The sequence below is a fragment of the Zea mays genome, chromosome 5, assembly GCF_902167145.1.
Source record: "Zea mays cultivar B73 chromosome 5, Zm-B73-REFERENCE-NAM-5.0, whole genome shotgun sequence".
Lineage (NCBI taxonomy): Eukaryota > Viridiplantae > Streptophyta > Magnoliopsida > Poales > Poaceae > Zea > Zea mays.
In genome coordinates this window covers 28,259,759-28,403,937 of record NC_050100.1, presented here as the reverse complement: position 1 = coordinate 28,403,937, position 144,179 = coordinate 28,259,759, and the positions used below count along the sequence as shown (strand labels likewise).

Below are 144,179 nucleotides of genomic sequence, written 5' to 3'. Positions count from 1 at the left end.
CTTTTGAAGCAATTCTTCATCCAGCATATCTTTGCATGAAGATACCTTCGGATCAAGGGCCTATTGCTATTCATGGAAGTCAGGAAGCTGCCAGAAAGGCCGAAGGAAACTGGACAGATTCAAAAGCAATCCATAACATAGATGGAGCCGAAGCTTGTGAGCAATACAAGTACAGAAGGGAGAAAGCTGCCTCGGCTGATCAGCCGAAGCCCATGCTCTTATGTGACGATATAGCAGAGCAGAAGGTGCTATTGGGATCTCAATTGTCTGAGGAGCAGGAGAAAACCCTGATAAGGTTTTTGTTTAACAACAAATATGTCTTCGCATGGTCAGCTAATGATCTCTGTGGTGTCAATAGGGATGTTATTGAACACTCGCTCAATGTTGATCCATCCTTCAGACCCAGAAAGCAGAGGCTTTGGAAGATGTCTGATGACAAGGCCGAAGGTGCTTGTAATGAAGTGAAAAGACTCCTCAGCGCTGGAGTCATTAGAGAAGTAAAATACCCAGAATGGCTAGCTAACACTGTTATGGTGAAGAAAGCCAATGGTAAATGGAGAATGTGCATTGATTTTACTGATCTCAACAAGGCTTGTCCGAAGGATGAATTTCCATTACCAAGGATAGATTCTCTGGTAGACGCAGCAGCTTCGTCAGAGCTCATGAGTTTACTAGATTGTTATTCAGGCTACCATCAAATCTAGATGAAGAAAGAAGACGAGCCAAAAACCAGTTTCATCACCCCTAGTGGTACATATTGTTACCTTCGGATGCCTGAGGGGCTCAAGAATGCTGGAGGAAGCTTCAGCAGAATGACAGCAAAGGTCCTTCATTCTCAGATAGGCAGGAATGTGCTAACATATGTTGATGATATCATAGTAAAAAGCACAAAGCAAGAAAATCACATTGCTGATCTGCGGGAGACATTCGCTAATTTTAGGCAAGCTGGTCTGAAGCTGAATCCAGAATAATGTGTCTTCGGGGTAAAGAAGGGGAAATTCCTTGGTTGTTTGGTTTCAACAAAAGAGATCGAAGCTAATCCAAATAAAATCGAAGCTATCCTTCGGATGGAGCCGCCAAGCACAAAGAAAGGGGCTCAACGGCTGACAGGAAGACTGGCATCTTTGAATCGATTTATATCCAGATCGGCAGAGAGAAATTTACCATTCTTTGAAGTGCTGAAGTCAGCCAAAGTTTTTCAATGGGGATCAGCTCAGCAAAAAGCCTTCGAAGAACTAAAACAGTATTTGATAGATTTAACAACTCTAACTCCACTAGCGCCAGGGGCTCCTCTGCTGCTGTATGTGGCAGCTTCGCACTCTACAGTAAGTGTGGCGCTTGTTCAGGAGAAGATGGAAGGGCAATTAAAAAAGCAGGCTCCAGTATACTTTGTTTCCGAAGTTCTCAGTTTATCAAAGAAAAACTATACAGAATTGGAGAAGGTGCTGTATGCTGTTTTAATGGCCTCCAGGAAGCTTCGACATTATTTTCAAGCATACCATATAATTGTTCCTTCATCACAGCCTTTGAAGGATATTATGAGAAACAGTGAAGCTACTGGAAGGATTGGAAAGTGGGCTGCGGAACTCAATGAGTTCTGCATTGATTATGTGCATAGATCTTCGATTCAGTCCCAGGCGCTAGCAGATTTCATCGCTGACTGGACGCCAGGGGCTCAGGAGGAAGAAGTAAGTAAAGATGCCAAAGCTTGGACAGTATTCTGCGATGGTTCCTGGGGAACCTTCGAGGCAGGTGCAGCTGCCGTTTTAATTGCACCTTCCAAAGTCAGAACATGCTACGTAGTGAAACTTGATTTTAGTTGTACAAATAATATTGCTGAATACGAAGCTTTGCTTTTGGGTCTTCGAAAGTTGAAGGCAATGGGGATAAGAAGGGCGGTTCTCAAAACTGATTCCCAAGTTATTTCTGGCCATGTTGACAAAAGTTGCAAAGCAAGAGATCCAAAGCTTGAGAAATATTTGGATACAGTTCGAAGACTTAAAGCTTCCTTCGAAGGGTTTTCTGTCAAGAATATTCCACGAGGAGAAAATGAACACGCTGATCTACTAGCCAAGTCAGCGACACAGGGGCTGCCATTACCTTCGGAAGTATTCTTTGAAACAATAAAAGCACCTTCAGTTGACCTTCTTGAAAGAGCAGTGCTCAATATATCTCCTGTTTATAGCGAAGATTGGAGAACTGAGATCATGTCTTTTCTTCAGGGCAATTTCCTTTTAGATGACGAAGCTTATCATAAGAGAATAGCGGCAAGAGCCCGTCCATATGTAATAATAGAAGGGGAGTTATACAAGCATGGAGTCTGTTCTCCATTACTCAAATGTTTATCCAGAGCTGAAGGTATAAAGGTGATAAAAGAAATACATGCAGGCCTGTGTGGATCTCACATCGGATCTAGGCCTTTATTGGTAAAGTTTTTCGTCAAGGATTCTATTGGCCGAAGGCAGCTTCGGATGCAGCAGAATTAGTACAAAAATGCGAAGGTTGTCAAAAATGTGCAAGAGATAAAAAACAACCTTCGTCTCTAACTCAATTAATACAACCCACTTGGCCATTGCAAAGATGGGGCCTTGATTTGCTAGGCCCACTTCCACCAGCACAAGGGAATTTAAGATATGTTGTAGTGGCAGTGGAATATTTTTCTAAATGGATTGAGGCGAAGCCTTTAGCCACAATAACTTCGGTCACTGTTCAAAAGTTTTTCTGGCAAAATATTGTGTGTCGCTTCGGAGTGCTGAAGGCCATTACCGTATACAATGGAACTCAGTTTGATGCCGAAGCTTTCAGAGAGTTTTGTGAACAAATTGGCACGAAGATCCATTTTGCATCAGTTCGGCATCCGGAGTCAAATGGACTTGTCGAAAGAGCTAATGACATTATAATGACAGGAATAATGAAGTTAATCTTCAACCAGCCCAGGGGGAAGTGGCCGGACAAATTAATCAAAGTGGTATGGAGCCACAACACAACAATATCAAGGTCAACAGGTTTTTCACCATTCAAATTGCTGTTTGGTGACGAAGCAATAGCCCCAGAAGAAGCTAAAGCGGGATCAATAAGAACAGTGGCTTCGGCAGAGGACGAAGCTGATTATTCTATGGCAAAAGATGCTATAGAAGGGATCAGGCTTCAGGCTGTGGAGAATATCAATAAATATCAAGCCGAAACAATAAAATGGCGTGACAGAAAGGTTCGGTTAAAAATAATAAGCCAGGACACTTGGTACTTCGGAGAGTTGCCAACCCAGACACAGTAGGCAAGCTACAGTTGAAGTGGGAAGGGCCTTTCCTGGTAGTATCTTCGTCAAGACCTGGTTCCTACAGGTTGAAGGATATGGACGGCAGCGATATTCCTAGATCTTGGAATGCGGATGAGCTTCGGCGGTATTATGTGTAACCTGATGTGATCTTTTTTATTCTTTCCTTTGGCACCATTTTCCTTTCCAAAGGGGGAGAAAGGTTTTTAATGGGGCCATAGCATGTAATTTCTCTTTTTTTATATCAGCTCTACAAGAGCAGTATCCCCCCGAAGATGTAAATGTAAAAACTGGGCATGCACCATCGAGTGTAACGAGAAAAAGGAAAAACATGGAGAAGCTCGAAAGACGTCCCTAAGGGGATGCAGAGTACGACGAAGCTACAAAAAGCCGTTCCTAAGGGAACGCAGCGTAAGTCTTCTGCTCAAAAGTCGTTCCTAAGGGAATGCAGAGCTTACAGCGAAAAGTCAACGCTGATTCCGCCGAAATAAAAGGCGAAGCGCGAAAAGTCAACGCGAATACCACCGAAATAAAAGGCGAAGAAGCTCCTAAGGGAGGCTTACAGCGAAAAGTCAGCGCTGATACACTGAAAAATAAGCGGTGAAGCCGAAAAATAAACGGCAAAGATTTGTTATTCCTAAGGGAATAAGAGTTATGATTATGGTTTCATGTGTCTTTGAACATTCATTTGCACGATACATCACATCATACATTTGCATTCATAAACATTCACTTAGACATACATAGGATCATCATCATCATAACATACAAACTTGCTTCGGCTTTGAAAGAGAAGGCTTCGGAAAAAAGGAAAAAGAGGCAATTTTATGCTTCGCTGTGTACGCAAAGAAGGGAATGTGTTTTTCGCCTTCGGCTCAAAAGTATTAATTTCGTCCACACCAAAGCATTTCATACATTGACGGAAAAGTAAGATTATATTACAAAGTGAAATTTAATTACATCATACTTTATACAAGTTATCACAGGAGTTTTTTGAGCTATTTTTACAGACTATTCGAGCTTCGACAGCATCCATGGAGCTTCGTCTTTTTACTCTGCAGCTTCAGCTTCGGCTTGGTAAACCTGTATGTAAGTATTATAAGCTAAATTCAAAATTCAAAGGAAAAGGTAAGCATAAGGTATGATTTTGTTACCAGCTTAAGGTGGCTTCGAGCTTCGTCACCAGCTTTGCTCCGTCCACCCTTTGTCCATACTAATTTTATAAATCTATTCGCAATACTTCGGGCCAGGCTGGGAATGTTATCTAGGTCTGCTGGTGACAGGCTGAAGTTGGGTCTATTAACAATCTTTCCGTGTTCACAGCCAGACTTCAAAAAGGCAACAGCTGTGCCCCGAGAAGCTGCCAGGGCACAGAAGTCGCCATGCCCAGCTATAACTTCGTCAAGATCATTAATTTCACCTTCAATATGCTCGAAGGCACCAGGCAGGTCTTCAGCCGAAGGAGTGAACTTTTCGCTAATGGCTCCAACAAAATGGAACACCTGCTTCAGCTATTGAATGCATCGATTGCTGAACTCAAGCACTTATTCTGAAGATTTGTCAAGGATTCTTTCAGCTCCGAACTTTTTTGAACTTCAGCTTCAAGCTTTGCATCAAGTATCAGCTTTTCTTGTTCGAAATTTTCTGATTGGGAAAGAAGCTTCGAATTTAATTCTGTTATTTTGGCTTCAGCATCCGCTAATAAGCCTTCGGCTGTTTGAAGCTCGAAGTCTTTCTTTTCGATGGCAGCTGATTGCTCTTTTATCTTGTTTTCTAAGTTCTCAATTATAACTTCGTGCCTTTTATCCTCTAAGTCCTGCTGCATTTTTAAGGCCTTGCTCAAAAGCATACTCTGTGGACAAATAACCTTCGTTAGAAAATATTTGTGTTATTACAAATAGTAAGGGTTAGACACAAGATGTTTACCTTAAAATTGGAATAGAACAAACTGCCGACAATGTGTTGTCGTCGGTAGCGGCTGATATCCGCTTCGAGCTTCGGGAAACCGATACTCTTTGATAGAGTACCGATAACCTTCGCGCCAGTCTGATCTCGTATGCAGCCTAACCCTTCGTCATCAATGCCACCGAAGAGAAGCGCTCCCGGCCGATACCCGCATGATATAGCATATTCTTTTAATTCCTCTTTCTCAGCTTTTGTCAGCTCTTGGCCAACTAAGTTTTGAAAGTCAAAAGTTTCATCCTCTGAAGTATCTTCGGTCATCTCTTCCTTCTCGGGTTTTGCGGCCGTAGTCTCTTCGGTGGCTGTGGCAGCTTCTTCCGCGGCCATGTTTGTAGCATTTTGTCTATATCAGCAGCTATGCTCTCTAAATTAATATCTTCGGATTTGGCATCTTCGGCTCTGGCCTCTTCTGTGGCGGCCTCCGAAGGTACAGCTTTAGTAGCTGTCGTGCTTTCAATAGCCGGCACCTTCGGAGCTGAAACCCTTGGTGGTGTTGCTTCAATGACTTCTGTTACAGTAACAGTTCTTTGTCTCTTTGGCCTAGGTGCTTTCGTTTTTATGGGCTCCTTTTCCTTCTGAAAAAGCTTCGTCAGATGTAGCCCCAGTGGACTTAGTTTGACAGGCAAAGTTTCAGTCATTACCTTTAGGATTTCCTCTATTTCAGTAGCAGAGGATGTCGCAGAAGTCTTTTCTTTTTCATCAATTGATTTTTTGCTTTGGAGTCAAGGCCTTTCTTTTCTTCGAAGCAACTGTCTTCGCCTCAGATTCTTGTTTTTTCTTCTTTGATTGATCTTCATCGTCCTTATTCAGAGCACTAGCCACTCTTTTTCTTTTTTGTCCTTCGGCACCCTTGTCCAGTCGCTTGTAGTCAGAATATTCAAAGCCTATAGCATCCATCACTCGGTTTAGCCTTCATTTCGGACGGGTGCCGAAGGCCGCTGTCATCAATTGATCTTCTTTTTTAGAATAATTTCCAAGAATTTCGTTGCACATTACTTCGATTGTATCCAGCCATTCTTGGCAGGGTACTTTGAAATGTCTCTTGAATTTGTAGTGGTAGGTGAAAGGGAATTAGGCTTACACCTAGTCCCTAAATGATTTTGGTGGTTGAATTGCCCAACACAGATAATTGGACTAACTAGTTTGCTCTAGATTATATGTTCTATAGGTGCCAAAGGTTCATCTATAACTATACAAAATCAACTGTCCGGAATACCGTAGATTATTCCGGACAGGAGAAGCTTTTTGGGAAAACAGGCCAAGCGCGGACCGTCCGGGCCCCTGCGGCGGACCGTCCGTGACAGAAGAATGACCCTCGGACAGAACCAATGCAAAAACACAAGTTTCCACTACAGACTGTCTGGAGGAAAAGCGAAGACCGTCCGAGCCCTCGCGCGGACCGTCCGGCCTCAGGCACGGACCGTCCGGTCGGTAAGAAACCGAAAAACCCGAAGGTGACGGGTTCGGAGAAATGAATTATAGAGGGCCTCGCGGACCGTCCGGGGTGCTCGACCGGACCGTCCGCGACTGGCTCTGTCTGACATCTGATGACGCATTAAATGCAATATAGCCGTTGATATAGCCGTTACTGCTGACCGTTGCATTTTCAGCCGTTGATCTACAGGGGCGGACCGTCCGCACCAGGAGGGCGGACCGTCCGCGCTCAGCAGAATGGCCCAACGGCTAGGAAGTGGTTGCTGGCTATAAATACAACCCCAACCACCTCCATTCACTTCATCCAAGCATTCCAACCTTCAACATTCAATACAAGAGCTAGCAATCTATTCCAAGACACATTCAAAGCCTCCATCTCTCCAAGTTTCACAATTGAGAAAAGAAATCATTAGTGATTAGTGACTTGAGAGAGAAAGTGATCCGTGTGTTATTTGTCGCTCTTGTTGCTTGGCTTTTTAATCGTGCTTTCTTGATTCCTTCATTGCGATCAAACTCACTTGTAATTGAGGCAAGAGACACCAATCTTGTGGTGATCCTTGTAGGAACTTTGTGTTCCAAGTGATTAAGAAGAGAAAGCTCACTCGGTCCGAGAGACCGTTTGAGAGAGGGAAGGGTTGAAAGAGACCCGGCCTTTGTGGCCTCCTCAACGGGGAGTAGGTTTGAAAGAACCGAACCTCGGTAAAACAAATCTCCGTGTCTCACTTGCTTATTCGCTTGGGATTTGTTTTGTGCCCTCTCGCGCGGACTCGTGTCTTTATTACTAACGCTAACCCGGCTTGTAGTTGTGTTTATATTTGTAAATTTCAGTTTCGCCCTATTCACCCCCCCTCTAGGCGACTTTCAATTGGTATCAGAGCCAGGTTCTTCATTAGAGCCTAACCGCTCGAAGTGATGTCGGGAGATCACGCCAAGAAGGAGATGGAGACCGGCGAAAAGCCCACTACAAGCCACGGGAGCACTTCATCGGAAGAGTCCCGCACCAAGAGGAAGGAGAAGAAGAAGGACTCCTCCAAACGGAAGGAGAAAAAGTCTTCCTCTTCTCACCACAAAGAGAAGAAGGAAAAGTCTTCTTCCCACAAGCCGCATCGGAAAGGCGACAAGCACAAAAGGATGAGGAAGGTGGTCTACTACGAGACCGACACTTCATCATCATCGACCTCCGACTCCGATGCGCCCTCCGTCACTTCTAAGCGCCAAGAGCGCAAGAAGTATAGTAAGATCCCCCTACACTACCCTCGCATTTCCAAACATACACCTTTACTTTCCGTCCCATTAGGCAAACCACCAACTTTTGATGGTGAAGATTACGCTAGGTGGAGCGATTTAATGCGATTTCATCTAACCTCGCTCCACAAAGGTATATGGGATATTGTTGAGTTTGGTGCACAGGTACCGTCGGTAGGGGATGAGAACTATGATGAGGATGAGGTGGCCCAAATCGAGCACTTCAACTCTCAAGCAACAACAATACTCCTCGCCTCTCTAAGTAGAGAGGAGTATAACAAAGTACAAGGGTTGAAGAGCGCCAAGGAGATTTGGGATGTGCTCAAAACCGCGCACGAAGGAGACGAGCTCACCAAGATCACCAAGCGGGAAACGATCGAGGGGGAGCTCGGTCGATTCCGGCTTCGCAAAGGGGAGGAGCCACAACACATGTACAACCGGCTCAAGACCTTGGTGAATCAAGTGCGCAACCTCGGGAGCGTAAAATGGGATGACCACGAGATGGTTAAGGTTATTCTAAGATCTCTTATTTTCCTTAACCCTACTCAAGTTCAATTAATCCGTGGTAATCCTAGATATACCAAAATGACCCCCGAGGAAGTTATCGGGAATTTTGTGAGTTTTGAGTGCATGATCGAAGGCTCAAGGAAGATGAACGAGCTTGATGATGCCACCACATCCGAAGCTCAACCCGTTGCATTCAAGGCAACGGAGGAGAAGAAGGAGGAGGCTACACCAAGTCGACAACCAATAGACGCCTCCAAGCTCGACAATGAGGAAATGGCGCTCGTCATCAAGAGCTTCCGCCAAATCCTCAAGCAAAGGAGGGGGAAAGATTACAAGTCCCGCTCCAAGAAGGTTTGCTACAAATGTGGTAAGCCCGGTCATTTTATTGCTAAATGTCCTATATCAAGTGACAGTGACCGAGGCGACGACAAGAAGGGGAGAAGAAAGGAGAAGAAGAGATACTACAAGAAGAAGGGCGGCGATGCCCATGTTTGTCGGGAGTGGGATTCCGACGAAAGCTCAAGCGACTCCTCCGACGACGAGGACGCCGCCAACATCGCCGTCACCAAAGGGCTTCTCTTCCCCAACGTCGGCCACAAATGCCTCATGGCAAAGGACGGCAAAAGGAAGAAGGTAAAATCAAGATCCTCCACTAAATATGAAACCTCTAGTGATGAAAATGCTAGTGATGAGGAGGATAACTTGCGTACCCTTTTTGCCAATCTTAACATGGAACAAAAGGAAAAATTAAATGAATTACTTAGTGCTATTCATGAAAAGGATGACCTTTTGGATTCCCAAGAGGATTGTCTTATTAAGGAAAACAAGAAACATGTTAAGGTTAAAAATGCTTATGCTCTAGAAGTAGAAAAATGTCAAAAACTATCTAGTGAGCTAAGCACTTGCCATGAGATGATTGACAACCTCAGACATGAAAATGCTAGTTTAAATGCTAAGGTTGATTCACATGTTTGTAATGTTTCAATTCCCAATCCTAGAGACAATAATGATGATTTGCTTGCTAGGATTGAAGAATTAAACATTTCTCTTGCTAGCCTTAGAGTAGAAAATGAAAATTTAATTGCTAAGGCTAAAGAACTAGATGTTTGCAATGCTACCATTTCCAATCTTAGAGATAAAAATGATATTCTTCATGCTAAGATTGTTGAACTTAATTCTTGCAAACCCTCTACATCTATTGTTGAGCATGTATCTATCTGTACTAGATGTAGAGATGTTGATGTTAATGCTATTCATGATCATATGGCTTTAATTAAACAACAAAATGATCATATAGCAAAACTAGATGCTAAAATTGCCGAGCACAACTTAGAAAATGAGAAATTTAAATTTGCTCGTAGCATGCTTTATAATGGGAGACGCCCGGGCATCAAGGATGGCATTGGCTTCCAAAGGGGAGACAATGTCAAACTTAGTGCCCCTCCGAAAACATTGTCTAACTTTGTTAAGGGCAAGGCTCCCATGCCTCAGGATAACGAGGGTTACATTTTATACCCTGCCGGTTATCCTGAGAGCAAAATTAGGAGAATTCATTCTAGGAAGTCTCACTCGGGCCCTAATCATGCATTTATGTATAAGGGTGAGACATCTAGCTCTAGGCAACCAACCCATGCTAAGTTGCCTAGAAAGAAAACTCCTAGTGCATCAAATGATCATAATATTTCATTTAAAACTTTTGATGCATCTTATGTTTTGACTAACAAATCCGGTAAGGTAGTTGCCAAATATGTTGGGGGCAAACACAAGGGGTCAAAGACTTGTGTTTGGGTACCCAAAGTTCTTGTGTCTAATGCCAAAGGACCCAAAACCATTTGGGTACCTAAAGTCAAGAACTAAACTTGTTTTGTAGGTTTATGCATCCGGGGGCTCAAGTTGGATACTCGACAGCGGGTGCACAAACCATATGACAGGGGAGAAAAGGATGTTCTCCTCCTATGAGAAAAACCAAGATCCCCAAAGAGCGATCACATTCGGGGATGGAAATCAAGGTTTGGTCAAAGGTTTGGGTAAAATTGCTATATCTCCTGACCATTCCATTTCCAATGTTTTTCTTGTTGATTCTTTGGATTACAACTTGCTTTCTGTATCTCAATTATGTCAAATGGGCTACAACTGTCTTTTTACTGATATTGGTGTCACTGTCTTTAGAAGAAGTGATGATTCAATAGCTTTTAAGGGAGTGTTAGAGGGTCAGCTATACTTGGTAGATTTTGATAGAGCTGAACTCGACACTTGCCTAATGGCTAAGACTAACATGGGTTGGCTCTGGCATCGCCGACTAGCTCATGTTGGGATGAAGAATCTTCATAAGCTTCTAAAGGGAGAACACATTTTAGGACTAACAAATGTTCATTTTGAGAAAGACAGGATTTGTAGCGCATGCCAAGCAGGAAAGCAAGTTGGCACTCATCATCCGCATAAGAACATAATGACGACCGACAGGCCACTGGAGCTCCTGCACATGGATCTATTCGGCCCGATCGCTTACATAAGCATCGGCGGGAGTAAGTACTGTCTAGTTATTGTGGATGATTATTCTCGCTTCACTTGGGTATTCTTTTTACAGGAAAAATCTCAAACCCAAGAGACCTTAAAGGGATTCTTGAGACGGGCTCAAAATGAGTTTGGCTTAAGGATCAAGAAAATAAGAAGCGACAACGGAACGGAGTTCAAGAACTCTCAAATTGAAGGCTTTCTTGAGGAGGAGGGCATCAAGCATGAGTTCTCTTCTCCCTACACGCCACAACAAAATGGTGTAGTGGAGAGGAAGAATCGAACTCTATTGGACATGGCAAGAACCATGCTTGATGAGTACAAGACTTCGGATCGGTTTTGGGCCGAGGCGGTCAACACCGCCTGCTACGCCATCAACCGGTTATATCTACACCGAATCCTCAAGAGGACATCATATGAACTCCTAATCGGTAAAAAGCCCAATATTTCATATTTTAGAGTTTTTGGTAGCAAATGCTTTATACTTGTTAAAAGAGGTAGAAAATCTAAATTTGCTCCTAAGACTGTAGAAGGCTTTTTACTTGGTTATGACTCAAACACAAGGGCATATAGGGTCTTTAACAAGTCCACTGGACTAGTTGAAGTCTCATGTGACGTTGTGTTTGATGAGACTAACGGCTCTCAAGTAGAGCAAGTTGATCTTGATGAGATAGGTGAAGAAGAGGCTCCATGCATCGCGCTAAGGAACATGTCTATTGGGGATGTGTGTCCTAAGGAATCCGAAGAGCCTCCAAATGCACAAGATCAACCATCCTCCTCCACGCAAGCATCTCCACCAACACAAAATGAGGACGAAGCTCAAGTTGATGAAGAAGAAGATCAATCAAATGAGCCACCTCAAGATGACGGCATAGGTCAAGGGGGAGATGCAAATGATCAAGACAAGGAGGATGAAGAACCAAGGCCGCCACACCCAAGAGTCCACCAAGCAATTCAACGAGATCACCCCGTCGACACCATCCTCGGCGACATTCATAAGGGGGTAACTACTCGATCTCGTGTTGCACATTTTTGTGAACATTACTCGTTTGTTTCCTCTATTGAGCCACACAGGGTAGAGGAAGCACTCCAAGATTCGGATTGGGTGGTGGCGATGCAAGAGGAGCTCAACAATTTCACTAGGAATGAGGTATGGCATTTAGTTCCACGTCCTAACCAAAATGTTGTAGGAACCAAATGGGTCTTCCGCAACAAGCAAGACGAGCATGGTGTGGTGACAAGGAACAAAGCTCGACTTGTGGCCAAAGGATACTCCCAAGTCGAAGGTTTGGATTTCGGTGAAACCTATGCACCCGTAGCTAGGCTTGAGTCAATTCGCATATTATTAGCCTATGCTACTTACCATGGCTTTAAGCTTTATCAAATGGACGTGAAAAGTGCCTTCCTCAATGGACCAATCAAGGAAGAGGTCTATGTTGAGCAACCTCCCGGCTTTGAAGACAGTGAGTACCCTAACCATGTCTATAAACTCTCTAAAGCGCTTTATGGGCTCAAGCAAGCCCCAAGAGCATGGTATGAATGCCTTAGAGATTTTCTTATTGCAAATGGATTCAAAGTCGGAAAAGCCGATCCTACTCTATTCACTAAAACTCTTGAAAATGATTTGTTTGTATGCCAAATTTATGTTGATGATATCATATTTGGGTCTACTAACGAATCTACTTGTGAGGAATTTAGTAGGATCATGACACAGAAATTCGAGATGTCAATGATGGGGGAGTTGAAGTATTTTCTAGGATTCCAAGTCAAACAACTCCAAGAGGGCACCTTCATTAGCCAAACAAAGTACACTCAAGACATTCTAAACAAGTTTGGGATGAAGGATGCCAAGCCCATCAAGACACCCATGGGAACTAATGGGCATCTCGACCTCGACACGGGAGGTAAGTCTGTGGATCAAAAGGTATACCGGTCGATGATAGGTTCCTTACTCTATTTATGTGCATCTCGACCGGATATTATGCTTTCCGTATGCATGTGTGCAAGATTCCAAGCCGACCCTAAGGAAGCTCACCTTACGGCCGTGAAACGAATCTTGAGATATTTGGCTTACACTCCTAAGTTTGGGCTTTGGTATCCTAGCGGATCCACATTTGATTTAATTGGTTATTCGGATGCCGATTGGGCGGGGTGTAAGATTAATAGAAAGAGCACATCGGGGACTTGCCAGTTCTTGGGAAGATCCTTGGTGTCTTGGGCTTCGAAGAAGCAAAATTCGGTCGCTCTTTCCACCGCCGAAGCCGAGTACATTGCCGCAGGCCATTGTTGCGCGCAATTGCTTTAGATGAGGCAAACCCTGCGGGACTACGGTTACAAATTAACCAAAGTCCCTTTGCTATGTGATAGTGAGAGTGCAATCAAAATGGCCGACAATCCCGTCGAGCATAGCCGCACTAAGCACATAGCCATTCGGTATCACTTTTTGAGGGATCACCAACAAAAGGGAGATATCGAGATTTCTTACATTAATACTAAAGATCAATTAGCCGATATCTTTACCAAGCCTCTTGATGAACAAACTTTTAACAAACTTAGGCATGAGCTAAATATCCTTGATTCTAGGAATTTCTTTTGTTAACTTGCACTCATAGCTCATTTGTATACCTTTGATCATATCTCTTTCATATGCTATGACTAAGATGTTTTCAAGTCTATTTCAAACCAAGTCATAGGTGTATTGAAAGGGAATTGGAGTCTTCGGCGAAGACAAAGGCTTCCACTCCGTAACTCATCCTTCGCCGTCACTCCAAGCAACTCTCCATTTCTTGGGGGAGAAAAAGCATGAGCATCAAAGAAAAAGACTTCGACTTTGGGGGAGAGAGTAAGCGCCCAAAGCAAAAGAACCGGACTTCGTCTTTGGTATAATCTTAACTCATTTATTTATGACCAAAGGGGAAGAAAGCACTTCAAGGGCTCTAATGGTTCCGTTTTTGGCGATTCATGCCAAAGGGGGAGAAAATAAGAGCCCAAAGCAAAAGGACCGCACCACCACCAATTTCAAAAACTTTGTGTTTCCAAGAATATTATCAATTGGTTTTCCTATTGTGTTCAAAAGGGGGAGAAAGTAGTATTTCTAAAATGATATATCAAAACCCTCTTGAACACTAAGAGGAGGATCTCATTTAGGGGGAGTTTTGTTTAGTCAAAGGAGAAGCATTTGAAACAAGGGGAGAAAATTTCAAATCTTGAAAATGCTTCTCAAAATCTTATTCATTTACCTTTGACTATTTGCAAAAGAACTTTGAAAAGGATTTACAAAAGAATTTGCAAAAACAAAACATGCGGTGCAAGCGTGGTCCAAAATGTTAAAAATGAAGAAACAATCCATGCATATCTTGTAAGTATTTATATTGGCTCAACTCCAAGCAACCTTTGCACTTACAATTATGCAAACTAGTTCAATTATGCACCTCTATATTTGCTTTGGTTTGTGTTGGCATCAATCACCAAAAAGGGGGAGATTGAAAGGGAATTAGGCTTACACCTAGTCCCTAAATGATTTTGGTGGTTGAATTGCCCAACACAGATAATTGGACTAACTAGTTTGCTCTAGATTATATGTTCTACAGGTGCCAAAGGTTCATCTATAACTATACAAAATCAACTGTCCGGAATACCGTAGATTATTCCGGACAGGAGAAGCTTTTTGGGAAAACAGGCCAAGCGCGGACCGTCCGGGCCCCTGCGGCGGACCGTCCGTGACAGAAGAATGACCCTCGGACAGAACCAATGCAAAAACACAAGTTTCCACTACAGACTGTCCGGAGGAAAAGCGAAGACCGTCCGAGCCCTCGCGTGGACCGTCCGGCCTCAGGCACGGACCGTCCGGTCGGTAAGAAACCGAAAAACCCGAAGGTGACGGGTTCGGAGAAATGAATTATAGAGGGCCTCGCGGACCGTCCGGGGTGCTCGACCGGACTGTCCGCGACTGGCTCTGTCTGACATCTGACGACGCATTAAATGCAATATAGCCGTTGATATAGCCGTTACTGCTGATCGTTGCATTTTCAGCCGTTGATCTACAGGGGCGGACCGTCCGCACCAGGAGGGCGGACCGTCCGCGCTCAGCAGAATGGCCCAACGGCTAGGAAGTGGTTGGTGGCTATAAATACAACCCCAACCACCTCCATTCACTTCATCCAAGCATTCCAACCTTCAACATTCAATACAAGAGCTAGCAATCTATTCCAAGACACATTCAAAGCCTCCATCTCTCCAAGTTTCACAATTGAGAAAAGAAATCATTAGTGATTAGTGACTTGAGAGAGAAAGTGATCCGTGTGTTATTTGTCGCTCTTGTTGCTTGGCTTTTTAATCGTGCTTTCTTGATTCCTTCATTGCGATCAAACTCACTTGTAATTGAGGCAAGAGACACCAATCTTGTGGTGATCCTTGTAGGAACTTTGTGTTCCAAGTGATTAAGAAGAGAAAGCTCACTCGGTCCGAGAGACCGTTTGAGAGAGGGAAGGGTTGAAAGAGACCCGGCCTTTGTGGCCTCCTCAACGGGGAGTAGGTTTGAAAGAACCGAACCTCGGTAAAACAAATCTCCGTGTCTCACTTGCTTATTCGCTTGGGATTTGTTTTGTGCCCTCTCTCGCGGACTCGTGTCTTTATTACTAACGCTAACCCAGCTTGTAGTTGTGTTTATATTTGTAAATTTCAGTTTCGCCCTATTCACCCCCCCTCTAGGCGACTTTCAGTAGGGCAGCCGGATAAGTTCTCCCTCCTTTTTTCCTTCAAGCTTCGGCATGGCCCACTCTCTCATAGTTGGAAATACTTTGAAAGCCAAAAATTCCTGCACTAAGTCCCTAGTGCCAATGTGCTCTGCGATAATCCTAAATTCAGCCAGTGCAGTTTGGGTTGGACCCTCTGGTGTCATATTACATTGGGGTCTGGTCTCTCCAAAAATCAGCTCTAGCGGGTTCTGGACCAACTTCTCCTTATCATCGTCAACTTTGACGTAGAACCTTTCCGATTTCCAGCCTGCCGACCACTTGCTTCGGTAGCTGATCACAGGAAATTTTTTAGTCTTCCGGTAGGCAAAATTGTAGCAGCCAAAGTTTTCATGTAACCCATCTTTTCGGGCCTTGGTTTGGTAATGCAGCTCATGTACTCGGCAGAAACCTTCGGCAAACGGTTCCACCCCTTGGCTTCGGAGAGCCCAAATGTAAACGCTAAGCCTAACGATAGCGTTAGGAGTTAGCTGATGAAAGTAGATCCCAAACTTCTTCAACACATCAGCAATCATCTTATTCAAGGGGAATCTCAAATCAGCTTTGAAGAAACTCTTAAAAACTACTATTTCATCTTTTCCTGGCTTCGAAGTAGTTTCCTCTCCACCAAAGCGAATCACCTCTTTCTTTTCTTCATTGAAATAGCCCAATTTCAACATCTTAGGAAGGTCACCTTCGGAGACTGTGGATTTTCCAAAATCCATATGGCTGGTTTTGCTCGGCACCGCGCTACTATAATCATCCTCAGAATCGGTCTCCTCAACATCAACTTGCTCTGCTCCAGTGGCAGGGACGTCCTCCGATGTTACCAGCCCGGATCGCTTCATGGCTTCGGAAATCGGAACAGTCTCAGCAGCTTCGGTCTCATCTCCCTCGCGATCAACCCTAGCAGAGAGCGAACTCTGGCCATTTGATTATAACTTTCTTGAAATTTTTCGTTGTTGACTTTTCTGATTTTCCCGAAGCTCTTCCTTTTGTGACGAAGCAGATTCAAAAGCGGAGTTTCGTCTGAGCACGATGATTAAGCTTCGGCTATGACTAAAATTTTGGCAGCAAAACAGTGCAATAGTAATGAATGTCATGGTAACTTCACACCTACCCGTCTGTTTATATAGTGCCGCAGGTGAGAAGGTGAATCGTCAAAGTCTCCCGCACCGAACAAACAGTCACCCGCACTCGCTGAACGGTGGGCCACAGGGTTCGAGAGGGTGAATCGCCAGGGCACGCGTAACTGCTACAAGATGAAGCCACCTCGAGCGCGGATTATTTTAATCTTTTCTCGCCAACGAGCTCAGGGAAGATGTTTTTCGGATCTTCGGCATCCCGAAGCCTAGAAGACTTTTTCACGGATCACGCTCGTTACGAAAAACGATCTAGCACCACGAAGGGGCTACTGTTGGGGGTATGCTTTGTAGCCGAAGATCCTAAAGAAAGAAAACACCTTTGGCAGACCCTCTTAGGAGCAAGCGCCGAAGCTATTATTTAGAGAGCTTCGGCACAATGATAGATCTTAAGACGAAGGGCCGAACCGACTTAAAGATGGATTGACTTAAAGACCCATGATGTTTGTGTCATTATTGTAGTCAATTGTAAAGGACTTAAATGTAATTTTACGCAGGTTGCACCCTGTGCCTATAAATAGGTGTACAGTACCCCCGGCACTGTTCACGCGATCCTGTAACCACTGGCACATTACGCTTGAATTATTGCTTTCCGCCAAGGTGAAGGTATAAATGTGCCTAAATATTATGTTTTAAAACTTATATACTTATATAATAAAATATGTGAATATATTTTATACTTTATATTTTATTTCTCATTGTTTGTTGTTTTACAAGTATGATCACGAAGGTGAAATCTTCGTGATATTTTACTCATGACCTTCGTCCGAAGCTCATTAAATCCTTGGGGAGATAATGCTTCAGCGGACGAAGGGCATTTATACTTAACATCTTTGTGTTGCCTTGTTCTTAATTCATAGTATTTGAGAACAAGTCTCCAACATGGGCAAAAAATAAGGCGCGCTTCACACATGTCGCATGAAACTGTTGCTTTAAAGGAGTATATAGATGTGTCGATGTCTTAGCCACACGTGACAAAATACACGCGCGCATAGGTCGTATTCATATGTTTCTATCATCAAGATGGGCATAAAGTATTTCTAGACCATATTATTTAAAGATCATACGGAGAAAATAACTTTTTAAAATTGATTTAGAAAAACCAGCTAGGAATATATCTCTACTCTTTTAAAATAGATTGCAAGCGTCTCTGTACAGCCCGTCCAAGTTATCGCGAGAAAAGGTCAACGTCTGATTCTCATCCTCCAGCCTCTGGATTTCCTCATGTGGATGAGAGGACACAACATGGAATAATCTATCTGGAGCTCTTGACGAGTTACCTCATCAGTTTTTTTTTCATGTCCATTTTTTACTGCAAGGAGGAGTTCATTGCGCGTGCTCTATCAAGGAATCTAGTGACCTAGTCGAGTTCTGCTCGGCTTCAAGGAAGCCTCTCTTCGGTGTCAGAGCATCGTTGAGCCGCAACTGAGGAAGCAACACATGTGTAACACTCCAAAATCCTACGGTGGATAAATTAGGGAAACTCATTTCATGATGTAAATAAATGTGTTTTTAAATAATAGATTACCTAAAAGATTCTTATGTAAACTATCCTTTGTGTTAAAAAATTATTTAAAAAAAGAATTAAGTTAAACTATATTTTAATATAGATTTTACATAAAAAATTATATACTTTTAAATAAATATGTGAAGATTATAAATTTATTTTATTGTACTTCTAAAATGTGGCTATGTGTTTGAATTATTTCCTTTAATAATTATTATTGTAAAACATCTTACATGATTATTCCTACTAATTTTCATTTGTTTAAATGGATAAATTAACTAATAAAAATGCTTTGCATTCATGTTGAGTTTTTGTTTGTTACAATTTATGCTTGAAATAGGAAATTTAACTCATCTCTAAATTAAATTTAAATTTTAAATTTAAAATAGAAAGCAAAAATTAGAAATATAAGCTAATATAATGGATTGATATATGTTTAGTTGGTTTGTTTGTATACGACGTCCTTTAGGTAAAGTTGATACAAATTAGGATATCACAATAAGATATTTAAGAAAATACTGCTTTCATCTCGCGTATAACAACCAAAAAATTAATTTAAAAAATTAAATAAAATATATTCTAAGATTTATTTAAATTGAAGGTCTAATATGATTAGTACAAATTAACAACAATATTATTAGAATAAAATAGATAAGTTAGAGTTCCTAACATATAGGATATGATTGTAATAGATAAGTACCAGATTAGATCTGTCATGTAACCACCCACCTAAGATAGGATTGTAATAGATAAGTACCAAATTAGATCTATCATGTAACAAATTTGGTTTAGAGATTGTTAGAGTTTCTAATAGATATGATATGATTGTAACAAATAAGTACTAGATTAGATCTATCATGTAACAGATTTAATTTTGAGTTTGGTAGAGTTCCTAATATATAGGATATGGTTGTAAAAGATAAGTACTAGATTAGATCTATCATGTAACCACCCACTCCCAGCCTATATAAATACATGGCACCATAACACCTTAAGCCATCAATCAAAGACTCATCTCATCCATCGCCTCGCAGCAGCCACCGCTCGCCGGTGGGTCTGCCACCGCGGGTAGGATGCCGCAGCCCCGTTCCGACGTGAACAGGATCGTGCAGGGGAGATCCGACGATGAGCGCTCACGATTGAATCTCAAATACCCCATCGCGACCCAAAATCGTAGCCGTTGATATCGGATCTGTTGACCGAGATCAGATCGCGGGATCCTTAAATCTCAAGCGTTGATTTTAGATTTGACGGTTGTGGTGGGATTGGTCGCGTATCGATTCAGCCGAGGCCGTGGGCCGTCCGATTCAATCTGGCGGGGGGAATTCGATCTGCTATCATAAAATCTCTATCATTGATCTCCAATCCAACGACCGAGACTTCGATCTAATCTGCACCGTAGACTATCGATCCAACGGTCTACAAAGGCCCATACCGCTTCGATCGTCTACCTTTGCAAAAGAGACCCTGTGCTCTATATTAATCAACCCGTTGTCCACCTGTGTGGTAAGATGATTACCTAGCAGTCTCTGAGAATTGCAAATAAGTCCCTAGAGCTCGATTTAATTACAAAAATGACCGAAAACTAAATTAATCCCTATATTGCTCGTTTTAACTCTGATTTAGTCTGTTTAAGTTGTATTTGTCTCGTATTGAATTTGTCTATGCAATAACAATATTATTTACGACATATTACTTACTTTTATATTGTTTATCCTATGATTATTGATTTATCTTGCTAATCAAAGTTAATTGTCCATGATTATAACCTAACTAAAAATACAACCTATAATCAAGTTATATCTCGGATTAAAGTTTAATTAATTATCGCATAATTTATATTAATTAACATATAATTTATCTTTTATTGTTTAATCACCTAAATCTTTGGAAAATCATATCCTCTTAATCGTAACTCTGAATTTAGTGGTTCTCTAACCTACGACCTTGTAGCAACACGTAGAACATCATTATGCAGCTGTTCTTATGTTTGGTGTGATGTTAATTTTGTATATACCATGTTTGTTTGTATTGCTACGAATAGCAACGAGGTTACGAGTCACTTGAAGACCAACTTGATACTTGGGAACCTCGAGTCTAAGGCAAATTGTGCCCTTGATCACTTTTCTTTACCTAATAATGTTCATGTTAATCAATGTGACATGCTTAGGTTAATTTGATGGGACCTAATAAGTTTTCCTAGTCTTGTTTACCTCACCCCTTGCACACAAATGAACTATTGGGTAGTTTTGCTATTGCTGTACCTGGTTTTAGGAAAGTAATGTTATATTATGTTCATGTTCCAATTCTGTTGTTGTTGATTATTGTTCATGATAAGATTATTATGTTAATTGGAACATGGAGAACCACCCGGGAAAATTGTGCTACCACAAGGGTGGTATGGGACGCCCTTAGCTGACTAATTATGAAAGCTAGTGGAGGACTACCTTACCCGAAAGGGGCAAGGGCGGTAGAGGAGCTGCGTATAGGGAGGTTCTCGGGTCGATCATGCTGCGATGGCTTTTCGGACAAGGGATTCATGTATTGCCCTTCTCAGAAACCGTAGCGGGTTTTCTGAAGCTAGTGGAACTTTGTAAAGGCCTCGTAGTGGATCCATATCCATTCACCTCGGAAGTGTCTAAGGGCCTTGCAAACCCTAGCTAGATGGGATAACCAAATGGTGCAAAGGCTAAGGCGATGGTTGTAGGTCAAGATTTTAATGATTCTTAAGGTTATGACGAAGTTTGTAGGCCAACAATGATGGCTTTTTGGCTTTTTGTGAGTTATGGGATGAACAAAATGAATCGAAAGGTAGGATTATACCACACGGGCAACCTGAATCTTGATACCACTTGATAGAAGGCGAGGCCCAATCTTCCGTGAGGTACGATAACTTGATTGGGTGGAGATCTCGACTTTGATGATCCAAAGCTCCGAGCGAATGAATCCTCGCAATCACTACACTACTGCTCCATTGGTTATCACCCGTGACACACGAGTGACCTTGCCACGAAGGCTTATCCCTACAAGCGTAATCAAGAACACAAGCAAGAACAGGAAGAACGCAATCAAAACTGCATTGATCACGAGGTGGGTCTCACAAACTGATGAACGGTGACACTTTTCGATGACAGATATAATCTAAGCAAAACAAAAACCCTAATGTGCAGGGGATGCTGATAAAATAGAGGTTAGGGGCGGGCACAACCCCTAGAGGTACGCCTAATGGGCTCCAGCACGATACACGGCCCAACAGCCCAAAAGACGGTGTCACAACACAAAAATAAAATCTAAATGCTGGCTTGTTTTGACGATTCCCGTTGACTCCAGATGAATTTCAAGGTGGCTCATGTTGGGTTGGAAAGCTTATCTCCTTATCTTTCCATCCATATAATTCCCAACCTAATCGGAGTTTGGATGCGTCCTGGGCATCCATTTTAGTGTAGACTGGTCCTAGACTCCGAGGTGGAGACAAAGTTGAGTCAGACTTGGCTTTCTCTTGTTGTGAATGTCCTAGCTTCTCGTACTTGACATCTTGGCATTTTCCAAGTCCTTAATGGTCCTCTCCAAGGTTCCTAATAATCAATACATCCATGGCACAAAGTGTAAGCTCTAAAATACAATTGACCATGTAAGGGCGAACCTGAAGATTTAGCTGTCGTGCACGTACTCGTGTTGTCGTCCCATGCATTATTTGTATGATAGTAATGTACTCATCATTCCCTATCGACTAATTCCCCTTGTTGTGCTAGGAACTGGCCTATGTGCTCATGTGTGCTTTTCTCACACTCACTGGAAAACTTGGAGAAATCTGGTATCATAGTTCCCTATGGATATGGCAGGATGTGCAATTGGTAGTCATATGACTTCTGATATGGCTATCCCATGCTTGACACTCTAACACCGAGTTTGTCCCTGAATAAACCGACTACCTCCTCCCTGAATGTTTCTACAACATCCGGTGACCATCCACTAAGCTTGGGAGTGAAGACTTCAGGTGGCGGGACATTGTTATGTTAGCCTTCTTCCCAATGATGCTCCAAGTGTGTCCTTGGTGTATGACAAGTGCCACCTCCCATTGTCTTATATCTCTCTGGTTCCCTAGAAGCCAAAGAGTATTTGTCCCATGGGTAGGAAGTGGTGTTGCATGGCTATAAAGTGCGACAGGTGGGATGATATAATGTTGCTACAATGGATGTGGAAATTGTGCATATGGTGCATCTCCCTATTCTGTTTACACATAGTCAGACTATCCATGATAGGGCACTGGACGATCTGACCGGACTTTGGATAGTCTGGCATGCGTTGTCGGACGGTCCGCTATTGGGTCATTGAGTCCAGTGCTATACCCAGACTGTTTGACCATATATGGCGCTACGTAGGTGGTGTGTGTGTAGCTTGGTGTAGAGTCGGATGGTCCGACAAAGGATTTCGGATGGAGCATGAGGTGGTTGGATTGTCTGAGATTAGGCTCGAACGATCTGGTCGTGTCTAGAGCCGACCGTGTGCTAAATCCTGGCGACGAAGGTTGTGGTTGTGTTGTGAACATGTTCATCGGCATACTATATGATGGTTGGGCTAGTGATGACCCATTTATAGTTGATGCAGTCAGTAAAGGTGGTTATCTATTAGGGTCATGTGAGGTGAAACTTAGGACAATAGATTTTTCATATGAATGTGCTAGCGCTTTAATATATTCATCTTGTCGGGGACCATAATTAGGGGTACCCCCAAGACTCCTAATCTCAGCTGGTAACCCCCATCAGCACAAAGTTGCAAAGGCCTGATGGGTGCGATTAAGTCAAGGCTCGGTCCATTCAAGGGACACGATCTCGCCTCGCCCGAGCCCAGCCTCGGGCAAGGGCAGCCGACCCCGGAGGATTTACATCTCGCCCGAGGACCCCCTCCAGCAACGGACACACCTTCGGCTCGCCCGAGACCCAGTCTTCGCCAAGAAGCAACCTTGGCCAAGTCGCCACGCCGACCGACCGAATCGCAGGAGCATTTAATGCAAAGGTGGCCTGACACCTTATCCTAACGCGCGCCCTTCAGTCGATAGAGCCGAAGTGACCGCAGTCACTTCGCCGCTCCACTGACCGGCCTGACAAGAGGACAGCGCCGCCTGCGCCGCTCCGACTGCTGTGCCACTCGACAGAGTGAGGCTGACAGCAGCCAAGTCCGGCCTCAGGCGCCATAGGAAACTCCGCATCGCCCGACCCCAGGGCTCGGACTCGGGCTCAGCCCCGGAAGACGACGAACTCCGCCTCGCCCGACCCCAGGGCTCGGACTCGGGCTCGGCCCCGGAAGACGACGAACTCCACCTCGCCCGACCCCAGGGCTCGGACTCGGGCTCGGCCCCGGAAGACGACGAACTCCGCCTCGCCCGACCCCAGGGCTCGGACTCGGGCTCAGCCCCGGAAGACGACGAACTCCGCCTCGCCCGACCCCAGGGCTTGGACTCAGCCCTGGCCTCAGCCGACAGTCTCCGCCTCGCCCGACCCAGGGGCTCGGACTCGACCTCGGCCTCGGAAGACAGACTCGACCTCGACCTCGGAGGAGCCTCCACCTCGCCCAACCTCGGGCTCGGACCGACCACGTCACAGGAGGCGCCATCATTACCCTACCCCAAGCTAACTCATGCTATGGGGAACAAGACCAGCGTCCCATCTGGCTCACCCCGATAAACAAGTAATGATGGCGCCCCGCATGCTCCATGATGATGGCGGCCCTCAGCCCCCTTACGGAAGCAAGGAGACGTCAGCAAGGACTCGACAGCCCCGACAGCTGTCCTTCCGCCAGGCTCCAGCGCTCCTCCGACGGCCACGACACCACACGAATCGGGTGCCAAAACCTCTCCGGTTGCCACGACGGCATGTACTTAGGGCACTAGCTCTTCTCTGCTAGACACGTTAGCACACTGCTACACCTCCCATTGTACACCTGGATCCTCTCCTTATGCCTATAAAAGGAAGGTCTAGGGCCCTCTTACAGAGGGTTGGCCGCGCGGGGAAGGACGGGATGGCACGCGCTTAGGCCTCTCGCTCCCTCCCTCGCGGACGCTTGTAACTCCCTACTGCAAGCGCACCCGACCTGGGCGCGGGACAAACACGAAGGCCGTGGGTTTCCCCTTTTACGCCTGTCTCCCTCCGGCTTCTTCCCCCCTTCGTGCTCCGTCTCGCGCCGACCCATCTGGGCTGGGGCACGCGGCGACAATTTACTCGTCGGTCCAGGGACCCCCCCGGGGTCGAAACGCCGACAGTTAGCGCGCCAGGTAGGGGCCTGCTGCGTGTTGACGAACAGCTTCCCGTCAAGCTCCAGATGGGTAGTCTCCAGCAACCTTTCCAGCCCGGGACGGTGCTCCATTTCGGGAGTCTCGAGTTCATGTCCCTCGACGGCAGCTACGACATGATACTCCTTCCTCCGCCTCGCGACAGCGACAATGGCGGTCGACAACCCGCCTGCCGGCGGCGGAATCGACAACGTCTTCCCCACGTGGCGGAAGAACGACATTCGGGCTTGTCCCGTCCCCTCCCCCGCCGACGGAGGAGGAGGCGGGGCAACCAAGGCCAAGCAGGAGGCGGTATCTCGTCGGCTGTTGAGCGAGTCGACAGCGCCGGTGCCCCAACGGGGGGCGCGCCGGGCATCGACTTCGCGTCTGAGACGAAGACGAGCACCGTCTCCCCGCAACACGCCAACTCCAAGCAAACGGACGACGCCAGCACGCTCGCAAAAGACTTGCTGGGCATCACCCTCGTACCTGAGACGACGGTGCAGTCTACCCCTGACGTGACTTCGTCACTGCCCGTCGACCAAGAGGTACCGACCGATTCCCGTCTCGTGCCTTTTGGATTCAGCCTCGACCCACCAAGCGACTTCGCTTCGGTGGACGCTTTCATAGAGGCGAGTCCAAATCCTCCGGGGTATCGTATGCGGTCACCCTGGGACCGGCTGACAGCCGTCTCGACCTACGGGCCCTCGGGTTCCAAGGAAGATGACGAGCCCGACTTCTGTTGGGATTTCTCCGGACTTGGTAACCCTAGTGCCATGCAGGACTTCATGACCGCATGGGACTACTGCCTTTCCGACTGTTCCGACGGTAGCCGCAGCCTCGGTGACGAGGACTGCGGCCCAAGTCGTGAATGTTTCCACGTCGATCTAGGGGGTCCCGGCGAAGGCAACCATCTTGGTATACCGGAAAACAGTGATCCCCCTAGGCCTGCGCCTCGCGTTGACATCCTTCGGGAGCTAGCTGTAGTCCCCGTCCCAACGGGGGTCATGACCCACAGCTCGAGCAAATCCGCGAGATGCAGGCCAGGCTCGACGAGGGAGCAGGAACGCTTGAGCCGTTCCACCGGGACATCGGGCAGGAATGGGCAGGCCAACTTCCAGCCGGAGATGCGCGTCATCTACCCCAGGGCATCCAGCACCGCATCGCCGATGACGTTAGGGCAAGGCCGCCACCGGCCTCCAGTGGGGTCGGCCAGAACCTGGCTGCAGCGGCAATACTTCTCCGCGCGATGCCGGAGCCATCTACCATCGAGGGGCGGTGTATCCAGGGAGAGCTCAAGAATCTCCTGGAGGATGCCGCGGTCCGATGGGCCGAAAGCTCTGCCTCCCGAAGGCAGGGGTACCCCTCGGAACATCGCGCCGCGACTTCTCGATTCATGCGGGAAGCCTCGGTCCACACCGGACGCACGCGCAACACAGCGCCTGCGGCCCCGGGTCGCCTCGGCAACGAACACCCTCACTGCAACCGTCGAACCCACCTCGACGAGAGGGTGCGCCGAGGCTACCACCCCAGGCATGGGGGACGCTACGACATCGGGGAGGATCGGAGTCCCTCGCCCGAACCACCCGGTCCGCAGGCTTTCAGCCGGGCCATACGACGGGCGCCGTTCCCGACCCGGTTCCGAACCCCGACTACTATCACAAAGTACTCGGGGGAGACGAGACCGGAACTGTGGCTCGCGGACTACCGGCTGGCCTGCCACCTGGGTGGAATAGACGATGACAACCTCATCATCCGCAACCTCCCCCTGTTCCTCTCCGACACCGCTCGAGCCTGGCTGGAGCACCTGCCTCCGGGGCAGATCTCCAACTGGGACGACCTGGTCCAGGCCTTCGCCGGCAACTTCCAGGGCACGTACGTGCGCCCTGGAAACTCCTGGGATCTCCGAAGCTGCCGCCAGCAGCCGGGAGAGTCTCTCCGGGACTACATCCAGCGATTCTCGAAGCAGCGCACCAAGCTGCCCAACGTCACCGACTCGGATGTCATCGGCGCGTTCCTCGAGGGCACCACCTGCCGCGACCTGGTGAGCAAGCTAGACCGCAAGACCCCCACCAGGGCGAGCGAGCTGATGGACATCGCCACCAAGTTCGCCTCTGGCCAGGAGGCGGTTGAGGCCATCTTTCGGAAGGACAAGCAGCCCCAGGGCCGCCCACCGGAAGATGTCCCTAAGGCGTCGACTCAGCGCGGCACCAAGAAGAAGGGCAAGAAGAAGTCGCAAGCGAAACGCGACGCCGCCGATGCAGACCTTGTCGCCGCTGCTGAGTACAAGAACCCTCGGAAACCTCCCGGAGGTGCCAATCTCTTCGACAAGATGCTCAAGGAGCCGTGCCCCTATCATCAGGGGCCCGTCAAGCACACCCTTGAGGAGTGCTCCATGCTTCGGTGCCACTTTCACAAGGCTGGGCCACCTGCGGAAGGTGGCATGGCCCACAACGACGATAAGAAGGAGGATCACAAGGCAGGAGAGTTCCCCGAGGTCCACGACTGCTTCATGATCTACGGTGGGCAAGTGGCGAACGCCTCGGCTCAGCACCGCAAGCAAGAGCGTCGGGAGGTCTGCTCGGTAAAGGTGGCGGCGCCAGTCTACCTAGACTGGTCCGACAAGCCCATCACCTTCGACCAGGGCGACCATCCCGACCGCGTGCCGAGCCCGGGGAAATACCCGCTCGTTGTCGACCCCGTCATCGGCAACGTCAGGCTCACCAAGGTCCTCATGGACGGAGGCAGCAGCCTCAACATCATCTACGCCAAGACCCTCGGGCTCCTGCGGATCGATCTGTCCTCGGTCCGAGCAGGCGCTGCGCCTTTTCATGGGATCATCCCCGGGAAGCGCGTCCAGCCCCTCGGACAACTTGATCTACCCGTCTGCTTTGGGACGCCCTCCAACTTCCGAAGGGAAACCCTCACGTTTGAGGTGGTCGGATTCCGAGGAACCTACCACGCGGTGTTGGGGAGGCCATGCTACGCCAAGTTCATGGCCGTCCCCAACTACACCTACCTCAAGCTCAAGATGTCGGGCCCCAACGGGGTCATCACCGTCGGCCCCATGTACCGACACGCGTACGAATGCGACGTGGAGTGCGTGGAGTACGCCGAGGCCCTCGCCGAATCCAAGGCCCTCATCGCCGACCTAGAGAGCCTCTCCAAGGAGGCGCCAGACGTGAAGCGCCATGCCGGCAACTTCGAGCCAGCAGAGACGGTTAAGTCTGTCCCTCTCGACCCCAGCAACGACGCCTCCAAGCAGATACAGATCGGCTCCGAGCTTGATCCCAAATAGGAAGCAAAGCTCGTCGACTTTCTCCGCGCAAACGCCGACGTTTTCGCGTGGAGTCCCTCGGACATGCCCGACATACCGAGGGATGTCGCCGAGCACTCACTGGATATCCGAGCTGGAGCCTGACCCATGAAGCAGCCTCTGTGCCGATTCGACGAAGAAAAGCGCAGAGCCATAGGCGAGAAGGTCCACAAGCTAATGGCGGCGGGGTTCATCAAAAAGGTATTCCATCCCGAATGGCTTGCCAACCCTGTGCTTGTGAGAAAGAAAGGAGGGAAATGGCGGATGTGTGTAGACTACACTGGTCTAAACAAAGCATGTCCGAAAGTTCCCTACCCTCTGCCTCGCATCGATCAAATCGTGGATTCCACTGCTGGGTGCGAAACCCTGTCTTTCCTCGATGCCTACTCAGGGTATCACCAAATCAGGATGAAAGAGTCCGACCAGCTCGCGACTTCTTTCATCACACCTTTCGGCATGTACTGCTATGTTACCATGTCGTTTGGTTTGAGGAATGCGGGCGCGACATACCAAAGGTGCATGAACCACGTGTTCGACGAACACATTGGTCGAACGGTCGAGGCTTACGTTGATGACATCGTAGTCAAGACGAGGAAAGCCTCTGACCTTCTTTCCGACCTTGAAGTGACATTCCGGTGTCTCAAGGCGAAAGGCGTAAAGCTCAATCCCGAGAAGTGTGTCTTCGGGGTCCCCCGAGGCATGCTCTTGGGGTTCATTGTCTCCAAGCGGGGCATCGAGGCCAACCTGGAAAAAATCGCGGCCATCACCAACATGGGGCCCATCAAGGACTTGAAAGGCGTACAGAGGGTCACGGGATGCCTGGCGGCTCTGAGCCGCTTCATCTCGCGCCTCGGCGAAAGAGGCCTACCTCTGTACCGCCTCTTAAGAAAGGCCGAGTGCTTCACTTGGACCCTGGAGGCCGAGGAAGCCCTCGGGAACCTAAAGGCGCTCCTCACGAACGCGCCCATCTTGGTGCCCCCCGCTGCCGGAGAAGCCCTCTTGATCTACGTCGCTGCTACCACTCAGGTGGTCAGCGCCGCGATCGTGGTTGAGAGACGAGAAGAGGGGCATGCATTGCCCGTCCAGAGGCCAGTCTACTTCATCAGTGAAGTACTGTCCGAGACCAAGATCCGCTACCCACAAATTCAGAAGCTGCTGTACGCGGTGATCCTGACGCGGCGGAAGTTGCGACACTACTTCGAGTCTCATCCGGTGACTGTGGTGTCATCCTTCCCCCTGGGGGAGATCATCCAGTGCCGAGAGGCCTCGGGTAGGATTGCAAAGTGGGCGGTGGAAATCATGGGCGAGACAATCTCGTTCGCCCCTCGTAAGGCCATCAATTCCCAAGTCTTGGCGGACTTTGTGGCTGAATGGGTCGATACCTAGCTCCCGACAGCTCCGATCCAACCGGAACTCTGGACCATGTTTTTCGACGGGTCGCTGATGAAGACAGGGGCAGGCGCAGACCTGCTCTTCATCTCGCCCCTCGGGAAGCACCTACGCTACGTGCTACGCCTCCACTTCCCGGCGTCCAACAATGTGGCCGAGTACGAGGCTCTGGTCAACGGGTTGCGCATCGCCATCGAGCTAGGGGTCCGACGCCTCGACGCTCGCGGTGACTCGCAGCTCGTCATCGACCAAGTCATGAAAAACTCCCACTACCGCGACCTGAAGATGGAAGCCTACTGCGATGAGGTTCGGCGCCTGGAGGACAAGTTCTACGGGCTCGAGCTCAACCACATCGCCCGACGCTACAACGAGACTGCGAACGAGCTGGCTAAGATAGCCTCGGGGCGAACAACGGTTCCCCCGGACGTCTTCTCCCGAGACCTGCATCAACCCTCCATCAAGACCGACGACACGCCCGAGCCCGAGAAGGCCTCGACCCAGCCCGAGGCACCCTCGGCCCCCGCGGGTGAGGCACTGCGCGTCGAGGAGGAGCGGAGCGGGGTCACGCCTAATCGAAACTGGCAGACCTCGTACCTACAATATCTCCACCGAGGAGAGCTACCCCTCGATCGAGCCGAAGCTCGACGGTTGGCGCGGCGCGCCAAGTCGTTCGTCTTGCTGGGGAACGGGAAGGAGCTCTACCACCGCAGCCCCTCAGGCATCCTCCAGCGATGCATATCCATCGCCGAAGGCCAGGAGCTCTTACAAGAAATACACTCGAGGGCTTGTGGTCATCACGCAGCACCTCGAGCCCTTGTTGGAAACGCCTTCCGACAAGGCTTCTTTTGGCCGACCGTGGTGGCCGACGCCACTAGAATTGTCCGCACCTGCCAGGGGTGTCAATTCTACGCAAGGCAGACCCACCTGCCCGCTCAGGCTCTGCAGACCATACCCATCACCTGGCCGTTTGCTGTGTGGGGTCTGGACCTCGTCGGCCCCTTGCAGAAGGCACCCGGGGGCTACACGCACCTGCTGGTCGCCATCGACAAATTCTCCAAGTGGATCGAGGTCCGACCCCTAAACAGCATCAGGTCTGAACAGGCGGTGACGTTCTTCACCAACATCATCCATCGCTTTGGGGTCCCGAACTCCATCATCACCGACAACGGCACCCAGTTCACCGGCAGAAAGTTCCTGGACTTCTGCGAGGATCACCACATCCGGGTGGACTGGGCCGCCGTGGCTCACCCCATGACGAATGGGCAAGTAGAGCGTGCCAACGGCATGATCCTGCAAGGACTCAAGCCGCGGATCTACAACGACCTCAACAAGTTCGGCAAGCGATGGATGAAGGAGCTCCCCTCGGTGGTCTGGAGTCTGAGGACAACGCCGAGCCAAGCCACGGGCTTCACACCATTCTTTCTAGTCTATGGGGCCGAGGCCATCTTGCCCATAGACTTAGAATACGGTTCCCCGAGGACGAGGGCCTTGTTGGGGCGAAGGCGAAGACGCCACCCTTCGCTCGAGGCCTTCGCCGTGGTCGCCGGTCCAACGGAGACAAGACAACGGGCGAGGACACCCTTCGCTCCATTCGACATCGGGCGAAGACCTACAACAAGGTCATCCCACCGTGCGGCTTCGTCCAGCATAGAGGCCCACTTGTGATCCGGCCCATTGTAACAGGCCCTGCGTGGCCACTGCGTGTTACGGGCCTAACTTATAAAGGCGCCTCTGTAATTACAGTCTGTAACCCCGCTTTATGGGAATATTCTGGGGATAACCTAGGTGTCTGAGGGCACATGCGTCCTTAACACAAGACGCTGGGCACTCGGATACCTATAAATACCCCCGCACAGTGCCCTTGAGGGGATAGATTAACAGAGCTATTGCCATCTTGCGCGAGAACCCTGTTAACGTCACTGTTCACCCCCGTTGGATCCCCTTGCAACTGAGAGCAAGTCCCAACATTTGGCGCCCACCATTCGTGCTACGAAAAAACCACCCACGATGGCACCCAAGAAAGCTAACTCGAAGGCTAACGAGGCTGCGAAGGCAGCACTACTTGCCGCAAGAAAGGGCAAGGCCCTCGCCCTCACCCAATCCACCCACCAAGAGGCCACTGAAGACAACGTTCTCCGCACCTGCGAAGACGACACTCTCCGCACATACGGCCCTGAAGGACAATCGCAACCACTCCCAGGCTTCGCCCCACTGGAGGGCGCGAACCTCACCGAGGACGGTGAAGTCCTCGGCGTCTCAGCGGAAGAACAACTACAGCTGCGCGCCCTGCGCCTCAAGAACTGCAATCTCCAAAGGCAAAAAGAGATACTGGAGGCCAAGCGCCAACGCGTGTCCGCACTAGCCAAAGTGCGGCAAATGATACGCGACGAAGAGCAGAAGGCCCAGGACCTCGAGCGGGAGATCGCGCTGATGCAGCGCGAGGGACACCTTGGCCTGCAGAATGGGCCACCCCTGCAGCAGCGCGCACAACTGGAAGATACGCGCGAGGGACACCTCGGCCTGCAGCATGGGCCACCCCTGCAACAGCGCGCACAACCGGAAGACCCGCGTTTCCCCCAGCGCGACCACACCTTCCCGCACGTCGCACCATTCCAAGGGGTCAACTACCTCGACGAGCGAAGTCCCCTGGCGCCACACCTGCAAGTGATGCCTTGGCCCGCTAACTTCCGGGCAGGGACATATCCCAAGTACAACGGCAGCACCGACCCAGCACAATACATAATGAGTTATCAGGTCGCCGTTGCATCTTCCGGAGGGGACGACGCCACAATGGCCAAGTCTTTCATCATCGCCCTCGAAGGCCCAGCTCTCACCTGGTTCACCAGGTTGCCTCCGCTGTCCATTGATTCCTGGAGAAGCCTCCGGGACAAGTTCCTGCTCAACTTCCAAGGGTACCGCTCGGACACCGACGCCTTGGCCGAACTCTCGCTCTGCAAGCAGCTGGAAAAGGAAACTCTGCGGGAGTATTACCGCAAATTTTTAACACTCAAGTCGCAGCTGCCCTCAGTCGATGACCAGATCGCTATACACTACGCTATCAGTGGCCTTCGCGCCGGTGACCTCTATAGTCACTGCATCAGAGATCCGCCCAAGAACCTCCAGGAATTATATCAGCTGTTTGAAAAATACGCCAAATCCGAAGAGCTCCACCAACGCAAGGTTGAGTCCCAAAGGAAGCCCAAAGATGCTCCGCAGTCCAGCCGCACGTGGACGAGGACTCCGCAGCAAGACTCCGGTCGAGACGGCCGCAATCAACAGCAAGTGGACAACATCGCCAACCAGCACCCCGCTGCTGACGCCCCTCGTCGCCAGAAATACCCCCCAGGGCCGCGGAAATGGAACTCGCGGCAGGGGTCGGGGGCGTGCGCAGCCGCCGCGCCGATTCTACTGCCTCTTCCATGGCGAAGACTGCGCCCACCAAACCAAAGACTGCCCAGAAACGAAGGCCACCAAAGACAGGATGGCACGGGCGCAGCCAGCCGACAACCCCAGGGTTGTCGCGCACACTTACCAGCAACCCCCTCCACCATATATCCACGCTCCCGCCCCGCATCCACCGCACCACACTTACCAACACCATCAGGAAGTACAAATCGTACCTCCCCCACCCCCACCACCACACCAGCAACATCAAAACATCCCCCACGCCCCAAAGCAGGAAGACTTCGCCGATCAGCCGTATCGCGGAGTCATTCACATGATAACTAGGGGGTCCAGCACTGACTTTGACACAAAGCGGCAGAAGCGGGACCACTACCGCAGCATCAACCACATCGCCATCACTAGCCCAGTCGTGCAAACAAAGTGGTCCCACATACCGCTAACCTTCGACGCACGAGACGTCGACCTGCGCAGCGCCCCCCACAGCGACGCCATGGTTATCAATTGCAGCGTGGCAGGCTGGGACCTGCACAAAGTCCTAGTCGACAATGGCAATCAGGCGGACATCATCTTCCTCCACGCCTTCGATCGCATGGGCATAAGCCACAGCCTGCTCAAGCCTTCGGACAACCCGTTGTATGGCTTCGGCGGCAAGGGCACCTTTCCTGTCGGCAAAATAGAGCTGCCTCTCTCCTTCGGTGTAGCACCCAATGCCCGAAGTGAGCAAGTAACCATTGATATTGTGGATATGGTATATCCGTACAATGCCATCATGGGCCGGGGCTCCATCAATAAGTTCGAAGCAGCCATTCACGGACTGTACCTATGTATAAAGATACCAGGTCCGTTAGGCGTTATTACGGTCTACGGCAACCAACAGACTGCGCGCAACATAGAGCGGGACTTCGTGCCCGGTCAGAGAAACGTGCACTGCCTCACGGACCAGCGCGAGGTCCCCGCGCCTGCCAGCCCAACCGATAAACAGCACGACAAGGCACAACTGCAGAGCAACGACGGGACCAAAACTGTCCCCCTCGACCAGGCCACGCCCAAGCAGACAGTCACTATCAGCGAAGACCTCACTTCGCATGAAGAGGAGAAGCTCCTCTGCTGCCTGTCCAAGAACAAAGACGTCTTCGCCTGGTCAGCCCTCGACCAGGTCGGGGTCAGCCGATCCATAATTGAGCACAGCTTGGGAATCGACCCTTCGGTGAGGCCGAAAAAACAGCGGCTTCGTAAGATGTCCGACGAGAAGACAGAGGCCGCCAAGGCAGAAGTGCACCGCCTCCTGGAAGCCAAATTCATCGAGCCGGTGGCTTACCCCACGTGGCTCTCCAACGTTGTGATGGAGCAGAAAAAGAGCGGGAAGTGGCGAATGTGCATCGACTTCACCAGTCTCAATAAGGCCTGCCCAAAGGACAACTTCCCGTTGCCACGGATCGACAAAATAGTCGATAGCGCGGCCGGATGCGAAGTCATGTCACTCCTCGACTGCTTCTCCGGTTACCACCAGATATACATGAAGGAGGAAGACAAGGCTAGCACCAGCTTTATAACACCCTTCGGCACATATTGCTTTATCAGAATGCCGGAGGGACTCAAGAATGCCGGGTCCACTTTCTCCAGGCTTACCAAGACAGTGCTCGACGGGCAAGTTGGCAGAAATATATTCACATATGTGGATGACATCGTCGTCGCCAGCAAGAGCAAGGCGGACCATCTCACTGACCTCGCCGAGACATTCGCAAACATGCGAGACGCACGACTCCGCCTAAACCCGGAAAAGTGCGTCTTCGGCGTTCGCCAAGGCAAAATATTGGGCTATATGGTATCACACCGCGGCATCGAGGCCAACCCAACCAAAATTCAAGCCATCATAAACATGACGCCGCCGCAGTCCGCCAGAGACGTCCAGCGCTTGACGGGGAGATTGGCTGCCCTCAACAGATTCATCTCCAGATCCGCTGAGCGAAGTCTCCCTTTCCTCAAAACTCTCCGTGGCGCAAAAGACTTCGCTTGGGGACCAGAGCAGGCAGCGGCCTTCGCCTCATTAAAACAGTACCTGTCAGAGTTGGCAGTCCTTACAAGCCCCGACCCTTCACTACCTCTGTTGCTCTATGTTGCGGCTTCGCCGCAGGCGGTCAGCGCGGCACTGGTGCAGGAGCAGACAGTTGAGGGCGTGAGCAGGCAGTGCCCAATTTATTACGTCTCCGAAGTGCCGACGCCGTCCAAATGTAACATGACAGAGCTGGAGAAGATTGCCTACGCAGTCGTTATGTCTTCGCGCAAATTGCACCATTATTTTGAAGCATTCAAGGTCCGGGTCACCTCAGACAGGGGACTCGGCGAATTATTCAGAAACCCGGAAGCATCGGTGAGGATTGCCAAGTGGGCGACCGAACTCTCCGGCTACCACATCAATTTCGAGCCCAGGACAGCCATCAAGTCACAAGTCCTGGCAGACTTCGTCGTCGACTGGACTGGGCCAATAACACAGCCGGACCCGTCCACAGAGAAGGTTTGGACGATCCATTGCGACGGCGCATGGTGCCACGCGGGGGCAGGCGCTGCGGCGGTCATCACCTCACCAACCGGAGTCAAGCACAGTTATGCGGCTCGCCTCAGCTTCGCCCTGGAATCCGACAGATGCACAAATAACATAGCAGAATATGAAGCAGTCATCCTTGGTCTCCGCAAACTGAGGGCCCTTGGGGTCACCACCTGCATCATCAGAACAGACTCCAAGGTAGTTGCCGGCCAGGTCGAGAAAGACTATGCAGCAAAGGACCCCGCACTCATGCAATACCTCGCGGCCATCCGAATTCTCAAGAGACAATTCAAGGGATTCACTTTACAGCATGTGGACCGGGCCAAGAATGAAGAGGCCGACGCATTGGCCAAGGCTGCCGCCAGAGGCGAGTCCCTGCCCTCCGACGTGTTCTACCATGTCATCGGCACACCAGCCGTCTGGAGCCCCGAAGGGCTCCAAATAACCAGTGACAGCGAGGGCCATCGCATAGTCAACCTTATCATGACCGAAGACTGGCGGGCTCCAATAACTCTGTTCCTACAGGGGTATTATCACCCAACCGACATCAACGAGGCCAAGCGCCTCAAGCATCGAAGCCGAGACTTCGCACTGATTGAGGGCCAACTCTACAAGAAGGGGGTCAGTCAGCCAATGCTCAAATGCGTCACCGAAACCGAAGGTGTCCAGATCCTACGCGAAGTCCACAGTGGTACCTGCGGCTCTCACGCAGGGCCAAGGGCCCTAGCTGCTAAGGTGATCCGCCAAGGTTTCTACTGGCCCGCAATGATCTGTGCCGCAAATCGGGTCACAAGGTCCTGCGAAGCCTGCCAGAAGTTTTCCCCTCGATCAGGCAACCCTTCGCAATTTACAAAGCAGATCGCCCACACATGGCCTCTCTAGCGCTGGGGCCTAGACATCGTCGGGCCCCTACCCACGGCTCAGGGGAACCTCAAGTTCGCCTTCGTCGCTGTCGAATACTTCACCAAATGGATCGAGGCAAGGGCTGTCTCCACAATAACATCAAAGACTGCCCAAAAATTCTTTTGGCAAAACATTGTTTGCCGCTTCGGAGTACCGTCCGAACTAACAGTCGACAACGGCAAGCAGTTTGACAGCCAAGACTTCAAGGATTTTTGCTTCTCCATCGGCACCAAGCTTGCCTTCGCTTCAGTCTATCACCCGCAGTCCAACGGAGTTGTGGAACGCGCCAATGGAAAAATCTTCACAGCTGTGAAAAAGATGCTCCTCGACGAAAAAAGGGCAAGTGGGCCGATTTGTTACCCGAGGCGGTCTGAGCACTGAACACGACTGAGTGCAGGGCAATCGGGTTCACTCCTTTCCGCCTTCTATACGGATCGGAGGCCATAACCCCACAAGAAATAAAACATGGGTCCCCACGAACAGTTCCTTCAGCCGTCCCCGACGTGGACGAGCCCACTTCAAAGGATCTCATCGATGGAGACCGAGTCTTCGCCCTACAGGCTCTAAACAAATACCAAGCCCAGACAAAAGCATGGCGCGACCACGCAGTCATCCCAAGGGAATTCAGCGAAGGGGACCTCGTACTCATCCGAACAGCTCGGACAGAGTCCAGGGGCAAGCTGGAGCCCAGGTGGGAGGGCCCCTTCATAGTCAAGACGAAAGCTTCCCCCAGCGCTTACAGGCTCACAACGCCAAACGGCGAAGACCTGGAGCACTCCTGGAACATCGACAACCTCCGCAAATTTTTTGTTTGACTCATCAGGGCTGACTCGCCCTTGTAATTTGCAAAAACAATTTTATTCTGGCCCACACTCTTTTCCTCCCGGGGGGTGAGGTTTTTAACGAGGCGGAGCCATGTAATATAAAATTGAAAAATCCCCCGCAAAAACATGCGTCGAAAAAAGACCGCGACGACGGTCTTCAACATTCGACCAATACGCAGTCACCGCGAGGCTCAGCGCTAGCCACCCTCGCGTGCGACAATACCGCGCAGAAGTCGCCTAAGGGTGCAGCCGGATTAGCACAATAAGTGCGAAAAACCGAAGTCTACCGCAAAGACTTACCGCGCAGAAGTCGCCTAAGGGTGCAGCCGGATTAGCACAATAAGTGCGAAAAACCGAAGTCTACCGCAAAGACTTACCGTGCAGAAGTCGCCTAAGGGTGCAGCCGGATTAGCACAATAAGTGCGAAAAATCGAAGTCTACCGCGAAGACTTACCGTGCAGAAGTCGCCTAAGGGTGCAGCCGGATTAGCACAACAAGTGCGAAAAATCGAAGTCTACATCAAAGACTTACCGTGCAGAAGTCGCCTAAGGGTGCAGCCGGATTAGCACAACAAGTGCGAAAAACCGAAGTCTACCGCGGAGACTATCTGCGCAGAAGTCGCCTACGGGCGCAGCCGGGCTAGCACAATAACAATTACACCCGACCAAGTACGTAATGCCTTCGCTAGCATAGCCAAATGTGCGAGGGTACACAACTTCATCATACAAGCCACTGCACATATACAAGCGAGGGCATCACACTCTACATCGGCTCAACCTTCAGAATAATCCCCATCTCCCTATAGTTGAATAACATTATCCTAAGCTCCTCACCCGCAAAAAGACTCCGCAATTCCCCCTCACCTGTACTCACGGTGGCCGGCAAGGACAACAGTTCCTGCCGGCCGGCCCTACTCACACGAAGCCGACCGCCGTTCGCCCCACTCACTCTACGCTTCGCAACCGCCCTTCGTCGCCTACACCCAGTACTCGGACCAGGCACATCTTCTGCACCCGCAGCGCGTGGTGAAGCCTCCGCCGCTGCCACATCCAAGGCCGCAAAGTAGTCCAAGTCCTCATCCGATGACTCCTCAGTCCACTCAACCAAGCTCCCAGAGTCGCCAAAATCAGAAAACTTAGATGTAGACCCATCCAATTTATTACCATCATCCACGGTCGAAGCCGCCAAAAAATTAGTAGTGGCGGTTGCGTGCGCAGGCCCAAAATCTTGAACCTGCGCAGCAACCAAGATTCAGCAACATATCCAAAATTCCCTAACTACCCACACCCACTACGCCACCTGCGAGGACCCAGCTGTCGCGGGAGCCTCCGCCGTCGCCTCCGCCTCCACCATCGCAGGATCTTCAACCATCGGCGCAGCAGTTGGCGGCGGGCCTTCGCCGGCTGCAGCGGCTGCGGGGGCATCAGGAACGCCTTCGGCGGTCTCCGGGGGTGGGCCGTCGCCGGCCGCAGCGGCTGCGGGGGCATCAGGGGCGCCTTCGGCGGTCTTCGGGAGCGGCTGCAGGGCGGCCTCCGCCGGGTTCAACTCCGGGTCAGGCAGCATGCTGTTCAAAGCCCCAAAGTCATCCACCCTCTCACCACGCGCCGCCTGAGACACATCACACAAAATCAGCAAACCCATACATAGCCCACATCCAACAAACACCAAACAAAAGCCAGACATTACCTGACCCCTTGCCGTCTTGGCCCGTTCCCTGACCACCTCTCGACCGTAGGGGCCCCACACCCGGTCGTAGAGGGCTCCGGCGGATTTCTTCAATATAGAGTCCTCGACCTTATAGATATCCCGCTCGAAATCTTCATCAGCTTGGTCGAAGACTTCATAGTGCCGGCACCCTTCGCGAGAGAGCGCGTTCATCGCCCCCTCGCAGGTGACCAGGGAAGCATAAGACATAAACCCCTCCACGAGGGTGGGGAGCGCCTGTAACTCCTCCTGCACCCACTCCAGGCAGCAAAGTCCGGGCTCTCGGTCCGGCACTTCGAACTCAGCGATCCGCGTGCCCAGCTCATGTTATGAATCCATAAGCTGTTTGCGAGTCCGCTCAGCCTCCATGCGCGTCGCGGCTTCGGCCCTCTCCACACGGCTCTGCAGGGCGCGGAGTCGCTCCTCCAACTGCTCGGTGCGCTCCCTAGCAAGACCGCCCTCCACCCGTGCGAAATTGGCCTCCGCCTGCGCAGCCTGCGCCTTGGCGAGGGCCTGATTGGCCTCCCTCCTCTCCTCCGCCAGTTGGCGCCGGAGGTCAGTCTTCTCCCCCTCCAGCGCGGCCATCTTGTCCGCCAGCTTGCGGCACTTACTGTCGGAGGCCGATTTTTCCCGGACGGCGTCGGCATGTTGCATCCGAAGTCTCTCGACTTCGGCAGACACAACCGCCGTGAAGGCCCCGGACGCCGCGCGGTCTGCGAAGTCAGCCACCTGCAAAACACACGTAAGACCACAGCCCCAACGAAGCCAGAAAAAAGGAAAAAAAAACAAAACGAACCGAAGTCTAGCTCAATGTACCTGACTTAGTGCCTCCTTCACCTCCTTCAGCCGGCGGGACACAGCGCCCGCCTCGTCCCTGACAGCAGCAAGTGCCGGCATCTCGCCGCCAGCACTAAGAGCACCACCCTTCGCCTTTGGCACTACGGCAACTGCCGTGGTCGCCGCAGCAGGCGGAGCAACGTCAAGTTGGCCTTCGTCCGACCCTGCGACGTATCAACAAATTAAAAAAAAACCGAGCCAACGACTTACCAACAAGATAGTCGTCCACGCTAATGTCGGTGGCGAAGTCGACGACACGCTTGCCCGGAGGCGGCAACCCTCGGGCCGCCTTCACGGCCTCCGGCACCCTGCCGGACGCCGGTGCAGCCTTCGCAGTCTTGGAACCACCGGCGGCAGTCGCAGCCTCCGGCGCCCCGCTGGATGCAGGGACGGCCAACTTCGCCGCCAGCGGCGGCAGGCCTCCGCCGGGGGCAGTAGCCTTTGCAGCCCCCCGCTGCCTCTTCGGCCTGGCTTCATGAAGCCTGACGACCGCCTGACGCTTCTGTGCAGCTCCTTGGCGATCCTTGTCCATCACTGCCGACACAACAACAACAATATTCCGCCCGTAAGGAAACACTTTCCACTCACGAACCATGCGAGATGTAAAAAAGTCTTCGCCGGCCGCGCGGGGATAGGAACATTCCTAGGCCACCAACCCCCGGTAACCCTCAGCATCCGCGCCGAAGACTCCCGGAGCTCGGGCGAAGACATCCTTCCACCCGGGGCCGCGCATGTTCTCATCAATTCTCTAGCAAAACCATCGGAAATCCCAAGTCCTCCCACAGCAGTACCTAGTTTCCTCTTCTTCGAGGACGGGGCGGCCGCCGGCGCGGGGTCGTCTCCAGACTCTACCGCCGGTTTCTTCCCGCGACGATCCATATCGTCCTGGCCAAGATAACCACCATACGGCAGTCGATTCATTTCAAAAACCCTGTTCAAACGGTCATTCGACCCACGGATATCCCAGCTACGCTGGCCCTCTATCCTCGGCACGTACCGACCAACGATCCGCACCGCCCCATCCTCCGCCTCACGCACAAAGGCGGCCGGATCGCGGCTATGCAAATCCAGCGCGAAGACAGGACTTCGCACCAGCTTCCCACCATGGGAAGGCATCCGGCGAGGGCACACTTCGCCCAACGCCCAGCCATGCGCCAAAGGCCATACCCCGTACGCAATAAATTCCTCAACCAAATCGTGCCCGCTGCTCAGGCCGGCGGCGCACCGAAGGGCCCCTTCGTCCGTATCCTCCTCCGCCACTTCAAAAGGCGGGTATGCTGAGTAGAAATGCGAGCACATCTCGGACACGGGGAGCCCCGGATGGTCTTCGACGGTACCCTCCGTGACGTAGAACCAAAAGTCTTGCCAATTGCCCCACTTGTTACGGGCGCAGGGAACCAACTCCACTACCTCCATCGTGGTCTTGCCGGTCTTCGGCGTAAATGTACAGGACCCAAACTGGGCAACTTCATCCCCAATCATCCTCTTCTGCTAGTGCAGGCAATAGTACTTCGCGAAGACTTCGACTGATGGCTGTCTGCCGTACGAAGTCGTCGCCCAGACATACTTCGACAGTGCCACCACGGCATTCGGAGTCAGCTGATGGATCTGAACGTTGAATCTGCGCAGAACCTCCCCAACAAATCGGTGCGCAGGCAGGCGGAGACCGGTGGCGAAGAACGCCTCGAACACAACCAACTCACCTTCCAGCGCGGGGACTTCCTCTGTCCCCGTGACACGAGCGACTCCGCCGCCAAAGTAACCCAGCCGCTGCATATCTTGCACGCGGACCGACAACATCCGTGACACACCAAAATCCACTGTATCGCCGACGCGCAACTCCTCCGCCGCCAAAGTACTCAGCGTTTCCTCAGACGACGCGTCGGCCGGCGGTGTAGCGGCAGCGGAAGAAGAAGAGGTCGGCATCGCTACGTACCGTCGGCGACGGCGGGCGGTATGCTTCACTCGAGCCAGATCTCCGGCGAACAGGAGCAAGCAGGGCAGACGAGCAGCAAGACGGTGGAAAAGGCGGCTAGGGTTTTCACGGAGCGCGGAAGGATCAACTTCAAAACGCGCTGCCCCCCGCCCCCTTTTATACACAGGGCGTGGCGCTTCGGGAAGCCCGCAGTCCAACAGTACAGTGTCAATCAACGGTCATGTCAAAAACCCCCGCGGAACCACTTCGAGCGAGGGCAGCGTCTCCACCATCTAGCGACGTCTTCGGCACCAGATGACTTAGTCGAACTGGTCCCTCGGAGGGCAAATGTTGGGGCGAAGGCGAAGACGCCACCCTTCGCTCGAGGCCTACGCCGTGGTCGCCGGTCCAACGGAGACAAGACAACGGGCGAGGACACCCTTCGCTCCATTCGACATCGGGCGAAGACCTACAACAAGGTCATCCCACCGTGCGGCTTCGTCCAGCATAGAGGCCCACTTGTGATCTGGCCCATTGTAACAGGCCCTGCGTGGCCACTGCGTGTTACGGGCCTAACTTATAAAGGTGCCTCTGTAATTACAGTCTGTAACCCCGCTTTATGGGAATATTCTGGGGATAACCTAGGTGTCTGAGGGCACATGCGTCCTTAACACAAGACGCTGGGCACTCGGATACCTATAAATACCCCCACACAGTGCCCTTGAGGGGCTAGATTAACAGAGCTATTGCCATCTTGCGCGAGAACCCTGTTAACGTCACTGTTCACCCCCGTTGGATCCCCTTGCAACTGAGAGCAAGTCCCAACAGGCCTACAATGACCAAAGCAATCGAGCTAACCGAGAAGACTCACTAGACCAGCTGAAAGAGGCTCGGGACATGGCCTTACTACACTCGGCGCGGTACCAGCAGTCCCTGCGACGCTACCACGCCCGAGGGGTTCGGTCCCGAGACCTCTAGGTGGGCAACCTGGTGCTTCGGCTGTGACAAGACGCCCGAGGGCGGCACAAGCTCACGCCTCCCTGGGAAGGGCCGTTCGTCATCGCCAAAGTTCTGAAGCCCGGGACGTACAAGCTGGCCAACAGTCAAGGCGAGGTCTACAACAACGCTTGGAACATCCGACAGCTATGTCGCTTCTACCCTTAAGATGCTTTCAAGTTGTTCATACACCTCGTTCACTTACAAAGTCTAGTCATCAAGGAAGGGTCAGCCTTGCCTCGGCAAAGCCCGACCCTCCCTCGAGGGCTAGAAGGGGGGAACCCTGCGTCAAAATTTTCCTCGAAAAAAGATCTTTTCTGCCAGAATGTCTTTCGTGCTTTTCGACTACTTCGAAAGTGGGATCCTGAAAACGACGGAGTACACGTAAGCAGCCAAGGATGACCGAGCCGAGGGACTCCTACACCTCCGGGATACAGATACCTCACTCATCACCTTCTGCGATAAGTAACTCACGCTCGGATAGGCGATTCCGCGGACCGAACAAGTCTTCACGCTCGAAAACTCTTCTGCCGAAACGATTTTTCGGGCCTTCTCGACTATATCGATGGCAGAACCCTACGGACGAGTAAGAGTACATGTAAGCGGCAAGGCCGATCGAGCTGAGGGACTCCTACGCCTCCGGGATACGGATACCTCACTCATCACCTTCCGTGAAAAGTAACTCTCGCTCGGACAAACAATTCTGTTACCGACAAATAAGTCCAGATACTCGAAACAAGAGGAAAAGAAACATAGCTTTACAACACGACGACAGTGTGTTTGGGCCTCGGCGGCCGTAGAAAACATACGCACACTACAAAATAAACCGATCCTACAAGCTCGGACCTTGACAGTCGAAGGGAGCAGCAGCACCCTCGGCGTCAACTACACCTTCGGCGAAGTCCGACCTAGCCTCGGACGGCGACGCGGTCGGAGGATCTCCACTCCGAAGGACGACATCAGCACCGCGCCTGGACCATCGCCGGCGAGGTCTTCTCCAGGAATCCGACCCGAGCAGACAGCTCGGCCGGCCGCCCCGAAGCCTCAGCCAGCTATCCCCCAAGGACATCAGCCCGGCTCGTGGCCTCGGCAACTCGACTCCGGCGTCGGTCCCGCCAGTGGACAGCCCAACCAGGCTCCGGCCGGCGAAGTCTTCTTTTTGAGCCAACTCCGCCTCTGTCCACACTGACACCGCTACCTCCGGCTTTGGCTCATCGAAGAGCGGCCGAGGGTTCCTTTAACTAAGCAAGAGAAGCCTCGAACAACAAGGACTCCTACGCCTCCGGGATACGGATACCTCACTCGTCACCTTCGCACGAGGCAACTCACGCTTGGTGAAGCGGTTCAGATAGCTGACAGACGAGTCTTAGTGCTCGAAATGAGGAAAAAACACGGCTCCGTGCCGAAGATACATACATGTTCAGGCCCCGATAGCCACAATGAACAAAACACCGGCACTCAAGGTGCCATTACAAATGGAACTCCGGTTCCGCCTCCGCGGGTACGAACAACCCCCCACATCGGAGGGCCCGCGGGGCGACAAGCTCCGGGCGACTCGCCAGCGACCTCTGTGGCAGCAGCCATGGTCCCAGGACGGACGCGGCCACCGGGAGGCTCTCGTTCGTGTCCCCACTCAAGGGACGCGAACCAGATATTAAAGCCAAAGAGCCAGGGGTCGGTCCGTAGGCAGCGCTGACGACCTCGATGGTGGGGAAGCTTTCTCCAGCTGCCACCACGTCAGCACCGACGGCGGCGTCCGCCTCTCCACCAACGCCGCACCGGCGAGCGCGGGCCGCTCCAAAGCGCACTGGCAGGTCCTCGCTCCCGTCCTCGCCACGAAAGCAAGGAGGAGGACGGAATGTTGCATCCTAGCTGGGCAGCAACAGTTCGCCTTCCCCGGCATGGCTGGAGGACGCCTCCTCCGCAGAGCTGGAGGATGGTCTCCACCACCAGAAGCTGGAAGAGGAGGTGGCCAGCCGACCCGTGCAGGAGGTAGAGCCCCGGCTCACCTTGCTCTCCGCCCCAGCAAGGATGATGAAGATCCTTGAAGCTAAGGGCGGGACCAAGATCGCAGCCCGGCTCGCTTCTCCCCACCATCGAACTGGAGGTCACCGTCGTGGGTGACCATCGGCAATGGGATGCGGCTGGGCTGCCTGATGAAAATCCTTGAAGCCGAACGACAGCTGAAAGGTACCGACTTCCGCAAAGTTGCGTTCCTCCGACGATAAGGCGGAAAGACTGTGAGTGTCCCCCATCCGGGGGCTCGGAAGGTGGAAAGACGCGATGCATAAGGGGAGCGCGAAGACATGGTTGCCTTTCAAGGGGGTCACTCTCCTTTTAAAGGCAACTCTCCCCACTTGCGTCCTCAGCCATCGCGAGCTAAGTCTTCTCCAACACGCTCCAAGGTCCTCCCCCTACGACACGGGGGCTGGGTCCCACGCGTCATGCAAGCTGGCCAGGGGCAGAAGAAGCCAAACCGCCGCGCGCGCGGTACGCGCAACTGCCCAGCGGTTACGAGCAATCCTCCACTTTCGCCCAGACCAGCGGGTGAAAAGGGCGGACCGCCATGCAGGCGGCATGCAACCGCACCGAAGGGGCGCACCCTTTCGACTTCGACGCGTCCAGCATGGAGGCCCAGGCCCACACGTCATGTAACCGGCGCGCCGGTTGCTACGTGCAAGAAACTACACCGCCACTCGCGCCACTACCGCGCCTCCTCGACTATGGAACCAGTACCGCGACTTGAGGCAACCCTGCGCATGACCCAATAGTGCCAACCAGGCACATCGGTCATGGGCCGTCGGCCACGGGAGAAGGCACGATGGTCGATGCGGCCAGAAATGGGCCGGCAGTAATGGCGGTGGCAGGCGAGCGAAAGCAGCGGTCAAGCGTCAGCCAAGCTCACGTCCCCTCCTGGGACAGCGGGAGAGCCCTCTCCCACGGCGTGAAGACGGCGCACCCTTGTCCCGTTCCTCGAACGGCTCGCGCACACGCAACGGCCGCCCCACGAACCACTCGTCCCGTCGCATTAACTCTGCGGCGGGACAGGCGGCACCTTTGGCGGGAGAAGTGGGCGACGCTTCGCCTTCGCCATAATGACCGCGTCAAAAAAGGTGCGCCACGTCATTCGATTTTGTATCCTTTTCCTTTTCCTCTTTCTCTCTCTTAAAACAGGGACCGGGAAAGGGGATACCCCGAAAGGGATCCTTCTCCGCGAAGGAAACGGGCCCCGAGCCCCCCTACTGATCAGAGGTTCGAAGGCTAGCCCCTCGGAGGAGTTCAACAGCCGCCTCAGAGCGCTTGGGCTCCGCGCCCACTACTGGTTAGAGGATCGAAGGCCGGCCCCTCGGAAGGGTTCAACGGCCGCCTCAGGCCGCTCGGGCTCAGCGCCCACTACTGATCAGGGGTTCGTAGGCTAGCCCTCGAAGGGTTCACGGCCGCCTCAGACGCAGAGTGAGGGATGACCCAGGGTACGTTCGATACATAACCAAGGCTCGGGCTACGCTCCTGAGGTACCCTAGGACATTTCCGAGGCCAGCGGCAACGATCTTGTAACGAAATCCCATCAGAGGGAGGCATCGAGCCCTCGAACACCGTCAAAAGGGGACCGAGTCCGGCAAATCACCCGCAGGTACTTTTGGAGCGCGCCTCCGGGCCTCTAGCCGACCCCTAACAAATGGGGCACGGGCGTCCACTCGGATTACCCGTTAGCAGCTCACTGGAGACACCATGTTCGGCGCCCTCCAAGGGAAACATGGCGCTTTTCCCCCTCCTCCTTGCGGAAAGGCGACGCAGGGGCGTATGTAAAAAAGTCGAGTCTGTCCTTGACCGTCCTCTCGCCCTGTGCGGAGGCTCGGGGGCTGCTCTCGCAAACCCGGCTCCGGCCAAACCGTTGACAGCGTCAACATACCAGCCCGAGAACTTGGGACCCGACAGTGCACCCGGGCTACGACCAGCTCGCATGAGGGAACAACCAGACCGACCGAAGCATTGCGAAACGCATTAAGACCTCGAAGGAGTCAAACCACTCCTCTGAGGCCTCGAGGGCTACACCCGGCGGGTGCGCTCGCGCGCACCCACCGGAACAAAATGCAACCGAGAAAGGCCGGTCCCCTTGCAAAAAAGTGCGACAAAAGCCTCCAAGCGAGTATTAACACTCCCTTCGAGGCTCGGGGGCTACTGTCGGGGACCATAATTAGGGGTACCCCCAAGACTCCTAATCTCAGCTGGTAACCCCCATCAGCACAAAGCTGCAAAGGCCTGATGGGTGCGATTAAGTCAAGGCTCGGTCCTCTCAAGGGACACGATCTCGCCTCGCCCGAGCCCAGCCTCGGGCAACGGCAGCCGACCCCGGAGGATTTACGTCTCACCCGAGGACCCCCTCCAGCAGCGGACACACCTTCGGCTCACCCGAGACCCAGTCTTCGCCAAGAAGCAACCTTGGCCAAGTCGCCACGCCGACCGACCGAATCGCAGGAGCATTTAATGCAAAGGTGGCCTGACACCTTATCCTGACGCGCGCCCTTCAGTCGATAGAGCCGAAGTGACCGCAGTCACTTCGCCGCTCCACTGACCGGCCTGACAAGAGGACAGCGCCGCCTGCGCCGCTCCGACTGCTGTGCCACTCGACAGAGTGAGGCTGACAGCAGCCAAGTCCGGCCTCAGGCGCCATAGGAAACTCCGCATCGCCCGACCCCAGGGCTCGGACTCGGGCTTAGCCCCGGAAGACGACGAACTCCGCCTCGCCCGACCCCAGGGCTCGGACTCGGGCTCGGCCCCGGAAGACGATGAACTCCACCTCGCCCGACCCCAGGGCTCGGACTCGTGCTCAGCCCCGGAAGACGACGAACTCTGCCTCGCCCGACCCCAGGGCTCGGACTCGGGCTCGGCCCCGGAAGACGACGAACTCCGCCTCGCCCGACCCTAGGGCTCGGACTCAGCCCTGGCCTTAGCCGACGGTCTCTGCCTCGCCCGACCCAGGGGCTCGGACTTGTCCTCGGCCTCGGAAGACAGACTCGGCCTCGACCTCGGAGGAGCCTCGACCTCGCCCAACCCCGGGCTCGGACCGACCACGTCACAGGAGGCGCCATCATTACCCTACCCCAAGCTAACTCAGGCTATGGGGAACAAGACCGGCGTCCCATCTGGCTCGCCCCGATAAACAAGTAATGATGGCGCCCCGCATGCTCCATGACGACGGCGGCCCTCAGCCCCCTTACGGAAGCAAGGAGACGTCAGCAAGGACTCGACAGCCCCGATAGCTGTCCTTCCGCCAGGCTCCAGCGCTCTTCCGACGGCCATGACACCACACGAACCGGGTGCCAAAACCTCTCCGGCTACCACGACGGCATGTACTTAGGGCACTAGCTCTTCTCTGCTAGACACATTAGCACACTGCTACACCTCCTATTATACACCTGGATCCTCTCCTTATGCCTATAAAAGGAAGGTCCAGGGCCCTCTTACAGAGGGTTGGCCGCGCGAGGAAGGACGGGATGGCACGCGCTTAGGCCTCTCGCTCCCTCCCTCGCGGACGCTTGTAACCCCCTACTACAAGCGCACCCGACCTGGGCGCAGGACAAACACGAAGGCCGTGGGTTTCCCCTTTTACGTCTGTCTCCCTCCGGCTTCTTCCCCCCTTCGCGCTCCGTCTCGCGCCGACCCATCTGGGCTGGGGCACGCGGCGACAATTTACTCGTCGGTCCAGGGACCCCCCGGGGTCGAAACGCCAACACATCTATATATTGTTTTAACTGATCTCCCACTATTCTATAAAAGATTTATAAGATAGATCTACAATACTTACAGCGGGTCTGATGCAAAGGCAGGAGAAATGCGACCTCGATCTCCCATTGAAGTATGATATTCTAGTGGCGATCCACCATGATGTGTGATAGGTACTTCTTCTTCACCTTCTTCATCGTTCAACAGGTTGTTGCAGCGCTTGCTCCTCATCTTGCTTCATGATGTGCTCAAAGCGTTACTGATCATCATCTAATAGTGCCTATAGGGTTAGCTTGATGATGTTGTTGGTGGAGACTTCGATATCATCATTAGAATTGTTCATTGGAAGCCGATTTTAGTAGATCAAACACCCTTGTCCCTAGTGGAGTCACCAAAAAGTGTGTTGGTTATCATCAAACGAACCCTAAAGTCAACACATGACATGTGGGTCCTTTGGGTCATCTATGTGTGAGCATGGACCGTCCATGATGTGTGGCTGAATCATCCACAACTACGTAGAGGGGCTCCAGTCATCTCTGTAGGCATGTAGACCATCCATGTATGAGCAGCAAACCGTCCGTGAGGCGCATAGAGGGCTTCATGGATCTCCTGCAGAACCTAGATCTCGCCCCCGGGAAGGACACTATCAGGGAGGAAATATCCTAGGGTTGTATTGGGGTTGGTAGGCCAGCTGTCTGTGTTTATGTCCTGACTGCGCACTACGGGATAACCCACGCAGTGCTTTTTGGAAGGACAGTGTCATTGATCGTGACTCGATGGTACGTGCAGGAGCACGTCAGAATACAAGGAAATTATATAGGTTCGGGCTGCCTGAATGCGTAATATCCTATGTCTTGTTTGATGCTGAGTATTGAGTTTACCGGTAGTGCACAGAATACAGGTGAGTTGCGGGTGATGATGGAGGAGATCTCCTATCAATCTAATGGTGGCATGGTTGCGATGAGAAGAATGTCAAGAGAGTTTTGAAGGGGTACCCCCTCAGCCTTATATAACTGGCTGGGGAGATATCCTTTTACAGATCATGTGAGCTTATCTAGATCTATTTACTTTCGCTACTATTGTGGCATCAAGTGATCTACTATCCGGTTGCATGTTGGACGTGTTACTCAGAATCTTGTTGGCTTCTTTGCAATACAAGCACATAGATAATACCTTGATGTCGTGCTCTTAGGAATCCTCCTAGCTGAGTCATGTTTATCCTCCCGGTAGCACTTGCTTCCCTTGAGGCTCGACCCAATAGCACATCTTCGCGGACGACTTTTCGGGGGTCAGTTCAAGTGGCCCATGGGGCGTATCCATGGGACAATGACCCATGGTATATCTATCTCCCACAAGTCCCCGAGGCTCGAGCCAATTTCTGAGGATAATTGGTTCGAGACTCCAAGAATGGTTGGGTTACTTTTCTTTGAGGGCATATTTCTTCTTTCTCTCTCTTTTCGACATTCTGTAGGTGCACCCAATGGATGTAGCCCCCGAGCTTTGAGCTGATTTATATATTTAATCAACTCAAAGGTCCCAAGATCCTGTCATTGTGGTATTCATTCTATTTCTCTGTTTTGTAGGTGGATCGTGCTTCAGGCCCGATGGCAATTTGGCAACTGACTTTGGCTTGAGTGCGACTTGGCCGACTAAATGTTAACAGACTGAAGCCATACCAACTAAACCCTAGTCCGAGTGCATCTGACCGAGAGCTTGCTAAGGCCACCGACTGAACTCAGTCGATGGAGGTCTAGTTGACTCAGGGTTGACCAGTAAGCTTATGCCAATCTTGAGTTTGTCATTTTGTAGGACTGCCATTTGATATTTCGCTGATTGCGTTTTCCAGAAAATCCAATATTTGCACCCAATGGGTGGATGTGTACGCCGTCTTGTCCAAAAAATAGTTGCTTGAGGTGACAGGGCGTAATGATGCGTATGAGTGGTTGATTTACTGAATCCTCGTGTCGTGTTATGCCAAAGGGTGGCAGAATTGTGCAGCTCTCGGAAATTTAAGCATCTCTTGAAGGCTAGCGACTGTTCATTGTATGGCCATAATACCAAGGGGTGCCCCTTTGCTTCCTTAAATAGGCCATCGAGTGCTGCTGGCTCCTCTACTCGCCTTTGCCTCTCCTTTCTAATTTCTTCTTCCCTTCCTCGAAAAGCCTGGATGGTAGGAAAAAAGATGATAAGGGCAGCAAGAAGGCCAAGGGCGAGAAGAGGAAGCGTCTCCGACTCCCTCGTCGGAGGACTTCAGTGACTCAGAGTTCTCCAGTGAGGGGACTCCTCCGCTTTCCTCTAGGTCCCCATCATTTGTCTGCACGGATGACTCGATGGGGTTGTCCCTGTGGGAGAGGGCGTACCTCCATGGTCTCAAGCACGCCGGTCTCGATGACTTGGAGGAGGATGGGGACGACGACAGGTACGAAGGCGGTGATGAAGGCGGCGTGACCGACAAGGATGGCGGTGACGGCGACAGCGGCGACGTCAACAGCAGCAGGGGCAGCAACAGGGGAGATGGGGACGACAGGAATGGCGGTGGCAAAGGCGCTAGGAGTTGCGGTGGCGGTGGGGTGAAAGGCGGCGATGGCGACAGTGATGCCGGTGGCGAGGCACCACTGACTTAAGAAGTAGTAGATGTAGTGTAGGGGTAGCAGTAGGGGTGGGGATATTTTGCAAGAATCAGTTCATAATGATCTGATTCTGTCCATGTAATGACACCCCTATATATAATAAAGTTGCCACCTTCCACCTTTGCGTACTGAGTTCTTTCCTTTTCCCTGTATCCCACTTTGTGTTTGACGTCTGATGGCTAGTATCAAGCTCTTTATTTTGCTTAATTTTCTGTATCATTCATCTTAGTTTTGATGAGTGACTTATGTCGTCCGACTTATACACCAAGATGAGTTCTCTATCTGACTCAACCTGTCCGACTTAACTTGTCTGACTTATCACCTTTATTTTTGATTCTGAGGGATCATTTCCCTTTGCACCGAGGCAGTGATAGGTCGGCGTTACTCGTATATATGTGCTTACTGTCTGACGATTCTTGGCAGAAAACCCTAGTGTTGTTTCCATCATAACAACCTTCTTGAAAATTCTCCTGCTCTGACGACTCCGCGCTTGATTCCTCGCTCACGAGAAGTCTCATGGCACCTAAGAAGAAGAAGCAGGGGGCGCAACGGCTATCACCCCCCCTATTGAATCCCAATAACCAACTCCCTGTTTGCGGTAGTTATGCCTCCCTTGTCTGAGTCCAATTTGTTGTGCCTTGTGAGGATGGGTGTTCTCCCTCCCCAAGAGCTGAGTTTGTGGCGGGTCTGGAAGGGGATTACCATCCCCACAGAGAACACTTACGAGTTTGTTGTCTTCAATCTGTTCCTGATTCGTGCTTGGTTCTACCTATTTCCCCATTCTTCTCAGGCCTTCTTGATTATTATTCTCTTAATTTGACCCATCTAAATCCCAACTCTGCCCTTCAAATTGCTATTTTCGTCCATCTTTGTGAAGCCTTTCTTGGAATCAATCCACATTTTGGATTACATAAATACCTATATCATGCAAATCGGGTATGGTGGGCGACTAGCATCAGGTAGTCGAGGGGGGCTAGTCTGGCACTCCGTCGAGATCGAAAAGCTGAGTACCTAGATATTCCTCTAAAAGAACACATAAAAGGGTGGCACTATGTGTGGTTTACACTTGAGAATCACAATAACTCCCTTCCCCCCTGTTCTAGAAGGCAGCCAGAAGTTAGGGTGCCCAGCTGGATAGAGGGCCCAAACGATGCTCAGGATAGTGAAGCAAGGATTCTACTAACTAGGATCGCTGGGTTGAAGGACAGAGGCCTGATCGTCGAGGCAGTTGTGATTTATTTTGTATTTAACAATATCTAGCCTCTAAAAGATAGAGTGCATCCTGCATATCTATATATCGGGGTTAGAGATCCTGCCCGAGTAACTGACAGACGTATCTTGGAGGAAGATATATTGGGCCGAGTTGAGATGATGCTAAGAGGTGTTATTGTTAACCATAGTGCCCCTCAGTCTTACTCTGTGTGGAATCTGGTTCCTGCTATGAGTTCTGACCGCTTTGCCCTTCTATTGTTATTCGCCGAGTTATTCTATGGGTTTTTGTGTTAGCATTAGCGTTTTCTCGTTACGAAGTTCTTTCTCTGAGTTTGTGTCCAACCCTCCTATCACTGATGATTACGGTGGCTCTGTTTATAAGGCACGGCCGTCTGCTGCTGAAATTGAGGCCATAGTTGCTGCTCACTAGGGTCTGCCTGAGGAAGACTAACAGACCCACATTTTCATACAATGCCCGGATGATGATTATGAAATTGAAGATGTCTTTGGCATGCTAGCTGGGGAGTCTTTTGAGTCGGTGGAGCTCGTGTTAGGGAGTGCAGCCCCCGAGCAATCAGGCATTGCTACAACGAAAGTGTATGTACTTGTAAGTCCTCGGCGCAAGCGGCATAGTTGACTAGATGCCCAGGTCGTTGTTTCGAAGGCTAAGCAAAAGAAGAGGATTCTTCGGCATACATTAGATATCCAACAAGTGTCTGCTCAAACCGAGTCAGTCACTACTGATGAAATTATGGATGATTATCTGGTTGATCAGGTGGGGGTGGTGGTGCGTTTAGGTCGGCTTGGTATGTTGTGGAGGAGGTGGAGGAGGAAGAAGAGGAGGAGGAAGAAGAACTCCCACTGGTTCGTCGTGAGTGGCAATCCAAAGCTTGAAGTGATACTTCCAGTCTTGCTGCCCTAACGAGGATGGTGAGAGTTTAGGCTCTAGCAATATCCGTTGTGGAGTGCCACCTTGAAGAAGCCGTTCTAGCTAGAGGCGTTGCTGTGCGAACTACCTGAGATCAATGTTGTCAATGTTGATGTTGTTCGTTCAAATGAAGCACCTTCTATTGGTTTGTTGGCTGGGCCAGAGGTAAGCCTACCAATACCTCAAGAAGTTGATGCATTAGTCGACCGCCCTATTGATCCAGCTCCAGCCCTAGAGGGCGCTCTAGCCCCTAAGGGTGCTATAGCTCCTGAGGGTGTAGCGGTTGGCTCCTCTCCTACTATTTTGGTGGAAGTCCAGGTTGGGTCGCCATTACCTCGGGTTGATGATGTTAGGGCAACAAGCATCATCCTACCTATCGAATCATAACAAGGCGGTCTGGTCACCTTGGAGGTTAGTGATGCAGACGTGGGTAAAGTCTTACTGACCAAAATGGTTGTGGTTGAGGATGCTATGCCAGAATAGGGTCCTGAAGGTGATGTGGTAACTTCAACCGATGTCGGGATTCCAATGGGTGTCACGCTTCATCTGGGAGATTTAGAGTCTTCCGCTCTTATCCCTGCTTCCCTTGTGTCTCCTACAAACGCTATTGCTTCTGGGAGGGTCTTGCCTGTGCCAGCTTTGCCTCTTCCTACATTCCTAGCTAACTTATAGGTAGTTGTTGTGCAGTTGCATTTATTTATATCTTTTCTGATGGTTATTTCATTGGCTATTTTTTGCTCCGCAGGGTGTTTTAGACCATGTAGCCATTCAGCTAAAGGCATAAACGACTCAAGTTCCTGAGCAGATATCTTCTTTATCGCGGTGGTATTCTGCTACTCTTTAGAAATAGATAGATAATCTGAATGCAGCGAATGATGATAGGTCATTTTATTTTTATCTGCTTAGTCTTCTCTCGTTTACCCCTCTACTTGACTCTCATGTTTTCACACCCAGGTTTTAGGGGCACCAAACTCGGACGCGAACTTATCACCAAGTGTGCTGGATCAAATCTCACACATATGATGACTCATAATACATAAACGAATGCCACACCTTTATTATATAATAGGAGTTCTATACAAAATAAATAAATAAATAATTACATCATACGAAGACATCGATCCAGCAATCATAGTTGACTGGGAGACGATGGCCTAGACCACTCATGAACTCAACACAACATCCTTCATGCGCCTCATCTAGTGGTTCTTGTTCTTGACCTGGGGGGATATGAGTACAACAAGGGTGAGCTCACATACATTCATCGCTCAACAAGTTGTGAGGAATAATGTGCATGAACTCACCAAAGGTGGGAGCTCTCGTGAAGTGTAAGGCTTACCAAATGAGATGGTTAAAGCCGAGCGTTGCTTTTAAAGTTGGTCAAAATTTTATTAGCAGTTACTAAGTGTAAGCAGATACCGACCCAAATAAATAAGAGATCAAGATTAATAATAACACCCACAATGCAATGCAAATGATAAATTAAGTTTAATTCCATAAGTTAAGCATGTGAGTGTCCAAGCTGCTCATGACCGTGAGCATGACTGATATACCTGTTTTACACTCTGCAGAGGCTGCGCATCTTTACCCACAAGTCATGCACATTCCACCGTATTGAGTTTGTGTCCTAGGTCAAGATCTTGTTGTTGGTTTAGATTTGTTTTGGTTCAGTTTAATCCTTTCTATCAGCTGCCATCCCACAAACTCAACCTCGATAAATCGATCCCATCCATAAAGCTGACCCTATCCATAAACCCAACCCATTCATCATTCATTTACCTCACCAAAAACCCTAATTAGGTTGCTGGTTTAGATTTGTTTTGGGTCAGTTTAGTCATTACCATCCAATGTCATCCCACAAACTCAATCTCGATAAACCGATCCCATCAACAATACCGACCCTATCCATAAACCAAACCCATTCACCCATCATTTTTCATCTCATCATCTCGTGCTTATCAGATTAGTTTATGTCCAGTTTCATATTTTGAGCATAAATCTTGCATATGAAGCCAAAATTTAGTGTTCTTGTACTTTCTGGAAAGCTTAGAAAATTAACTAAAACTTTTTTATTTACGAGATTTCTAGAAACTGTCAGTATCAAGGAGTTATTGGTATTGGAAGTAAATCTGTTTGTGATTCTAAAATTTTGGACTAGTCTGTACTTCGGGGTCAATACCTCACATTTCCTTTATCCAAAATAATAAATCCATATATTTAAAAGAAAGAGAAAAAATGAGACCTACAACTTTCTTGTTGTGAGGTTTTGTGTTTGAAGTATCTAAATTTAATAAACAGTCTGTTGAAGTTAGAACAGAAAATCTATGACAGATAGACAAGATTTTTTTTGCTACTCTTATGTTATATCTTGTTTTTGCGGCACACTTGTGAAAAAAAGAAGAAAATATAAAAATACAAGTGCAAAAAAGCTGCACAAAACAAAGAAAAAAATAAGAGTGTGCATAAGCAGGAACACCATTGATCTGTGCACCTCTGTGATTGCTTTTCATTCTAACTTGTTCCCTTGTTGTTTCTAGATCCTTGTCACCTCCTTTGTGTCTTCCTCCAACTGTGCTAACCCATTCTCTAGCCTAGCAACTAGGACGAGTACTTGGAACACTTATTCAGCATTACTATCTGTTATTGGCTTATATAGCGTAGATATATATATTTAGTGAGCCTTCCCAAAGCTCAACCTTTCTCTCGAGTAGAACAAGTACTATTTTGCAATCACACTCACGATCTAAGTGTTGTCGCATCGGCCAATGTTTGCCACCTGTAGTGCTGGTAAGAAATTTGTAAGGGCGGGGTAAGATGCTTCATAACTTTGTGTTCCACCACCACCCCTGAGAGTAGTTGTAGGGTTTATACAGTTTATTTGTTGCCTCTGTTTCTATTGTATACTAACAATGACAGGACCAAAGACCCAAACGGACAAGTATAAGGGCTCTAAGCCTACTAATGGTGAGTGTGTCTCCCATCTGGATTTGAAGGAGATGATGCGTGCATTGATTAAAGCTTTTGAGAGCCACACCATTGATGTTGATTCATCTCCCTCAGGTTCTATAAATCCATCTTTCTATTCTTTTGATGAAAATATTGCAAATGAATATACTGAATGGGAAGTATCAATGTATAAGATTTTTGCAAGACATCGTATATGTGATAGGAAAAAATTAAAATTGTGACTAGTATTTTAACGAATGATGCGTTAGTTTGGTGGAATCATTTGCACGACTATGAGAGACCACAAACTTGGAATGATGTGAAAGCACTAATGAGACAACAATTTATTTCTATGGATGATACTAATAATAATTTGAGTAATTCTACTGATATCATGTCTTCATATAAATCTGAGTTGCCTTTGTTACAAGAGGATTGTCTTGTTGTTCCTTATGATAAAGAAGAGTAGTGTGATGACAATACTATTATTTTTATGCCATAACTAGAGAACAAACTTGATGTTGTTTCTTCCGATCCTATTAATTGTGCCAGAATTAGAACATTCAATCCTATAACTAGTGTGCATGATAAGCTAAAACTGTTATCTTCTCTAAATACTTTGGGCTATATTAAATTTGATGTTCTATGTAATCTAGATGATTTAGAGGAGAAACTTTCTTTTAGTGTTGATTTGCCATGGTTATTTAAACATACATATCATGTTATTTGAAATAAAATTGGAAAGGAGAATATATGGTACATCGAGTATATATTTGTTCAAATCTGAAATCTCCTTTTGTCATAAAACATTATGATCAACTAGAGGACTATGTTAAAGCTAACCATATCATGTCTAGTTCCACTTGTCCTTCTTTGTATGTTTTACAACAATAGGGTCAACTTCAAGAAGGGGAGCAAGGCTGGACGACATCAAGCACTACATCAATACCTTTTGCAGGCACCAACGACTTTGAGTCGAGGATGACTCAAAACCAAGAAGGGGAGAATGATGATTACATGGATGTCAACTATATGGCGAAGGCTCAATCAATCATAGAGTCCCAAGCTCAAGGGGAGTTAAAGTCTAGTTTATTCGCAAATCCTGTTCGGACAGTAGGAGTGGGTCTCACAAAAATGGACGTCCAAGCAACATGCAGACTCCATTTTTGACGTTCTAGATACCGTTGGAAAGCTAAAGAGAACAGCTTTCTAACCCAACTGGACCCACGTCAAAATATACTCGGAGTTGATTGGAATAAGCATAACAAATTAGCGTCTAGAATCTGCTAGAAATCAGCGACGCTTGTTTTTGGGCCTAAAGGCCTTGTACATATTAGGGTTGCTTGGCCACCCCTTTGGGCACCGCATGAGTCAAGGACAACTTCAATTCAAGTGGGGGAGGATGATGAGGACATCACTCCCAAACAAGTAATACATAGGCCAACAACACGAGCACGTGCATGACAACTAAATCCCCAGGTTCGTTCTTACCTAGTCAATTATATTTTAGAGTTTACACTTTGTGCCATGGATGTTTTGATGATTAGAAACCTCAGAGAGGACCATCAAGGACTTGGGAAATGTCAAGATGTCAAGGAGGATAAGCTAGAACGTTCACAACAAGAGAAAGCCATGTCTGACTCAACTTCATCTCCACCTTAGAGTTTAGGACCTATCTGCCCTAAAATGCATGCCCGGGATGCATCCGAACTCCAATTAGGTTGGGCTTTATATGGATAGAAAGATAAGGATATAACATTTCCATCCCAACTGAAACCACCTTAAAATTCATTCGAAGTCAATGGGAATTGTCAAAACAAGTCAACGTTTAGATTCTGTTTTGTTGATGTGACACCGTCAGTTGGGCTATTGGACCGTGTATCGTGTTGGAGCCCATTAGGGGTACTTCTAGGGGTTGTGCAGCCCTAACCTCTATTTAATTAGCAGCTACCGCCACATTAGGGTCTACATTTTACTTAGATCATATCTATCATCGAACAGTGTCGTCGTTCATCGGTTTGTGAGACCACACCTTAGGATCAATGCAGTTTTGATTGTGTTCTTCCTGTTCTTGCTTGTGTTCTTGATTGCGCTTGCAGGGATAAGCCTTTGTGGCAAGGTCACTCATGTGTCAAGGGTTATAACCAATGGAGCAGTGGTGTAGTGATTACGAGCATCCGTTCGCTCAGAGCATTAGATCATCAACGTCGAGGTCTCCACACAATCAAGTTATCGTACCTCACGAAAGATTGAGCCTTGCCCCTTATCAGGAAAGATTTCCACGTCCACCTATTCTCATTATCCCTAATTGGTACTGCATTCACATGATATGCTGCCCTTCCACCTAACTCTAGTAGCTCTTGGGAGGAATTAGAACAAAAATTTCATGAACATTTGTTCTCAGGAGAATATGAGTTAGAGCTAGTTGACTTTGACTCATGATGATAGGGGCATGAGGAATCAGTTAATGATTATATCTGGAGGTTCCGGGATACTAGAAACCGATGTTTCCAAATCCAGGTCGCTAACAGGTAGCTAGCATGGTTAGCTTTTAATGGGTTACATTCATATTTAAAGGAAAATTTAGATGGTACCAATTTTTTACATGAACTCAATTGTATCAGTGAGCCTTGGCTTGCGAAAGCCGAAGCAAAGATACACCTAAAATGACTCGTCATAATGTCCACATAGTTGATTATGACCAAAGTAGCTCTGATGACGAGCCACAGAAAGTATATGCTGCCGAGCTAGTTTGGCCCACCAAAGCCAAACCTCCACCTTGCTCCTCTTTACAGCTAGTTCAAAAGAATCAACAAGAAGAGGTCAAATTTACTTTTAATGTTGCTAAATGCGATAAGATATTTGATGAATTACTTAAAAGCAGTAACATTAAGAAAACTCATATTATTCCACCTGTCGATGAATTAAAAAGGCGAGCCTGTTGTAAGTGGCATAATTCTTTTTCTCATGCCACTAATAATGATTGTAATGTATTTCATCGATAGGTACAACCAGCCATAAATGAGGACCGATTGAGCTTCCAGGAAATGCAGATTGACAAATAGTCCTTCCCTATCAATATGATAGATCTGGATGACAATAAAGTCTTGATTCAGTCGTACATGGCCGATAAAGACAACGAGAAGTGCTTTGTCGTCGGTAAACCTCGGGTCCTCAATGACGGCATGAGAGTCCTCTCTAGAAAGGTGGTGACTGAGAAGACCCCTGATGGAGGGGAGACGCTAAAATTCATAATCAGAAGTGAAGGCGCTGGGGGCAAGCCAAATCAGACCACCTATTAAGGCTTCCTATCTAACACTGCACGGTTGGTCCGATCACCACTTCCGTATGGTCCAGGCAATGAGCGAACAGTTCAGGATCCTCATCCAAACGATCCCGGGGCAATCAGAGATGTCTGTAGCCATGACCACACACCTTCAAGCCACGATGACCCGAAGATAGGTACATGGAAACAAAACGTAGCTAAAGCACATAGTCGTCTGATTAAATGTGACCCTATTTTGATCAACTTCTTTCTAAATATGTCAACAAAAGGTCATTCCTCGCGACCGGCTAGCAAAGCTACCTCATTTGCCTACCCGACAGAGGCAGGTGAAGGGAAACTGCTCACCTCAGGAGGTAAGACCGAATAAATCAGTCAGCGATGTTATCCAGCTGGTCCCAAATCCACAATCAAGGCCACCCGCATCATGGACACCTCCACCTAGTTATGCACTCATGTATCCACCAATCTACCCACCTCCTTATGCATTTACCTTTCCACATCCACCATATATGTCAAATCAAATGTAGGGAGCACCTAAAGCCAAGGCACAAGCGGCCATAATTGACAAGACACTTGCAACACAGGCTCCTGCACAGCTTGTGGACCGTACGACTCCTATGTCCGGTCGTCCAGACCTGACTAGGGAGCACACGATAGAGACTCTACCATAGGCATACATGAGGGTTCTACTATAGGTCCATCAAGCCCATTTGATGATCTTGAAGACATAAATTATGGGGACATGGTGGACTAGGAGGCATCCCCTGAATGCCCAAGTATGGAAATTAATGTTGTTACTTTTTCTATCGATTATGATATTACCGGTGATGATGGATCTGTGATGGATTGGTTTGATTTTGGTCCTTAGGATGCAGTCTTCAATAAACCCAAGGAATCAGTCAATCATTTAAAATCACTCTTCGTGCGTGGCCATATTGATGGGACACCAATTTCGCGCATGATGATTGATGGTGGTGCGACTATCAACATGATGCCTTACTCTCTATACCAAAAGATAAACAAACAAGACAATGAACTGATCAGGATGAACATGACTCTTTGCAGAGTTAGTACCAATAGTCTGATCGAGGCCAAGGGTGTCACATCCGTTGAGCTGACCATCGTGACTAAGACCCTAGTCTTTGCATTCCTCATCACCAAACTAGAAGGAAATACAATGTTATATTAGAGGGAGATTGGATACATGACAATCAGTGTCTGACTTGTACTTTACACCAAATGTTGATACAATGGATAGATGACGAAGTTGAAACTGTACATAGAGACACATCGACCTATATTGATATGGTCGATGCTCCCGTACTTTGGACCTATAAGTCTGCTAAGTGTCTAATTAAGTGGAGTTGACTTTTCTAATTATCAATTCATTAGTACTAGAGCTGATGGAAAATAGGCTAAACCACAAATGAAATACAAAACAAAAGAAGAAAAACAGATCAGTCCTGGTAGCAAAGACGGTCTGGCTCCTAAGACTAGATGGTTTGAAGTCCCGCACAGAGTTTTGCAAGTTGCGAGTGCCCTTCCGAACAGTCCAGGCTCTATGGGGACTAAAGACTAGCAGAGAGCTTTACAAGTTGAAGTCACCCTTCTGGACTATTTGGCCCCTATGACCGGACGGTCCGAAGTCCCACAGAGAGGTCTGTAATTTGTAGACTCTCTTTCGAACGGTCTAGCCCCTACGGTTGGACGGTCCACAATCCTGCAGAGGGTAGATCTTCTAATGTATATACAATAGAGAAATTTAGGGATCAAGAAAAGTTAGGACATGGGTTTTGAAAGGGAAATAGGGTCAAACCTTTTCCTAAATGATTTTGGTGGTTGAAATGCCCAACACAAATAATTGAACTAACTAGTTTGCTCTAGATTATATGTTCTACAGGTGCCAAAGGTTCAACACAAACCAATAAAAAGATCAAAGTTAGGGTTCAAAAGAAAGTAGCAAAAGAAACCAAAGAGAACCCTGGTCTGGCGCACCGGACAGTGTCCGGTGCCCCAGAGACCGTACAGTCTGAACTCCTCAGCTTCGGGTTTCTCTAGGCGCACTCTGCTATAATTCACCGGACTGTCCGGTGTGCCACCGGACTGTCCGGTGCATCAAGCGGAGCAACGGCTATCAGCGCAACGGTCGACTGCATAGTGCCCTGACAGAGCTACAGTTCGCGGTAGAAGTCAGAGCAGGCGCTAGAGGCGCACCGGACAGTTAACAGTGCTTGTCCGGTGCGGCACCAGACTGTCCGGTGCGGCACCAGACTGTCCGGTGCACCAAGATGTCAAAGCTCCAACAGTTGAAACCGTCAGAACCCTAACGGTTGGGTGATGTGGCTGGCGCACCGGACAGTGTCCGGTGCGCCCATCGACACACTACAGGAAACGCCTAAATTTTCGTGGGCCTAGATATTTTCGTCGGTCGGCCCACGAAAATATATAGTTATTTTCGTTGGCCCTCGGAACCGACGAAAATACACCTTATTTTCGTGGGCCAGTACATATTTTCGTCGGCTTGCCCACGAAAATAGGAACGATATTTTCGTTGGCCCCGAGACCGACGAAAATGAGGTTTATTTTCGTCGGTCATAGCCAGGCCGACGAACATAAGGCCATTATTTTCGTCGGCCTTCTCCCGGCCGACGAAAATAAGGCATTAACTGACCACTATTTTCGTCACGTATTTTCGTCGGCCATCACGGAGGCCGACGAAAATATTCTGGCACTTATTTTCGTCGGCCATCACCGGGCCGACGAAAATAGTCAGCCGACCATTGATTTTCGTCGGCCTTGGGAAAGCCGACGAAAATAAGTTATTTTCGTCGGTACCGACGAAAATAGGTGCCTATTTTCGTCGAACTTATTTTCGGCGGCTATTTTCGTCGGTCTGCCGACGAAAATACTCTATTTTCGTCAGTTTAGGCTTATTTTCGTGGGTTTTTGGCCCACGAAAATTTAGGCGTTTCCAGTAGTGACAGCAGCCCTCCCCAACGGCTGTTTTGGTGGTTGGGGCTATAAATACCCCCAACCACCACTATTTAAGGAATCCAAGCATTCACTACTCCTCATTCAATACAAGAGCAATTCACAACACTCCAAGACACAAATCAAAGCCTCCGATGAAATCAAAGTCCACAATTCAACTCTAGTTTTTAGGACTTGTGAGAAGATCGACTTGTGTTCTTTTGTTGCTCTTGTTGCTTGGTTGGCTTTCTTCTTGCTCTCATTCTTACTCTCAAAGCCTTGTAAGCGAAGCAAGAGACACCAATTGTGTGGTGGTCCTTGCAGGGTCTATGTGACCCACTAAATCAAGGAAGGAAGCTCACTCGGACTATGTGACCGTTTGAGAGAGGGAAAGGGTTGAAAGAGACCCGGTCTTTGTGACCACCTCAACGGGGACTAGGTTTGCAAGAACCGAACCTCGGTAAAACAAATCACCATGTCACTCGCTTTATTTCTTGGTTGATTTATTTTCGCCCTCTCTTTCGGACTCGGTTTATTTCTACCGCTAACCCCGGCTTGTAGTTGGGCTTAAAGTTTGTAAATTTCAGTTTTCGCCTATTCACCCCCTCTAGGCGACTTTCAATTGGTATCAGAGTCCGGTACTTCATTAGAGTTTAACCACTCGAAGTGATGTCGGGAGAACACGCCAAGAAGGAGATCGTGACCGGCGGTGACAAGTCTACAAGCCACGGGAAGGCTCCATCGGGGGAGTCCGGCAACAAGATGAAGGGATCCCCTTCACATGCCAAGTCGCATCGGAGTGGCGACAAGAAGAAGAAGATGAAGAAAGTGGTCTACTACGAGACCGACTCTTCGTCGCCCTCCACCTCCGGCTCCGACGCTCCGTCCGTCACTTCTTAGCGCCATGAGCGCAAGAAGTTTAGTAAGATCCCCTTACGCTATCCTCGCATTTCCAAACACACTCCTTTACTTTCCGTCCCATTAGGCAAACCACCGGTTTTTGACGGTGAAGATTATTGTATGTGGAGTGATAAAATGAGGCATCATCTAACCTCACTCCACGCTAGCATTTGGGACATTGTTGAGTTTGGAGCGCAGGTACCATCCGTGGGGGATGAAGGCTATGACTCGGACGAAGTTGCCCAAATCCGACACTTTAACTCCCAAGCCACCACTACACTCCTCGCTTTTATGTCGAGAGGAGTATAATAAGGTGCAAGGGTTAAAGACGACCAAAGAAATTTGGGATGTCCTCAAGACGGCGCACGAAGGGGACGAGGTGACCAAGATCACCAAACGAGAGACGATCGAGGGGGAGCTCGGTCGATTCATCCTTAACCAAGGAGAGGAGCCACAAGCCATGTACAACCGGCTCAAGACCTTGGTGAATCAAGTGCGCAACCTCGGGAGCACCAAGTGGGATGACCATGAGATGATCAAGGTTATTCTAAGATCCCTCGTATTTCGTAATCCTACTCAAGTTCAATTAATACGTGGTGATCCTAGATATAAGCTAATGTCTCCCGAGGAGGTAATTGGGAAGTTTGTGAGCTTTGAGTTGATGATCAAAGGCTCCAAACAAATCGTCAACTTGGAGCAAGGCGGCACCTCCACACTCGAGGTGCAACCCGTCGCATTCAAAGCGACGGAAGAAAAGAAGGAAGAGTCTACATCAAGTAGGCTCCCCATCGACGCCTCCAAGCTCGACAACGAGGAAATGGCACTCATCATCAAGAGCTTCCGCCAAATCCTCAAGCAAAGGAGGGGGGAGAATTATAAACCCTGCTCCAAGAAAGTTTGCTACAAGTGTGGTAAGCCCGGTCATTTCATTGCTAAATGTCCTATGTCTAGTGATAGTGACAGGGGCGACAACAAGAAGGGAAGGAAGAAGGAAAAGAAGAAGTACTACAAGAAGAAGGGCGGCGATGCCCACGTGTGTCGGGAATGGGACTCGGACGAGAGCTCCACCGACTCATCCTCCGACGAGGATGCCGCCAACATCGCCATCACCAAAGGCCTCCTCTTCCCCAACATCGGCCACAAATGCCTTATGGCAAAGGACGTCAAAAAGAAGGTAAAATCTAGAACTCTCACTAAATATACAACATCTAGTGATGAGGGTAGCTCTAGTGAAGATGAGGATGATTTACTTGCTCTTTTTGCCAACCTAAATATGCAACAAAAGGAAAAATGAATGAATTGATAGGTGCTATTCATGAGAAGGATGAACTCTTGGATAGCCAAGAGGAATTCCTTATTAAAGAAAACAAAAAGCATTTTAAGGTGAAAAATGTTTATGCTCAGGAATTAGAAAGTGTGAAAAATTAACTAGTGAGCTTAGCATTTGCCATGACACTATCTCTAACCTTAGAATTGAAAATACCAAATTAATTGCTAAGGTTGAAAAATTAACTGTTTGTGATGATTCTCTTGTCAACCTCAAAAATGATAATGCTAGTTTGATTGCTAAGATTGACAAGTTGAATGAATCAATTTCTAGCCTTAAGATTGAGAATGATAAACTAATTTCTAAGGCTAAAGATTTAAATATTTGCAATGATTCTATTTCCAATCTTAGAAATGAGAATGACATGTTACATGCTAAGATTGATGAATTAAATGCATGCAAACCCTCTACATCTATTGTTAGTCATGTCTCTATTTGCACTAGATGTAGAGATGTTAATGTTGATGCTATTCATGATCACCTAGCTTTAATTAAATAACAAAATGATCACATAGCACAACTAACTAGTAAAATTAATGAGCATGAGATATAAAATGAAAAATTTAAATTTGCTAGAAGCATGCTCTATAATGGGAGACGCCCTGGCATCAAGGATGACATTGGCTTCCAACAGGGAGACAATGTCAAGCTTAATGCCCCTAAGAGATTGTCCAATTTTGTTAAGGGCAAGGCTCCCATGGCACAGGATAACGAGGGTTACATTTTATATCCTGCTGGTTATCCTGAGCACAAGATTAGGAGAATTCATACTAAGAAGACTCATTTTGTTTCCCATCAAGCTTTTATGTATAAGAATGAGGCTTCTAGCTCTAAGCATTCTACCCATGTTAAAATGCCTAAAAAAATCTCCTACTGCATCAAATGAGCCTAATGTTTCATTTAAGACTTTTGATGCTTCTTATGTGCTTACTAACAAATCAGGCAAAGTAGTTGCCAAATATGTTGGGGGCAAACACAAGGGTTCCAAGACTTGTGTTTGGGTACCCAAGGTGCTTGTTTCTAATGTGAAAGGACCCAAGATCGTTTGGGTACCTAAGAACAAGGCCTAAATTGTTTTGTAGGTTTATGCATCTGGGGGATCAAGTTGGATAATTGATAGCGGGTGCACAAACCACATGACTGGGGAGAAAAGGATGTTCTCCTCCTACGAGAAAAATGATGATCCCCATAGAGCTATCACATTCAGGGATGGAAATCAAGGTTTGGTCAAAGGATTTGGTAAAATTGCTATATCACCTGACCATTCTATTTTCAATGTTTTTCTTGTAGATTCTTTAGATTATAACTTGCTTTCAGTTTCCCAATTATGCAAAATGGGTTACAACTGTCTTTTTACGGATATAAGTGTTACTGTTTTTAGAAGAAGTGATGATTCGGTAGCATTTAAGGGAGTACTCGAGGGTCAGCTATACTTAGTTGATTTCAAAAGAGCTGAACTCGATACTTGCTTAATTGCTAAGACTAATATGGGTTGGCTCTGGCATCGCCGACTAGCCCAAGTTGGAATGAAGAATCTTCACAAGCTTCTAAAGGGAGAACACATTTTGGGACTAACAAATTTTCACTTTGAGAAAGACAGGGTTTGTAGCGCATGTCAAGCAGGGAAACAAGTTGGTGTCCACCATCCACACAAGAACATCATGACGACCGACATGTCGCTTGAGCTACTCCACATGGATTTATTTGGCCCGATCGCTTACATAAGCATCGGTGGGAGTAAGTATTGTCTTGTAATTGTGGATGACCATTCTCGCTTCACTTGGGTATTCTTTTTGTAGGAAAAATCTCAAACCCAAGAGACCTTAAAGGGATTCTTGAGATGGGCTCTAAATGAGTTCGGATTGAGAATCAAGAAGATAAGAAGCGACAACGGGACGGAGTTCAAGAACTCTCAAATTGAAGGCTTTCTTGAGGAGGAGGGCATCAAGCATGAGTTCTCTTCTCCCTACACACCTCAGCAAAATGGTGTAGTGGAGAGGAAGAATAGAACTCTATTGGACATGGCGAGGACCATGCTTGATGAGTACAAGACTCCAGACCGGTTTTGGGCTGAGGCGATTAACACCGCCTGCTACTCCATCAACCGGCTCTACCTTCACTGAATCCTCAAGAAGACATCATATGAACTCCTCACCGGTAAAAAGCCCAATGTTTCATATTTTAGAGTCTTTGGTAGCAAATGTTTTATTCTTGCTAAAAGAGGAAGAAAATCTAAATTTGCTCCTAAGGCTGTAGAAGGCTTTTTACTTGGTTATGACTCAAACACAAGGGCATATAGAGTCTTCAACAAATCCACAGGATTAGTTGAGATTTCTTGTGACATTGTGTTTGATGAGACTAATGGCTCTCAAGTAGAGCAAGTTGATCTTGATGAGCTAGATGATGAAGAGGCTCCATGCGTCGCTCTAAGGAACATGTCCATTAGGGATGTGTGTCCTAAGGAATCCGAAGAGCCTCCACAAGCACAAGATCAACCATCATCTTCAAATCAAGCATCTCCACTAACTCAAGATGAGGATCAGGCTCAAGACAATGAAGAAGATGATCAAGAAGATGAGCCACCTCAAGAGGAGAGCAATAATCAAGGGGGAGATGACCATGACAAAGATAAGGAAGATGATCAAGAAGAACATGGTCAAAGACCGCCACACCCAAGAGTCCATCAAGCAATACAACGAGATCACCCCGTGAACTCCATTCTCGGTGACATTCATAAGGGGGTAATTGTGGGGGACAGATATCCCCCGGGTCCACTGGAAGGATAAAAGACCTCACGAAAGACCCAAAGGCCCAATAAATCGTAAGGTCATCCCTTCGTGGGCCTAGAGGAGAACGACAAGTAAAGCAGATTGACGTAAGGTCGGATCGGTGTGAGCCCAGACGGCCCGATGACTTCGAGCAAGTAATCACAACAGTGACCCGACCTTCCCGCGCTGGAACCCCGTACAACGGAACCAAGCGAGGATGGGTCGGAGGAATTATAGGAGGATAGATTCGATTGGTTTATTATCATTTAGGCGCATGCTGTTATCATATCCACATGTAATGCCCCACGGTCGAATATATAAGGCCTAGGGGGCACCCCTTCAGGGGGATCGATCTCATTACCCAGTCATCTACCCCAGCTCTCTACGTCCATTGCACTAGAGAATTCCCTTGTAATCCGCCACATAAAACACTCCCGCCAGGACGTAGGGTGTTACGCATCTCTAAGCGGCCCGAACCTGTACATCATTGTTTGCAGTTTCTCGTGCGTCCTGCACGAACCATCGAGCTACAGTCGGTAACACCGTCCTACTCCTAAAAAACACATTGAGGGGAAACCCCGGGTGTGCGGTCGGACCCAAAACACCGACAGCTGGCGCGCCAGGTAGGGGGTGTGTCGCCGATCTAAGCTAGCTCAATGGCTGTCACCTTCTATCACAAGATCATCCTTCGCCCCGGATCCGTGTTCTACTTCAGAACTATCTCATCTGTAGCAGACGAGGAAGGAACTCTACATCGCATCGCAGATCCACCAATAAGGAAGTCTCCTCCAACAACCTCCGAGAGTATCGGGGTAAGGCAGGGAAAAGCGCAACCTCCAGCGCTCTGAAAAAAGATCGCCTTCAGCAAGCCAGGGGCCGAGTGCCCGCTAACCCGGAGGACTCCACTGTCTACCTCTCCGACGAAAGAATGGACACAAATCGCAAGGAAGAAGGAAACAAATAGGAAGCAAGTTGTTCTTTCTGTACCTCCGCCCTCAAAGGAGAACAGAAAGAAGATCGCCACGACAGCTGCGCCATTATACCCCGATGTCCTCTTCATCAGGAGAGTGGAGTCGCCTCCCATCTCCGACGACGAACCGACTGCACCCGGAGAGGAACCTCCTCAGCAGGAATCTCGCCGACGAAGGAACCGACGCCGAAATGTCCGAAGACATCACGAGGCCGGAGAGCGGGACCCGGAGCAGCCTGTCTCGTGAGACGAGGTCTCAGAGATAGGAGAAACTCCGGAGGAACGTGTCTTTAGGGAACGAAGGAATTCCCGACGGCGTGATCGCCGACGGGCTCAGGAACAAGCCGAGCAGGAGGCAAGGCAACGTCGGGAAAATCCACTCTTCGGGCGCAACCTGAACCCCGACTTCACCCGAGCCATGAACACGCCGAGTGAAGTCGGAGGAGTGCTGGCTCGGATAGCTGATGGGCTCCCTCGGACTCCCGACGCCGAGGGCTATCGGCGGCTGTTCACTCAGGCAGCCAATCACCTTCTACCTCTCGCACACCCGCCGAACGATCTACGACATACCATCAACAGTCGCCGGGACGCGCGAAGCTCCATCAACGCCTCGTGAGAACGACGACACGAGAACGAGATCCGCCGCCGGGAAGAGTACGATAGGGACCACGGCATCCCATCCCGGAGTCAGGCCACCAGGACTGAGTCGGCAATGGCTTCGACTGGCGGTACCACCCGGGGACGGTCGAGGCACCATGACAACCACTCCCCTCCCCGGGATAGACATCATCCCCGACGACAAGAAGACACGTGTGGAGTGTCAGCACTTACTCCATGACTCAGGGCCATTCAATGGCCTCCTAACTTCAAGGTATCCAATGTCGACAAATATGAACCTAAGCAGGATCCAGGAGGCTGGCTGGCCGTCTACACCACCGCTGCTCGAGCTGCCGGGGCGACCGAGGACGTAATGACTACATACTTACCCATTGTCCTCGGGCAAGACGCGCTGCAATGGCTAAGACATCTACCCCGACACTGCATCGACGACTGGGGCGACTTCAGTCGACGCTTCACCGCCAACTTTCAGTCCCTCTCCGACAAACCGGCGCAACCATGGGACCTCAAATCCATCAAGCGCCGGAGGGACGAAACTCTCCGGTCGTACCTCAAAAGGTTCCAGACCATGAGAAATCGTATCCCCGAGGTCGCGGAGGCAGCAGTGATCGAAGATTTCTACAGAGGATCCAACGACTCGGCCTTCGTCTACACCATACTACAGAAGGTGCCGACTACATTCGAGCAACTGTTCCGAGAAGCCGACCTCTACATCACCGCCGACGAGCGAGCTCAGGACCTCATCGGAGGAGCAAAGCCTGCACCAGCAGCACCACGACGCGATACGAACCAGCAACCTGACAAACGCTGGGAGAAGAGGCCTCGCGAAGAAGTTCACGCCGCCGGACCACCCGCCTCTCGCGCCCGGGGAGGACCTCGTGGAGGCGAACGCACGCTGGACGACATCCTTGACGCCCAGTGCCCGTACCACAAGGACATGCGCCACACCCTTCGGAACTGCAGAGACTTCAAGCACTCCGTCGGGCACGGCTGACCCTTCCAACCTCTACCTCCTCCTCCGCCGCGGGGAGGACCAGGAGAACCGTGACAACCCCAGCAACAGGAGGAGGGAGGAGGTGGAGCCTTCCCGCGCGTCGATAGAGAGGTCAACGTCATCTTCGGCGGACACAGATCGCAGGAGAACAGAAGACAACAAAAGCTCAACAATCGCCAAATACTAGTGGCGACCACCGGTCCTCCCGCTCCGTACCGATGGTCGGAGCACCCGATCACCTTCACCCGGGCAGATCAGTGGCTCAACTTCGACCACCCAGGCAAATACCCGCTCCTCGTCGATCCGGTGATCCGAGAGAGCAGGTGAAGAAGGTATTAGTGGACGGGGGGAGCAGCATCAACGTCACCTTCCCCCGGACACTCCAAGGCTTGGGAGTTCACCTCAAAGAGCTCCACGAGTCAGATATACCCTTCTTCGGCATCGTGCCGACTGAAGGAGAATACCCGCTGGGCCACATCTACATGCCGGTCACCTTTGGAACCCCGAAGAACTACAGAACCGAGTTCCTAAGGTTCGAAGTGGAAAACTTCGACTGTGGGTACAACGCCATCATCGGGAGGCCTGAATTGGCGAAGTTCATGGCCATTCCACATTACACATACATGATATTGAAGATGCCAGGACCGCAAGGGATCATAACTATGCGCGCTGACTTCCAAGGCGCCACAGAATGTTTCCGAGTGGCCATCCAGGCGGCCCTCACCACCAAACCATCAACGACTTCTTCTGTGCGGGCAAACTCTAAGCCTGAGGAAGACCTCGCAGTGCCTGCGAGTGAAGCTCAAGCCGCGACTTCTATGCGGCCTACTAAAGAAACTAAAAGGATCAACCTCGGGTTCGCTGATGAAGGCAAGACCGCCATCATCAGCTCCAGCCTGGACAACAAATAGGAAAGTGCGCTCGTCCAGTTTCTACAAGATAACCGAGACGTATTCGCATGGCAACCTGCGGATATGTCGGGAGTCACGAGAGAACTGGCCGAGCACAAACTGAAGGTCTACCCCCAGGCGAGGCCTATTCGATAAAAGTTACGTCGTTTTACGCCCGACAAAAGAGAGGCCATTCGCGCTGAGCTGGCTCGCTTGGTCGCGGCTAGATTTATTAGAGAGGTGTTACATCCTGAGTGGTTAGCCAACCTTGTTCTTGTACTCAAAAAGAACAAAGTGGATTGGCGCATGTGCGTCGACTATACGGATCTCAACAAACACTGTCCAAAGGATCCCTTCGGGCTCCCTAGGATAGATCAGGTGGTAGATTCCATCACTGGATGTTCTGTGCTATCCTTCTTGGATTGCTACTCTGGGTATCACCAGATTAGCCTGGCGAAAGAAGACGAGGAAAAAACAGCGTTCATCACTCCATTCGGTGCTTTCTGCTATACCTCCATGTCGTTCGGTCTCAAAAATGCCGGAGCGACTTATCAGAGAGCTATTCAAACATGCTTAGCCGATCACTGGGGCAAGCGTGTGGAAGCTTATGTGGATGATGTGGTAATCAAAATAGAAAATTCAGAAAATTTCATTGAAGATCTACAGCTGGTTTTCAACAGTCTACGGCGATATCGATGGAAGCTTAATCCCGAAAAATGTGTCTTCGGGGTACCAGCAGGAAAGTTACTCGGGTTTATTGTCAGCCACCAGGGAATTGAAGCTAATCCAGAGAAGATCGAAGCCATCATGAAGATGGAGGCACTGTGATCACAAAAGAAGGTTCAAAGACTTACCGGATGTATGGCAGCCCTGAGAAGATTCATATCCAGGCTGGGAGAAAAAGGCTTACCATTTTATAAGTTACTCAAGAAGGTGGACAAGTTTCAGTGGACTTCAGAAGCACAGGAAGCCCTAGACGCACTAAAAAAGTTCTTGACAACACCACCAGTGCTGAAACCGCCACGACGGGCCACGTCGACTCAACCAGCTGAAGATCTGCTACTATATATCTCTTGCACAACTCACGTGGTGAGCACCGTGTTGGTAGTCGAGCGAGCAGAGGAAGGACATGCCTACCCAGTGCAACATCCTGTTTATTTCATCAGTGAAGTTCTAGGTCCCTCGAAGAAAAAATATCCTCAACTTCAGAAGCTATTATATGCAGTACTTCTAACTGCACGCAAACTACGTCACTACTTCGACGACCACAAAGTCATAATAGTCACTGGTTTTCTGATATGGGATATTCTTCACAACAAAGAAGCCATTGGCAGAATAGCCAAGTGGGCTTGCGAGCTGGGATCTCATGACATTGAATTTCGACCTCGCACTGCCATCAAAACTCAAGAACTGGTTGATTTCGTATCAAAATGGACTGAACAACAAGTACCATACAACCCAGAAACTGCAGAAGTATGGCGAATGTATTTTGATGGCTCACTAAAGCTGCAGGGAGCAGGCGCGGGGATCCTCTTTATCGCACCTGGAGGCGAGCACCTCAGATATGCCCTCCAGTTGTTATTTCCAGCCTCTAACAATGCAGCCGAATATGAAGCTCTGATTCATGGACTGAACATTGCTATATCACTGGGCGTCAAGAGACTGATGGTATACGGAGATTCTCTGGCAGTCATAAGCCAGATAAACAAAGAATGGGATTGTTCGAGCGATTCAATGGGAAAATACTGCGCCGCCGTCCGGAAACTAGAAGATAAATTTGAAGGTCTGGAATTTCACCATGTAGAGAGAGAGATCAAAACACAGCAGCTAATGTATTGTCCAAGCTAGGATCCAGTCGAACTCAGGTCCCACCTGGAGTCTTTGTACAAGAGATAACACACCCAAGCATCTCACTGGATCAGGCAGAAGAATGTAATACCTTGAGCCAGCTAGAGTCAGATTCCGACGACTGGAGGAAGCCAATCATCAGATATATAAAGAATGAAGAGGAACCAGATGACAAAAATGCAGCCAAGCGCATCGCTAGACAATCAGCTCACTACACACTCATTGGGGAAACACTATACAGAAGAGGCGCATCGGGTGTCCTCATGAAGTGCATCCTCTCGTCTACCGGGAAGCAACTTCTGGATGAGGTCCATGCTGGGCAATGTGGAATACACGCAGCATCCAAGACGCTAGTCGGGAAAGTCCTCAGGTTGAGATTCTATTGGCCAACAGCAAAAAGTGATGCAGCCGAGTTAGTTCAGAAGTGTGAAGCCTGCCAGTACTTGTCAAAACAACAACATCTACCAGTGCAGCAATTACAGACCATACCAGTAACTTGGCCGTTTGCATGCTGGGGACTGGATATGATTGGACCTTTCAAGAAAGCTCAAGGAGGATACACTCATATACTGGTAGCAATCGACAAATTCACTAAATGGATAGAGTTCAAACCCATTGCTTCTTTAACTTCAGCTAAGGCCGTGGAATTCATACAAGACATAATATTCAGATTCGGGATACCAAATAGTATCATAACCGACCTAGGATCCAACTTCACAAGTTCAGAGTTCTTCAATTTCTGCGAGCAAAAGAGCATTCAGATCAAATATGCTTCGGTGGCACACCCAAGAGCCAACGGGCAGGTTGAACGAGCTAACGGGATGATATTGGAGGCACTCAGGAAAAAAAGTCTTCGATAAAAATGAAAAGTTCGCCGGAAAGTGGATAAGGGAGTTGCCCTACGTCATTTGGAGCCTAAGAACTCAACCTAGTCGAGCTCTGCATGGAAATACTCCTTTCTTCATGGTCTACGGGTCATAGGCAGTACTACCTGCTGATCTCAAGTTTGGGGTGCCAAGGTTGATCTTTGAAAGCATAGCAGAAGTCGAGGCTACTAGGCTGGAGGATGTTGATGTACTCGAAGAAGAACGGCTGAACACGGTAATTCAATCAGCACGGTACCAACAAACTCTGAGGCGCTATCACGATAAGACCATGCGACGTTGATCCTTCGTAGTGGGAGACCTCGTCCTCCGCCGAATTCTAACAGGGGAAGGACGGCACAAGTTGTCACCTATATGGGAAGGACCATTCATAGTAGCAGAGGTCACTCGGCCGGGATCATATCGTCTCACTCAGATGGACGGCACGGAAATTGGGAACTCATGGAACATAGAACACCTCAGGAAGTTTTACCCCTAGCTGTATTTCAAAAGCTATCGGTACGACGATGTACTCTGTAAACTGGGAAATATATCATCAATAAAAAGACCTCAAGAATACTCAAATTGTTCATGGTCGACCTGCATTCTTATTTAATTCGGGGTGACCACTATGCCCTACTAACGGAGCAATCGGCTTAAGTCGGCAACGACTTAAGACGGTGCAACATGCTCGCGCTTACTTAACTCGGGGTGACCACTATGCCCTGCTAACGGAGCAATCGGCTTAAGTCAGCAACGACTCAAGACGGTGCAACATGCTCGCGCTTACTTAACTCGGGGTGACCACTATGCCCTGCTAACGGAGCAATCGGCTTAAGTCGGCAACAACTCAAGACGGTGCAACATGCTCAAGCTTACTTAACTCGGGGTGACCACTATGCCCTGCTAACGGAGCAATCGGCTTAAGTCGGCGATGACTTAAGACGGTGCAACATGCTCGCACTTGCTTAACTCGGGGTGGCCACTAAAAAGAGCGATCGGTTTGAGTTAATACTAACTTAAACGGGCGCAGCACACTCGGCGCGCATACGGTTACTCATATAGGGGCGGCCTCTATGTCCCATACTCCCATGAAGAAGTCTCGAAATCATCACACAACATTTTACTTCTGCAAATTTAGATACTGCTAAATTCTAAACAATAGGAGAATAACAGTAGCATTCAGTATCAAGCAGGTGTCCTCTAACAAAATATCCGAGCGCGTTAACCGCGTGCTCAAAGCACGCAATGTTTTTCTATTTTGCAACTTTCTTCTCAGGAGCAACCGACGAAGAAGGGCGACTTGAGGAATCAGGAGCAGCGTTCACATCAGCCCTTATGTTGTCGGGGACAATCACACCAGGTCTCCTCATCAAGATCCGCCCTGCGCGAATGGCTTTATCCATAGCTCTGTCGCGCTGGGCCCTCAGGGTAGCGGAAGTTTCTTCAGCAACCTTGACAGCTAACTCAGCGATCTCTAGCTCCTGGGCGATGGACTTCTTGGAAGCACGCAGTTCCTTGATGACAACATCTTTAGCCGATATCAACTGCCTGAGGCGAATCACATCGTCCAAGGATTCCTGCAGCTTATAACGATGATTGTCTAATTCCTCCATGGTGAAGCGATGACTCCTCTCCAGGATGGTCAACGAGTTGCTGGAGTCACGATATAGCCTATCAAGGTTGTCACGAGAAGTAACAAGGGCACATTTTTCTTCCTGCAAACAAGAATTAGCTTCTTCAAACGTCGAGCAAGCAATAAGAACATGGCAAAACAAAGCCCAGACTTTCAGGTCACCTTTTCAGAATCAAGCTGAGCGCGGAGAGTAGAGTTCAGCACGTTGGCATCATTCAGAGCAGCAGAAACCTAGGCTAGCTCAGTCTGACCTTGGGAATACTTTTCCTCAAGATCAGAACACCGTCGGACCAGTTCAGCATGACTTTGGGAATGTTTTTCTTCAAGAACAGAATACTGCTGAGCCATATCTGGCGAAGAAACAGTCGAGCAAAAGGGTTAAAGTAAGAAGCAGTTTAATATGGTAGCCGAAAAGAAGCAGAAAAGCACTAACCAGTATTCGCCGCCTCTAAGTCAGAAACACGCCGCTGAAGCAGCACCGGATTCCAACGCGCCAGAGACAAAGCTCCTTCTGGAACAGAAGCACCCTGCAACTTCAGCTGACTAGACATCCCATCCACCAATGCCTGATATTAAGAACAGATGAGTATAATAACAGCAGTTTATCTGGTGTAAAAATCAGACTAGGATAAACCACAAATACCTGGAGGTTGGAGAAGAATGAGGGAACCCCAAATCGTGAGAGATCAACTGATGGCTCGACAAAGGATCACCACCCGGAGCAACTTGCAATGAATCAGCAGGAACCAATTCAGTGTCATCAGCAGAACCCAAAACTTTGTCGTCAGGTACGCTAGCCTCTAAAGCGACTCCTTGACCAAAGGCTTGGGCTACCACCATGCAACCAGAATGTGAAGGAGATCCTACGTGAACATCCATGGAAGTACAAGAGGGAGAACCCGCTCGGACACCCTCGGGGGCTGGGTCATAGTTTGCGCCACCCATTCGAGCCGAATCGTCTCCGGCAACACCATCGTGGGCTGGGTCGCAGTTTGCGTTACCCATCCGAGTCGAGTCACCCCCGGCAACACCCTCGGGGGCTGGGTGAGCACCGACACCATCCTTGAGGGCCGAGTTCTCTGCAACAGCCACCTCTAAGGTTGAAGGTCCCTCAGTCACTTCCATGGGAGCAGGACAATCCAAGTCAGTTTCCTGACCCTCAAGACCGCGCTCCAAGGTCGATGAGGCGCGGGACGCTGCCTGGGATGACCCCAACCCGGTGTCGAACACATCAGCACAAACATCCATCGCATCACCATCCGCCGGTTCTGATAATAGATCCTCTGGAACCATATCTTCAAGAGTTTGATCAAAGTTCGCCAGAGACAATTCTTGTAGACCAATGAGGGCAGACAGAGCAGGAGAAGGAACTCCACTACTTTCCCCACTGGCTACGTAGCGCCGACTGTTCTTCCGAGTCAGAGGGATCTCATCTTCTTCCTCCTCCTCATTTTCATCAGCAACACGGACAGCACACCCATTGGGGTCAGCGTCAGATGGATCACACCCATTGGGGTCAGCGTCAGTAAATTCAGGCACGGGCACTTCCTCAACAGCAGGAGCCAAAGGACCAGCATCCCGATCCAAGCTAGATACTCGCCGAAGACGTCTCTTCTTCTTTTTCTGCTCATCGGCAGGAGAAGCAGGCTGATTGGCTCGGCAAGGGCGCTTTGGGCGAACACTGACAGGCCTCTGAATATCCAAGGCTTTATTAGCTTCCGGGAGAGGCGCCACCACCAACGTTCCAACAAGAGCGGCATCAGAAGAATCCTCGGCTAACATATCAAGCATGGCACTTATCTCTGCATCACTGGGATCCAAAGGCACCTCAAAGTGAACCTGCCATTCATCATCAGGAATTTCTTCAAGCGAAGCAACCAAAGCACTAACTTCTTCGGCAGAGGGTCGCACTCTAAGGCCCAAACCGCCATCACCAGCAGGAGGATTTGACACAAAATGGGTAAAGGCCTTGGAAGGAGGCAAGTTCCAGGCCAAGTAGGCAACAGGGGCACCAACATTTGATACCTTGCCTCTGAGTATCATTTCGAGCCGGCTCACCAAATCCACAGCAGGAATTCTTCTATTGGTGACCCGGGTGGAGTCAGCTAGGCCTCGGTACAGATAGGCTGGGTATGCCCTGTCCTTCAATGGCTGAACATTCTTGAAGACAAAGTCAGCAACCACAACCTCTACAGTCAGACCCCTATCCTTCAACAGTCCAACTTCAGCTAGCAGAACTCCTGCCTCAGCCACATCCTGGTCGGTGGGGTATTCGGTCCAGCTTGGAGTGCGAACATCCGGCTGTCTCACTGACCGTGGGGGGAGAGAATTTCCATGATTCTCAACAATAAACCACTCCAAGCGCCATCCTTTAATACTATCCTTGAGGGGGATGTCGATATAATCAGTTTTCCTTCCACGGCGCATCTCCAAGCTCACGCCCCCCACCAGCTGATGCTGTCCTCCGGCCATCCCAGGCCGACAGTGATACAAATATTTCCATAGTCCAAAGTGTGGCAGGATGCCAAGAAAAGCCTCACATAAATGAACAAAGATGGAGATTTGCAGAATGGAATTAGGGTTCAGATGGGTCAGATTCAAGTGATAGAAATCAAGGAGACCGTGGAAAAAGGGGGAAATAGGAAGAGCAAGACCGCATAGAAGAAAAGGAACATATACGACGGATTCGTGGGTGTCCTCTGTTGGAACAGTGACCCCATGGCAAATCCGCCAAGAATAGAGCTCCTTCGGAGGAAGAACCCCGATGGATCGACACAAGATGGAGAAGATCAGACTCAGAAACAACAGACATATGGTTACCTGCGAAAGGCAACTGGCTGTTGGGATCGATGGGAGGAATGACAGCAGCGGATGAACTTGAAGCTTTTCGCTTGGGCGCCATCTCAATCTCGCTGGCGAGCGGAACAGAAGCAGTATCGCACGAGCGCAAGGAAAGCTTGGATGCAGAAAAGCAAGAATTAGGGCACGGAAAGCGGAGGCGCGCAACGATGCAGTACATATGGGGTTTTTCCAGGCCAGATACCGTTTCCAAAAAGCGTCCGGTCATCACCTGGCGGTTATTTTTAAAAACGCTGGCGTGTCATGTCATCACTCGGCCGTTATTTCCAAAACGGTCGACGCGGCCCGTTCTAACTCGGCTGTTACCTCTAAAACGCCGATGCCGCCGTCAGTCACTCGGTTGTTACCTCTAAAACGCTGGCGCCGCCATCAGTCACTCGGCCGTTACCTCTAAAATGCTGACGTTGCCATCAGTCACTCGGTGGTTACCTCTATAACGCTGATGTCACCAGTAACCACTCGGTTGTTAATTTTAAAAACACCGAAGTGGCCCCGCTATCACTCGGGCACTACTTCAGAAGCGCCGACGTTGTCAACAATAACTCGGCCGTTACCCCAAAAAGCGACAAGATGATCCCGAATGACTCGGCCACCACTTCTGAGGCACCAACATCCATGGAATCGTCAACTGACCGGGAGGCAAATTAATTAACGCAGGAGAAGACGAAATCATTCTTCATAAAAGGGAAGCTACAGAACTTACAAATCAACTCATTATGAGTTGATGACCTCCCTACTACTACATTACACTCCATTACTCTATATTACTAATTACTACTACATTACACTTCACTACTCTATACTACTAACTACTACTACATTATTTCATTATACTACTTCTAATCTATACTAACATCTAAAAAACTAGTGGCATCTAGCCACTGGCCTTGTTGCTGCCCTTGCTGCTGCCCTTGCTGCCGCCGTCGCCGCCGCCATCACCGTCGCCTCCGTCGTCGCCGCCATCACCACCATCGCCGCTGTTGTCCTCCTCGGACGAGTCCGAGGAGTCCTCCTTGTCCGAGGAGTACTCCGACTCATCCGAGCCCTCGAGCCCGGAGCGCTCGACGGCCCGGATGTAGGTCCAGACCTCCGCGGCAATCCCCTGGGAGTCGTCTGAATCATCAGACGACGCCGGGGGAGAGACAGGAGCCGGAGATCCCTCGGACTCGGAGGAGAACTCCTCCTCCGAGTACTTCGAGTCGCCGAAGTCCTCCGAAGGAGGAGTCGGCTCACGTTTGCGCTTGTCACCAGAGCGAGGAGAAGAACCGCTACCTTTCTTACTTTTGCCCATGGTGGTAGTGGAGGGAAGAAGAGGAGAGTAAACAAGCAGCAAGAGATGTGAAAAAACCGGGGAAGCAAAGGCACTATTTATAGAAGAAGAAGGCAACCGCTCATCTCCTACCACGGTCACTGAACAGTCGCAAAAATTCAATATACACTTCAAACCGTCTGAAGACACGTCAGGCGGCTGACGCCGCTTCACGCAACGCAACACCCATTGGGACTCCAGGCAACTGCGCGGGCGATATGATTACACCCGCGGTCACATCAAATTACTACTCAGAAGCAGTTTGCTAAAACACTCAGCGTACCAAGCCGTCCCTTGCCTACACCCTTTGGGGGGGACGCCCAGGAATTATCAGTATATTTTTCAAAACCATTACATCCGTGCAGTGCATGCAATGAATACCTCAAGACAAAAGTGAGGTATCAGTAAGGATCAAAGGAAAGCCAAATATAGCCGGTGAAGTACAAGTCTGACCGACAGAAGCGACATGAAGAGTAGTCAGGGGACGTCTATCGAACGTCCAATCAGTTGCAGATCAAATAAATTGCACCACCTAGCAAGATATGGGCAGATCATGAACTGGGCCTCAAAGACAAAATATATGTTGACCTCTAAAGCATAATATCAATAACATAATGCTGACCTCTAAAGCATTCGGCAAGAAGAGAGGGTGATCCTCAGAAAAAGGGCAGGAAATGAAGACCTTCGAGTGGATTATTTTCAAAAATCCACTCGAAGCTTGGGGGCTACACCCATTGGGTGCACCTTTGGTGCACCCAATAAATCGACATCTCAGATCAAGACAATGCTGACCTCTAAAGCATAGGGCAAGATCAAAACAAGGCTGACCTCCGACGAAGTACAAGTGGAAAATAAAAGTGGTTTCTGATAATACTCGAAGTGAAGACCTTCGAGTGGATTATTTTCAAAAATCCACTCGAAGCTCGGGGGCTACACCCATTGGGTGCACCTTTGGTGCACCCAATGAAATTCGAAGTCCTACAGTGCGAAATGCTAACCTCCGAAGCGTGATTCTGAGACAGAACCCCAATTTTCAAGTGATAAAAGCAGAAGGAGACAGTAAGAAATCGTTTTCACCAAATTACCCAGAGAACAATTCCTGTTACAAACAAAGCCTGCAAGCTGGACCTAGGATCTTTGGGCCGATTATTTCAAAATCAACCCAAAGATTAGGGGCTTGTGGGGGACAGATATCCCCCGGGTCCACTGGAAGGATAAAAGACCTCACGAAAGACCCAAAGGCCCAATAAATCGTAAGGTCATCCCTTCGTGGGCCTGGAGGAGAACGACCAGTGAAGAAGATTGACGTAAGGCCGGATCGGTGTGAGCCCAGACGGCCCGATGACTTCGAGCAAGTAATCACAACAGTGACCCGACCTTCCCGCGCTGGAACCCCATACAACGGAACCAAGCGAGGATGGGTCGGCGGAATTATAGGAGGATAGATTCGATTGGTTTATTATCATTTAGGCGCATGCTGTCATCATATACACATGTAATGCCCCACGGTCGAATATATAAGGCCTAGGGGGCACCCCTTCAGGGGGATCGATCTCATTACCCAGCCATCTACCCCAGCTCTCTACGTCCATTGCACTAGAGAATTCCCTGGTAATCCGCCACATAAAACACTCCCGCCAGGACGTAGGGTGTTACGCATCTCTAAGCAGCCCGAACCTGTACATCATTGTTCGCAGTTTCTCGTGCGTCCTGCACGAACCATCGAGCTACAGTCGGTAACACCATCCTACTCCTAAAAAACACCTTGAGGGGCAACCCCGGGTGTGCGGTCGGACCCAAAACACCGACAGTAACCACTAGATCTCGTGTTGCTCATTTTTGTGAACATTACTTTTTTGTGTCTTCTATTGAGCCATACAGGGTGGAAGATGCATTAAGAGATTCGGATTGGGTGTTGGCAATGCAAGAGGAACTCAACAACTTCACAAGGAATGAGGTATGGCATATAGTTCCACGTCCTAACTAAAATGTTTTAGGAACCAAGTGGGTATTCCGCAACAAGCAAGATGAGCATGGTGTGGTGACAAGGAACAAAGCTCAACTTGTAGCCAAAGGATATTCACAAGTCGAAGGTTTGGATTTCGGTGAAACCTATGCACCCGTAGCTAGGCTTGAGTCAATTCGTGTATTACTTGCCTATGCTACTTACCATGGCTTTAAGCTCTATCAAATGGACGTGAAAAGTGCCTTCCTCAATGGACCAATCAAAGAAGAGGTCTATGTTGAGCAACCTCCCAGCTTTGAAGATAGTGAGTACCCTAACCATGTGTAAACTCTCTAAGGCGCTTTATGGGCTCAAACAAGCCTCAAGAGCATGGTATGAATGCCTAAGAGATTTCCTTATCACTAATGACTTCAAAGTCGGAAAAGTCGATCCTACTCTCTTTACTAAAACCATTGTAAATGATTTGTTTGTATGCCAAATTTATGTTGATGATATTATATTTGGGTCTACTAACAAATCTACTTGTGAAGAGTTTAGTAGGATAATGATTCAAAAATTCGAGATGTCTATGATGGGGGAGTTGAAGTATTTTCTAGGATTTCAAGTGAAGCAACTCCAAGAGGGCACCTTCATCAGCCAAACGAAGTACATTCAAGACATACTCACCAAGTTTGGAATGAAGGATGTCAAGCCCATCAAGACACCCATTGGAACTAATGGGCATCTCGACCTTGACACGGGAGGTAAATCTGTAGATCAAAAGGTATATCGGTCGATGATAGGATCTTTACTGTATTTATGTGCATCTCGACCGGATATTATGCTTTCCGTATGCATGTGTGCAAGATTCCAAGCCGATCCTAAGGAAGTTCACCTTAGGGCCGTGAAAAGAATCTTGAGATATTTAGTTCATACACCTAAGTTTGGTCTTTGGTACCCCAAGGGATCCACCTTTGATTTAATAGGATATTCAGATGCTGATTGGGCAGGGTGTAAAATTGATAGAAAGAGCACATCAGGGACTTGTCGGTTTCTAGGAAGATCCCTAGTGTCTTGGGCTTCAAAGAAACAAAACTCAGTAGCTCTTTCTACCGCCAAAGCCGAGTACATTGCCGCGGGCCATTGTTGCGCGCAATTGCTTTGGATGAGGCAAACCCTTAGGGACTATGGCTACAAATTGAGCAAAGTCCCTCTCCTATGTGATAATGAGAGTGCAATCCGCATGGCGGATAATCCCATAGAACACAACCGCACTAAGCACATAGCCATTCGGTATCACTTTCTGAGGGATCACCAATAAAGGGGGGATATCGAGATTGCTTATGTTAGCACCAAAGAACAATTAGCCGATATCTTTACCAAACCACTAGATGAGAAAACCTTTACCAAACTTAGGCATGAGCTAAACATTCTTGATTCTAGGAACTTTGATTGAAACCCTGCACACATAGCTTATTTATATAACTTTGATCATATCTCTTTTATCCCTATGACTAACATGCTTTCAAGAGAATTTCTACTAAGTCATAGATTGAAAGGGAAATGGAGTCTTCGGCGAAGACACGACTTCCACTCCACTCTATCGGTATTATTTACCCTTCGCAGTTACTCCGCACCGCTCTCCACTATGGTATAATCTTCACTCATGTTTATATGTACCGTTTGGGGAGAAAGTAAGAGGGCTTGTATTTCACTCACAAGACTCCATTTTTGGTGATTAATGCCAAAGGGGGAGAAAAGATGAGCCCAAAGCAAAAGGACCGCACCACCACCAATTTCAAAAAGTTTTTAAAGAAGTTTTCAATTGGTATCTTATTTTTGATAATTTTCAAATTGGTATGACCGCTTTCAAAAATGGTATCTAAAACCCTCTTGAACACTAAGAGGAGAATTTCATTAAGGGGGAGTTTTGTTTAAGGCAAAGGAAAAGCATTTGAAACAGGGGAGAAAATTTCAAATCATGAAAATGCTCTTTGAAATCTTATTCATGTACCTTTGACTATTTGCAAAAGGATTTTGAAAAGATTTTCCAAAATAATTTGCAAAAACAAAACAAGTGGTGCAAGCGTGGTCCAAAATGTTAAAAGAAAGAAAGCAATCCATGCATATCTAATGAAAGTATAAATTGGTTTAATTCCAAGCAACCTTTGCACTTGCCTTAGGCAAACTAGTTCAATTTCGCACTTATATATTTGCTTTGATTTGTGTTGGCATCGATCACCAAAAAGGGGGAGATTGAAAGGGAAATAGGGTCAAACCTTTTCTTAAATGTTTTTGGTGGTTGAAATGCCCAACATAAATAATTGAACTAACTAGTTTGCTCTAGATTATATGTTCTACAGGTGCCAAAGGTTCAACACAAACCAATAAAAAGATCAAAGTTAGGGTTCAAAAGAAAGGAGCAAAAGAAACCGAAGAGAACCCTTGTCTGGCGCACCGGACAGTGTCCGGTGCCCCAGGGATCGTACAGTCTGAACTCCTTAGCTTCGGGTTTCTACAGGCGCACTCCGCTATAATTCATCGGACTGTTCGGTGTGCCACCGGACTGTCCGGTGCACCAAGCGGAGCAACGACTATCAGCGCAACGGTTGACTGCATAGTGCCCTGACAGAGCTACAGCTCGCGGCAGAAGTCAAAGCAGGCGCCAGAGGCGCACCAGACAGTTAACAGTGCCTGTCCGGTGCGGCACCGGACTGTCCGGTGCACCAAGATGTCAAAGCTCCAACGGTCGAAATCGTCAGAACCCTAACGGTTGGGTGATGTGGTTGGCGCACCGGACAGTGTCCGGTGCGCCCATCGACAACAGCCCTCCCCAACGGCTGTTTTGGTGGTTAGGGCTATAAATACCCCCCAACCACCACTATTCAAGGAATCCAAGCATTCACTGCTCCTCATTCAATACAAGAGCAATTCACAACACTCCAAGACACAAATCAAAGTCTCCGATCAAATCAAAGTCCATAATTCAACTCTAGTTTTTAGGACTTGTGAGAAGATCGACTTGTGTTCTTTTGTTGCTCTTGTTGCTTGGTTAGCTTTCTTCTTTCTCTCATTCTTACTCTCAAAGCCTTGTAAGCGAAGCAAGAGACACCAATTGTGTGGTTGTCCTTGCGGGGTCTAAGTGACCCGCTAAATCAAGGAAGGAAGCTCACTCGGTCTAGGTGACCGTTTGAGAGAGGGAAAGGGTTGAAAGAGACTCGGTCTTTGTGACCACCTCAACGGGGACTAGGTTTGCAAGAACTGAACCTCGGTAAAACAAATCATTTTGTCACTCGCTTTATTTCTTGGTTGATTTGTTTTCGCCCTTTCTTTCGGACTCGGTTTATTTCTAACGCTAACCCCGGCTTGTAGTTGTGCTTAAAGTTTGTAAATTTCAGTTTCCGCCTATTCACCCCCCCCCCCTCTAGGCGACTTTCAGGTTTACTTCGGCTGATCCTTTGGAGGAGGTTGACATAGGATATGGTAGCACTCCATGGTCGACTTCTGTAAACAAAAACATGAAATTTGATCCTAGGAATAAAATAATCGAATTATTATTAGAGTACTTTGATTATTTTGCTTGGAGTTATACTAATATGCCAGGCTTAAGCCAAGAGCTAGTTGAGCATCGATTACCTATCGAACCCGGTTTCAAGCCATTCAAACAAAAACGACTCTTGGAGGCTAACTTAATTAGACCTTGTAGGTATGCTAAGTGGGTCTCTAACATTATGCCGGTGGAGAAGAAAGACTCCGGTAAGATGAGGGTATGTATTGATTTTCGTAATTTGAATAGAGTAACTCCTAAAGATGAATATCATATGCTTGTAGACAACATTTTTGATTAATAATGTGTCCAGAAGTAGAATCATTAGCTTTATTGATGGTAATGCCAGATATAATCAAATCTTCATGGCCAAAAAAGATGCGTGTAAACTAACTTTTATATGTCCAGACTTTATTGGTCTATTTGAGTGGGTTTTTATGACATTTGGGTTAAAGAATGTTGGTGCCACCTATCAAAGGGCTATTAATTTGATCTTTCATGAGCTATTAGAAAACACCATGGAAGTTTATATTGATGATATAGTAGTCAAATCTGTCGAGTTTGACTCCTATTTACCCGATTTGTGCAAATCTTTTGATAAGATGTGTTAGTAAGGTCTAAAATGAACCAACACAAGTCTGCCTTTGGAGTGTCACCTGATAAGTTCTTAGGATTTATCATTCATGAGCATGGCATAGAAGTAGACCTCGACCAAAATTAGAGCTATTTAGAATGTGGGAGATCCTACTTGTAAGCTTGAGATATAGAAGTTTCTCGACAAGGTGAATATTTACGTAGGTTTATTTCTAACCTCACTAGGAAGATTGATGAATTCACTCATATTCTTCGTCTCAAGATAATGTTGATTTCACTTGGGGGCAGAACAACAACATGCTTTTGATCTTATTAAAGATTACTTACCTTTGATTTCGGTACTAAAAACGTTGAAGAGTGGTCCTGCTTTTAGGTTATATATTGCAGCTGAAGACAAGGTCACTGGAGTTGTTCTGACTCAAGAGACCAAAGGAAAAGAGCATGCTATAACATATTTGAGTCGACGTTTGGTAGATGCTGCAACAAGGTACACCTTTATTGAGAAGTTACGTTTATTCTTGTTTTATGCATGCACCAAACTTAGATGTTACCTACTATTGCATTGTTTCTTATCAAACCAATGTGTTGCAAAACTCGATCACGAGTGGTATAATTGAAAAATGGACTTATACACTTATAGAGTATGTCTAGGCCTATGAGTCTTTGAAATCTATGAAAGGTCGAGTTGTAGCTGATTTTATCATAGAACATCGGATTGATAATCCTTCTAAGCTAGATATATCGTACATTACTGTTACTCCTTGGACTCTATATTTTGATGGATCGATTTGCAATGAAAGATAAGGGATTGACATCATGCTTGTATATATGAAGGGGTACGACCGATTGAGGCATCACCCAATCGATCAAATCAATCTATTTACCAGTTTTTATATTCTTGCCATAGGAGTAGCAGTAACTTAGTCTTCTTCATCCCCAATCTTCGTCTCTCCTCGGCTCGACATCGTTTAGAGGCATCTTGGGTGGCCTGCAGACCCAAGACAACCCTAGGATCTTTTCTCCCTGAGGGGGTCCCTTTCGAGGAGGGCGAGATCTAGGTTCTATAGGAGATTATCGTAGCCTCTACGCATGTGTGGATGATCCTAATGCCCTGAACAGACGGTCTGCTGCCCCACAAAGTGGAGCGATGCCTTCTGCGCAAGTCGTGGACGGTTTGATCGCCTAGTGTGGACGGTCCGCGCTCACGCCGAGAGCACATTAGGTCCTCGCTCTCGTGAGCGGGGTCCATTGTGCGCTAGGTGTTTGGTCAAAAAAAAGTGCCAACAGAAGATATACTCCCATTGGTCTAGAAATGATGTAACACTAGATGTAGTGCTAGGCTAAATAATACTCCATCCATCATTCTTTCTAACCCTCTCTTTTTGTCCATATTTGAATAAATAATAATAAATATAAACATACATATAAACTATATTCATATGTTAATTAATAAATGTATATTCAGTCTAAAACGAATTATATTTTGGAATGAAGGTAGTATGAAGTCTTGATCAAATTTATAAATATACTAATATTTTTATCCTAAATAACTAAAATAAGTATTACTAGATTTGTTTGTGACATATTATTTTAATTGTATAGAGTGATATTATTTTTTTACTATAAACTTGGTCATACTGGGATAGTTTGAGTTGGGTTATATTCTTTTGTTAGAACAGGGATAGTATGATTCTATAAGAGCATCCCCATAAGGTGACTTAAAATAGTGCCCCAAAATTTAAAATACCACATCATTTTAAGTGTTTGGGCACTAAAAATAAATCGCGCTCCAACAGTTAAGCCATAAATCATATATTTTAGGAAGTAAATTGTATTACTAGGAAAGAAAATATTGATAAGGATGTAGAAAACAAGGATATAGCACTAGTCCGAGGTGTAGTATATTTAGATCACTTCACGTTGTGTTCTATATTTTTTGATAAAAATTATAAAATATAGTATTATTGGAGCTGTTTTTTAGTTCAGCTCTATATTTAAATATAGCGACTGATTTAAGACAATGTTGGAGATGCTCTAATAACTATTGGCAACTTGGATATATTATGTGTATTCCGTTTTCTAATTTCTTGCACAACTGTGTCGCCGTTTGCTTTGATATACAAAGCGTCCTTGTGGTCGAGGATATATATATACACGCGTTCTTGAAGAAGGATCAAAAAAATTTAAAACATCCTGCTGCGATGCACGAGTACGGAGTACCTGTACCTTTTACGAGCAGTAACAATAGAGTGACAGATCACAAGGCAACAATTTCGCGGACGTGAGAAAAAAAACTCTCACCTAACTAGTGATGGTCCAATTCCAATATGGCATGCAGGAAGCTAATTATTTATAAACACTATTCTTCAATGTATATGCAGCTAAGCGTTTTTTTAACACGGTCTGTCCAATAATCTAAACTTTCATCCTACCCACAGAGCATTTCTAAGGTCACTGTTACTTTGTGCGTGTGTTACGCATGGCTAAATCCCTATCTTCTATTTCGAATTCTATTTTATGAACCGTGCAGTTACAGTGCGAAATAGTTTTTTTGTACGGTTACATATACCATCTGCTGACTAGTGTTAGATTAGGCTGGTAGGCCCAAGCTTGTTTGAGACTTTCAGCTTTCTAAGTACAAAATAGAAAAATTGTTACTCGCAAAAGTATAATTCTATTTTTGATTAGCTAAATGTAGAAATTCATGCTTTCTAAGTAGAATAGATAAATAGACAGATAGATGGATACATAGTATTGGAGACTTGTTCTCAAATGCTATGAATCAAGAACAAGACAACATAAAATATTAAATATTAATGTCCTTTGTCCGCTGAAGCATTATCTCACCAAGGATTTAATGAGCTTCGGACGAAGGCCATGAGCAAAAATATCACGAAGGTCATATTTTCGTGATCAATCTTAAGAGACAATATGAAATAAGATATAAAACATAAGACATTATAGGAAGACATACCGAATATGAATTACATTATTCACATACTTTATTATATGAACTTAAATATTAGAACATAGAAGTTAAATACATTTATACCTTCGTCTTGGTAGGAAACAATAATTCCGACACAATGTGACAGCGATTACAGAATTCCGTGAACAGTGCTAGGATACTGTTCACCTATTTATAGGCACAGGGCGCAGCCTGTGTAAAATTACATTTATGTCCTTTATGATCGACTACAATAATGACACAAAACATCATGGGTCTTTAAGTCAATCCATTTTTAAGTCGGTTCGGCCCTTCGTCTTGAGATTTATCGTTATGCCGAAGCTCTATAGGTAGTAGCTTCGGCGCTTGCTCCTGAGAGGATCCTTCGAAGGTGTTCTCTTTCTTTAGGATCTTCGGCTACGAAGCATACCCCCAACAGTAGCTCCTTCGCGGTGCTAGATCGTTTTTCGTAACGAGCTTGGTCCGTGAAAAAATCTTCTAGGCTTCGGGACGCCAAAGATCCGAAAAACACCTTCCCTGAGCTCGTTGAAGAGAAACGATTAAAATAATCGGCGTACGCGCGGTGGCCCCATCTTGCAGCAGTTACGCGCACCCCAGCGATTCACCTTCTCGGACCCTGTGGCCCATCGTTCAGCAAGTGCGGGTGACTGTTTGTCCGGTGCGGGAGACTTTGACGATTCACCTTCCCACCTGTGACACTATATAAACAGACGGGTAGGTGTGAAGTTACCACAGCATTCATTGCTATTGCACTGTTTTGCTGCCAAAATTTTAGCCATAGCCGAAGCTTAATCATCGTGCCTAGACGAAAGTTCGCTTTTGATTCTGCTTCGGCACAAGAGGAAGAGCTTCGGGACAATCAAAAAAGTCAACAACAAAAAATTTCAAGAAAGTCTTAATCAAATGGCCAGAGTTCGCTCTACTGTTAGGGTTGATCGTGAGGGAGATGAGACCGAAGCTACTGAGACTGTTCCGATTTCCGAAGCAATGAAGCGGTCTGGGCTGGTAACATCGGAGGACATCCCTGCCGCTGATGTTGAGGAGACCGAGTCTGAAGATGACTATAGCAGCGCGGTGCCGAGCAAACCCAGTCATTTGGATTTCGGAAAATCCACCATCTCCGAAGGTGACCTACCTAAGATGCTGAAATTGGGTTATTTTAATGAAGAAAAGAAAGAGCTGGTTCGCTTTGGTGGGGAGGAAACTACTCTGAAGCCAGGAAAAGATGAAGTAGTAGTTTTTAAAAGTTTCTTCAAAGCTGGTTTGAGATTTCCTTTGAATAAGATGATCCCTGATGTGCTGAAGAAGTTTGGAATCTACTTTCATCAGCTAACTCCTAACGCTATCGTTAGGCTTAGCGTTTACATTTGGGCTCTCCGAAGCCAAGGGGTGGAACCGTTTGCCGAAGGTTTCTGCCGAGTGCATGAGCTGCATTACCAAACCAAGGCTAGAGGAGACGAGTTACATGAAAACTTCGACTGCTACAATTTTGCCTACCGCTAGACTACGAAATGTCCCGTGATTAGTTACCAAAGCAAATGGCCAGTTGGTTGGAAATCTGAATGGTTCTACGTCAAAGTTGACGATGATAAGGAGAAGCTGGTTCAGAGTCCGTTAGAGTTGATCTTCGGAGAGACTAGACCCTCGTGCAATATGACACCAGAGGGTCCAACCCAGATTGCGTTGGCTGAATTTAGGGTTATCGCAGAGCACATTGGCACTAGGGACTTAGTGCAGGAATTTTTGGCTTTCAAAGTGTTTTCAACTATGAAAGAGTGGGCCATGCCGAAGCTTGAGGGAAAAAAGAAGGAAGGAGAACTTATCCGGCTGCCCTACCATTACAAATTCAAGAGACATTTCAAAGTGCCCTGCCAAGAATGGTTGGATACAATCGAAGTAATGTGCAACGAAATACTTGGAAATTATTCTAAAAAAAGAAGATCAATTGATGACTGCGGCCTTCGGCACCCGTCCGAAACGAAGGCTAAACCCAGTGATGGATGCTATAGGTTTTGAATATCCTGACTACGAGCGGCTGGACAAGGGTGCCGAAGGCTAAAAAAGGAAAAGAGTAGCTAGTGCTTTGAACAAGGATGATGAAGATCAGCCGAAGAAGAAAAAACAAGAGTCTGAGGCGAAAACAGTTGCTCCAAAGAAAAGAAAGGCTTCGACTCTGAAGCAAAAATCAATTGATGAAAAAGAAAGGACTTCTGCAACATCCTCTGCTGCCGAAGTAGAGGAAATCTTAAAGGTAATAACTGAAACTTTGCCTGTCAAACTAAGTCCACTGGGACTACATCTGATGAAGCTTTTTCAGAAGGAAAAGGAGCCCACAAAAGCGAAGGCACCTAGGCCAAAGAGGCAAAGGATCGTTACTGTGACAGAAGTCATTGAAGCAACACCACCGGGAGCTTCAGCTCCGAAGATGACAGCTACTGAAGCTGTACCTTCGAAGCCTGCCGCAGAAGAGGCTGGAGCCGAAGATGCCAAATCCGAAGATATAAATTTAGAAGGCATGGTTGCTGATATAGACAAAATGCTACTAAACATGGTCGCGGAAGAAGCTACCGCAGCCATCGAAGAGACTACGGCCGCAAAACCCGAGAAGGAAGAAATAACCGAAAATACTTCGGAGGATGAAGCTTTTAACTTCCAAAACTTAGTTGGCCAAGAGCTGACAAAAGCTGAAAAAGAAGAGCTAGAGGAATACGCTATATCTTGCGGGTATCGGCCGGGAGCGCTTCTCTTCGGTGGTATTGATGATGAAAGGTTGGGCTGCATACGAGATCAGACCGGCGCAAAGGTTATCGGTACTCTATCAAAGAGTATCGGTTTCCCGAAGCTCGAAGCAGATATTAGCCGCTACCGACGACAACACATTGTCGGTAGTTTATTTTATTCCAATTTCAAGGTAAATAATTTTTTCTCTAACTTTTTATTATTTTTAATAACATAGATGTTTTCTAACGAAGGTTATTTGTTCGCAGAGTATGCTGTTGAGCAAGGTTTTAAAAATGCAACAGGACCTAGAGGATAAAAGCACGAAGTTATAATTGAGAACTTAGAAAACAAGATAAAGGAGCAATCAGTTGCTATCGAGAAAAAAGACTTCGAACTTCAAACAACCGAAGGCTTATTAGCGGATGCTAAAGCCAAAATAACAGAATTAAATTCGAAGCTTCTTTCTCAATCAGAAAACTTCGAACAACAAAAGCTGAAGCTTGATGCAAAACTTGAGGCCGAAGTCCGAAAAAATTCAGAGCTGAAAGAATCTTTGTCAATCCTTCAGAATAAATGTTTGGAATTCAGCAATCGATGCATTCAACGGCTGAAGAAGGTGTTCTATTTTGTTGGAGCCAGCAGTGAGAAGTTTACTCCTTCGGCTGAAGACCTGTCTGGTGCCTTCGAGCATATTGAAGGTGAAATTAATGATCTTGACGAAGTTATAGCTGGGCATGGCGACTTCTATGCCCTGGTAGCTTCTCGGGGCACAGCTGTTGCCTTTCTAAAATCTGGCTGTGAACACGGGAAGATTATCAATAGACCGAACTTCAGCTTATCACCAGCGGACTTAGATAATATTCCCAATCTTGCCTGAAGTATTGCAAATAGATTTATAAAATTAATATGGACAAAGGGTGGACGAAGCAAAGCTGGTGACGAAGCTCGAAGCCACCTTAAGCCGGTAACAAAATCATACCTTATGCTTACCTTTTCCTTTGAATTTTGAATTTAGCTTATAATACTTACATACAGGATGACAAAGCCGAAGCTGAAGCTACGGAGTAAAAAGACGAAGCTCCATGAATGGTGACGAAGCTTGAGTAGTCTGTAGAAATAGCTCAAAAAACTTCTGTAACAACTTGTATAAAGTATGATGTAATTAAATCTCACTTTGTGGACTTTATCCATACCTTGTAATATAATCTTACCTTTCCGTCAATGTATGAAGTGCTTTGGTGTGGACGAAGTTAACATTTTTGAGCCGAAGGCGAAAAACACCTTCCCTTCTTTTCGTACACAGCGAAGCATAAAATTGCCTCTTTTCCTTTTTTCCGAAGCCTTCTCTTTAAAGCTGAAGCAAGTGTGTATGTTATGACGATGATGATCCTATGTATGTCTAAATGAATGTTTATGAATGCAAATGTATGATGTAATGTATCGTGCAAATGGATGTTCAAAGACACATACAAAACCACAATCAAAAACTCTTATTCCCTTAGGAATAACAAATTTTTGTCGTTTATTTTTTGGCTTCACCGCTTATTTTTCGGTGTATCAGCACTGACTTTTCGCTGTAAGTTCTGCATTCCCTTAGGAACGTCTTTTGAACTTCTTCGCCTTTTACTTTTGGCGGTATCACGTTGACTTTTCGCGCTTCGCCTTATACTTTGGCGGAATCAGCGTTGACTTTTCGCTGTAAGCTCTGCATTCCCTTAGGAATGACTTTTGAGCAGAAAACTTACGCTGCGCTCCCTTAAGAACGGCTTTTTGTAGCTTCGTTGTGCTCTGCATCCCCTTAGGGACGTCTTTCTGAGAGCACCTAGAGGGGGGGGTGAATAGGTGATCCTGTAAAAACTTAAACTTAAGCCACAAAAACTTGTTAAGGGTTAGTACAAGTATGGCCAAGTGGCTAGAGTGAAGTCTCAACAAAACACAGTACCACAAGAGAATCAAGCACAGAGTGACACAGTGGTTTTATCCCGTGGTTCGGCCAAGACCAACGCTTGCCTACTCCACGTTGTGGCATCCCAACGGACGAGGGTTGCAATCAACCCCTCTCAAGCGGTCCAAAGACCCACTTGAATACCACGGTGTTTTGTTTTCCTTTCACTATCCCGTTTGCAAGGAATCTCCACAAATTGGAGTCTCTTGCCCTTACAAGTATATGATCACAAATGAAACACAGAGTAAGGGAGGGAAGCAACACACACAAATCCACAGCAAAAGCGCACACACACGGCCAAGAATCGAGCTCACAAGACTATCTCAGAGTTCTCACTTAGAACAGAGCTCGAATCACTTAGAAACACAAACGAATGCGCAGAGACTTAGTGTGGATGATCAAGAATGCTCAAAGGTTGCTTGTGTGTCTCCTCCATGCGCCTAGGGGCTCCTTTTATAGCCCCAAGGCAGCTAGGAGCCGTTGAGAGCAAATCCGGAAGGCCATCCTTGCCTTCTGTCGTCGGGGGCACCGGACAGTCCGGTGCACACCGGACACTGTCCGGTGCCCGATTTGTTTCCTTAAACGGCGAAGACGACCGTTGCAGACCGTTGGCAGATCTGGCGCTGTTGGCGCACCGGACATGTCCGGTGCACACCGGACAGTCCGGTGCCGTCTTCCGACCGTTGGCTCGGCCACGTGTCCCGCGCGGATTGCGCGGCCGACCGTTGGCCCTGGCCGACCGTTGGCTCACCGGACAGTCCGGTGCACACCGGACAGTCCGGTGAATTTTAGCCGTACGCCGCCGGCCAATTTCCCGAGAGCGGCCAGTTCGAGTCGCGCCAGCCTGGCGCACCGGACACTGTCCGGTGCACACCGGACAGTCCGGTGCTCCAGACCGAGCTGGGTCTTGGCAGCACACAGCCAAGTCCCTTCTCCTTTTCTCTATTCTTCTGTTTCTAACACTTAGACAAATATATTAGTACTTAAAACCAATGTACTAAGGCTTAGAAACATACCTTTACTTCATGATTTTCACCTTGTTCATCCATGTACATAAATTCACATTTAGGCCCTTGTGTTTGCACTCAATCACCAAAATACTTAGAAATGGCCCAAGGGCACATTTCCCTTTCAATCTCCCCCTTTTTGGTGATTTATGCCAACACAACATAAAGCAAGTGGAACAAGTGCAAAATCACTTCAAATAAAAACTCAAATTGGTTTTGATTCAATTTTGGCATATATGGATCATCCTTTGCCACCACTTGGTTTGTTTTTGCAAATCAAACTCAAATCTCTATCTATAAGTCAAACACACATATTGAAGCATAAAGAGAGTCATTTCAAAAGAATTTGACCACGGATTTCAAAAACTCCCCCTTTTTCCCATAATCAACACTTCTCCCCACAAGAAGCCAACTTTTGAAAATAGAGACAATAAGAGACAATAAAAGCTTTTGACAAAACAAAAACTCTATTCTACTATTTTCAAAATCTCTCAAGTGGTAGCTGATCCATTTATCGCTTTGGCCTTTATTTTCTCCCCCTTTGGCATCAAGCACCAAAACGGGATCAATCTTGGCCTTTTAACCTCATTGCCTCACCAAAGTCTTCAATTAAGAGCAAATGGCAATAAGATTTCATGAGATGAACTTGGAATTAGTTACCCTCTCATCGGAGTGCAGTGGAAGTCTTTCATGGTCCAAGTCCACCTTTTCCCTTTCAATCCTCCTTCGAGACTAAATTATCAAACTCAAGCACATGGTTAGTCTTAAAGGGTCAAGTTGTAACACATCTCCCCCTACACATGTGCATCACTTTGCAACGGACTTGTGAGGTCCAGGGAGTGTTTGTACAACTTGAGCACCATAATAAGCAACATAATGCAAAAAGGAACATGATCAAAAGCATAACTACATGTATGCTACAATTCAATCCAGGTTCCGCGAATCTAAGACATTTAGCTCACTACGCAACCTGCAAAAGGTCTTCTCATCTAGAGGCTTAGTGAAGATATCGGCTAGCTGGTTCTCGGTGCTAACGTGAAACACTTCGATATCTCCCTTTTGCTGGTGGTCTCTCAAAAAGTGATGCCGGATGTCTATGTGCTTTGTGCGGCTGTGTTCAACAGGATTCTCCGCCATGCGGATAGCACTCTCATTGTCACATAGGAGTGGGACTTTGCTCAGATTGTAGCCAAAGTCCTTGAGGGTTTGCCTCATCCAAAGTAGTTGCGCGCAACACTGTCCTGCGGCAACATACTCGGCCTCAGCGGTGGATAGGGCAACGGAAGTTTGTTTCTTAGAGTTCCATGACACCAGGGACCTTCCTAAGAATTGGCACGTCCCCGATGTACTCTTCCTATCGACCTTACATCCAGCATAGTCGGAGTCTGAGTATCCAACTAAGTCAAAGGTAGACCCCTTTGGATACCAGAGCCCGAAGCAAGGCGTAGCAACCAAATATCTAAGAATTCGCTTCACCGCCACTAAGTGACACTCCTTAGGATCGGATTGAAATCTAGCACACATGCATACGCTAAGCATAATATCCGGTCTACTAGCACATAAGTAAAGCAAAGAACCTATCATTGACCGGTATGCTTTTTGATCAACGGACTTACCTCCTTTGTTGAGGTCGGTGTGTCCGTCGGTCCCCATTGGCGTCTTTGCGGGCTTGGCGTCCTTCATCCCAAACCGCTTTAGCAGATCTTGCGTGTACTTCGTTTGCGAGATGAAGGTGCCGTCCTTGAGTTGCTTCACTTGGAACCCAAGGAAGTAGTTCAACTCGCCCATCATCGACATCTCGAATTTCTGCGTCATCACCCTGCTAAACTCTTCACAAGACTTTTGGTTAGTAGAACCAAATATTATGTCATCAACATAAATTTGGCACACAAACAAATCACCATCACATGTCTTAGTGAAAAGAGTTGGATCGGCCTTCCCAACCTTGAAAGCATTAGCAAGTAAAAAGTCTCTAAGGCATTCATACCATGCTCTTGGGGCTTGCTTAAGTCCATAGAGCGCCTTAGAGAGCTTACACACGTGGTCGGGATACCGTTCATCCTCGAAGCCAGGGGGTTGCTCCACGTACACCTCCTCCTTGATTGGCCCGTTGAGGAAAGCGCTCTTCACATCCATTTGGTACAACCTGAAAGAATGGTGAGCGGCATATGCTAGCAAAATACGAATGGACTCTAGCCTAGCCACAGGAGCAAAGGTCTCCTCAAAGTCCAAACCTGCGACTTGGGCATAACCTTTTGCCACAAGTCGAGCCTTGTTCCTCGTCACCACCCCGTGCTCGTCCTGTTTGTTGCGGAACACCCACTTGGTTCCCACAACATTTTGCTTCGGATGAGGCACCAGTGTCCAAACTTTATTGCGCTTGAAGTTGTTTAGCTCCTCTTGCATGGCCAACACCCAGTCCGGATCTAGCAAGGCCTCCTCTACCCTGAAAGGCTCAATAGAAGAGACAAAAGAGTAATGCTCACAAAAATTAACTAATCGAGATCGAGTAGTTACTCCCTTGCTAATGTCACCCAGAATTTGGTCGACGGGATGATCCCTTTGAATCATCGCTCGAACTTGGGTTGGAGGTGCCGGTTGCACTTCTTCCTCCATCACTTGATTATCTTGTGCTCCCCCTTGATCAAGCGCCTCCACTTGAGGTACCTGTTCGTCATCTTTGGTTGGGGGATGCACCATAGTTGAGGAAGAAGGTTGATCTCGTTCATCTTGTTCCTGTGGCCGTACTTCTCCAATCGCCATGGCCCGTATAGCGGCCGTCGGAACATCTTCTTCATCTACATCATCACAATCAACAACTTGCTCTCTTGGAGAGCCATTAGTCTCATCAAATACAACGTCGCTAGAGACTTCAACCAAACCCGATGATTTGTTGAAGACTCTATACGCCTTTGTATTTGAGTCATAACCTAACAAAAACCCTTCTACAGCTTTGGGAGCAAACTTAGAATTTCTACCCTTCTTTACTAGAATGTAGCATTTACTCCCAAATACACGAAAGTACGATACATTGGGTTTGTTACCGGTTAGTAGCTCATACGACGTCTTCTTGAGGAGGCGATGAAGGTAGACCCTGTTGATGGCGTGGCACGCCGTGTTCACGGCTTCCGTCCAAAAGCACTCGAGGGTCTTGAACTCTCCTAGCATCGTCCTCGCCATGTCGATGAGCGTCCTGTTCTTCCTCTCTACCACACCATTTTGCTGTGGTGTGTAGGGAGCGGAGAACTCGTGCTTGATCCCTTCCTCTTCAAGGAACTCCTCCACTTGAAGGTTCTTGAACTCGGACCCGTTGTTGCTTCTTATCTTTTTCACTTTGAGCTCAAACTCATTTTGAGCCCTCCTGAGGAAGCGCTTGAGGGTCCCTTGGGTTTCAGACTTATCCTGCAAAAAGAACACCCAAGTGAAGTGGGAAAAGTCATCAACAATAACTAGACCATACTTACTTCCCCCTATGCTTAGATAGGCGACGGGTCCGAAGAGATCCATATGCAGCAGCTCCAGGGGTCTTGAAGTGGTCATCACATTCTTGCTGTGATGCGCTCCTCCCACCTGTTTCCCTGCTTGACAAGCTGCACAAGGTCTATCTTTTTCGAAATGAACATTGGTTAGACCTATCACATGTTCTCCCTTTAGAAGCTTGTGGAGGTTCTTCATCCCCACATGTGCTAAGCGGCGATGCCACAGCCAGCCCATGCAAGTCTTAGCCATTAAGCATGCATCTAGACCGGCCTCTTCTTTTGCAAAATCAACTAAATAAAGTTTGCCGTCTAATACACCCTTAAAAGCTAGTGAACCATCACTTCTTCTAAAGACAGACACATCTACATTTGTAAATAAACAATTATATCCCATTTGACATAATTGACTGACAGATAGCAAATTATATCCAAGACTCTCCACTAAGAGTACATTTGATATAGAATGCTCATTAGAAATTGCAATTTTACCTAGCCCTTTTACCTTGCCTTGATTCCCATCACCGAATATAATTGAATCTTGGGAATCCTTATTTTTGACGTAGGAGGTGAACATCTTCTTCTCCCCCGTCATATGGTTTGTGCATCCGCTGTCAATAATCCAGCTTGAACCCCCGGATGCATAAACCTGCAAGGCAAATTTAGGCTTGGGTCTTAGGTACCCAACTCATGTTGGGTCCTGCAAGGTTAGCACAAATGTCCTTAGGGACCCAAATGCAAGTCCTGTCTCCCTTGCATTTTGCCCCTAACTTCCTAGCAACTATTTTCCTATCCTTTCTACAAATAGCAAAGGAAGTGTTTAAAGCACAATAAATTATAGAAGGTTCATTCACTACTTTCCTAGGAGCATGAATAACATTCTTTCTAGGCACATGAGCAATATTTCTCCTAGGCATATCCCTATCATGCTTATAAGAAGAACTAGAGGCAAACATGGCATGAGAATCATAAACATGTGAATCAAAATCATTATAAGCATTTCTAGCATTTCTCCTATCATAATACATAAAAGCATGGTTCTTTTTAGCATTACTAGCCATAGGGGTCTTCCCTTTCTCCTTGACGAAGATGGGAGCCTTATGGCTTGTTAAGTTCTTGGCCTCTCTCTTGAAGCCAAGACCATCCTTAATTGAGGGGTGTCTACCAACCGTATAGGCATCCCTTGCAAATTTTATTTTATCAACTTCATTCTTGCTAGTCTTAAGTTGGGCATTAAGACTAGCCACTTCCTTATTTAATTTGGAAATTAAAACTAGATGTTCACTACAGGCATCAACATCGAAATCCTTACACCTAGTGCAAATCTTAACATGTTCTACACAAGAATTAAATTTATTTGCTACTTCTAACTTAGCATTTAAATCATTGTTAACACCTTGTAAAGTAGAAATGGTTTCATGACAAGTAGATAGTTCATAAGAAAGCATTTCATTTCTTTTTACTTCTAAAGCATATGATTTTTGTGCCTCTACAAATTTATCATGTTCATCATACAATAAATCCTCCTGCTTTTCTAAAAGCCTATCCTTTTCATTCAATGCATCAATCAATTCATTGATTTTATCTATCTTAGATCTATCTAAGCCCTTGAACAAGCATGAATAATCTATGTCATCATCACTAGACTCACTATCACTAGAAGAAGCATAAGTGGAGTCTTGAGTACTCACCTTCTTCTCCCTTGCCATAAGACATGTGAGACGCTCGTTGGGGAAGAGAGCCGATTTGTTGAAGGCAGTGGCGGCGAGTCCTTCGTTGTCGGAGTCGGAGGAGGAGCAATCCGAGTCCCACTCCTTTCCTAGATGCGCCTCGCCCTTTGCCTTCTTGTATTGCTTCTTCTTTTCTCTTTTGTTCCCCTTTTCCTGGTCACTTTCATTATCGGGACAGTTAGCGATAAAATGACCAAGCTTACCGCATTTGAAGCATGAGCGCTTCCCCTTGGTCTTGGTCTTGCTTGGCTGCCCCTTGCGACCATTTAGCGCCGTCTTGAATCTCTTGATGATGAGAGCCATCTCTTCATCGTTGAGTCCGGCCGCCTCAATTTGTGCCACCTTGCTAGGTAGCGCCTCCTTGCTTCGTGTTGCCTTGAGAGCGAGAGGTTGCGGCTCGTTGATCGGACCATTCAAGGCGTCGTCCACATATCTCGCCTCCTTGATCATCATTCGCCCGCTAACAAATTTCCCAAGAACTTCTTCGGGCGACATCTTGGTGTACCTGGGATTTTCACGTATATTGTTCACCAAGTGAGGATCAAGAACGGTAAATGACCTTAGCATTAGGCGGACGACGTCGTGGTCCGTCCATCGCGTGCTCCCGTAGCTTCTTATCTTGTTGATGAGGGTCTTGAGCCGATTGTATGTTTGCGTTGGCTCCTCGCCCCTTATCATTGCGAACCGTCCAAGCTCGCCCTCCACCAACTCCATCTTGGTGAGTAAGGTGACGTCGTTCCCCTCATGAGAAATCTTGAGGGTGTCCCAGATTTGCTTGGCGTTATCCAAGCCGCTCACCTTATGGTATTCATTCCTGCACAAGGAAGCTAGAAGAACAGTAGTAGCTTGTGCATTCTTATGAATTTGTTCATTAATGAACATGGGACTATCCGAACTATCAAAATGCATTCCACTCTCTACAATCTCCCATATACTAGGATGGAGAGAGAATAGGTGACTACGCATTTTGTGGCTCCAAAATCCGTAGTCCTCTCCATCAAAGTGTGGGGGCTTGCCGAGTGGAATGGAGAGCAAATGAGAATGTGAACTTTGCGGAATACGAGAGTAATCAAAAGAAAAGTTCGAATTAACCGGTTTTCTTCTCTCGTAGTCGTTGTGGTCCTCGTCCTTTTGGGAAGAAGTAGACTCGTCGCTGTCGTAGTAGACGATCTCCTTGATGCGCCTGGTCTTCTTCTTCTTCCCTTCCTTCCGTCTTTGGCCCGAGCCGGAGTCGGTAGGCTTATCGTCCTTCGGCTCGTTGACGAAGGATTCCTTCTCTTTGTCGTTGATCACTATACCCTTCCCCTTAGGATCCATCTCTTCGGGCGGTTAGTCCCTTTGTGAAGAGAACGGCTCTGATACCAAATGAGAGCACCTAGAGGGGGGGGTGAATAGGTGATCCTGTAAAAACTTAAACTTAAGCCACAAAAACTTGTTAAGGGTTAGTACAAGTATGGCCAAGTGGCTAGAGTGAAGTCTCAACAAAACACAGTACCACAAGAGAATCAAGCACAGAGTGACACAGTGGTTTTATCCCGTGGTTCGGCCAAGACCAACGCTTGCCTACTCCACGTTGTGGCGTCCCAACGGACGAGGGTTGCAATCAACCCCTCTCAAGCGGTCCAAAGACCCACTTGAATACCACGGTGTTTTGTTTTCCTTTCACTATCCCGTTTGCAAGGAATCTCCACAAATTGGAGTCTCTTGCCCTTACAAGTATATGATCACAAATGAAACACAGAGTAAGGGAGGGAAGCAACACACACAAATCCACAGCAAAAGCGCACACACACGGCCAAGAATCGAGCTCACAAGACTATCTCAGAGTTCTCACTTAGAACAGAGCTCGAATCACTTAGAAACACAAACGAATGCGCAGAGACTTAGTGTGGATGATCAAGAATGCTCAAAGGTTGCTTGTGTGTCTCCTCCATGCGCCTAGGGGCTCCTTTTATAGCCCCAAGGCAGCTAGGAGCCGTTGAGAGCAAATCCGGAAGGCCATCCTTGCCTTCTGTCGTCGGGGGCACCGGACAGTCCGGTGCACACCGGACACTGTCCGGTGCCCGATTTGTTTCCTTAAACGGCGAAGACGACCGTTGCAGACCGTTGGCAGATCTGGCGCTGTTGGCGCACCGGACATGTCCGGTGCACACCGGACAGTCTGGTGCCGTCTTCCGACCGTTGGCTCGGCCACGTGTCCCGCGCGGATTGCGCGGCCGACCGTTGGCCCTGGCCGACCGTTGGCTCACCGGACAGTCCGGTGCACACCGGACAGTCCGGTGAATTTTAGTCGTACGCCGCCGGCCAATTTCCCGAGAGCGGCCAGTTCGAGTCGCGCCAGCCTGGCGCACCGGACACTGTCCGGTGCACACCGGACAGTCCGGTGCTCCAGACCGAGCTGGGTCTTGGCAGCACACAGCCAAGTCCCTTCTCCTTTTCTCTATTCTTCTGTTTCTAACACTTAGACAAATATATTAGTACTTAAAACCAATGTACTAAGGCTTAGAAACATACCTTTACTTCATGATTTTCACCTTGTTCATCCATGTACATAAATTCACATTTAGGCCCTTGTGTTTGCACTCAATCACCAAAATACTTAGAAATGGCCCAAGGGCACATTTCCCTTTCACTTTCGAGCTTCTCCCTGTTTTTCCCTTTTTCTTTGCACTCGATGGTGCATGCTCAGTTTTTACATTTACATCTTCGGGGGATATTGCTCTTGTAGAGCTGATATAAGAAAAAAGAGAAATTACATGCTATGGCCCCATTAAAAACCTTTCTCCCCCTTTGGAAAGGAAAAGGGTGCCATAGGAAAGAATAAAAAAGATTACATCAATCTACACATAATACCGCCGAAGCTCATCCGCATTCCAAGATCTAGGAATGTCGTTGTCGTCCATATCCTTCAACCTGTAGGAACCGGGTCTTGACGAAGATACTACTAGAAAGGGTCCTTCCCACTTCAACTGTAGCTTGCCTACTGTATCTGGGTTGGCAACTCTCCGAAGTACCAAGTGTTCTGGCTTAATATTTTTTAACCGAACTTTTCTGTCATGCCATTTTATTGTTTCGGCTTGATATTTATTGATATTCTCCACAGCCTGAAGCCTGATGCCTTCTATAGCATCCTTTGCCACAGAATAATCAGCTTCGTCCTCTGTCGAAGCCACTGTTCTTATTGATCCTGCTCTAGCTTCTTCTGGGGTTATTGCTTTGTCACCAAACAGCAATTTGAATGGTGTAAAACCTGTTGACCTTGACACTGTTGTGTTGTGACTCCACACCACTTTGATTAATCCGTCTAGCCACTTCCCCCTGGGTTGATTGAAGATTAACTTCATTATTCCTGTCATTATAATTCCATTAGCTCTCTCAACAAGTCCATTTGACTTCGGATGCCGAACCGATGCAAAATGGATCTTCGTGCCAATTTGTTCACAAAATTCTTTGAAAGCTTCGGCATCAAACTATGTTCCGTTGTCCACGGTGATAGCTTTCGGCACTCCGAAGCGACCCACAATATTTTGCCAAAAAAACTTTTGAACAGTGACCGAAGTTATTGTGGCTAAGGGTTCGCCTCAATCCACTTAGAAAAATATTCTACTGCCACCACAACATATCTTAAGTTCCCTTGTGCTGGTGGAAGTGGGCCTAGCAAATCAAGGCCCCACCTTTGCAATGTCCAAGTGGGCTGTATTAATTGAGTTAGATACGAAGGTTGTTTCTGATCTCTTGCACATTTTTGACAACCTTCGCATTTTTGGACTAATTCTGCCGCATCCGAAGCTGCCTTCGGCCAATAAAATCCTTGACGAAAAACTTTACCCAGCAAGGGCCTAGATCCAATGTGAGATCCACACAGCCCTGCATGTATTTCTTTCATCAGCTCTATACCTTCAGCTCTAGATAAACATTTGAGTAATGGAGAACAGACTCCATACTTGTATAACTCCCCTTCTATTATTACATATGGACGGGCTCTTGCCGCTATTCTCTTATGATAAGCTTCGTCATCTGAAAGGAAATTGCCCTGGAGAAAAGACATGATCTCAGTTCTCCAATCTTCGCTATAAACAGGAGATATATTGAGCACTGCTCTCTCAAGAAGGTCAACCGAAGGTGCTTTTATTGTTTCAAAGAATACTTTCGAAGGTAAAGGCAGCCCCTGTGCCACTGACTTGGCTAGTAGATCAGCATGCTCATTTTCTCCTCGTGGAATATTTTTGACATAAAACCCTTCAAAGGAAGCTTCAAGCCTTCGAACTGTATCCAAATATTTCTCAAGCTTCGGATCTCTTGCTTTGCAACTTTTGTCAACATGTCCAGAAATAACTTGGGAATCGGTTTTGAGAACCGCCCTTCTTATCCCCATTGCCTTCAACTTCCGAAGCCTCAAAAGCAAAGCTTCGTATTCAGCAATATTATTTGTGCAGCTGAAATCAAGTTTTACTACATAGCATGTTCTGACTTTGGAAGGTGCAATTAAAACGGCAGCTGCACCTGCCCCGAAGGTTCCCCAGGAGCCATCGCAGAACACTATCCAAGCTTCGGCATCTTTACTTGCTTCTTCCTCCTGAGCCCCTGGCGTCCAGTCAGCGATGAAGTCTGCTAGCGCCTGGGACTGAATCGAAGATCTATGCACATAATCAATGTTGAACTCGTTGAGTTCCGCAGCCCACTTTCCAATCCTTCCAGTAGCTTCTCCGTTTCTCATAATATCCTTCAAAGGCTGTGATGAAGGAACAATTATATGGTATGCTTGAAAATAATGTCGAAGCTTCCTGGAGGACATTAAGACGGCATACAACACCTTCTCCAATTCTGTGTAGTTTTTCTTTGATAAACTGAGAACTTTGGAGACGAAGTATACTGGAGCCTGCTTTTTCAATTGTCCTTCAAGCTTCTCTTGGACAAGCGCCGCACTTACTGCAGAGTGCGAAGCTGCCACATACAGTAGCAGAGGAGCCCCTAGCGCTGGTGGAGTTAGGGTTGTTTAATCTATCAAATACTGCTTCAGCTCTTCGAAGGCTTTTTGCTGAGCTGATCCCCATTGAAAAACTTCGGTTGACTTGAGCACTTCAAAGAATGGTAAATTTCTCTCTGCTGATCTGGATATAAATCGATTCAAAGATGCCAGTATTCCTGTTAGCCATTGAGCCCCTTTCTTTGTGCTTGGCGGCTCCATCCGAAGGATAACTTCGATTTTATTTGGGTTAGCTTTGATCCCTTTTGTTGAAACCAAACAACCAAGGAATTTCCCCTTCTTTACTCCAAAAACACATTTTTCTGGATTCAGCTTCAGACCAGCTTGCCTAAAATTAGCGAATGTCTCCTGCAAATCAGCAATATGATTTTCTTGCTTCGTGCTTTTTACTATGATATCATCAACATATGTTAGCACGTTTCTGCCTATCTGAGAATGAAGGACCTTCGCTGTCATTCTGCTGAAGCTTCCTCCAGCGTTCTTGAGCCCCTCAGGCATCCGAAGATAACAATATGTACCACTGGGGGTTATGAAGATGGTTTTTGGCTCATCTTCTTTCTTCATCCAGATTTGATGGTAGCCTGAATAACAATCTAGTAGACTCATGAGCTCTGACGAAGCTGCTGCATCTACTAGAGAATCTATTCTTGGTAATGGAAATTCATCCTTCGGACAAGGCTTATTGAGATCAGTAAAGTCAATGCACATTCTCCATTTACCATTGGCCTTCTTCACCATGACAGTGTTGGCTAACCATTCTGGATACTTGACTTCTCTAATGACGCCAGCACTAAGAAGTCTTTTCACTTCGTTCCAAGCACCTTTGGCTTTGTCATCAGACATCTTCCGAAGTCCCTGCTTTCTGGGTCTAAAGGATGGATCAACATTGAGCGAATGCTCAATGACATCCCTGTTCACACCACAGAGATCATTGGCCGACCATGCGAAGACACCTTTATTGTTGAACAGAAACCTTGTCAAGGTTTTCTCCTGCTCCTCAAACAATTGAGACCCCAGCAACACCTTCTGCTCTGTTATATCTTCACATAAAAGCATAGGCTTCGGCTGATCGGCCGAAGCAGCCTTCTCCCTTCTGTACTTGTATTGCTCACAAGCTTCAGCTCCATCTATATTATGGATTGCTTTTGAATCTGTCCAGTTTCCTTCGGCCTTTCTGGCAGCTTCTTGACTTCCATGAATAGTAATAGGCCCTTGATCCGAAGGTATCTTCATGCAAAGATATGCTGGGTGAAGAATTGCTTCAAAAGCATTGAGTGTCCTGCGACCAATGATTGCGTTGTAAGGGTATTCCATGTCAACAATATCAAACAGAACTTGTTCAGTCCTTGTATTGTTGATAAATCCGAAGGTCACTGGCATCGTGATCTTGTCGAGTGCTACAATCTGCCTTCCTCCGAAGCCACAAAGGGGATGTGTAGCATCATGGATCTTATCTTCGGGCTCTTGCATCTGTCTGAAGGCCTTAGTAAATATAATATCTGTTGCACTGCCTGTGTCAACCAGAATATTGTGGACCAGAAATCCTTTGATGACACAAGAAATAACCATAGCATCATTGTGAGGGTAATCTTTGAGCTGAAGGTCCTCTTGAGAGAAGGTAATTGGGATGTGAGACCATCTTGACTTGATGAAGGGTCCTTGCACCCCGACATGTTGTACCCTTCTCTGTGCCTCCTTCTTCTGCTTCTTGTTAGCTGGCTCTGAGCATGATCCGCTAGTTATAGGGAGTACCAGCTTCGGAGCCGAAGCAGCTCCAGCTTGGTTGTTGAACGAAGCTATCAGCTCAAAAAAGTGGAAGTGAGTTCACCGGAGGTGGGCGCCAATGTTGGAGACTTGTTCTCAAATGCTATGAATCAAGAACAAGGCAACATAAAATGTTAAATATTAATGCCCTTCGTCCGCTGAAGCATTATCTCCCCAAGGATTTAATGAGCTTCGGACGAAGGCCATGAGCAAAAATATCACGAAGGTCATATCTTCGTGATCAATCTTAAGAGACAATATGAAATAAGATATAAAACATAAGACATTATAGGAAGACATACCGAATATGAATTACATTATTCACATACTTTATTATATGAACTTAAATATTAGAACATAGAAGTTAAATACATTTATACCTTCGTCTTGGCAGGAAACAATAATTCCAACACAATGTGACAGCAATTACAGAATTCCGTGAACAGTGCCAGGGTACTGTTCACCTATTTATAGGCACAGGGCGCAGACTGTGTAAAATTACATTTATATCCTTTATGATCGACTACAATAATGACACAAAACATCATAGGTCTTTAAGTCGGTTCGGCCCTTCGTCTTGAGATTTATCGTTATGCCGAAGCTCTATAGGTAGTAGCTTCGGCGCTTGCTCCTGAGAGGATCCTTCGAAGTTGTTCTCTTTATTTAGGATCTTCGGCTACGAAGCGTACCCCCAACACATAGATAGATACTCCTCCGTCTCACAAAGAATGTTCTTTGACTTTTAACATCAAGTTTGACTGGCTCGTTTTATCCAAAATATTTGTGAAAATATTAAAAAAAAACTAATTCATAGTTAAAATCAGAATAAGAATAAATGATAATTATGATTTTTTTGAATAAGATCGAGCGAGTCAAATTTTGTAAAAAAGTTAAATGATACCCTTTTAGAACGGAGGGACTAGTAAACTTACTTCTCAACAAAATTTTAGTCTTTTTTGCTGTTTTTTTTAATTCACCAGAAGCTAAAAAATTCAAACAAGCAACTACTACTCATAGAGGACTTGACCCGCCCTACGTCCCTACCGCGTCCACATCCCACGACGCTCTGTTCATCCACGGGATTTTGTTGACAGTTTGGCACATTCCTACGGTTCTGAGTGCTGCGTTGCTCTCGTCTCGTGGGCCCCGGCCCCCGGGTTCCACACGCAGCCTCACCCGCCGGCCGGCCGTCGACCCGCGCGTCAACGAGCCAGATATTGATGTCGACCTGTCGAGTTTTTTTGCGGTGTTTTCCATGATATTTTGTTTTTTTTTTTTTGCGGCCGTTGGGATCACAGCTGAATTTGTCGACAACGATTTCTAACGACTGCGCCGAGATCTAAACAGCGCGGGTCAAGTCAACTCCTCGTATAGCCGCCACCGGAGGCGGAGCCTCTCTGTCAGCGCAGAACACCCGCCGCTGGGCGCTGGATCAAGATCGTTCCGCCTCGATGAGCTCTGAGCCTGACGCACCAGGTGCGGTGGGGTGCGGGCATGACGTCATTATGCGGACCACATGAAGGCATCGAGCACGCAAACACAAATTAACAAACGCGCGCCAGCGCCATCAGGCTGGAATTCCATGCTCTAATTCTCAATACTTTTTTTGTCTTAAATAGTGTAGAAAGGGGGGAAAATAATCATATCAGGCTGACTCCAACAGATTATTCAAAGACAGTATACCCATATACACTGTTTTACACTGTTATACTGTAGAATATATTATTCGCAGAGTGAAGTATAAATATATGTACAAGAATGGATAAGCTGTTGAACATAGTTTTAATGCAAGCGTGCTGACAATCTAATGTATCCAATTAAAATCTAACGATGATACCTATCCATTTTATATTTAATTCCTTCCATATAAAACTGCTAGATCTAAATTGAATGCATTGGATGATTGATTACACTGGATATGTCCTTGTAGAAAATAGTGCTCTATAAAAAATATCTGTTTTTATTAAACATTTATTATGTTTTCCTTCGTCAATACAGTGTTGTATTTAATTTAATCTCTCTTATTTTTAGACTGGCCTCATGCTCCGATTGTTTTCTAAAAGGGACGAGTGACTGGTGACCTTGCAGCGGAGATTTTGGAGCTAAACTGTTTTAGGGTGTTTTAGGGGGTGTTTAGTTTGTATGGATTAATTTTTAGTTCTTATATTTTATTTTATTTAGTCTCTAAATTGTCAAATACATAAACTAAAATTAAGTTCCAGTTTTCGTATTTAGTAATTTAGGACTTAAAACAAAATAAAATGGAAAGACTAAAAATTAGTCTCTAGCAATTAAATCTCTAAAGGGTGACTAAAATAAATTAAACCATATCAATTTTACCTTTTGTCCATCGTTTATTCCAGTTGCACTAACTGCTGAAGAATGTTAACGATATTTTAGTTTTCTTATGATTTATTTAATGTGTTCTAAACTTTAGTTCCTAGATTAAAGGAACCAAATAGGCTCTAAAGATGTACGGGGTAGTTAGCAGTAGCTTAAACAAGCACTGATGTAGCAAAAACGAAAAGGCATATTATTGTGGCTTAGAGTCATCAGTACTTTTAAACTATTTTGTGGCGGTCTCCAATAGATCATGTCGTGCAATTACTTTCAGACCATGCTTCCATTGCTCGGCGGCCGGCACACTGTTCCTAATCATTGGTTTTTACTACCAGTTAATTAAAGGCGTCTTCAGCTAAATTTGCAGTGTCAGTTAACCACAATTTTAGTGGGGCACTATTTGATCCATATCACATCAGATGTTTTAATATCAATTACGAATATTAAATATACTCTAATTATAAAACTAATTATACAAATAAAGGCTAAACGACAAGACAAATTTATTAAGTATAATTAATCTATGATTAACAAATGTTTACTGTAGCATCACATGGACGAACTATAGACTTAAGGCTGGATATCGAGTCAGCTTGGCTCGTCTTGTTTACGAGCTCGAGTTGACTTATTTAGCTTGCGAGTCAGAGCAGAAAAAACAATATGTATATAATAATCAATTTCTAGTTAATTTCAAACTAATTTAACAATAGAAAATAGTAATTATCACACAGTTTCACAGACCGCATCAATGTAACACCAAATTAACACAACTCATCACTCATCAATTCACAATCCACACATATATTCATAAGTTTAACCCACAGTAATATTTGTTTAGACCAATTTAACACATAGACATAGTTCATCAATCATTAGTTTAATGCATAGGCCATAAACACCACACATACATATAACTTGTTCATCAATTGTTACATATATGATATGTATATAGTTTTGTTTTGCTAAAATGTGATAGTCCGTTTAGTTCGTGAGTTGGCTCGTTAACGAATCGAGCTGACTCGTAACGAACTGAACTAGGATGTCAGCTTAACTCCTAATTTTTTTCAAACGACCCGATCTGAGCCGAGCTGACCATGAATCGAGCGAGCCGACGAGTTACGAGCATTTCGTCTAGTCCTATATGGACTAATTAGGTTTAATAGATTTATCTTGGACTAAAATTTAGTGCCCCGAAATCAAACACACCCTTAATAGGCTATGGTTTCTTGTCTACCTTTATACTCTATCCACCCAAGAAAAAATATTTCTCACTTTTTTGAGCAGTCAAACAATTTAAAGTTTGAATAAAGTCATATATAAAATACAAACATTTATGGTATAGAATAAGTACTACTAAATTAATTTTAAGATATACTTTTGTACAAAACTAGTAGCAACATAAATGCTAATATTGTTTAGTGTATATCACAGTTTTTAAGGCGTCGACTAGGCGCTAAGACGGTCCAGCACGGTAAGACGTCACCGTTGCCTTGCTCCGACACTTAAGGCCATGTTCGGTAGTCGTGGTTATAATCCACAAGTGGAATTAATCCAGACGTGGATTGAGTGGATCCCCTGCCATCATTTTTTCCTGTATGGTTTAATTCCCTGTCTATTAATTCCTTGTCTCCTTTTTAACTTGTTCGGTTAGTCCATACAATAAACAACAACGACACTTCTTGTTTGGTTAGCTCATACAGTAAACAACAGTAACAATTCAGCGTCCATATTGTTTCTTTTTCTAAAATAGAAACAAATATGTCTCCTCGTCAAAACTAAACAGTTTGACATAGTCTTAAAACAGCGCCATCGCAATTCTGACGGAATCAAAACAACAATCGGAAGAGACAAAAACTGATGTCGAGACCTCAAAAACAACATTCGGAAGAGACAAAGACTGTTGTACAGAAACAACACTCGAAATCAAAATAACAACAATATATTTGTAGGCTCTAATATTTCATCATCTAAACATCGACGGCTGTTGTAGTCCAACTGGTCTAGACCTTCTCAGCTATTCAGCAACTCTAGCCACATCTAGCCATCATCTTACCATCCGATCTGCATGTGAGCAACAAAGAGTCAGTTTCTGCATCCCAAATATGCCAAGGTTCCATGTTCTTGTTTTTAGATATATTTTGGTGACTGGCTGAACAGTCTAGCCCTGCCTGATTCAACTATCCTAGGATTAGCAGCTATGGTAAAAGGCATGGAACATGTAGCCTAGCATTTTTTTGTAGTTTTGAAACAGCTTTAAACCACTAGTTTGTAATGGCTAGTAATCTGGTAGAAAAGTTGGTTCTCATGATCTCAACTTGTCTACATCTTTTGTTCTCTTTTTAATGCATGCTTAGCATTGTTTAAATTTTCTTTTATACTTCATCCATGACAGCTTTGTTTCCGGTGGTTATTACGCTTCATGGATATGTCTCAGGAGCAAGAACAAGATTAGGTATACTACTGAAGCAGGGGGGCAGAAGTGGTGAACCAAGAGTCGATATGTAGTTGCTGCTTGTCCTTTTGTTTGGTTTCTCTTTGTCCTTTTGTCTGGTTTCTAAATAGTTTGTCTTCTTCTCTACAGATGGTATTTGCTTCGACATTTAAGTTATCAAAATGTGTATATAAAAATTGAAATTGAATTTGATGAGTATATAAAAACTAAAACTGAATTTGATGAGTATATAAAAACTAAAACTGAATTCGATGAGTATATAAAAACTAAAACTGAATTTGATGAGTATATAAAAACTAAAACTGAATTTGATCAAGTAACAAGTGAATTGCATTACAAGAAAAAGACGTCAATAGTTCATAATCATAATACAGAGAAGCGTCATAGAACATGAACAAATAATATCAATATGGTACATGAGTGCCATTAATTACTGGCAGTAGCATACAGTAACATGCGGTAGCTAGTAATTTAGTGGGGGAAGGAATGGCCAGGTGATAAAAGAATTAATAGGAGGAAGAAGGATACATTGTCATATATTGCAATAGCAATTAATGGTGATTTATTGCTCTAGGTTTTAAGGATATCCATAGGCAGTCATACATAGAAATCTCACTTGCTGTCAGGTTTTACTAATGGTGAAATATTGCAGTAGTAATAAATGAAGATACAATATCGTCATTGGGTAGGAAGTATATTGTTGTCTACATATATGAATGATTCATAGGCGTAACTGTATGGAAGAAGCCCCAAGCCTCATCTTCTGCACAGCTGCTTCTTTAACGCAGCTCACAGATGCTTCTTTCACGCAGCTGCTTCTTTATTGCACAGATGCAAAGCTGGAGAGGGAGAGCGAGCCTCTCCGCTCTTGCCCTCTCACACAACGCTCGCCGGCGATAGGGCTCCGGCTGCGCAGCCGTTGACTGCGTCAGGCGAAGTTCGTGTGTCGGCGATGGGGATCCTAGATTTGCCCATCGACTATAAATTCTCCGACCCTAGATGCAATAGAAGACACAGAGGAAGAAGAGTACAGGTGAGAAGGCGACTGTCGGAGGAGATCGACGCCGGGGAGAGGAATCTCGCGTCCAAGCCTAGTCGTCGCTGCCTGCTTTACGCCTGTTGCCTTGCGGCTGCTTCGCGTGGGGATATTTTCCACCGCTGAGAGAACGGGCGCCGTTCCATGCCAGGGGCAACGAAAAAATCATGGACCCATTCCAGGCCGAGGGCAACAGAGCTTAACCGAACACCATTTTTTTATGGGCCAGGATTGTTTCCAGGAGGGGGTGATCCACGGGGATCGGGCTGTGATCCCGGCCGGGGAGGGTCTAACCGAACAGGCCCTAAGGAGGATGGGAGAGTGGCTGTCATGAGCAAGCTCGTGGATGCGGTGGTGGCGAGTGCAGATGCGACGTAGCGGCACAGCGGCTGCTGTAGAAGCGGCACAGTGGGCAAGCTTGTGGATGTGGCTGTTGTGAGTGCAGAGGCGATGGGCGCAGGTGCTGCAAAAAGAGGCAACGTGGCGACGACCACACGAGATGTAGGTGGTTAGAAGAGAGAGGGAGCTAGGAGAGAAAGAGTAGGATTGGAAAATAAGCTTGAGGCCCATAAGCTGGCTCGAGCTCGCAGCGGATCATGAGCCTTGAGCGACTCGAACTGAGCTAGGTTTTTGAACTCGATGGTGAATCAAGCCGAGCTGAGCTAGCTCCTACGACTCATGAGTCGGCTCACGAGTTGCACAAAATTAATCGCAATAGATATTGGATAATTTTATAGATATTCGACTTGTTCCTTAGCCTTAACAATTTAAAATTTTGATCACTTGGAATGTTGAATGGTGATTCTATATTTCGCATTTATATACTAATAATTCACTATATAATGCAATAATAGGTATCAAAGTGTAGCTCGTGAACCGAGCTGAGTCTCCTTTTCTAGCTCGTTGAGTAGGCGAGTTGAGCTGAGACGACTTGTTTCCAGCCCTAGCTGGGAGAGAGGGTGGTGTGGAGGGGAGTTTGTCTGCAAGTGCTTAACCTAGTTTTAGTGGGCTATCCGGGCTGATTTGTGGGCTGTCTGGACTAGTAACCTTCCTTTTTTTCTCTTTTCTTTATCGTGTTCTCTTATTAATTAATACTTTTTGTCCTAAACACTTTCTCAAATATCAACATTTTTTTATTTTTAAATTTCTACTCTTATAAAGCACTAGTTTTCCTGGTTTCCACTGCTCTCTCTTTTGCAAAAAAAAGTCCTTATACTTCTTTCTAATCTAACTGTGTCATTACCTCCTAGATGGGATGTGAGAAAACACCCAAAATCAACACGACATAAAGCCATATACCGAGCCAATGTGAGAGATGTTGATAGCTCTAACTCGTTGTAATAATGATCATAAAAATCCTAAAGTTCGAATGTAAATAGTGTTAGACATAGCGTAAATGTTACACGAGTATCATAAGTCCATGGAAATGTGTTGAAACATTTAAGAACAATGCATAAAAACCTTCTATTGTTAGCATACATAGCAACAACATATGACACGACCGGTACTCCGAGGGAGTAAATTAGGAGATCACTATACAACATAAGTGCTTAGTAAAATTGGCGTAAATAGCTATCCAAGTTATCATAAATAGTACGTTATAATATGTTGTGGCTAGCAAGATGGCTAGGGTTGATAGCAAATGCCGCCACCATCTGCCTCCAATGGCTTCCCCTATTGGTGGCAGCCATTCTAAAGTTCGAGTGTAAATAGTGTTAGATATAACGTAAATGTTACATGAGTATCATAAGTCCATGAAAATGTGTTGAAACATGTAAGACCAATGCATACAAATCTTCTATTGTTAGCATACATAGTAACAACATATAACGCGATCGGTACTCCGAGGGAGTAAACTAGGAGATCACTATATGTTGGGGGCCTTCGTCCTCCGAAGGTCCTCAAAAACATGATTTGACAATGTTTTCCGAGTGGATTATGTGAACAGGTATTTTCGGATCCAGAATTATGAATATGGAGCACGGCCAGGACGAAGCCTGAACCAGACGAAGGTCGAGTGTAGCCGAAGCTGTGCGCAGGGAAGCTTCGGCGCGATGGCAAAAGGGGGAACCGACTTAAAGATGAAAAGACTTCGGGGGCCTCGACAGATTTCCATAAGCCGTTAACAAATGTAATGGACATGGATGTAATTTTACGTGGGCTGCGTCCCGCGTCTATAAATAGATGAACAGTACTCCCGTACTGTTTACGCTGACTTGGCATTTGCTTTTGGCATCACGCTCGTACTTTTCACCTTCTCTCAGGACCGAAGGTACATTTGTAATTTGGAATCATTTCTGTTTTTCCATGTTAATAAAATAGAAATGATTCTATGGTGATGCTTATATCATATTTCATGCTTTATGTGAGTCCTTCGTCATTACTTGTTATGTTTACGAAGGTATGTCTCTCATGACCTTCGTCCGAGACTCATTATTTCCCGAAGGAACATAATGCTTCGAAGGACGAAGGATTTTAACACTTAACACTTTTTATGTTGCCTTGTTCTTAACTCTTAGCACTTGAGAACAAGTCCCCAACATTGGCGCCCACCTCCGGTGAACCCACTTCCACTTCGAGTTTTTGTGAACACCTTCGGAAGCTATAGACCTTCGCTATGGCGCCGAAGAAAGCTTCAGCGACTGAGGCAGCACCACTACAACCGCTGGACCACAACCAGGAGACCGTCTCTCTTCGGGAGGCCCGAAGCCAGAAGAGAAAAGCCGTCAGCCCGACGCTTGAGGAAGAAGAGCTAGACCAAGAAATCAGAGAGATGGAGATGCTACATCAACAAGTGCGGAGGAAGAAGGAGAAGATGGCCCGCCTAGCTGAGTTGCAAAGGCAAATTGACGAAGCTTCTGAGGAAGTTCGCCATCTCACTCACGATGAGCAGAACAGAAGGCCTCATCAGAAAGACCTTCATCAGGAGGGCTTCGTCAACGAAGACGACTGGTATGATAATTTCCATCAGGGAAATTTTGTTTTTGATGATGCTTCTCCTCTGTCTGCTGAGCTGCAGGCTACACCTTGGCCTCCATCCTATAAGCCACCCCAGCTCCCCATGTTTGACGGCCACTCCGACCCGAAGCAATTCTTGATGAGCTACGAAGCAACAGTGTCTTCGTACGGGGGCAACGCTGCAATCATGGCGAAGTCTTTCGTCATGGCCGTCAGGAATGTTGCTCAGACCTGGTATTCCTCCCTTCGGCCAGGAACAATCACTTCATGGCAGAAGCTGAAGGATATGTTACTGACCAGCTTTCAAGGATTTCAAACGAAGCCGGTTACAGCTCAAGCTCTCTTCCAGTGTATTCAGGATCACGAAGAATACCTTCAGGCGTATGTCCGAAGGTTCTTACGATTGAGGGCGCAGGCACCAACGGTGCCCAATGAAATCGTTATCGAAGCCATGATCAAGGGGCTTCGTCCTGGACCTGCAGCTCAATACTTTGCTCGGAAGCCTCCTCAGACCTTGGAGAAATTGCTCCAAAAGATGGATGAGTACATTCGTGCTGACAATGACTTTCGCCAAAGAAGGGAGGAGGCCTTCAGATTTTCTGAGATGACCAGGGGCTTCGGAGGAAGATACTACCCGAGGCATGTCCGTTCCATTCACAGCACTCAGAATGATGATAAGGGGAGTCAGCAAAACAGGCCGCAGTGTTCCTCACAGGCTTCGGGGCAACAACAAATTTCCTTTCGGCCACCAGCTCCAAGAGGCAGAGGCGCCAGGGGCTTCGGCGGAAGATTCGAAGATCAGCCAAGGAGACTGTTTTGCCTATTCTGTGGAGAGGGCAAGGGCCACACCACTAGGACGTGCCATGTTACAATCCAGAAGCAAAAGGAACTAGCCGAAGCTGCATCTCAACAAGCTCAGTCGAAGCAGGTTATGCATACTGCTTCGTTTCATCCGCCTTATGTCCCACAATACATAGACAACCACCCTGCGGCTTCTGTAGCTTCGGCAAGTCAACCTCAAGCTTCCTGGCAGCAGCTTCCGCCTCCACCTCCATTGCAGCAAGGTCAACAGCCAGAAGGGAGTCAATACGCTCCACAGCAGAGGGACTTCAGAGAACAGTCCGAAGCTCGCACAGTCAACAGCACTGTGCCAGAGTCGAAGCACATTTATTGACATATCCTACCTTTGATAGCAGTCTTTTCTATTCAGTTTTATTTTCTGTGAAGCAAAAAACATTGATAGTTTCCATGTAATAATTTCGTTGTTTCCACGAGAAAAATTTATTTGATTCACAGGCCTAAGTTGCCGAAGCCTAAAATTTCTTCCGTTACCAAGAAGGACCTTCGGACTAAAAATCCTTCAGAGTAACAAAAAGTCGTTCTAAGGAACGCAGAGTAAGTTTATAAAGTCACAAAAAGTCGTTCCAAAGGGAGCGCAGCGTAAGTTTTCTGCTCAGAAGTCGTTCCTAAAGGAATGCAGAGCCTACAGCGAAAAATCAACGCTGATACCGTCTAAGTAAAAGACGAAGAAGCTCCTAAGGGAGGCTTACAGCGAAAAGTCAACGCTGATACCGTCTAAGTAAAAGACGAAGAAGCTCCTAAGGGAGGCTTACAGCGAAAAGTCAACGCTGATGCCGTCTAAGTAAAAGACGAAGAAGCTCCAAAGACGTTCCTAAGGGAATGCAGAGCTTACGAATATATTTTATGTGTATCTTCGGAACAAATGTCACATGCATAACATAACATCATCACATCATTTTGCATAGCATAAGCATCATACATCATATCGCATTTGGCAAGAGAAGGGGACACTCTCAACCTTCGAAGGGATGCTTTGAAAAAGTGACATTGAAATTGTATAGCTTCGGAATACAGTTTCGGGGAATATTTTCACGAAACATGGGCGAACTTTATCAGATCAATATCAAAGTTGCATAGCTTCGGAAAATAGCTTCGGAAAATGTTTTCACGAGGCATCGATGTCATTCATCAGAATAATTTTGACGAAGGCTATCTTCTTCACGACGCATGAAAAGAAGGGAAGGTGTTTTTTCGCCGAAGGCTCAAAAGTGGTATGTATTTAAAGTTTCATGCATCGTAAAGAATTCAATAATGAAAAGAGACTTGTATATTACATTCAAATGTACAAAGTGTTGCATAGATTACACTATAAATGTTTTTTCCAAATAGCACCTAATCTTCCCTCAATACTGCTTCGGCGGCTTCATTCAGAAGTTGGTCAACAACCTTGTCCATGATAGTTTCGGCCATTTGATTAATTTCTTCATCCCCTTTTGTGTGGGGGACGGCAGATCGTCCAACAGTTTCTGAGCGAAGAGAACACTTCTTCAGTACTTTTACAAATCGCGAGCAAAGTTTAAAATGAAAATTACAACGCAACAAGAACGACTAGTTGGTACCTAACTGTCTTTCGGGCTCCCTACTCCTTTCGGCAGCGTCTGCTACTCTTCTAGCATCGTGAATGCCTTTTTCGCTTCTTTCAATAATCTCTCGCGCCATTCCTCGGCCGCCGTCGTTCCAGATATCAGTAAAAAATTTGCCACCAACCACGCTTGCTTCGGCCGAGGGGTCCTTGATGTCTTCGGAAGATAAGGTAGCTTCGGATTGAGCTAAAAATTTTACATGTTCGCAACCTTTCTTCTCTAAGACGGAAGCAATTCCTCTGGCGCCCGAAAAAGCACATATGTCGCCACGACTGTTCAGAATCTCTTCGAAGGCCTCTGCTTCGTGGCTAATCCATTCCAGCGGACCTTCGGGATTGCCTCGAGAGAAATTCTCTTCGCTGGAAAAAGCGCCTACGCTGGCGAAGCTGGATTTAATTTTATTAACACATTCTACAGATTTCACATAATATTTCCTCTGAGATGTGCGAAGCTCCTTAACTCTTGATTCCAATTTGCTGACCATAAAATCACTAAGTTCTCGTTTCGTTTCCTCAAGAGCGCGATCCTCTTCGGCTCTGGCCAGCTGTTTCTGAAGATCTTTAATTTCGAGTTTTTGAGCTTCGGCCTGGGCCTTTGAAGCAGCTTCGTCTTTACTCACTTTATCTACCAGTGTAAGCAGAATCTTATCTTTTTCCAAAGCTTCGTTTCTTAGTCTGATAACTTCGGAGCGTAAATTATTAAACGCAATTTCATAACTTTCATCTTCGGCGCTCTTTTGCGCTCTTAACGCGTTGCTTAGGATCAGGCCCTATATGAAAAAGAATTCATATAAGAAAAAAGGAATGAGTTGCGTAAAAAAAAAATAGGGGGTTTTTTTTCAAGTGTTTAATTCCTATACCTTCAGGCTGTTGTACGCAAGACTGTCTGCGAGATCTTCTTTAGTCATGGCGCTTAATCCAGATTCAAGCTTCGGGAAACCAATACTTCTGGCCATTTCTCGGCAGACAGATAGCTCTTTGTTGTCAGGCAGGCAGTATAAGAAGTCATCTTCATTCGTTCCATTGAATATTACTGCCCCCTTCGGATATTTTAGTTCCTTTGCATAATGGATGGCTTCATGAGTTTCTTCTTCAGATAGCTTCTTCCCCGAAGCATGTCGTATCATGTAATCACGCATGCTGGCAGGTGCTTCGGGGATGGCGGTGTCAGTTTCTTCAACTAATACTGGTTCTGGAATTTTTATTGCTTCGGCTTCAAAAGGTTGCTCCTTGCAGGGCTCTGAAGGCCCAGCTTCAGCTTTAGCTTGTTGAGCCGAAGCTTCAGTAGAAGCTTCAGCAATTTCAACACTCTTTTTTGGAATTGTGCTTGAAGACTTAATTGTCTCCAAGACGTCTAGTACATTTACCATTCTTTTCCTTTTTGGGGTCACTGATGGCCCCTTTTGGTTTTTTGCTGTTTCAATATTTACTGCAGGACTCAAAACTTCTAATGTTTTTTCCTTAGTCGGCTTTTTCGCTTCTTCCATTTTTTCTGTGGATGGTGCTTCGGCCATCTCTGCAGTTTCTGGCAGCAAGGTTGGCTGTTCAGCTTCGGTGGCCGAAGAAGCTTCTCCGGTGAACTCAGGCACCGAAGCTGGTTCAATATAGCGTGGCCGGTGTGTGAGGACTTTTATCCTCTTTCTCTTTGATTCTGGCTCGCTAGGAGCAGTTGCAGCTTCCTCTTCTGCAGAGGTTGTGTTCTTTCTTTTCTGCCCTCGAGTGGGATAACGATAGTCAGGGTAGACAAACCCAATGGCATCGAATACCCGATTCAGTCTCTTCTTTTTTCGGCCTCCGAAGGCTGCTGACATTGCATTATCTTCAGCCTTCGAGTAGGTCCCGAGTAGCTCATCACTTAAATTGTCAATGCTTTTCAACCACTCATCATCTGGCTCAATAAATTTATCTCCAAATTTGAAGGTGTACTTCAGTCTCACAAGCTCACCTTCGTCGGCCTCTTTCATGGTTTCTTGTGGCATTTCCCATTTCTCAGCAAGCGGCCACACCCTGAAGGCGATATGTTCTTGTACTAAGTCCCTTGTTCCTATAAAAGAGCAGACAACGTCGAAGGCTCTTTGGCACTCTTCGGCGGTTTCGTTCATTTCAACCTTCGGCCTCCGAAGGCCGAAGCTTTGCCAAATAGGACGCATAACTATACCTTTGATGTCTTCTCGTGCTGATAAGTCATTCTTCACATAAAACCATTCTGTCATCCAATCCCCGGGCCATCTCTTCCGAAAGGTTGGTACGGGACAGCTTGCCCCGGACCGAGAAACGAAGCTGTAGCAGCCAAAGTTGTTATGGTACTGTTCCTTGCCCCAAGGCTTTGTTTCATATAATAATTCATGAACATTACAGAAGCTTCTTGCGTCAGGCTTCAGACCTTGGCTCCTCGCGGCCCACACGAAGATATTTAGCCTTATAATTGCCTCGGGAGTAAGTTGATGAAGATAGACTTCGAAGATTTTCAACACCTCCACGACGAAGCTGCTCAAGGGGAATCGCAGTCCAGCTTTCAAAAAGCTTCGGTACACCACAACTTCATTTTCTTCAGGGTGTGGACAAGTTTTTTCCCCTTCGTCCGCCCTCACAATGGACAGGTCCCGGAAATACCTTCCTCTCATATTAACAAGATGATTCTCTTTGATAGTTGATTTACCATAAACTGAATGGCTTGGTCGCCAGGGGCGATCTTCGGAGTCTTCGCCACCGCTGTCCATATCATAACTTTCACTGTCACCAGTATCTTCAGACAGCCCCTCCAGAATCTCCTTGGTAATCTTTTCTGTGTTGGACTTCGACATCGCTATAAGAAACCCTAGGTTCTTCTCTTCATCAAGACTCAGCTTCATCTCAGCAGCAGCCTTCTTAGCAGCTTCAGACATCTTCGGAAGCGCTAAAAAACTGTTTTTAAAAGCCGAAGCTTCAAAGCTAAAAACTTAGCAGATCACAGTGCACAAGAGCTAAAAAATGAATGAGCAGGAGTGGTTGGCCAGAAAGCGTGCGAAATAAGTTTGCGGCATGGCCATATTTATACGCTTGATGCGTTGAAAGTTGAAAGACCCCACTTGTCATTGAATGTTGCTATTCTAGCAAAGGAAAGGTGTTTTTTCGGACCTTCGGCTCAAGGCCTTCGTCCATATCGCAATCTGAATTTATTATTTACAAATTAATATTGCGAGGGGCTACTGTTGGGGGCCTTCGTCCTCCGAAGGTCCTCAAAAACATGATTTGACAATGTTTTCCGAGTGGATTATGTGAACAGGTATTTTCGGATCCAGAATTATGAATATGGAGCACGGCCAGGACGAAGCCTGAACCAGACGAAGGTCGAGTGTAGCCGAAGCTGTGCGCAGGGAAGCTTCGGCGCGATGGCAAAAGGGGGAACCGACTTAAAGATGAAAAGACTTCGGGGGCCTCGATAGATTTCCATAAGCCGTTAACAAATGTAATGGACATGGATGTAATTTTACGTGGGCTGCGTCCCGCGTCTATAAATAGATGAACAGTACTCCCGTACTGTTTACGCTGACTTGGCATTTGCTTTTGGCATCACGCTCGTACTTTTCACCTTCTCTCAGGACCGAAGGTACATTTGTAATTTGGAATCATTTCTGTTTTTCCATGTTAATAAAATAGAAATGATTCTATGGTGATGCTTATATCATATTTCATGCTTTATGTGAGTCCTTCGTCATTACTTGTTATGTTTACGAAGGTATGTCTCTCATGACCTTCGTCCGAGACTCATTATTTCCCGAAGGAACATAATGCTTCGAAGGACGAAGGATTTTAACACTTAACACTTTTTATGTTGCCTTGTTCTTAACTCTTAGCACTTGAGAACAAGTCCCCAACACTATACATCATAAGTACTTAGTAAAATTAGCATAAATAGTATGTTATAATATGTTGTGACTAGCGAGACGGTTAGGGTTGACAGCAAATATCGCCACCATCTGTCTCCAACGGTTTCCCCTGTCGGTGGTCGCCGTTCATGGTTGGTTCCCAGCCGCCAACCTCCTCATCCTCGGTCATCCTATTACGACATTCGATCCTGCCTTCTCCACCCACGTGGTGTGTGCCGCCACCAGATGCGCCAACCTTCTCGTGTGTGGCGCTCGCGCACGTCCCACCGCCATCGAATGCACGAGTTCTCCCCCCACGCAGCACTGGCGCTGATGCCCATCCCATCGCCGTCGGTTGTGCCTGCTCTCTCCACCAGCGTGGTGCTCGCATCATCGCAACACCTACCGTCGCCGAACATCTTCGCCTCTGTTTAGAATGTCACATTGATATCCCTCCTATCCACGTCTGTTGCAGCCTCCTGCACGAGATGGCTAGGGTTGAGAGAAAATGGTGGCATCATAGACAGTGGGGCTGGTTATATAGTGGGTTAGACGACACAGGGCTTGGGTCCATGCCTGATTGAGGTGGTTCGGCTGAACCGACATGTATTATTGGACCATGCTTCATCTAGTTATTGGAAACCCATAGCTCCACATATATAAACTATATATTATTGTATATATATTACTATTAATATATCTATATATAATTAATCAAAATGGGAATTATGTATACTATCAATATATGCAATTCTACCAAATATAAGAATTTAAATATGTATTAAGATATTAAAAGTGATGTATGAAAGGGCCTCTACCTGAATTTGTTAGGTGGTCTGATTAGCACTCCTCAGGCCCAATCTTGGTAGCGATTGTTCTTATATGACCTATGGTACCATTGTGTATAGGGGGATGAGTTCAAGAATTTTCTCAACTTGCATAAGATCTTCTTAAATGACATGTCGTGACCGATACTAAAACCTTTTTAGTATCGACTGTTGAATAATTAGACAAATTCTAGATTAAATTCCGAATATAAATCATGACCAAATCAGAAGAACTGAAATAAAAAGCCAAATCAGATGATGCGTACTGATTAGACATACTGATAGATGGCGCGCGCCGGAATCAGCAGGGTCGACGATGTTGAAGTAGCGAAATCAGCAGGGTCGACGAGGTCAGAAGATCACGAGCAGTCGCGTGAAGACGCTTCCCAAAAACCTTATTCGCCCTCTCCCGGTGCAGGATCTAGAAGACGAAGGGTTCCGGAGACCTGCTCTCCTGATCGCAAAAACCAAAAAATCAAACGGCAAAAGGTAGTCATGCCCCCGCAAGGCGAGGGGCCGGATTTCGACGGACCATTCACGCGCATGTCGTGCGCCCGCGCCCTTCGCCCTGGCCCAGCCAGGCCAGGCCAGGCGAGGCGAGGCGAGCGAGCGCGCGCGTGTGGCTCGCCACACTCTCTCCTCTCATCCATGACTTGGTGAGTGAGTGTGGCTTCCATATTTAAGCTAGCTCTACTCCACTAGAACTAGCAATATGGTGCTATTGGTTCCACCTATTCCCTAGCCATCCACTTATATGGGCTTTTGTGATTTTCCTAGTATTTATTTGAATTTCTCAATTGGGCCTAGCCCATAAATCCTAACAATCCCCCACTAGATCTCAAATGCCCATCTGCAATTTTCGCCACTATTCACTACTGTTTAATATACTAGTTTTTCAGCAGAGACTGTTAAGTTGAACTTCCGCCTAGAACTCCAAGCTACACCAACCCACAACTTGGACAATGGACTATGCCTTGAATTGCAAGTTTTGCGTGAATGGGTTTCACTTGAAGTCATGACCAGTACTTGGCTACCAGTAGTCCCCTTCTCGGGTGGAGCATATATGTCGTACTCCAAGGTCTCTTCATGAGTTTACTAGAGATCACCCAAATCTCATAGACTGCGACGTTAGACAGTCTAACTCATATAGGTGTGTTCTTTCAAAGAATGTTCTGCAGGACAACATCTTCGCTAATACAAGCCAACAGAACACATTAAGGCACAAAGCCAACCTGCCTTACAACATTTGAGAGTATTGCATCTTTACTTAGAGAGGGTCAAAAGTTACTCTCCTCAGTTCACCAATGGCTTGTTCTTCCTAGGACCTAATTCATGGGATCTCCGATCACATAGACTGGGTTTCCACCATGGCAACTTTATTCGGGTCTCATACCCATCTCTCTCGATGAGATTTCTATCACATTACGTGGTAGTCCCTTGGTAAAAGGATCTGCCAGATTTTTATCTGTTGAAATATAAGTCACACTTATAACTCCGGAGTTTCTCAACTTTCTGACAGACTTCAATCGTCTTTTGACATGTCTTGATGACTTTCCATTATCCTTAGAACTCGTCACTTTAGCAATCACTGTCTGATTGTCACAGTTTATAAGGATAGCTGGTATTGGTTTCTCAACCACCGGCAAGTCCAACAAGAGTTCACGCAACCATTCTGCCTCAACAGTTGCTGTGTCAAGTGCAGCTAGCTCAGCTTCCATGGTTGACCTCGTCAAGATGGTCTGCTTGCATGACCTCCATGATACCGCACCTCCACCAATAGTAAAGACATAACCACTGGTGGCATAAAGCTCATCTACATCAGATATCCAGTTCGAATCACTATATCCTTCAAGTACTGCATGCTGACCAGAATAGTGAATTTCATAACTCATTGTACCTTGCAGGTAGCGCATAACCCGCTCAAGTGCATGCCAATGATCAGTCCCGGGGTTTGACATGAACCTACTCAATTTGCTCACAGCAAACGAGATATTGGGCCTTATTGCACCAGCAAGATACATGAGTGAACCGACAATCTAAGAGTATCTCAATTGGTCTAAACCAATTCTCTTGTTCTTTCACAGTGTCACACTGGGATCATAAGGTGTTGGAGAAGGTTTGCACTCAGAGAAGCCAAATCGCTTCAAAACCTTTTCAACATAGTGAGATTGCGAGAGAGTAATCCCACCATCTGCCTTAATCAGCTTGATGTTTAGAATCACATCAGCTTCTCCCAGATCTTTCATATCAAAACTCTTTGATAGAAAAGACTTGACTTCATTGATCACATCAATGTTTGTGCCAAATATCAATATATCATCAACATATAAGCACAATATAACTCCTTCGCCCCCACCACAGCAATAATATACACATATGTCTGCCTCATTAATGGCAAAGCCTGTAGACGTTAGAGTCGTGTCAAACTTCTCATGCCACTGCTTTGGTGCTTGCTTCAGACCATACAAAGATTTCAATAACTTGCACACCTTGCTTTCTTGACCCTTTACTACAAATCCATCAGGTTGTTCCATATAGATTTCCTCGTCCAGCTCTCCATTAAGAAAAGTTGTCTTTACATCCATCTGATGAACAAGGAGACCATACGAGGCAGCCAAAGAAAGTAGTACTCGAATAGTGGTCATTCTAGCAACAGGTGAGTAAGTATCAAAGAAGTCTTCTTCTTCTTTCTGAGTATAGCCTTTAGCCACAAGCCTAGCCTTGTACTTTTCAATTGTACCATCAGGCTTGAGCTTCTTTTTAAACACCCACTTACAACCCACAGGTTTGCATCCATAGGGTCGATCAGTGACTTCCCACGTACCATTTGAAAGAATGGAGTCCATCTCATTATGAACTGCTTCTTTCCAATCATCTGCATCTAGAGATGCAAATGCTTCTGCAATGGTAGTAGGAGTATCGTCCACAAGGTACACAATGAAATCATCACCAAAGGATTTTTCAACTCTTTGTCTCTTGCTCCTTTTAGGAGCATCATTGTCATCCTCCTCTAGGACAATTTCATGTGGCTGTTCAAAACTCTCAATAGGTGTACTATGTTCAGGAGTTATCTCAGAAGAGTATCTAGAATTGCTATGAATGTCTTTCATTGGAAATATATGTTCAAAGAAAGTAGCATCACATGATTCCATAATAGTATCAACATACACATCAGGAACTTCAGATTTAACTACTAAAAATCTATATGCTATGCTACACGAAGCATATCCAAGAAAGACACAATCCACTGTCCTTGGACCAAGCTTGCGCTTTTTATTAATTGGTACATTGACTTTCGCCATGCACCCCCAAGTGCGCAAGTATGAAAGTGATGGTTTTCTCCCAACCCACTTCTCATAAGGGGTTTTCTCTTCTTTGCCCATAGGAATTCTATTCAGAACATGACATGAAGTCAGGACTGCCTCCCCCCACCATGCTTTAGATAAACCACAAGTGTCTAACATGGCATTCACCAGGTCAGTCAACGTACGGTTTTTCCTTTCAGCAATCCCGTTTGACTCGGGTGAATAGGGAGGAGTCCTCTCATGAATAATGCCATGTTCTGCACAGAAATCATCAAAGACTTTGGGAAAGAACTCGCCACCACGATCTGATCTAAGATGTTTGATCTTTCTCTCTAGTTGGTTTTCAACTTCAGCCTTATAGATTTTAAAGTAGTCTAAAGCCTCATCTTTAGTTTTTAGCAAGTATACATAGCAAAATCTAGACGCATCATCAATCAATGTCATGAAGTATCTCTTACCACACTTTGTCAACACACCATTCATCTCACAAAGATCAGAATGTATGAGTTCTAGCGATGCCAGGTCTCTCTCCTCAGCAGCCTTATGAGGCTTTCGAGGTTGCTTCGACTGCACACAACTATGGCACTTAGAACCTTTGACTATGGTGATATTCGGAATTAAACTCATGGTTGCAAGTCGAGACATAGAGCCAAAATTAATATGACACAAACGAGAATGTCAAATACTCGCAAGATCATCAACATTAGCGCAAATATGGTTCACAGACTTATTATTAAAATCTAACAGAGAAAAGCGGAACAAGCCTCCGCAATCATAGCCTTTACCAATAAATTGTCCAGACTTGGACACAACTAATTTATTGGACTCCAAAACTACCTTGAACCCATCTCTACATAGAAGGGTTCCGCTAACGAGATTCTTGTGTATAGAAGGGACATGATGCACGTTCTTCAGCTGCACGATCTTTCCCGAAGTAAACATCAGATCCATCGTGCCAGTGCCATGAACAGAAGCATGTGACCCATTCCCCATTAGGACGGAAGAATCTCGGGCGCCCTGATAAGAAGAGAACAAGTTAATGTCAGAACACACATGAACATTAGCACCAGTATCAAGCCACCAGCTAGGTGATTGAAATACTGAGAAGATAAAAGGTAAATTACCATACCCTTTGTCTTCCTCATTGCTAGCGACCACTGTGTTGACATTGCCCTTTTTGCCACGGCGATCCGCTCGATCAGGACAATCCTTAGCAAAATGACCCGCCTCGCCACATGCGAAACATGTCAATTCAGCCTTGTTCTTCTTCTTCTTGAAGTTGGTAGTTTTGTTGGGCTTGTTAGATTTTGGCTTTCCTTTTCCCTTGTTGTGGTTCCTCTGAACCATGTTGGCACTGGAGTGGCCCTCGCCTCCTTTAGATCCTGTGTCCTTAGCCCGAGCTTTCTCCTCAACGTCCAGAGACGCTATCAGATTTTCAACTGATATCTCCTGTCTCTTATGTTTCAGAGATGTGGCGAAGTTCCTCCATGTAGAAGGCAACTTTGTAATAATGCACCCAGCCACAAATCGGTCAGGAAGGACTATCTTAAGGTGGTCAAGCTCCTTGGCTATACACTGTATTTCATGAGCTTGCTCTACAATAGAGCGATTATCAACCATCTTATAATCATGAAAGCTCTCCATGATATACAGGTCACTGCCAGCATCTGATGCACCATACTTAGTAGTAAGTGCATCCCACAACTCTTTCCCGTCTGTGTACTGAATATTCGCATCAACCAGACGATCAACAAGGGCGCTAAGAACGGCTCCCGTAAAGATAGTATTGGCATGGTCGTTCTCTTTCTCATGTTCAGGAGTCAGTGGACCCTCAGGTCTGCCTTTACTAACATGGAAGACATTCATAGCAGTAAGCCAGAGCGTGGCCTTGACTTGCCATCTCTTAAAGTGCATACCATTGAACTTTTCTGGCTTGAGCGCATCGGCAAAAGCAGCCATAGAAAAACTAGGAAATTGTCTACAATAAGGTTTTTGGATTGTTGAATAATTAGACAAATTCCAGATTAAATTCCGAATATAAATCATGACCAAATCAGAAGAACTGAAATAAAAAGTCAAATCAGATGATGCGTACTGATTAGACATACTGATAGATGGCGCGCGCCGGAATCATCAGGGTCGACGATGTCGAAGTAGCGAAATCAGCAGGGTCGACGAGGTCAGAAGATCACGAGCAGTCGCGTGAAGACGCTTCCCAAAAACCTTATTCGCCCTCTCCCGGTGCAGGATCTAGAAGACGAAGGGTTCCGGAGACCTGCTCTCCTGATCGCAGATGCACCTCTGCGGTCGGGACGAAGAGAACTAAAAGGCGGCTCAGCTATGAAGAGAGGCGAAAGCGAAACTGGGATGATTTGGAGGCTGGCTGCCGGGCTCCTTTTATAGGGCCGAGTCCGCGACCCCCGATCTTATCCGCCCACAAAAATCTCGCGATCAGTTAGGATAAAGGTAGCCGCGCCCCTGCAAGGCGAGGGGCCGGATTTCGGCGGACCGCGCATGTCGTGCGCCCGCGCCCTTCGCCCAGGCGAGGCGAGCGAGCGCGCGCGTGTGGCTCTCCACACTCTCTCCTCTCATCCATGACTTGGTGAGTGAGTGTGGCTTCCATATTTAAGCTAGCTCTACTCCACTAGAACTAGCAATATGGTGCTATTGGTTCCACCTATTCCCTAGCCATCCACTTATATGGGCTTTTGTGATTTTCCTGGGATTTATTTGAATTTCTCAATTGGGCCTAGCCCATAAATCCTAACATCGACTAGCCATTTGCACGTACTTTGCTACGATTGTTATATAATTACTGTTTATTTCTAAACACTAAGGTACATGTGGTCTGGTGGTAGCCCTAAATGTTTGGAGCAGGGGCGTGAGTTCAATTGATCGCATTGTACTATTTTTTCGCAGTGTGCTAACTGCGCACTTGTATGGAGCAGAATGTTGGCCCACTAAAAGACGACATGTCCAACAACTAAGTGTGGCAGAGATGCGTATGTTGCGCTGGATATGTGGCCACACAAGGAGAGATCGAGTCCGGAATGATGATATACGAGAGAAAGTAGGAGTGGCGCCAATTGAGGAGAAGCTTATGCAACATCGCTTGAGATGGTTTGGACATATCCAACGAAGACCTGAAGAGGCACCAGTGCATATCGGAATAATTAGGCGTCCCGAGAATGTGAAGAGAGGTAGAGGTCGGCCAACTTTGACGTGGACAGAGGCTGTGAAGAGAGACCTGAAGGAGTGGAATATTGATAAAGAGCTCGCCACAGATAGGAAGGGGTGGAAGTGTGCAATTCACGTGCCAGAACCCTGATTTATAGTTTCGCTTTTCCTCCTTAATCGTTTGACCTTTCCTTGTGCCCATTTTAGATCTTGCTGGTTCTTGTGGGTTTTATCTCTTTTATGTGTTTCCCCGTTTCGTTGTTTTCGGTTCTCCTTTGCCTTTGTTTCCCTTTTCTGTTCTTTGGGGGTTGAGCTCTGAGGTTTTCATACGGGGTTTCATCTCTAGCCTACCCCAACGTGCTTGGGACAAAAAGACTTTGTTGTTGTTGTTGTTGTTGTTGTGCTAACTGCGCAGTCGGGGTTAGGTGTTGAGCAGACATAGTAGTTAGTTACGCGAACACTAGAGGTCCACAACTTATTAGCTGAGAGAGCGCTATGCATGTACTAGGGGTCCGCATCTCAGTAGATGGAAGAGCGCGGGCGCTGGAGGTTCACAGTACGTACAGTAGCTGAGACAGCGCTGTCACGACGTCAAGGTAGAGCGCGTGAGACTGTAATCTCTGTCTATATACACTTATTAAATTTCTCATAATTAATTGTATAGTCTTTGCATGGAACATAAAACTTGCAGATATTTTGTTGGAGCCAACTACTGCCGGTCCTATCTCATTAAATAGGCTTTTAGATAATCCTCCTGCGCAGTGCGCACGCATCAAGTTGCAGCCACACCTGTAGCCCACAGCCCAACAAACGACAATAGTATGAAAGGAATTCCATGGGCGATTTCAGCTGAAACACAGTATCTAACGTGTCACGAGCTCCGACTCCCTCATGCGGTTATTTATACCTTGTCCAAACTAATCACCTGCAGACCTGCTCCCTCCAGGTGTCCAGTTCCAGGTTACGCCTCCACAGTCCACACTCCCTAGTTCCAATTCCAATCCAATCCCCATTACTCCAGCTATCAGTACGGCAGTACCACCCCACCTGACCGCCCCAACGACGGTGGTTCTTTTCGCCTCATCTCCTACCCCGTGTGCTCACCGGCGTTGGCTATGCACCATCGCATGGGTCGCTTCCTGCTCTTGCCGGCTCTAACCTTGGTAGTTGCGTCCGCGTGGGTCCCGATCACCTTCGCCGACCCGCAGGCCACGCTGCTCAACCAGGGGTGCAGCCAGTACAACGCCACGCCCGCGTCCGCCTTCATCGCCGCCCTCAACTCCACGTTCGCCAGCCTCCGCGCTAACCTCTCCGCTGCAAGCAGCGTCGGTTTCGCCACCGCGGCGGAACCGCGCGCTGCCGCCCCGGCGTTCGCGATGGCGCAGTGCCGCCCGTACGTCGCGGGCCGTGACTGTGTCGCCTGCTTCGACGCGGCCGCCGCGGGACTCCGCGCCACCTGCGTCGCGGGCCGCGCGGCCAACGGCGGGCGCGCCATCCTCGACGGCTGCATGCTCCGGTACGAGAGCGCGGCCTTCTTCGACCAGTCTACGCTCCCGGGCAACACGCAGCTCTGCAACGGCTCCGCCGTCCAAGCCGGCGGCTTCGCGGACGCAGCGCGGGCGCTGGTCGCCGACTTCGCGGCGGCCGTGCCTCGCGTCCCTGGGCTAGCCGCCGCGGCCGCGAGCGGCGGCGTGTACGCGGCGGCGCAGTGCGTGGAGACGGTCGGGGAAGCCGGTTGCGCGCAGTGCCTCAACGTGGCGGTGGGGAACATCGATGGGTGCCCACCCAACTCCGACGGCCGTGCCGTGGACGCCGGCTGCTTCATGAGATACTCTGATAGGTCTTTCTTCCCAGCGAACTCGACGACTGTGGACCTCGCGATATACTTGCGGTCCGGTGAGTGTTCATCTTTATTTGCCTCATATGTGTTTTTACGTGGGTTATTATTTAGGTCCGGTTTGGTTACTTTATTCACTTGACTAAATGAATCAAACGGAGCCTAAGTTTAGTTAAGTATTCCGTTTGGTTCCAGTGACTAAACCTGACTAAAAACATTAATTGATGTTTTTGCGTGGGTTATTATTTAGGTCCGGTTTGGTTACTTTATTCACTTGACTAAATGAATCAAACGGAGCCTAAGTTTAGTTAAGTATATTGTTTGGTTCCAGTGACTAAACCTGACTAAAAACATTAATTGATGCAAATAATGACTGCATTACTCCTATTAATTAGTGGATGACTACTGCACAAAGAAAGAGCAGACAGCAAATGAGTTAAAAAATCTTATTTTAGTTCCTTTTAGTCATCCATTTGGTGATTAAAGAACTTAAATTTAGTCATCCCACTTTAGTCACCATGTTTGCTTATTTAGAGATTAAAAATGATTAAAGTTTAGTCACCCCAAACCAAACGGGGTCTTATTAACCTTAGGCTTCCATGTAGTAGATACTGGCTGCTCCGTGTTACTTCCACGAGTTTTGTTATTATTATACCGGGCTATGTGCTTCGATGTTTCTCACTCGCATGAATAGTATCTAGGGTGTGTTTGGTTTGGTTTTTAGCTTTGTCTTTTGCGTCCCATAAAAGCTAAAAGCCAAATCAAAGGGTTGGATCTAGGAAGCAGCTTTTTGTAAAAGTTGACTTTTTCGCATTGCAAAACTGAAAGCATCCCTGAGTCTGCTTTTAGTGGCTTTCTGAAAGAACCGTGAAAACATATATCGAAGAACTTTTAACGGCTTTTAGTGGTTTCCACCAAACGATTTTTAGCTTTTAACAGCTCACAGCCACAACAACATTTTCCACAGCTCACAGCCCACAACAAAACAACTTTTTTCACAGCCGCAGTCCAACCAAGCAGACCCCTATATTTAATCTATTAAGAACCTAATGTGGGCACCTAGTGCTATCACGGTTTCACCCTTCCCACACCCAGCGCTCACGCAGCGCGCGCAAAAAATAGTGAAGAGCGAGCACTCGAACCCACACCACTTGCTCTAGAAATTTAGAGCTAACTACTGGACCACACGTAATTTAGTGTTTAGAAATAAACAATAATTATATTTATAGTCTAGGCATCGGTCCACCCATTCCCCCACCTCGTGGCAACGCACGGGCACATATCTGGTTATGGATTAAGCAACCAATTCCGAATGACTCGTTGATCTGTGTTCTCGTTTAAAATTTGCGATTCTAACATTACCAGTTCAGCAAATCACTTATATAAGACTAAAAAAAGTCAATCGCACTGCTTTACAGTGGGGTATTTCATTCTTATCCTAGATAAAAAATAGACGCCGGATGTGGTGCATGTGAAAATTTCTGTTCTGGTGCATGTAAAAATAGACGCCGGATGTGATGCTATAATACTGAAAGCACTGGACTTATATTTTTAATTATATTTTCCTCTTGATCAGGGGCTACACTGCTCCAGAGTATGCGATTCATGGCCAACTATCAGAAAAGGTTGACACATACAGCTTTGGTGTTGTCGTCTTGGAAATATTAAGTGGTCGGAAGAGCAATGATACAAGGCTTGAGCCTGAAACACAGTACCTGCTTGAATGGGTATCCTTCATTGATCATTGTTCTGAAACCTCCCTCTTCTTGGTGCATGCATTACCCTCCATTGCTGCCATATCTCATATTTTTCATGCATGATTTTATAAGTCTGTAATTTATGCTTATGGTTTTATTTTACTTTCTTAATAACTGAGTGAGATGAACACTCCTTCACTGGATTTTCACTATATGCTTCTGAAGGTTTAACAAACAATTGACAAAGTTCCAGCACACAGCATAGCCTTCTAGTGTTTTCTTATTAGTTTTCATCAGGATCTGGCTTGGATAATGTGACCAGATCAAATGTAATTAATATTTTGTTCTCTATGAATACTTATGGTGCCTAGGTCCCTTTTTGATCACCCCCTATGTTTGCACAGGCCTGGAAGCTATATGAAAGTGACAACTTAATGGCCTTGCTGGATGAGTCACTTGATCCTGAAGAATATAGACCGGACGAGGTAAAAAGGATAATGGAGATAGCCCTTCTCTGCACTCAATCAGCTGTTGCTGCAAGGCCAATGATGTCAGAAGTGGTTGTGTTGTTGTTGACAAGAGATGATCCAGAGGTCCAGCCCACAAGGCCCACTTTTATCGATGCAACAAGCAGAGTGCGAGGCGAAACATCCTCCTCCAGTTCGTCTTCTGCCTCGAAGGCCACCATATCAGTTTCTCAGTTTTCGGCCAGGTAAAAAGCATCGTTATATGACTTCTCTTCTTTTTTCTGTAGTAACAATATTTGTAATCAGTATAGGTACATATGATATATCTATATTAGCAGGGAGTGACTGATTCCTTGTCAGCATATATGACAGCTAGCAGTGTAAATCATTTGAAATTTCCCTTTTGTTCTTGTACTATGTAAGTTGTAATTATCCATATGCTTGTGAGGTTCACGTGCATGTTTTATAATGTGCTTACTGCTTTCTATGTATGGCATCGTCTATCTGAGAACATTTTGTGTTGCAGTTAATGTATTTATTTTTTTAGCAGTGCATTAACAGCTTGCTCAAATATCATAGACAATCAACTGTAAAATGAATCTGTGTTCCGACTTCCGAGTAGTTGATACAGTGAACAGCCTTATAGTTGGTTCTAGTAGGTGTTCATTGTTCAACTAGTTTAAAGGAAGGCAACATAAGGAACATTAGATTTCAACAACTGAAACCTATCCACCTGGCAAAAATCCTCACTTGGAATGGCAAGCCAAAGAGAAGTCTATAATAATAAGGGTTTTTTACTGCTCATTGCTAACCTTAGTTTTTATTCCTCCTCAATTTTGTCCACGAACCCTTCTCTCCGCTCAGAAACGCGCCCGCACGCCGTTTCCGTCTGCGTTGGCGTCCCTAACAGCACGGTCCCACGGCTTTCAACACCCGAACGCGTGGGTCCCCATCGAGCCCCATCCCTCAGCGCCCGCCGCCGCCAGCAAGCTCCAATCCGCTCTGCTCTGCCGCCGCCATGTCCAAGCCACCCCGCCGCCCACTACTCGTCGGCCTGCTGCCCTGTCTCTAGCCCATCTCAGCACCATCTCCTCGGCACTATGAAGCCCCGGCTCCGCTATCAGTTCTTCACCGGCACCGGTAGGCCGCTCCACCGTGCCGCGTCGCCGCCAGGGCACGCTCTTAGTCGTCAACTCCTCCTCACCGTCTCCATGCGCCCCCGCCGTAGTAGATCGGAGAGTAGCCTACACATATCGTCGCCCTGTCCAATCCACCGCCACCCTGTCCAATCCACTGCTGCCTCTCGTCCAGCCCGCCCGCGGTCCCATCACCGACTCTCGTCCAGCCCGCGCTCCGGCAACCCACTGTCGACTCTGGTCCAGCCCGTGCTCCCTACGCCACCCTATCCAAGCCCCTGCTCTACAGAGCGAGCTCCGGCCTGAGCAGCTTCCTCTCGAGGAAGAGGGAGCATCGACCGCCGGGCTTCCATTAGCAGCATAAACGCTGCCATTACAGAGGAGGAGCAACTCTCCACGGCGGCACCAGATCTCCTCCACGTCGGGTCTTGATAGCAGCACCAACGAATCGTGTACTCCGAGCAGCTCTCCACGCCAGCGAGGCAGCAGCACCTCTCCTCCAGGCTAGACTCTCAACCGCACTCCTTCCGGCAAGTAGTAGAACTTTCTCCTCTTGTCTTTGGGAGCGCGGGCGGGCTGGACGAGAGGCAGCAGTGGATTGGACAGGGCGGCGGTGGATTGGACAGGGCGACGATATGTGCACAGACCAACCTATGTGCATACGATACGTTCTCATGTAAAAAACCCTGATAAAAAGTGAAAAGATCTCATCCCGCTCGCGTCGACCACTCGTGCGGCTCGAGTGCTAAACCCTAGCCACCGCCGCTGCCCCTCCATCCCACCTCTGGCCTCGCCGCTGCCAGAGCAGAGCGGCGGCGATTCCCGCGCGCTCCTGCTAGGACGGCGGCGGCGAGGAGTTCTCCCCTCACTCTGCCTCTCCTCGCGGACATGCGACGTGGCTGCCGTGTTGGGAGTCAGTGCCGCGTCTCCCTGGGCGAGCGTTGTGGCTCGTGCTGCGAGGCCGGCGCGCGCTTCGCCTGGTGGCTCGAGGCGGCGGATGGAACGGGGTCACCTCTCATCTGATCTTCGTTTTCTCGCTGGGGTGGTGTCTGCTTGGGCGTTGGCTGTTCGGTTGGAGAGTGGCGTCCTGTGGCCCGGGGGAGTGTGCCAGCAGGGCTGCACGGCTAGCCGGGTTGGCAGCGGCGGGGCCCTTGTCTCGTTTGGTGGCTTGGCAATGCGAGGTGACGCGGACCGGCTGACATCGCCGCTCCAGCACCGCGTGGGGCTTGGCGAGGCCGCCTGGCCGTCTGTGGTTGTCAGCGCCGACACCGAGATTCTGATATTTGCCATCAGCAAGAAACAGGTTCGTAAAATTGCCATCAAACACACATTTCATAGACCCAGCTGGACCCACAATTCATAGACACAGTGGTAATTATAACAAGAAGACAACATTGTGAGTGGCAAAAATCCAATTATCTCCAAGACAACGGGGGAGCAGGCAACAAAGCTGGTGGCGAGCCGAGGAAGGAGCCGCTACATGGACGCCGCGGGTGAAACGCCGGAACGTGAGAGTTTCTGGGCCGGAATGGGCCGTGTAAGGCCGGATGGGCCGTATTGTAATGAAGTGATATATATAATTGGACCCTAGGAATGATCGGGGGATTATGATGAAACAGAAGAAGATAATATACTACCTCTGGTGGCTGGCTGTTCTGGCCGCCGCCTCCTAGCCTTCTTCTTCTACCTCTGATTCTTCCCTCTGTTGTTCCCTTCTCCACCACGCGCTAACAATCTGGTATCATACTCAGGCACTCTGGATCCAAGCAGCAACTGTCCGCGGCGTACTCGTGCCACCACCGCAGCTATGGAGTACACCGACGCCAGTAACCGTCAGGTGCTCGAGGAAATGCGCCTGATGGAAGCGCGGCTCTCCGAGAAGTTCGCCGGACGCTGTGACAACATCGAAAGGCGTGTTGAGGATATCCACTCCCACTTCACGACGCGCTGTGACAAGATCCAGGAGCAGGTCGCCGCGGCGGCGACGACCGCCTCGTGGCGCTGGAGGAAATGCGCTCCGACATTAAGCGTTGGCGTCCGGATCTGGTCAAGCGTGTCGAGGACGTCGCCCTCGAGGTCCTGCGCGTCAACAAGTTCCTCGAGCGGGAGCGTCGAGCCGACTCCATCAACAAACCAGGCATCTTCGGCTCCGGCACGGAGGCGCCCCTGCGCTCGGCGACAGTACCACAACGCGCCGCGGCCGCGCCACCACATGTTGCAGGGCCGTATGGCCACCGTCAAGAACCATACCATCAGGAGCGTGAGTACGGGTATGAATTTACCCCATCTCACGGCCCGGTCAAGGGTACGCATCCTCCCCATCCTAATCGCCTCTCTGGATTCATGCCTGAGCAGTATTATCCGTATGAATCGGGACGCGACATAGGACGCCCGACGCCTGGTCGTTTGCCTCAGATTAGCTTTCCTCGCTTTGACGGTTCACACCAACAACTGTGGCGAGTTCAAGCTGAGAATTACTTTGAGATGTACGAAACAGAATACCACATGTGGGTCAAGGTAGCGTCAATGCACTTTGAGGGAAAGGCTCATCGCTGGTTGCAGTCCGTAGAGCGTCGTTTACGTTTTATGTCATGGGAAGAATTTTGTGAGCTCATTCATGAGAGATTTGGTAGGGAGCAACATGAATCACTGATTAGACAGCTGTTTCATATCAGGCAGCTAGGTCCTGTGTCCGAGTATGTAGAACAATTTGTGTCACTAGTTGATGAGTTAGCAGCATATGAATCTCGCACCGATCCATTGTATTATACTATGTGTTTCATTGATGGTCTTAGGCATGACATTAAGGCTGTAATTATGGTTCAGCGCCCCCCAAACCTCGATGCTGCCTGCGCTCTAGCTCTTGTGCAGGAAGAGGCGTTGGAATCCACAAGACGCCGACGGGTCGAGCCTATTTCCAACCGGATGGCTTGGCCTAATACCGCAATGACGACTGATCATGATCGTGCTGATGGCGTGACTCCAGGAGTTGACAAGCCGGTGACGGACGCCCGCCGGCTGGGTTCATCAACCGATCGTGTCGCTTCATTGAAAAGTTATCGTCGCGCCCGAGGCCTCTGTGATCGCTGTGCAGAAAAGTGGTTCAGAGGACACAAATGCCCCAATACTGTGCAACTACAAGTTATTGAGGAGGTTTGGGATTTGCTGGATGAGCCAGAGGACAGTGAAGCCGTGCAAGACAGTCAACCTCAATTGCTGATGACACTGTCTGATGCAGCGTGGACAGGGAAAGATGCAGTCTCCACATTGCGTTTTCAGGGCACTATTCAACAGCAGCCTTTGATGATACTTATTGATTCTGGGTCGACCCATTCATTTATTAGCGACCGATTTTTGTCATTGTTGACGGGCAGACACCCATTGCAACGTCCAATGGCGGTCAGAGTGGCTAATGGACAACTCATTACTTGTTCTCAACATCTACCACATGCCACTTGGTCTATGGCTACTTTCTAGTTCATTTCAGACTTCGTATTTTTACCTCTTCCCTCAGTGGATTTAGTGGTGGGCATGGATTGGCTTCAGCATTATAGTCCCATGCATATTGATTGGTATCACAAGTGGATTACTATTCCTTATCAGGGAACCTCAGTCTGTCTTCAAGGAATGCGGTCGATGTTACCAGTGGGAGCAGTGATTGAACTGCAGCTGTTTTCTGACTCTCCAACACCAACCAGCGACCAGCAACAAATCCATGCCGACGACAGGGTGCAGGCAGTGCTCTCACAATTCACAGAAGTTTTTGATGACCCGGTTGGCTTGCCTCCTACTCGACAGTGTGATCATGTCATTCCATTGTTGCCAGGCGCCAATCCTTTTGTTGTGCGTCCGTATCGTTATCCACCAGCGCTCAAGGACGAGATTGAGACGCAGGTGAAACAAATGCTGGACCAAGGAGTAATTCAGAAAAGTCATAGTCTGTTCTCATCCCCAGTTTTATTAGTGAAGAAAAAGGATCGGACATGGAGATTTTGTGTCGACTACCGTTATCTCAATGCTATCACAGTGAAAGGAAAATATCCAGTCCCGGTATTTGATCAGTTAATCGACGAACTCACTCAAGCTAAGTGGTTCAGCAAGCTAGACTTGAAGGCTGGTTATCATCAAATCCGTTTGAGACCAGGCGAAGAACCAAAAACAGCCTTTCAAACGCATTTGGGACAATTTGAGTTTCGGGTGATGGCTTTCGGACTCACTGGAGCTCCCAACACTTTTCTGGAGGCCATGAATACCACTTTAGCACTAGTCTTACGTAAATGTGCCCTGGTATTCTTCGATGACATTCTAATATATAGCCCCACTTTTGATTCTCATTTGACTCATTTGTCCTCGATATTTCACTTGTTGCGGAAAGATCAGTGGAAAGTAAAGTTGTCCAAATGTGAATTTGCTCAAACCAGTATTTCCTACCTCGGCCATATAATCAGTGCACAGGGTGTCTCAACAGATCCCGACAAGATAACTGTTGTGCAACAATGGCCTACTCCAGCAAATAGCAAAGAGTTACGCAATTTTCTAGGCCTCGCGGGTTTCTATCGTAAGTTTGTAAGGCATTTTGGCATGATATCCCGTCCTCTGATTGATCTGTTAAAGAAGAATGTGTTGTTTATTTGGACTGTGGAACACCAAAAAGCCTTTGAGTTACTCAAGCAGGCGTTAAGTTCAGCACCTGTCCTTGCTTTGCCGGACTTTGCAGTTCCCTTCTGCATTTATACGGATGCCTGCAAAACTGGTGTTGGCGCAGTTCTCATGCAGCGAGGCCATCCACTTGCCTTTCTAAGCAAATCTCTGGGACCCAAGAATCAAGGACTCTCAACATATGCAAAAGAGTATTTGGCCATTCTAATTGCAGTGACGCAGTGGCGATCATATTTACAGCTGGCTGAGTTTCATATTTACACCGACCATCAAAGTCTGGTGCAATTAAATGAACAGAGGCTCCATACTGTTTGGCAACAAAAATTATATGTTAAGCTGGATGGTTTGCAATATCGCATCATTTATAAAAAGGGTTGCGATAATATGGCTGCTGATGCTCTTTCTCGGGTTCCGACAGAGGGGCAAGTCATGCACATTTCTCAGGGTACTCCACTGTGGATCCAAGGGGTTGTTGCAAGCTACAGCGATGATCCGCAGGCGCAGGAACTCTTGACCAAACTGACTGTATCCGCAACTGCTGCTGCTCCATACACTCTATCTCAGGGAATCATTCGTTATAAAGCATGCGTGTGGCTGGGGAGTAGTCCGGATATACAACGCCAAATCATTTTGGCCCTTCATGATTCACCTATTGGCGGCCACTCCGGTTTTCCAGTGACTTACAACAGAATTAAACATTTGTTCTATTGGAAAGGAATGAAACAAGCAGTGCGAAATTATGTTCAGTCGTGCAGCACCTGCCAACAGGCCAAACCAGATAGATCTCGTTATCCTGTACTGTTGGCTCCTCTACCGGTTCCTCCTCATGTGTGGCATTCCATTTCCATGGACTTCATTGAGGGACTTCCGAGGTCGGGTACAGTGGACTGTATATTGGTGGTAGTGGACCATTTTTCCAAGTATGGACACTTTCTAGCTTTGTCTCACCCCTTTTCAGCCCCCAAAGTCGCCAAACTTTTTTTGGATCAGGTTTATCGACTACATGGTATGCCCGACAATATTGTGTCCGACCGTGATCGTGTCTTCACCAGCGCCTTCTGGCAGCAACTGTTTGCACTGTCCGGCACACAACTTTGCATGAGTTCATCGTATCACCCGCAATCGGATGGTGAGACGGAAAGGGTGAATCAATGTATTGAGACATACCTCAGATGTTTCGTCCATGCTTGCCCCAGCAAATGGAGTCACTGGTTGCCGGTAGCTGAATTCTGGTACAACACCAACTCTCATTCTTCGCTAGATCGATCTCCATTTGAGGTGTTATATGGGCATCCTCCTAAACACTTCGGTCTACATCAAAACTTGGCTATTCTTGTGACAGATCTGGATCAATGGATGAAGGAAAGGGAAGTAGTTTCAAAACTAGTCCAGCAGCACCTCCTCAGAGCTCAAAGTCGCATGAAAAAGTATGCTGACCAACACTGATCTGAGAGGGTTTTCTCTGTTGGTGATCGCGTATATCTCAAATTACAACCTTATGTTCAGTCCTCGGTGACCCGGCGCTCCAATCAAAAACTAGCCTTCCGATATTTTGGCCCATATACCATTTTACAGCGTGTGGGTGCTGCTGCGTACAAACTACAATTACCTAATTCAGCTCAAATTCATCCAGTTTTTCATGTCTCGCAGCTTAAAGCGGCAATCAGCAGAAATCAAGTGGTAGCTGCTTCGCTCCATGTTCATCCTGACGCCCTCCAGATACCTATTCAGGTGTTACAAAGCAGGATGATCCAAAAGGGCAGCGCGACGGTGGCGCAAGTCAAAGTACTGTGGTCCGGCATGGATGAGTCCTTGGCAACCTGGGAAGACTTGATGGCACTAAAAGATAGGTTTCCACACGCGCCGGCTTGGGGACAAGCGGCGTTTCAAGAACGGGGGAATGTCAGCGCCGACACCCAAGACAACGGGGGAGCAGGCAACAAAGCTGGTGGCGAGCCAGAGGAAGGAGCCACTACACGGATGCCACGGGTGAAACGCCGGAACGTGAGAGTTTCTGGGCCGTATTGTAATGAAGTGATATATATAATCGGACCCTAGGAATGATCGGGGGATTATGATGAAACAGAAGAAGATAATATACTACCTCTGGTGGCTGGCTGTTCTGGCCGCCGCCTCCTCCTAGCCTTCTTCTTCTACCTCTGATTCTTCCCTCTGTTGTTCCCTTCTCCACCACGCGCTAACAGTGGTGGCGTCGGCTAGTGGCCCGGACTGGAGTAGGGTGTGGCGACAACGGCTGTGTGCCCGGCAGCGGCTAGCTCTGGTGGCTGAGTGTGCCAGGGCCGACAACGACAGTCAGCTTCGGCTCTGGCTCGCCGCAGTGTGTTGCTCGCGGCAAGGTGTTGCCCGGTTCCTAGTGTCCTACCGGAGGGGGTGACGGTCGACGCAGTTATGCGGTTGCTGTGGCAGCCAACATGTCGATGCCTTTCTAGAAGGGTGTGTGGGATGTCAGGTGGAGGCCGCATTCATTATCATGAGATCTTGGTATGGCGATGTGCTAGGGACTTCTTTAGCGAAAGCCTCGGTGACAGTGACAACAAAATGGTTTCATGGAGAGCAAGAACATGACATTCATCGACATGACGAGGACAATGCTAGGAGAAAATAAGATGCTAGAGCGTTTTTGGTTGGAAGCTATGAATACGACTTGTCATGCCATAAACCGTCTCTATCTTAATTGCCTCCTCAAGAAGACGACAAACGAGCTCCTAACCGGTAACAAACTCAATCTATTTTCATGTATTTGGGAGCAAATGCTACATTTTGGTTAAGAGAGGTAGCACTCAAAGTTTGCTTCAAAAGTCGTTGAAGGGTTTTACTTGATTATGATTCAAATACAAAAGCATATAAGGTCTTCACCAAATCCTCTGAACTAGTTGAGGTCACTTGTGATGTTGTATTTGATAAAACTAATGCTCTCTAAGAGAGCAAGTTGATCTTGATGATATAGATGAAAATGAGGTTCCGATGGCCGCAATGAGGACTATGGCGATAGGTGACGTGCGACCACATGAACAGCTAAATGAACAAGATCAACCTTCTTCCTTGACAATGGCACAACCCCCAAGTCAAAACGAGGAACGAGCACCTCAAGACAATGCCATCGATCAAGGGGAGCTCATGAACAAGAAGATAAGGAGGAAGACAAGGTATCACAGGCACCTCCAGCACCAATACATGCCACCATACAAAGGAATCATCCGGTGGACCAAATACTATGTGAGATCAGCAATGGAGTAACTACTCATTCACGTATTGCTAATTTTTATTTGCATTATTCATTTGTTTCTTCTATTGAGCCTTTCAAGGTAGAAGAAGCCTTGTAGGATCTAGATTAGGTAATGGTCATGCAGGAAGAGCTCAACAACTTCAAGAGAAATGAAGTATAGAGCTTGGTGCAACGTTCAAAGCAAAATGTTGTGGGAACCAAGTGGATGTTCCGCAACAAGCAAGATGAGTACGGGGTGGTGACATGAAACAAGGTCAGGCTTGTGAAAAAAAGTTATGCCCAAGTCATAGGATTGGATTTTGAGGAGACTTTTGCTTCTATAGCTAGGCTAGAGTCTATTCGAATTTTATTGGCCTATGTTACTCATCATTCCTTCAAGCTCTTTCAAATGAACGGAAGAGCGCCTTCCTCAAGGGGCAAATCAAGGAGGTGTATGTGGAGCAACCCCTGGCTTTGAGGATGACTGGTATCCCGACCATGTTTATAAGCGCTCTAAGGCACTCTATGGGCTTAAGCAAACCCCAAGAGCATGGTATGAATACCTTAGAGATTTTCTTATTTCTAATGCTTTCAAGGTTGGGAAAGCTGATCCTCCTCATTTCACTAAGACATGTGATGGTGATTTTTTTATATGTCAAATATATGTCGATGACATAATATTTTGTTCTACTAATCAAAAGTCTTGTGAGGAGTTTAGCAGGGTGATGATGCAAAAGTTCGAGATGTCTATGATGGGTGAGATGACATACTTTCTAGGATTCCAACTAAATTAGCTCAAGGAAGGCATCTTCATCTCCCAAACAAAGTACACACAAGATCTACCTAAGAAGTTTGGGATGAAGGACGCGAAGCACATCAAGACGTTGATGGGAACAAATGGGCACTTAGACCTCAACACGGGAGGTAAGTCCGTAGATGAAAAGATATATCGGTTTATGAAAGGATCCTTGCTTTATTTATGTGTAAGTAGACCAGATATTATGCTTTCTGTTTGCATGTGTGCTAGATTTCAATCCGGTCCCAAGGAATGTCACGTTATGGCCGTGAAGCGAATTCTTCGGTATTTAGTTCATACGCCTCACTTCGGGCTCTAGTATCCTACGGGGGTCTACCTTTGACATGATTGGATACTCAGACTCCGATTATACTGGGTGCAAGGTTGATAGGAAGAGCACATCAAGGACTTGTTAGTTTCTAAGAAGGTCCCTCGTGTCGTGGAGCTCAAATAAACAAAACTCTGTTGCCCTATTGTAAGTGCAATCAACCCAACTGATGGTTTTGGTGATTTAATGATAAAACCAATAAGGGTACTAACAAGTTTGCTCCTAGTGTATACTCAGTGTCTACAGAGATAAAAGGAGTAACAATTTTAGTTGAGAATAGGAAAGGGAAGTTTCAAGAAAAAAGCAAATACATCAGTGGTGCCTTGAAAGGATTCCATGCGAAGATCGTGTAACATTTTATATATATCTTTAGTCGCAGGATCTAATTCTTCTTTAGTAGTTTTCGCACAACTAATGGTGTTTGCTATTGCTTAGGCCTCTAAATTCATAAGCTATTTTTGAAAACCAAAATTCTTTGGACACTCTTTGTATGCGGCTGTTGTTAGGATTGAGAAACGAAGAGTGTTTCTGTTGAAAAGCATTTGAGCTTTTTCAGCTGAGTTGAACTTTCTCAGCTGAGTTGAGATTCTTCAGCTGAGTTGAGCTTTTTTAGCTGAGTTGAACTTCTTCAGGTGAGTTGAGCTTTTTCATTTGAGTTAAACTTTCTTAGCTGAGTTGAGCTTCTTCAGTTGAGTTGAGTTTTTTCAGCTGAGTTGAACTTAACTTCAACTCTGAAACTCTCTGGTCAAAACCAGTTGAACTTGCCTCCGGTCCAGTTCAACCTTGGTTTTCTCTCCTAAACATTCTGGTCAATACCAGTTGAACTGGACCTAGGGGGTAGTTCAACTGGTCTCTAGGTCAACTGCAGTCTATCATCAAGTGACGGTTCAACCGGTGTCAGGACCTGTTGACTAGTCTGGCTTGCATTCTGTCAGCCTGCCCCCAGGCGGTTGAATCGACCCTAGGCGCGGTTCAACCGGCCTTCCACAAAAAAGCGAGTCTAACGACTCTTTTTTAGGAGACTCTATAAATACCCCCTCATACATCTCTCCTCGTTTACCCTGGTCACCCCCACACTTATTGCTCACCTAACTTGAGACAAAAGCACTCTCCCTCTCTCTCACCCCCTTTGGTGTGAGGTTTGTGCTTATGCCCCTCAGATTTGGTTTTCCTCTCCCTTCTCATTCTCATCTCTTGAGCTTGTTGCAAACACCTCTTGTGCGATATTGTTGTTCTTGGAACCCTAGAGTTCCTAGATGGATTGAGGTTGCTTGGGAGTCTCCAAAGTTGTGGACAACCCCAAGAAGTTTGTATTTCTCGCTCTTGTGAGCAGATTTGAGAAAAGATTCCCTTGACCTTGGTGGTCAGGTTGTGGAGGATTAGAGTTGTAAAAGACCCTGGCCCTTTGTGGGCTCCTCAACGGGGAGTAGGACACCTTTGTGGTGTGGCCGAACCTCGGGATAAAATCTTGTGTCTTATGTTCTTTTATTCGTCGTATGGATCTCGTGGTGAACTAACTCCCGTATTTCTCACCATCCACACTTAGTTTATCCCTCGCGTTTTCCATTGTATTTCTGCGTAGTTCAAATTCTAGATTTATTCTAGCAGTTGGATTGGTTCAGAGTAGTTCAACTTGCCTTTATAGCAGTTGAACTGGCCTGCACCAGTTGAATTGTAGATTTGACATTATCTCGAAGTTTGTGGTGATCATTTTCAGGTTTAGCCTATTCACCCCTCTCTAAGCTACTTTCAATTGGTATCAGAGCTTCGTGCCTCGTTTTTACGCCTAACCGTGTGAGGAAACGATCATGTTGACTCAAAGGGACCATGCGGATCATCTTCTTGAGGAGATCCTAACCACATCC

General features: G+C 47.3%; 1 protein-coding gene across 1 annotated transcript; it reads left to right on the top strand.

Annotated features, from left to right (window-relative positions):
- The first annotated feature begins 128,963 nt into the window (after positions 1-128,963).
- On the top strand, positions 128,964-132,660 carry LOC103626150 (cysteine-rich receptor-like protein kinase 2). The gene is made up of 3 exons (XM_008646539.4): positions 128,964-130,064; positions 131,582-131,732; positions 132,107-132,660. Exons 1-2 carry the CDS (start codon positions 129,284-129,286, stop codon positions 131,671-131,673), a joined length of 873 nt encoding a protein of 290 aa, XP_008644761.1. The 5' UTR covers positions 128,964-129,283; the 3' UTR covers positions 131,674-131,732; positions 132,107-132,660.
- Positions 132,661-144,179: the final 11,519 nt, after the last annotated feature.

Bases quoted from the DNA above. Each gene is read 5' to 3' on its own strand.
- LOC103626150 (XM_008646539.4), top strand. From the start codon at position 129,284: ATGCACCATCGCATGGGTCGCTTCCTGCTCTTGCCGGCTCTAACCTTG. The intron at 130,065-131,581 runs GTGAGTGTTCAT...CCTCTTGATCAG, and splicing joins CGCGATATACTTGCGGTCCG to GGGCTACACTGCTCCAGAGT.